Below are 144,179 nucleotides of genomic sequence, written 5' to 3'. Positions count from 1 at the left end.
TGAAACTTAGATTTGTTTCTTTACGCTTGTTAACGAATGGCTTTTAATGCAAACTTGCATCTAACTAAATATACTTGCAGTTAACAAATATGTAGTGTAGGCATCAAATTAATGTGACGTTAAATTTACTGAAAACCAGTGCATTCCATTGAGATCGGAAAGTTTAGCAAATTCTGTAAACACATTAAGTTAAGTTAAACTCCTTCCTTCTTCAGAGTTCGTAGGATAAAACCCTGTTAGACGATAGTTTACTTAAGTCACATATATATAAATTGAGAGCTCGTGTATCTGTCTTCAATTTTTTTCTGCAACTTCAGAAGGTTTTTGATTGCTTACTACTTTAAGTTTAAATTTAAACTGGAAGCTACTTCCGGAAACTGAAACTAGAATCATTAAAAAAAAAAAAAAAAAAAGACATTATTTTTGCCTAAAAGAAAATATAGTATCTCAGTTCTCAATTCTATGATTTTTTTTTAAATTGCCGTTCATGAAATGGTTTTATTTCTTATTACGTAGTCTTTTGGATTAATTAGGACTGGGCTTCTATTGCTGGGAATCACGAGAGAAATACATGGTTGTCGCGAAATGAGGTGAGAAAGATAAATGAAAATAGGATGTAGTAGCGGAAAAAACAAAGAATTGTTTAGAAAACAATTGGAATAAAAGAGAAATTAAACCGGTGAAAATTATTTAAATTGGTGAAAAGGCAAGTCAAAAAGTCCCCGGAATTTTGTCGTAGCTCCTTATATCACAATATAAGTACACATTTATTTAATTACCTTCAAAGTAGTCACCTTGGAAACGAACATACTTCTTCCACCGCTCTTGTCATTGCTGGAAAGTCCATTTTTGGTATCTTCCGATATTCAGTCGTGGCATTGGTTTTAATCTCTCCTACGGTGGTGAAATGGGATCTTTTGATGGCCATTTTTAGCTTTGAGAAGAGCCAAACATTAGATGTTGCTAAATTGTTTTTAAGGCTATGGAAGTCTCTGAAGCAGATTTCCCCAATTCGCACTAACTCCTTGTTTACTCATTACTCATCATCACACACTTCCTCATTCAGCTTTACTACTCGTACACTGTTACGACTTGTTCACAAATGTCAAATTCATAATTAGGCAACCTAAGGATTGTACAATACAAAATTCATCGTGTTTGCATCACAAATGCCAAAACTATAAAGGTAGCCAAGAAAGTTCTGTCGCTTTTTCACCCACCACTTTCGAACACCGATATGTCACCCAAGACGTACCTGGAAGTCAAAAATAGTCCCATCAGCGGCGATTACTTTCTGCCAATGTTCTCGAAGGCCAGTGATTCCATCGCGGTAGAACTTGGTGGGCCGTGATGCGAAGAAAGTATCAAGTGCATTTTGTACCTCTACTACGGATTTGAACTGGCGTCCTCTAAGATGATTGTCCAAGGAATGGAATATGTTATAATTGTACGGTGCAATGTCGAAGATTATGGAGAATGCAATAGTATTTTCCACCCAAGGCTTAGAATGGTGTACCGGGTCATTCTAGCCACGTGGGGCTTAGCATTGTCCTATAATAGTAGGACCCCTTTGCAGAACCAGAAGTTTTGAGTTTTGACTTTTTCTTGAACATGTACACAGTATTTTGTGCATCAATATAGCTTTTCAAAATATCTCTAGGAGGTTACGTAGTTATTTGAAGATACATTCAGCGAAAGATATTTCTCTGGTTTAATGCATTGCATGAACCGCAGTTCCCTACGACTATTGCTATTGGAAATTCAAATAAGGATATACAGTATAGAAAAAATGAATGTTCCTTTATGTTATTCTTTGAATACAATATTTTGAACTCTTCCATCATACATACAGTGTGGATCACCTATCTTGAAACGTCCTTCTTACTAATAGATTAAAAATGCTTAGATTTTGTCCGATGCTAATATCCACAAGAGATATTGTTTGACATACTCTGGAAGACAACTAAATTTACTTGATTTAAGTTTAGCGTCTCTTTCAGCAGCGAGGCTATTTAAGATATGGACCTACAGCTTAACGTGGGCATCCGTGAATCGAACCCGGGTCTCCCACACCAAAGGCGCGTACGATAACTACTTCGCCACGAGGGAGTTATCAACCCAATTTGTCAACTCAGGATAAAGTTATATATATATATATATATATATATATATATATATATATATCTTCAAATGACACTGTGAGAGACTATTACGTACTTCTAAATCTCCATTTAAACTGAAAACATCTAATATCACATTTATTATTCCTTGTTAGGAACTAAGGATTGCTAGATACAAAATATGAAATTTCGAAAGCCTGTAAAACAGTAATATCTTAAGTGAGGTGGACGGGACAATTCATATTCAAAGTATCTTAGTGTCAAATACTATGGTCATAGCATGACGTATTTTGAATAAATAGAAACAAAGCTTCAAGAAATTTAATATATAAAGTTTTTCAAAAGACCTAATTTCGAAAACCTGCTTAGGTAAATATCACACGCAATTACGTAGATTGTTTTCAAAAGATATATAATTAACAATGCCAGTACAGTAATATGATATTTCAAGCCTTTCCGGAGTTATAATGAAACATGGGTAGAGACAACAATACTGCTAAAACTAACGTATTTACAAGACTTTTTAAAGAATGATTACTTTCTTTTGCTTATATAGCATTACAGCAAGACTTTATTTTATTTATTTATTTGTTGTTATAGTTACAAGTTTCGTCAATTATGTAAACTTAAGCAGTGTTAATGTTACCTGCTATAAACACTATTATGATCCTTATAACTGTTGCAAATTATGTACGAAATTGTTTCACAATCTGTGGTGTGCGAGATATTGAATGGTGCCCTGCGGATTTCATTAAACATTATCTTATCATGTTAATCACTTCTGGAATATTTGTAATGTACATTGCTTATGCTTGAATCAACTGAGAAGAATAGAATACCGAAAGTTAAAAGAAGAAACAATAATATTAAACCTAGGCTGCAAAATGCATCATCCATCACGTAGGTGAATGTTGAAATTTATGATATTAGGTCTAACTGTATGGTCGTACTTTTGTGAATATCTTCGTTTATAGGTGTATTATATTGTCACAAATGGCACACTTAGGTTGTAAAAATGTAATTTAGGATGTCATTTTTACAAAATGTAAAATATATTTTTATTAAAAAGAAGTCTTTGATTTGATTAGGGTCTGCGGAGAATGAAAAGTCCCTGTAGGAAGTACGCAACATCAGAAAAACTGGGAAACGCTTATGTATGTAATTGGATTTTATGTAAACATGAAAATAGATGGAATCATCATATCACCTATTAAGATTAAATTGATACTGAAGTATACACTACTAAATCTTTTCATTTTAACAGTAGCAAAATAACAGTTAATGAGATGTTGCTCAAAATTATTATCTTCTCTTTAACGTTAATTTTTTTTATCTAAATATAATATTTCCAAAGATAAGACATACATGAGCCATGTATCATATTGATCTGAATAAAATAGGATACTTGAGTGTATACTCTAATGCATAGTCCTCAACAAAATCGAGAAAGACTTACTTTTAGAGTGCTAAAATCTGTAGCGTCCATTGCTAATAATAATAATTGATAATAACTTGTATTCTGTTGGGAAAGACTATTTATTTAGAGTTACGTAATACATATGTAAAAAAAATACACTCGTAAGTATATTGTATGTATTTTTGATCTAACGGTAACTCACATACTTCTAACATTGAAATATAAATTACGTATAAGAAATTCATCGAAATGTTCGGTCTTCGCCAGTAGGCAGCAGCATTTTATTGTTATGGTTACTATCACTGGCGCAAATCCCGGGAGGATGAGGGGGATATGTCCCCTCCAATCTTGGAACTGGGGGGACTGTCCCCACAATAATCCGATTTGAAATGTGTTTTTTGGGAAAAAATGTGATGATTTGTATCCGATTGCCACAAAGGAAAATGAGATGAAATTGATGTGACCACAGAATGAACCTGAAATGTGTCCGCCTCTCACTGTTGAAAACTATTCTGCTCCCTAATCCTCCACACGATTGTTTTTCAACTTTACAATTATTTTGAGCATCGCTTAACAAAAGAAGAAAAAAAAGAAACATAGAAAAGAAAAAGAAAAAGAAAGAGAGAAACGGTCTTATTTGTCCCCCTCCCCAATGTTGAAGACAGATTTGCGCCGCTGGTTACTATTATAAATACAATTAACCATGTTATACATAGTTTCTACGTTAGCGGTTAGTTCGAGTATTATTATTCTACCTTCAGTAATGTATATCAACATTAGCTCCTACTACATACAGTGTAGGCAAATTACTAATTGAAATAAATGAGACTGCAGTCAGAAGATTTGCAATGTGTTGCGTAAAGATCTATCATTGTTGCTTTCATGCCATAAAAAGATTCATAGATGGAGATCTAGTACGGTAGTCACTGTTACCGTGAACAGAGATCAATAACGAAGAATGAGAACATTATCAAATTCATTTTGTCAGGTTTGACCAAGAAAGGAAAGAAAAACAGTCATTAAGCATACATATCGCGGATTATACATTCGAAGTAAATACAGACTAAGAGTACAGAGATGCATTTTTAATACGATCATTATAAAATTCGGAAATAATTTCTCGATGGATGATTGTTGCAAGATAATTTAATTAAGTCTATTTATAAAGAAGCCCTGACTGACTGTTTGATCAACCCCCAGGCCAAACCTTTTAAGCTATAAATTTTCAATTTGGACAGGTTATAGAATTCGTGATGTAAGATCCTATTAAGAAAGGATTTTGTCAAATTTGGTGGGGAAGGGGGAAAGAGATATGTAATTTATTTCTTTATATACTGTGTGTTTAGAGAAATAAAATATGGAACACGCATGAATCAGGAAATGCTTGAAAGTAGCTGAAAATATCAAATTTAGAACAACTGTTGGAAATAAGTTTGTAAATGATTGCCTCCATTGAGAGACCTTATCCAATTCACCTCATTCCAACATCTTTTTCTTTCTGGAAGAGAGACCTTGCTTGTCACACTGAGAATGTATTGAAATTGAAATTGAAATATTTGAGAAAGTTTCAACCTGGCCGGGATTCGAACACGGATCTGCCGAATAGAAGTTCAATACGCTAACCGCTTACCTACCTTATCACTTCACCTAAACTAATAGCTAGTTAAAGAAGTTGCATGTAAGACGATACAAAATACTAATGCTCGTATAAAAAGATGTTCCTTATGAGTAGACTTGAGTTTAACGTTCCGTTCAGCAGCAAGGCTATACAAGATCTTGACCTACTGATTAACGTGGAATCCGAACCACTTGAGCTCCCGCCGGGAATGGAACCGGGGCATCGTGTCACAATGACTTACTCGAGATTTCTTTGTTTAACTCTAAAACAAGTTATATAGACCTTCGTCAATGAGGAAAGTAATACGAAACGTTCTTCAAGTTGAGGAACCTCATCGTTTTAGCTGCTCCCGATTTACATTACTACTATTCTTCCTTATCGTAAGTTCTAATTTCCAAAGAAGAAAAGCCACCAGCATTTACACTCATCCCAAGAGTTTCAGTATTCGCAGAACAGAACCTAACCAACTCCTCCGGGGCTTCTAACCCGTTTCTATTATTATTATTATTATTATTATTATTATTATTATTATTATTATTATTATTATTATTATTATTATTATTATTATTATTCCTGCTCCTACTATTATTACTACTACTACTTTTACTATGAATCGTATAGTTAAACTGCAAGCTTATTTTAATGAAAAAATGTTACGAAAATTTAAAAAATAATCGGTAAATAACTTTTTTCAGTATTATTTTCAATCTTATTTTAGTGAAAGAAGTGTTATGAAAATTTAAAAAAGTAAAAAATCTTTGTGCAGGGTTTTAACCCACGCCAAAAACTATTTTCATTACTAGGATGCTGCGCTAACCCGCTCTGCTACGAGGGTCGATTTACTTTCCGCTATATGTACGTCATGACTCTTGATGTCCTATCCGCATCGGCCAATAAGATCAGAGAATACCTGAAATTCTTGGAATCCGCGAAAATGCAAGCCGGCAGACATTATTTTCGCATTATTTGAATTGCATCAACACGTGTAGAAAAAGAAAGTTCTATTTTTATATTCCGTAACTACTAGTTTATTGTTTTATCTTTGTATGAGGAATTTGTGGTAGATTGGCAAATTATGAAACACGTATGGGGAGACACGGGTTCGAATCCCGTCGTGGCAATCATTTTTCTTAATTAGAAGGTATTGTTTACGTAATTGATTTTTTAATTCTGTTATTCCTTTATTATTATTGGGTTAAGTTTAGAGTTGCCCCTCGATTTTTATAAAAAATAGGAAAATTTACAGGAGAAATGGGGTAAGAAATGATGATCTGGAATTCTTATGTAATGTTTAGGTGTGAAAGTTTGGAGTAAAGTTATGTTAAACACGAGAAAAGATTTGTAAAAGTGGATACTATTTGCAAGACGCGGATAGTTTTGATGACTGAACAGCATGGTAGTTGTATAGGTTGGGGAATCGGTACGTTGAATATGATATTTCCGTATTGAGTTTTATAGAATTATATATGAATAATGAAGAAAATCTGTTAAATTTTTATGAGAACCATGGATTATAGAATTTTAATCATAATTAAAGCTTACATGAGAACCTGTTCCAGTCACTGTTCTAGTCTAACTAAAGTCTTATCAGGTAATCTAACCGAACCTAAACTAACCAAACCTAACTTAAACTAACTTAACCTAACCTAACCTAACCTAACAATTTGTAATGTTTTAACTGCATTTTTGTGGGTTGGAAACTCGAAGGGCAACTCTAAACTTAAGCATTAGCATTATTATTATTATTATTATTATTATTATTATTATTATTATTAATAATAATAATAATAATAATAATAATAATAATAATAATATTGTAGATCCGAGACTTGGTTACATATTAATATTTTATAATTTTCTGATTGGATTTCAAGTCTTTTTGTTGAATAATCAAAACACTCCATTGTACGGGGTCTGGGGTAGGAAAATATTATCCTGTAGCTTTTTATTTGTCTACTTACACGCTACTCCAAGCCTGGATACTGCATTTCACCTTTCTATATCTACGGGAAATACCCTAAAGATTTTGATAATCATAAGAGAGTAAGTGAATAAATGATGAGATCAATGAACTTTGCGTATTAACAACATTTAAAGTACCAGGTTGTCGGAAAAGTCATGACGTATTGCGGTAAAATATGGCAAATGATGATTTGTGAAATTACTAGAGTTATTCGGACTATGCAATAGTTATGTCATGAATAGCTAAGATGTTGAGCGTTTTGTGTATTAATATTGCTCTTGTTTGGTTTGGTTTTACAGATTTGACCAGATGGTGTGGGTCAATGAAAACTTGAACCACAACTCACTGACCCAACCATGACTCACTCTGACCCATGACCTACAACATACCGTGATCCACTCTGACCCACCACCCACTATGACCCACTCCGACCACCACCCACCATATATCAATGACCCACCAAAACACTTCGTCAACTCTGACACATGATCCACGGCCTCATCTTTACCGACTAAAATTTTATACTTGTATTTAAACCAGATTGTCAAATTCTAACTAATCGAAGTTTCAATGTCTACAGTCAATCGATTAAGCACCGCTCTGTTACAATAACGATGGATCTGACCTTTAGGATATAAAATGGTAAAGTGTTTCTCATGGGCAAAATTACGATGAATTTCAATTACACTATCATTGTCTAATTATTTCCTTGTTGAATCATCGATACTTTCTAGTGAAAAAGCGAATGAAATTTAAAAGTCCCAGATCAAGGTAAGTAGGCCAACATACGGAAGCTTACATTACAAATTTAATGTCTATTTTTCTCACAACTTTATGGGTTGATTGCCCTGTGCTCTAAGCGCTCCATATAATAAAGAAGCTTCAGCAATTATTATAAAGCGCATAGTAAGCATGTATGGATATATGATGCAATGCACTGTATTTTTTGTTGAGTTGAGTTGAGTTGATTTGGAGTTTAACGTCCTTTTCAGCAGCGAGGCTATATGAGATGTGGACCTACGGATTAATATGAATACGAACCACATGAGCTCCCGCCGGGAATCGAACCTGGCTATATTCTTCTCTATTTCTCAACTAATACCGATCGTTTTCTATTATTTTTACAAACTAACCCACTATCTATTTAACATATGTAGAAAGTGCACCCTTCCCCATAAAGGAGAATGTTAAAAAATGCTACAAGACGTTCTGTTCATTTTCCATAAAGAGGTAATATACTGAATTTTAGCTAAGTTTAACGGCTTGTGAGATACTCAATTTTGTTTGCAAATATTAGGGTTGCCGCTTTCCCTTAGGGTATTATTATAATGACGGCAATATGATAACATCACAGTTTGAATTAAGACCTAACTATGTACCTAAAGCCATTTTATTTGACTGCAATTTGGCCGTGATGATTAGAAACACATAGTTACATTCATTTTTTTTATATAATAGCTTATATATTACAGTGATTCAAAAATGTAATTTTTCCAGTAGTTAGCTCCTCTAAAACTCACAGGTTGTGTGTCTCGAAAGCCAATTAGTAGTATACGTCCTATTGCTATCATTACAATTACAAATATCAATATCCAAAAATGCCTCAAGTTCTTTTTCCATTTCGAGATAGTCATCTCAGGTAAGTAAACAGAAACAAATGAAAAAGGGAAATGGAGGCCTTGGAAGTAAATCGTAGACAAATTGACCAGTGTTCAGAAGCATATTTTAAAATCACGCCCGACTCTACTCATAGGAGGTAAATACGCGGTTCTGGTAAGTTGGATTTATCCGTTCCTCGCCACGTAACATAACTATATCAAAAATCAAGTGTCTATTACTGACGGTCTTCGTGGCCGAGCGAACTAGTACAATAGGCTAGTAATTATAATTGATTTTGGTGTGGGTTCAAACTCGGGTCAAGGTATGATTTCAATTTTTATATTTTAATATTAAAATTTTCAAAACACTTTTCTTCATTAAAATAAGATGAGAATAATACTCAAAAAATGATTCCGTTACCTGTGCAGTTTTGCTATATGAATCCACAGTATAAGTAGTATTAGTAGCAGTAGGAGAAGGAGGAGGAGCTCGTTAGAAGCTAAGCGGGGCTCGTTTTGTTCCACCTTACTGAAATGATATAAATTTAACCTCTTCACTTTTCTGCTTCTTCAATTCCAACAAAGGACAATGTTCTTTTATTACTACTATAATACACAATGCATACACTAGAAGGTTTGAACAATCGCAAGCTGCAACAAACAGAAACGTGTTTTTAGTTTCTATGGCTAGGGTCAACGGTGGAAAAATATGCTGTTCAGAAGATGCTGTCTACAATGCAGTGAGCAGAGTGGGTCATAGTGAGTGGTGAGTCACGGTGGGTGGTGAGTCGCAGTGGCTCACGGTAGTTGATGGGTCGTAGTGGGTCACATGCTGTTGACTCTCGACCCACTGACCCACTCAGAAAACTCGATCCATTTGACCCATTGACCCACTCCAACTCTAGGTTTGAAAACACACAAAATGGAAGACCAAAAAATGCATGTTCATCACATTTTATTGTTTTACTTCAGGCAAGGGAAGAACGCGCGAATAGTATTTGCGATTTTTTACTGTCCCCAATGTTTCTGTGGTTTTGTCCCTGTTCTTAAAGAGTTAAGTAAAACGCGTAAAATTTAGAAACAAGGTACTGAGAAAGGTTCGTTAAATTAGTTAACTTTAAAAAAACAATCCAGGGCCCTGAAACACTAGAATCCAATCAATATGAATATCTGTCCAATGGCGTGCCGTGAAAACTCAGGGCCCGAGGCGAGAGCATACGGCAGCGCCTCCGTACATATGAGTTGTCAATTTAAAGTTGATTTCTCTAGACTATTCTTTCTGCATAATACTTTACTATTTTATCACGATTGAAATCAGAAAGTTTTAGCATTATTAAAGGGGAATCGTAAAAGCGTGTAATTACTGAGTTTACTGCTCATCCATTTTTCCTTCTCGCAGAAGAGTGAACTCTTAGAGTAGTGGCTTAAGTAGTTAGTTTCATAATGTTGGGGACGCGAGCTCGATTCCGGTTGTGACAATTCAGGAAATTTTATAATTTGCAATATTGATAATTTTCATGTATAATAATATGAAAAATATTCAATTTTTCTGGGTCTAAGTGTTGAGACAACTTCCTTCACAGGTGAAATGCCAACTACACAAAATTACTTCATTATTTTCAACCTTCATTCGTAACTGTTTAGGAAGTAAAGTGTTTGGACAAGAATTGATGAATACATAAGGGCTGAACACGTCCTTACTGCTGTAGTATGGGCCAAAACTGAGTTTCAAGGAATTGTTCATAGCTGTGCACAAATTGTAAGTAGTGATCGAACTTACAACGCTAGTCACGGGAATGACCCTATTTAAGATGTCATCTCAACTTTCTACCTAGAAGAAGGGCGAAACAAAATGCATTAGTTATCAGCTAACAAATATTTATATTCCATTTCTTGTTGTCATAAAATGATAATTCTATAAACGCAATAATAGTATTACGTTCATGTGTAAACCTAAGAAACATCTGATATACTGTATATCTTTTCTGTTCCTATGAATACCTTCGACTATGTTACTTATTCTTTCCTTCTGTGGTAATAACAACAACAATAATAATAATAATAATAATAATAATAATAATAATAATAATAATAATAATAATAATAATAATAATAATAATAATAATAATAAAGGAATAACATAATTACAATACCAATTACATAAACATTATCTTCCCATTCAGAAAAATTAATTATTGCCACGACGGGAGTTGAACAAAGGTAGCTGCAATGGGAGTTTCCTGCTTTCACAATTTGTTTTTAAACAAATCGCCCCAACCGGAGCATTATTCGCCAATGGAACCTTTCGACGTATTCCAAACACCACAAGGACACGAACACAGAAATACTGAGGACAGTTAGAATTCCGACCTTCCTCATCAGAGGAATTCGAACTTCTAGTGGATTCTGCCTCATGATCAGAAGCCGAACGCCCGTGATCACTCGGCTAGTGCCACCTGCTCAATTTGCCACAAATTCCTCATATGAGTATAAGAAAATAAACTAGTAGTTATGGAATATAAACATAGAATTGTCTGTTTCTACACGTTTTGATACAATTCAAAGAATGTGAAAATAATTTCTGTCATCTTTTCTTCTTTGGAAATTAGAAGTTATGGTAAAGACGAAGTGTAATGTAAGTCGGGACCAACCCTGCAACCTATGACATAGCCTCAACTTGAAGAACGTTTCGTGACATTTTCCTCATTGAGAAACTTCTATATAACTTGTTTTTGAGTTAAACAAGGAAATCTCGAGTAAGTCATTAAGATACTCACACAAGCATTAGTATCTTGTTTATATTTTTCCATGAAACGATTTTAACTAGGCATTAGTTTGAGTGGAAGGTTATGTGGCGCGGTAGGTGAGTGGTTAGCGCATTGAACTTCTATTCTGTAGCCGCGGGTTTGAATCCCGACCAGGCTGAAACTTTGTCAAGTGTTTCTGTTACAATTTCAGTTTCAATGCATACTCAGTATTACAAGCAAGATCTTCTCTTCCCTAAAAAGAAAAAGATGTTGGAATATGGAGAATTATAGAAAGTCTTTCAATGGAGACAGTGATTTTCAAACTTATTTCCAGCAGTTGTTCTAGATTTGATATTTTCAGCTACTTTCAAGCATTTTCTGATTGATGTGTGGTCAGTGCTTTTATTTCTTTGAATATACAGTATTTAACGAAATAATACATTACATACACAGCAATATTGAGATTAACATATGATGTTCATTGAACAACAGCTCTGAACCAGAGAGATTCATCTTAGGACGGAGAAATGTTTCGTGCGTCATCTACTCACAATTTTATTTGCATAAAGACTTGACTCAGTGCTACCAACTGCTGTCAATGCCGAGAAAAGTTACGTGTAAGTTGAGTTGGATCTGTATAGGCGTTCTCACAACTGCAAATTACCTGAACCCCAAGTAATGGAATTATAACTGTCAGGGGTCCAGGTATTTATGTAAGTGTCTGTACATTTTGGAGGTACGCCTGATCCTCCGATATCTGCGATGTCCAATATTGTTGACCAGCAACAATAGAGAGCTCGTTTATAGCGATTTGACACCTTAATGGCGATTTAACACAAGGAAGTCCTTTGTCATGCTGTTTACTTGCTTGGTTGTAACTAATGTCAGAAAGAGCACAACTATAGTACTCCAAACTGACCGTAATTTTCGGAGACACACTACAGCCGTTCTTTCTGCAAGTCTATCTCCATACACTGGATTTGAAAACTACTCGGAATAACTTCTCGAGATTATCCATGCGTAATGTTACCTAATGACCTAATTAGTTACCGTAAAACTAAAACGAACCTCTGTAAACATTTTATAACAAAAACAATACCTCTAACAGTGAACTACGTATTTTGCGTTAGGAGTACATGAGTTGGAAGTCTACTTTAGCTGCAAGTGGGTTTGTTTATGGTCGCTGGAGAAAAACGCTGTGATGTCAAGCACAATAGTGCTTAGCGTGATATTAATGCATATCTCTTTAGGAGATCTCTGGTGACCAAATTGGGAAGATTGTTTTCCTTTTGATAGAAGAGATTCGGTTTCGATCTCCAAGGAGAACTAACGTATTACGACTCCATAGTGAGTTGAGGAACAAAATTTTATATTCGATACTGAAAAGTAAAGCAACCAATCAATACAAAATCGGCTCTTTTGCTGAAAGGATTTGAGTTTCTTGTCTCTTTTTTAGCACCTAGGCTATAGAAAACGTGTATATAGAGCTTAAAGTGTAGGTCTAAATCACAAAAACTCCCACCGGAAATCGAACCCGGTTCTTTCACACCAAAGGCACGTGAGCTAACCATATAACTACGTGGGCACTCAAGTTGGCCATTGATATTGTGTAGAAGACAGATGCCGAACACACACACACACAAAAAAACTATTTTCCATCCTGGTTTTATCCCTTATGAGAAGAAAAAAGTAAGTCAAATATTTAGCTTTTATGTTACAAGGAAATGTACTCTATCATGTGTTGTCATAGCAGGAAAGGATTTTTCTCAGCTTTACAAGCAAACTTGAAACCATTAGTATTAGAAATGAAATCCGAAGATTCTGTTCTCAACATTCTCCGCATTCTTTGTTTCCCCCTAGCTTTTCGAAAAATATCTGTGTGTGGTACAATATGAAATACCAAACTTTCTACTTGGATTCACAATCAATACTTCACAACTGTCGCTGACTAATGCACAAACGATTACAATGACCAAACATGCTGAGAAGGAACGTAATTAGAAACTTCAGCAGAGATATCACATTTAACACAATACAACATAGTATCTCTGCTTCAGAATCCTTCTTTAGATGGACAAAGTATAAAGCCATTAGCAGGAATCTTTGAAATATAAACCATTTAGTAACGAAGAAAAAGTAGGAACATGATTGAACATGTTGTTACACAAAAAAAAAAAATTAACAAAAACTAAAGAGGAAACCGTGTTCTACAATAATTTCCAACTGATTGCTCTGGACGTCACAATTTCCTGATTTATTTGTCAGTAACCACACAAAGAGAAATGATAGGCAAAAACCCTAATATTTCTAAAAGACAGTGGAGATCAATGATGTACATAGAAGTGAGTCCTGGAGATCCGAACCCCCCAAAATCCCATTTTTTCTGTAAATTTAGCCTAATTTTAAGGGTGATTTCACACATTTTAATATAGTTTATTCTTACATTGAATTTAGACCCCCTAAAAGCTTTGGACCCCCCGAAATAAATTCCTGAGTTCATGTGTGGTGGTAACACTCAAACAAGAACGTCACTAGAATAATCAATAGCAATCCCACAATTAAAATACTAATGATTTTGGTATTTTCGCACAATCAAAATACAGCGCGATTTAACACTATGAATATTAATATTAAAGTTATGAATATTCAGAATTTTCCCTACCCAAATTCGACACCTTGGTTTGAACGCTAATGGATCCATGATTATGCGTGATGCGAGAGTCTCAGATTTGATTCCCGTCGGAGTTCATGTGGTTTGGATCCCACATGAAGCTTAGGTCCACGAATCGATGCTGAACGAAACACTAAACTCAAACTCAGCCAACTAGCTGTGACTCCGTGTACCTTGCCAACACTTCCTTACTACGTTCTCCTACCTCATCCTCACCCTTTTGTTCGTTGCTCCTTTGTCATGCAACGGCCATTGGGAAATAACTGTCCTACAATATAAGTATAAATTAATGATAGACGTATAATAGGCGTAAATAATATACGTATAAATCTATACAGAGTGAGTCAAAAGTCGTTGGACACCTGCATCAATTTGAAAATCGACGGGAAAAGTAAAAAGTGTCGATGGGAACAGAGGTTTGATGAGGGGCCGCAACTTTTGGAGTGTGTCATTCATAGCCGCCATTTTGGATTCAAGTCATTTTTTTAAATGGGGAGGGTGTGTGTGACACATCAAATAACACTAGCTTGAGCTCAGGAATTTAGTGGTGTAATTTGTTTTTCTTTTCTATCTTGTACAGTTTAGAAGTTATTAATGTTCAAAGGTGGGAAATTACCTTGATACTGACCCAGTTCTCTCTTTGTTCCAGGTGATCTAAAATGGGTCTGACACGTGAACAGAAGATCGAAATCATCCTTACAACAGGGGAACGCAGCTACCGAACAATAGCAGCAGACTACAACAGTGATGGTAAAAAGTGTGTTTTTAATGGCATGTGTGGAGCAATAATCATAGTACTAATCATAGTACTTCAATGTACCAGGCATTTTTGTTATCCGGCTTACCCTTTTGCAACATTAGACCGGATAGTTCGTAGTCCTATACATTTACTATACACGAGATGAGAAATTTTCGAAGAGATACGAAAAAAGACTTGCCTAGAATCGATTTAAGACGAGAGAGAACCGTTTGGGAATCGAGGTGAAACTTGTGCAGAAAATGAGACGAGACAATAAACCTTTTTTTCTCGTCTCGTCTCGTTTCGTGATTAACACTAATGTGATATGTTAAGAAAGTAATTGCCATTCCTCTTCTGCTACAGCCCCGTCGAATCTCCAAAAATCCTTTCCTAGTGGTACCTACTGTATGTCTTGTCCAAATGTCAAGTTTCTAGCTTAAGCTGTTTGGCCTGAACGTTGATCAGTTAGTCAGACACTCACTCATTCAGGACTTTTTTTCAATTATAGAGATATATGGATACAAGCCGCTACTAAGGGGAAGAAACCTGCCCCTGGCGTGTGGTTGGAGGGGTGCCTAAAAGGACAATAGATAGATAGATGTATATAGAAATTTGAGGGTGCCGAATTTCATGGTTGCCCCGGGTGACATAATCCCTGTATGAATAATGAAAATATAATGTCCGTGAAGTTGACAAGCCATTTACGTCAGACCCCAATTTCGACTTTACACGTCGCTAGTGCTAGGTTAGTGTTCGATAGTAACGCAAATCGTTAGTACTCCACAGATAAGTGTGCTTTTTAAATAACAGGTATAGGTCTTCTAACTGCATGCCAACAGGACCATCTCTAAGAATCATCTCAAATATGAGGTTAACCGTTAGAGCAAGTAAGTGCTCATTAGTGGCATTAATATTAACTTAATGCCTCCATCGTACAGCTCTGGGGTAATAATATGGCTTTAACAACTTTATATTAGGCTTACCTTATTAAAATTAGTCAAACGAACATGATAACATCACGCTCTTTGTTAGTGTTTCAATGCGTCCCTCAATTCTCGCGAACATAATGCACAATGTGGATGTGCTGCCTGACTTGCCCAAGTTAATTACTTTTCTTTTTCTTTTGCAAGTATTGTTTATTTGTTATTTATTGCTAGTCTGCAGAGTATTCCTTACATTAATATGCCGTTGTCCTTGATAGTCATTGCGTATTTACAAGCAGTATGTCATTACTGTTGGAAGATATTAAAAAAAACAATAGATAAAATCTACTACTTAACCGTTCATATTTTTCTTTTACAGAACATAAGCTACTACTAGTACTACTACTACTACTACTACTACTACTACTAATTATAATAATAATAATAATAATAATAATAATAATAATAATAATAATAATAATAATAATAATAATAATAATAATAATAATAATGCTATTCCAACATAAACTTATCAATTGCATCACATTGGCAACAAGCGACGCATATTTTAACTTCATAAAAATTCGTTTCTCACGATTTTCTCGAAAACTACGCACGATAACATCTTCATTATGCCATTTTGTTTATCTCGTTGTGATATATGTCTTATCTCTGGATAATATCACACTAAAACAAAAATTAAATATTAGGAGTGCATCGTACTTTTAAGCTACATCTCATTGACGATGGAAAGATTGATTAGTGTATACTTTAGGATATACACGTGTAAGTTTCAGCTTAACTTGCATCATACATTCTTAGGATTACAAAAAGAAAAATATTTTTCCGAATTTCGGATTTTTCCGAAATCTTAAATTTTTCTGAATTCCGGAATTATTTTTCCGATTTTATTTTCCGGATTCTGGAAAGTAAAAATTCCGAAATTGGCCATCCCTAATATATATATATATATATATATATATATATATATATATATATATATATATATATAAACGATTAAGTGCCCTAAGAATACATTTCATCTCCATCCCTTCCTCTCTACTAAAATCGAGAGTGATAGAAATCCAGTACTATTCCGGCTTCAATATTGATCTACATAGAGCAGGGTATCTCAACCTTTGGGTCGGGAAGGTAAGCGGAAGATGAATGAACTTATCAAATTTGGTTTTGTCTATTGGCTTTTAGGTAAGTTACTGTATCCATTACATACAAGAAATAGATTATACTATTACAGAAATAGATGAATATCTTGAGATCTCCGCAATAGGTAGGGGAGGCGTTGTACCTTTGAAACAATTTTGATTTTCTCGAATTCAGAGCTATCTAGGTGCAGTGATTAAAATGCATTTGAAAGATTGAATAAAAGAACACTACAAACGCGTTTGGCTGTTGTTTACTGAGTGTTGTGTCGAGTAATGTTCCTTTTAATTTTTTCACCCCCAAAACGAAGATTTTTTGTAGTTACCTTTTGAGTTTTGTGCTTTTCGGTTTTCGCAATTTGTGATATTTATTTGTCCAAACTTGAGGTAGAATCATTGGTGAATACAGTAATATTTTTAGTTTTAACTTCTGTTCAATATTTATGCTAGTGGAGAACTTTTTTTCGTAATGGTGATCCTCTTGTGCCTATGAATATTAATGGATCGTGTACCTTTGAACGATAAATAATACTGTTTAAAGCTACACAATGTAAGTAGTTAAAACAATTGATATATTTTATATAGGTTAGGTTAGGATATAAAGTTATTAATTATAATTTTAAGTAGTTTCTATATATTCGCTTATTATATAACATAATGTTCAGAGGTATACTCGTATATGCTCAACTTTATTGTTCACAAGTTTTTGTTAGAACTTCTCTTCAATTTTTAATTTAATTGATAAAATTTTAATTCTGGGGAGCTTTTTATAGCTAAACCTTGTATTGCAATTTATAACTGTTAATATTTGTGGTTTCTTTTTATATTATTGCCGCAGAAACATTATAATTATCACTGTTCAAAGGTACAAGAGGGTCTGTTCAAAGGTACACGACCATAATGTACCTGTGAACAAAACAGATTTGTTCGTATTTTATCTTATAAAAGTTACTGTAATTATGTAACACTTTCAAAAATCATCCTATCTGATAGCAAAGAGATGACACTTCAAATGTACGACAAAAATTGGGGAAAAAGTGCTGAATATTAGCACCAAAATTTCAAAGCCTCTAAAAGTGTTCACAGGTACAACGCCTTCCCCTATATTAAAAATCCCACACAAGGTTATTGCAAACCCGAAATTATAAAGGGGTCGCTGGCAAGAGGATATGATAAAATAGGGATTGTGATAAGAATTAGGTTGAGAACCACTGACTCAGAACAAAAATTATAATAAATAGCGATTTAAAAAAAATAGATTTAGCGTTCTAAGGATAGGTACCATCTTCTATCTTAATTCTATATTCAAACCAAAAATGTGAGAAATGAATTACAACCGGTTTCAAAGTTCCTTGGTATAGTGTAAAAATGTGTAACAGGCAACGCAAAGAGGTTTTCTGCAATCAATTAAGCGTCGCAAGCATATATTCCATGTCCTCTCTAATATCTCTACTAGAATCGGAACAGGTAGAAATATACTACTCTTGTTCCGTTTCAATAGCCTATTAATTTTTGCCTTGTATAAATTATATACTTTGACAAACCAAAATTACTTTCAAATGCTCTCTTACACCTAGAAACGTCAATTACTTGCATGCCGAGATAGTCATTTTTGACCCTTCAACATTTTTCTTACAACAAATGATGCTGTTTTCCGGAATGAAAGCAACGTGTATGAATGTTAATATTGATTTATATATTTACGTCCATGGATTCATTATCTACGCTATTTCGTTTACTGCTATTGCCACCAGCTGTAATATTTATAAACCTTTAAATTTCGACTCCCAAAAATAATACAATTTTTTTTTCCGTATACTTATGAAGTATTTAATGTTTTACGTATCATGAACGAATAAATAAAGCAACTTCCTGTGTTTATATAAATCACTGTGTTAGCAAATCAACGTGAACATATAAAACAGAAAAGGGGGAAAAGGAAAAAGAAAGAAAGAAAGAAAGAAGAAAGAAAGAAAGCTCTGTAACATATGAGATGCATGGAATAAATCGTGAGTGGGAACCCTTCGCCCCTGGTGGGGGGGATATTCATGAAGCTATAGGTTTATGTCTAATTATATTGGAATATATTATCCATTTCTTAATTTCGAACATACTAGATTCAATCGAAATGAGAAAACTTTTTATCGGACTTCTGAAGAAAATAAAATAAAATAAATAAATACATGACCGTGTTTATTATATATGGAATTCCCAGTCACGACCACCTTTTCAGTTTTATTAAAATAGAAGAAGAAGTAAAGAAGAGAAGAGAAAGTTGGGATAAGAAGAGAAGAAAAATAGAGAAAGTAAGAAGAAAAAAAGGAACTGTTACTGGATATTTTTTAGAAATATTGTAAAGGAAAGTGAATAATTATCGAATTGGGATCATTTCCAATAGCTATTGGGTGAATGTTTGGTATTAAGGTGATCAAAGGTAGACACATGTTAACCCATGCATCCCAGACCTAGATCCATTTAACCCCAACTACCGAATTATCCCAATCTAGCTCTGAGATAGATGAGAAAGTTTAATTTAACCGTTTATTCAATATTTCCAGAAGTTCTAGACTAATATCCAATATTTGAAAAATAAACGACGAAGTTGATGGCATGTTAGAATCGACCACAAAAAAAAAAAAAAAAAAAAAAAAAAAAATTAGAGCAACACACGTTTGTCGAAGATTCTGGCTCTCCAAGTTCTCCCATGATGATCGTTCGTTCAGGTTACTTCAGTCCTTTTTGCTTCCTTCATAGAGCCAACTTAAATTAAGTTAGTATTGACATTCAACGACTTTAATTGCCAACTACCATTAACTATAGTAACTCACACATATATATATCAAAAGAATCGGTGCACTTAATACTAAACCTATATTTCACTCACACTCACATTCATACAGGACAGTGTATACTTCAGGTTACATTTAGTTGAATTAAACTAACCTAACTACATTTCTATAGACATTTATTACATTTCAATAAAAGAAAACTTAGTTTGACATAACAGGAAAAATTTGATACATGAGAAAAAAAAACGTCTCATAAGCATGCACTGAAAACTGCTACTTTCAACAATATCAAATAACACATTTCTCTTTCTAGAGATATTAAAAGTTGGATTACATTTAAAAAAATAATGTTCGACAAAAAACGAAAGACAAAAAATAAAGGAAAAAAAAAAGAAAATTCAAAGGTCAACATATTTAGGATTCAGTGCAATGAATACATATCATTGTGAAAAAAAAATATATAATTTGTTAATCATTCTTTAAAAAAAACACTTTAGTAGAATTTTATTGAGTCTGTTCCAAGAGGAGAAATTTCGACAATTTTATGAGTCTTTGTTCTCACGTCGATAATAACTCCTTTTTCAACTCTCTTTATTCACTAACATTGGTGTCCATGAGAGTATTTAATCGTTTTTCTTAACGACAGACAAAAAATTTAGTTCCTTCGTATTATATATATATATATATATATATATATATATATATATATATATATATATATATATATATATATATATATATATATAATTTCTCATTTCGTCACTTGACGCACTTGATATAAAATTTCAAAATTTATTAAGATTTAAAAAAAATATTATCGGATCCAGTCACAGACATTGAGAACTTATTTCCATTATACTATATCTAAATGGAGCTATGTCTTTGGACCTATCTAGGTCCTGTATTCACATTACTAAATTATTAACCAAAATCAGTTGAACTTAAGATCACTAAATTTTTATTTCCAGTATAGATCGTAGAGTCAAGAGATTGTAGTCATTGAACTGACGAAAGCCAAATAGCTATGTTTCCAGTCGTAGGGGAGGATTTGTTTCATAGATTACTGATAGAAGAATTCGTTGGTGGGGCGCACTGTTTCGTAGTTTACTGAGTTCACTATGATCTCGCAAAATAAATTTGGATAAGGATTAGGGTTATTTTTACTTTTCTTACGACCTGCTACTTGTTCTATTTACATGCAGTGTTTAACATGATATTCAACTTTAATAGTCACAAACATCAATAACAACTCAATAAGGTGTCATTTATTACAATTTACGCGGTAATACTTTATATCACAAATAGTTGGTCAGTGTCGGGTGTCAAAAATCTATGGCAACCTAAAACAACCAGGGTAAATACCGAGCCCTTTACATATATACTCGTATATATATATATATTTTCATGTTACTCAATATAATAAATTTCACTTTAATATCCATCTTAGTATTTCGTCGACATTTAAATTCTACATAACCTTTTTATATTCGATAAATATTCACATTTTATTGGCTCAAAGACAAAACAAAAACCCTGACTAACAAAAATTATTTTCTCTTCTCATAAGGTTGCGACATTGAACTTTATATATATAAACCCGATAATCGACAAAGAATCAATTTACTAAGATCCGCGTATAAAGAAATGGTTGATATTATTTAATAAGTTGACACAAGAGGTGGAAATACAACAAATGGAGCAGGCACGTAACTTTCAAAATATGTAAGTACATATATAGATGTATATACAGAGAAAGAAAAAAATCAATGTTATTCGAAACTAGTGGGCCTAAACTACTAATACATACAAAATATAAACAATCAATAGAAAGAAAACCAGAAATCAGTAATCAGCGGGATATAAGTTGTACGATCAATGAATAACAAGTAAGTTTCTGGGAATCTGAAAGCATAGTGTACATTCTCGTCAGCCCCTTCCCATGGTGGGTTGAATATCGCGAAAATGGTCCTGAGTTGTGCTGAAACACCTCCACGAATTGTATCCCTCGATGTCTCAGTTAGTACATATGATCGAAATAAGTGATATGAATATTGTATGTTTTCATGAGTTTCAGAACCGGAGGGGGGAAGGTTGAAAAAATTAAAAAAACCTTTAGAGAAGTAATAGAAGAAGGATAGGTATAAAGAGAGGAGACAGAACACTACAACTACAAAAGATAAGTGGTTGAATTTGCGTATACAACATACTATAACCAAATATTCTCTTTTATGCCAAAAGGGGTTCGGCTTACCAAATAAATAGCCGAAAAAAGATGTCTGCAAAGTCGAGACGAGTCTGTGTCCTCGATGGGATTTTCGGAAAGACAAAGGCTTTAGGGAAATCCCACCACTCACCGTATCGGGTCAACGCCCTTGCAGATCCCGGAATCCACCGGAAGGTTAGAGAAGGCGCTAATTTAGAATTTCAAAAAGGAAAAAAAATCATCCGACCTCTCGGAAAGTAAAAGAATCCAGAATAGTAATGAAATTAGAGGGAAAAATAGCTAAGATGTCCCTAATTAGTAATTTGTCAAAATAAACAAAAAGTAAATAAACTGAATTTTGGATCGGTGATTTCAGTGACCAAACATCACCGATGGCTACACTGCGCAGACATGCCAAAGTCTGGGACGTCGTTAATTTCCATCAACTAATTAAACTGAGAAAAGAAACGAAAATACTTAAGAGGGTCAGGGGTCGACGTCCGGGTACGCGATTGACATAAATATTAATTTAGTAGCGGTTGATTTAATCGGATAGTCCGATCTAAGCTATATGAACACTGCATAATAAATAGGGTAAGCAACGAAAAAAAATCTCGGAGAGTCAATGTATGTTAAGGGTACAAATGACCGAACCTGTACTTTTCGATGATCACAGGATATAGCAGTTATTTTTCTTAATTATCATTTCCGTTAACCTTTAAAAGTAATTCCCACATGATGCTACCCTATCTGTTGAAAGGCTTAAGATCCGGGGCTGTTAGTATGAGGTACTCAAATGCGAAGTAAAGTACAATTCCCAACTACACTTTACTATCCAAATAGCAAACTCGGTTGGATGAATGTACTGGTGTAGAAATCAAAACGCGAGAGATTTTTAGTAAACATATTCATATTCTCACTATATAATATACACTAGGCCTATCCATTTAAATATAGGTGTCATACCATCTCATTCATATTTTATATCATATTATTAATATATCATTACATTCATTCATTATTTACTCATTTTCGCGCGAAGTAATATTTTACAGACACCCTATTTCATACGTTTTACACGCAGGCCATACACATATTTATATTACACACTAATAAATATATAATTATCACAATCTATCACGCTCAAACTACTACACGATAACATTCATCGAACCACGGACTCTTTGTTTCGAAGCACCCAAATTGTATTTACTTCGCAGTAAAAAAAAAATAATACGTGTATTTACCGAAAGTTAAATTGTCAACGATTAATTTATTTCTGATTTGCTGATAAAACTAAAGCAACAATGGAAATTTTCTACAGCCACGGGAAAAGAGAATTTAAAACTACATTTTGAAACAAATAGTAGCAGCATATGGACTTTACCTCTATTAAGAAAATAGGCATTCTTTATTTCAGTGGATATTTCGATTGCTACTTGACCTAGCAAGCTGTAATTTTCAGTACAGTAAGATCTCATGCTATCTTATATAAATGTATACTCATCTGAACCGAAAACCATGTCCACGGGATGTAATTTGAGAATAAATAGCCAAAATCAAACAATCTAGATCACTAAGTCATGCGATGTCGTAATGTCAACAAACGACTGATTACAGAAAACGAACGCGATGGCGCTGTAGTGGAGACATAATTTACCGTGTACTGAAATATATACTTGTACTTATTAATCAGAAATCTAATATTTACTCTCGTTTAGTGTGCTTTGAGTTAGACAAATGGTATTAAACTAATGCATGTGAACTACACTGTCCTAACCGTAGAAATCACACACTCACTCAGAACTACTAACTACACACACCACTATAAATACTACACATAAAAACTACTAACTAAACAAACACAATTTAATTACATGCATATTGGGGGAAAGTACTCCTTTTTGGTATATAGAGTTGGCTCTATTAAACTTTAGGGGGCAAAATGAGAAGAGTTAACCCTAGGTCTAACTGACCTGACCTTTACAACAGGTTTACTAAAGATTGATGCCCTGGGGGCACCTTAACGAGGTTTATTGAGGGACCCTTCCCCTGAGAGGGGAAAAGACCCTAAAACAAACAATAACTAACCCATTCCCCCGCTAGAAATGGTTCAATTTGGAAAGAGAAATAGGAGCCCCTTTTTGTTAGCTTAAGCTGCCATTCTGCTGATTAGTATTACAGTTATAAAACCTACTAAGTACATGCACTTACTGATTTTAAAAAAAATCACATTTACTATACACAATAGAATGTACGAAACCATGTCGTATTTCCCTAATCCCTAACTGAATTTTACTGCTTGAAAGAAAAGGAAAGTAAAATCACTCTTATAAACTGTCTATGCTTCGGCTTGGATGACGAGCAATATGGCGCCTGAAAAGCTGGTTCCTATTTCTCCTTTATTTTACAGTTCACTTCACGAATAATGGAAGTTTGTCAGCTCCTAAATCATTGTCAGTCTTTAACTATTAAATTACATTAAATTTTACCTGGATTTAATGAAAATGTCCGTCCTTTTAAGCGGAAATTGAACAATGGATGAACAGTGGTGTACCTCTTAATGTGTCTTCGATTATTATAATAACATTGGCAAGGGTTGGAAAATTCCACCAATCAGGACGAAACCTTTATCCGCGGAAATTACAAAACAAATAGAAATTTGGCAAATCCAGATATAACCGGATCTGAAAGTGACAATGGACTAGTGAGAGGGGGTGAGGGAAAGACTAGGTACCTGACTGAATTCTACATTGGTCTGAAATTAAGAAAATTTATATCCAATGACGGAATTATTTTTTGGTATGACGTCGGCCTGATAAATCTGGTTACTATTCAACTTGTATATGCGAAAATGGGATTTACACTTAATCAAAAATATAAATAAATATATTATTCAGTGGGAATATGGTTACTAATGAAACCTTTCGATTCATTACATTTAATTTGAAGTAAAGAGAGTAAATAAATTGTGTAACTAAACCGAAATCGAATAAAAAAAATTACTAGGTACAGGGTGCGTAAAAAGAAGTTGCCATTACTTTGAACTGTAATGGTACATTACACATAAGATTGGTTGTTCGGCGAATTTTATAGATTTGCAAAATTACAGGAACCATCTAGACCAGCTCAAATTATTATTATTATTATTATTATTATTATTATTATTATTATTATTATTATTATTATTATTATTATTAGTAGTAGTAGTAGTAGTAGTAGTAGTAGTAGTAGTAGTAGTAGTAGTAGACTTCCAATACAAGTCTTAAGCGTAAGCGTAGGAAGTCTTACAGAACTGCTATGTCCGGCCGCTTATCTGTCGACAAGTATTAGAGCAAAAGCGATAAGAGATACTAAGAAGTGATTACACACAAACAAGCTCTTTGCTGAGCAAAACAATATATTTATAACTAAAAAAGACTACATTCGTCTGACAGTTTCGCCAACTAACACTTTGGCTTCATCAGATACTATCTTATACCATCAGACTCTTAATATCTTGGCAAACATTAAGAAGTGATTTCTTGCAATTGATTCATTGTCCCAAGAATAGGTCTTACCTCTCCCATTTACCTGTTACTCAGACTGGAAGTGATTAAAATTAACCTTTTATGCCATCAACATTTTTCACCATGGAACGAAAACGGTAGTATGAGATAGCGAGAAGCGGTATCCTGCAATCGGTTGAGTGTTTCAAGAAAAAATATCATCATCATCTGATATACTCTGTCGAAACAAAAATGGTTGAAGTTTACTACTACTTCTGATTTCAGTACTGATTTCCATAGAGAGAAATCGGTAAAAAGGTATCGAGAAGTGGTTTCTTGTATTCTATTCAACATCCCTAGAATAGATCTAATTTTCTCCTTCAACCCTTTATTTAAACCGAAAATAATAGAAAACAATCATTTCCGGTTCGACATTTATCGCCACAGAACAAAAAATAAGTTAATAGATAACGACAAGTGGATTTTGCAATTGGTTCAACCTCTCAATAGAACTTTATTATCACCGCCGATCACTCTACCGAAATCGGAAGCGGTTGATATTTATTAGCATTTCTGGTTTTAGTACTGATTTCCACAGAGCTAAAAGATAGTGATACTGAGGATCGGTTCCTTGCAATCTATTCAATATCTCCTAGCAGCAAGTGGATCTCAGCAATCGAATTAGCGCTCAAAGAAACATATCATGACCATCCGCAACACTATCAAAACTGGAAGTTGTTGGAATTTACTAGTATTTCCGGTTTTAATATTTATTTGCATAAACCAAAAATAGTTTCTCACACATACTGTAAACATTTACGGTCACATCTACTGACAGATTACAGTCAATACTGGCTGCCAACCGACAGGTTAAAGTTAAAATTTACTTAAATTAAAATTAAAATTAAGGAAAAAATTTACTGTATTAGTGTTAAAGGTATGGTAATTACTGCTTTTTTTATGGAATATAACCATAAATTTTACAGTAATATAATAAATTTTATAGTAATCAGTTCACAGCTAGAATTGACGGTAATCGGTCAGTAAATATGGCCGTAATTATTTACAGTGCAGATGCAGCACCTCAAGCATGAGTTTTGTCTCGACTTTTATTTATCCGTCGGGACTGGATACTTTGAAAACTTGTGTTTATTTGATTGCAACTCTGATCTCATAATGGATAAAATAGAAATAGTTAGCGACAAGCAGATTTTGATATAGATTCAGTAAGAGTATGTTTCATCTTCGATTTTATTCTTTTTATTGCAACCAGAAGTGACACACTTCAATTACCACTTCCGGTTTTTTAATCAGTTACCATAGAGCAGAGACAGTAAGAGATAGCAAATAATTTCTTTCTGATGTGGGTTCAGTATGCTAGGAATAGAATCAGTCTTTGATGTTAGGTCTATTAATTTATTCCAACCAGTAGTTATGGACGTAGGACTACTACTTCACATTTGAGCACTGAAAGTCTACCGTAACTTCGCATTGTAATATGGAATTCATTTCATATTATTATTATTATTATTATTATTATTATTATTATTATTATTATTATTATTATTATTATTATTATTATTATTATTATTATTATTATTATTATTATAGAAACGTCTAGACAGGTATCAAAAATATTTGCAATTCCGAGTTTGTGCACAATTCTTATTCAAAAAATATACATTTGTGAGTGTTCAGGTCATGTCGATCGAATCTTAGCATTCTGAAGGTTAAATATTGTCAACCTAAATACACTGGAAATATATATCTCCCTAAAATCACAACGCATTGCTGACAACTATGTATATACGCTATAATTCCATCATTGCTTGCTGCTGAACTTGATCCAACAGTGAGCGATATTCGATACGTTATATATATATTTGAAACGTTATATATATAATCCTTAATTTTAGTGTTAATATAATCACATTGCTGTAATTTTCAACGTTTCAATACAGTAGTAATCACATTTACATATATCGGTTGTATATAGTTCTTAGAGTACAAAGTTTGCTGGATTACGGTCTCACAGTCTCGATTTTGTGAAATTGGAACATGCATTTGTAATTCCAATACCAAAACCCAGATCAAGAAACGTATTATATAAAATTAGTATTCTGTATGCCACTTACCTTAAGATATTGGATGTTCATAAGTTTGTTCATTATTAGAATGGCATGTAGATGAGAAGAAGTATTAATCTACCGCAGTAACTAATAATACATCTTGATACAGTTATTCCAACACCTCGACAGAATAGGATGATATAGTCTTTCTTCTTTAGGAATTAATTTACAAAATGTTCCTGACATTCCGTGAAGTAAAAAGCAATAAGTTTTCCAGTTACTGGTGGTGAGATCTATACCGCAAAGACTCACACAGAAAATACAGACCCACCAGCGTAATTCACCATCATACGGGTTAACATTTGTAAGTTGTTTTTTCACTAGCTATTTGTTTTCTCCTCCCTTCACACATACACACAGAGACTGGATGGCAGTGCATATAATGAGGATTTTAAGCACCATTATCATCATGTGACACATAACAATCACATATCTAGATTATTATGCAGGTTAACGTGCCAGTAGAATTAAACCTACATTTTTTCATTTATTTGTGAGTTTATCTATCTAACTAACTAACTAACTCTATGGCCTGTGGAACCCGGAGGTTCAATGCCGCGTTCACAAAAGCTCTCCACTGACTTCTATCCTTAGCTAACTGCATCCAGTTTCTACTTTGTATTTCAATCTCTGCGAGATCCATCTTAATATTGTCCTCCCATCTCCGCCTAGGTCTTCCTAATGGTCGTTTTCCAAGTGGTCTTCCAGTCAAGACTTTGAAAGCGTTTCTACTTTCTTCCATCCTACCTACATGACCCGCCCACCTAAGCCTCCTAGACTTCACGACCCTAACAATGTTGGGTAAACCATATAAATTATGTAGTTCCTCGTTATGAAGTTTCCGCCATTCCCCATTCCCGTTCCTCTTGGGTCCGAATATTCGTCTCAGGATCTTGTTCTCAAATACTTTCAATCTATGTTCTTCCCTCAGTGTAAGCGACCATGTTTCGCAGCCATACAAAACAACAGGCATGATTACCATTTTGTATATTTTAAGCTTCAAATTCCTCGACAGAATTCGCGACGACAAGAGATTTTGAACCGAACAGTAACACGAATTCCTTGCTTTTAGTCGACATTTAATTTCTCCGTAAATATGATTTTCTTCTGTTAATATTGATCCCAGATATTTGAAACTATCCACTTTATCAAAAGTATTATTTAATATTTTAACGCATCTATAATTTGCTGTATTCCGGTCCCGACGCACTTCCATGTATTTAGTTTTCTCTGCATTTACTTCTAAGCCCATGTCCCTGCAAGCGTGTAATAAGATCTCTGCATTTCTTTCTATTGTTCTCCTATCATTCCCTATTAAATTTACGTCATCAGCATATGCCATAACCTGGTGAATACCGTTCAACTGTAGGCCCTGGTTGCTATCTTTGATTTTCCTTATAGCGTATTCCAGAACGAAGTTAAATAATAATGGCGACAACGCATCTCCTTGTTTCAGAACATTTTCGACATGAAAGCTCGTGGACAAAAATTTTCCTACCCTAACTTTACTTTGGGATTCATTTAAACATATCTTAATTAATCTAATTAGCTTTCTCGGTATTCCAAGTTCTGTAAGAACGTTGTATAATGTTTCTCTCCTAACCGAGTCGTACGCCTTTCTAAAATCAATAAATAGTTGATGTACCGGCGTATTGTATTCCCACTTTTTTTCGAGTATTTGGCGAATGGTAAATATTTGGTCGATAGTTGATCGATTTCGTCTAAATCCGCATTGATAATCTCCAATAATTTCATCTGCGTATGGGGTCAGTCTTGCTAATAGAATATTTGAAAGGATTTTATAGGATGTTGAAAGAAGGGAAATGCCTCGCTAATTATTACAGTCAGTTTTGTCGCCTTTCTTGTGAATTGGAACAATGATCGATTCTTTCCACTCTTGTGGCAATTCTTCCTTGTTCTAGATAAGGAGAATGAGTTTGTGTATCTTGTTCCACAATTTTTCGCCTCCAGCTAAAATTAACTCCCGGAATTTCATCCACACCCGGAGATTTGTGTTTCTTTAATTTCTTTATAGCAGTTTCTACTTCTATTCGGTTGGGTTTTGGAATATACGGTTCTGCGGTGTGTATCTCCTTTTCTCCACGCACACTAGTTTTCGGTTGCGTGTTAAGCAAATCGTCAAAGAAATCTTTCCATCTATTTAAGATGCTATCCGTGTCAGTGAGAACTGTACCGTCAGATTTCTTTAATATATAAGCACGAGGTTGATAGCCTTTCTTAAATTCGTTGATTCCCTTATACATGTCCCGGATGTTTTTATTTTTACTATTATCTTCGAGTTCCTTAATTTTAGCTTTCAGAAAATCGCGTTTCTTTGTTCTAAAAGTTTTGGAAGTTTCCCGCCTGATATCTGCGAAATTTTGTGTATTTATTTCATTCGGATTTTGTAGCCAGCGTAATTTTTCCTGTTTTCTCTTCTCTGCTAGTTTTATGCATTCCTGGTCGAACCATGGTTTGTTCCTACGTATTTCCGCGTGTCCCAATTTTTCTTTTGCTGAAATTTTAATGCTATCTCTAATTTCAATCCAGGTATCCTCAACACTAGTGCACTCCGATACTTCTAGAGCCGAGAATCTGTTCGAAACTTCAATCTGGTATTTCTCTCTTACCTGGCTCTCTTCTAATTTCTTTAAATTGAATCTCTCCGTTTTCGGACAATGAATATTACTTTTATTCAACGATAACCTCTCTCGTATTATCGCTGCTACGAGGTAGTGGTCAGTGTCACAATCAGCCCCTCTAAACGACCGAACATCAATTATGCTAGATTGTCTTCTTCTATCTACTAAAACGTGATCAATTTGATTATGTGTTTTCCCGTCTGGTGATGTCCAAGTGTATTTATGAATGTCGCGATGTGGGAATTTTGTACTCTTCACGATTAGGTTTTTGGATGTTGCAAAATTTACGAGTCTAACACTGTTGTCATTACTTTCCTTATGCAGACTTTCGTTCCCTATCATCGGTTTGAAAATATCCTCTCGTCCTACCTTCGCATTGAAATCCCCTAATAGAATTTTCATATGGTATCGCGGGAGTTGATCAAATATCCGTTCCACTTCTTCGTAAAAACTATCTTTTATATCGTCACCCTTATCTTCAGTTAGAGTATGTACATTTAAAACAATAATATCACACCACCGTCCCTTAAGGGTAATAAAAGAAAGTCTGTCAGTAACAAATTCAACCCGTTTAATTGCTGGTAATATTCGTTTATGAACGAAAAACCCTGTACCTAACTGGTGATTTTTATTTCCTTCCCCGTAAAAGAACGTGAAATTTCCGGAATTCTCAGATCCATTTCCTTCCTACCTAACTTCCTGAACTCCTATTACGTCCATCCTGTATTTCTCTAACTCACTCGTTGCGGATTTTAACGCGCCTGCCCTATAAAGACTCCTAATATTCCATGTTCCAAATCTCATGTCCATTTTCTTTTGCTGAGGTCGTGCCAAGTTATCAGTCCTTGTCCGAGGCTTTTGTGAATATTTCTGAACAAGTGCTTTTTTTTTTACAGGATGAGATTGTTAGCCCTACCCAAACCCCCAAGCTGGAGAACCAATCCTAGTCGGCTGTCCGCGACTGCTTATTCAGTATATTCGCAGCTAACCTCTGTATCTAGAGGCCTTCTCCTCGATCCGCAACCTGAGGACGCGCCATGCCGTGGTGACAGGAACCCACGTTACACGGATTGTGAGTTTATCAAGAAACAGTATTCTTCTCAATTACTAGAATGCATAGTTTACAAGTACGTAGTATACTCTTTCAAAATTTGAAAATATTGTCTGGTTATTAATTAATGCAGTTATTTCCACCTGAATGGTCTATGACGCAGGCACGTATCGAGGAGGGGTCTAGGGGGCCGGGCTCCCCTAAAATTTTCACGGTAGGCTTACAAATGAACTATAATATGGTTGAATCGCCCCCCCTAACTTCAGCCGGGTCCCCCTACATTTTTGGGCTGGCTATCGGCCTGCTGTGACGTCACAGTTAGTTGAACCCTTCCTCAGTAAATCATACAAAGAGGGGAAGGAGCTGATAAGTAACCTGACAGCCTAATAGGTAACCTGACTTATAGGTTGAAAAAAGATAGTGGTGATATGCAAGCAAGAAAATGGATAAGATATTCGTCGTTTCTGCAGGCATATTTTATACTGAATCATTAGTACGCGTACAACGACAAAACAGGGTGATCCTACTTTGATCGCGTACACAGAAGAAAATGTATGTGGCGTACGTAAAACCGTGTACGTTATATTCGTAAATCATGCAGTTTTGGACTTAACGTACGACTATGCTGTATGTAACATCCTGCAACAAATATATAGGGGTCTAACTGAAAACATATGTTTTATATTTTTCGTATAAGTGTTCCATCTATACGTACTTTTCCTACGAAAGGAATAACTGTGTATAGGAGGTAAACATCTCAACATACAGATGTATGTATGTAATATATAGCTGACGTATGTAACATACGTATACGTATGCAATATGCAGAAGACTGTTAGGTGGCCGACATCCTGCAGCGGCATGGTGTAACATTTAAGCGGAAAAAAGGCAGTACGTGTGTAGCATATTTATAGCGTATGCTCCGTACAGATTTCCGTAGTAAACATATGGATGCCTATATTTGTACCATATGCTAGGGATTTCGAGGTACTAATATTTTATTATAAAGATTTCTAGTCCCTTTTCCTACCCTTCCATGTCAAATTCCCAAAAATCCTTCCTTAGATCTCCTTATCTCACGAACCCTATGTACTATCCAAATTTCAAATTTATAGCTTAAATAGTTTGCTCTGGGCTTTGATCAGTCAGCAAGTCAGAAGTTTATTATTTTTAACTGAAATGAAACGAAATGAAATCTTTCAGTTTAACGTCCAACTGTTAGGAATACCTGTCAGCTAAAGAAGATGAATGGTTAAGGCAAGTGAATGATAATGAAAGAATCGGTGTAATGAGAATGTGGAAGGAAACGGGAGTATACCGAGAAAAGTAGGATAGGATAGAATAGGATTTTAGATTTCTGGGCTCTCGGCATCTAAGGCCATTTAGCCCGTCACATTTTGAGGGTTGATGTCCATCGGCAAGCACACTATCCGGAGAAAGGGAAGGAAGAAAGGATTGGGGAAGGAAGGAAGCGGCCTGGGAACTATAAGTTAGGTATCACCCCGGTATTTGCCTGGTGTAAATGAGGAAGACTCAGGAAAACCTCATTCAGGGTGGCTGGCCTGACAAAAAGTTTTACACCGAGTGCCCCCACCATGAATCGAACCCGGGACCGAGAAAAGCCACGGACGCGATGTTTCCACCACAAACTTCCTTTGCCAGGGATCGAATCAGAGATCCCAGACACCAGAGGTAAGCGCTCTAATACTGAACCACCACGTGCCACCTTTTCAATTGAAAAATAATATAGGCTAATAAAGCAAATTGCTATTTTATCGCTATTCATAGTCGTTGAACATTCATTTGTTTCACTATATTTTATGTTCCTTTTTAGCACCAAAATTTTATGAGAGGTGAACGTAACGATATACATATGTTGACATCGAATCGGAAACATACATTTTCCAATCTGTAATCGGATCTAGACTTCCCGCAATAAAGATTAAAATACTAATCAAATAGACAAAAAGTAGCTCTACTTGTTGGTAGCACAGTATGAACGTCCATGCACACGTAGTCGAACAAAGACGAACGGAGGGGAGAACTAATTTTTCGGCTTGTAGAGGACATAAAACGTCTAAAACACTTAGAATGTGGTATTCAAATTCGAATATATAGACTCTACAGTCGATTGGTGAACACTGAAGATAGAGTTTGAACTGCAAATTCTGTGGAATGTGTCGTTACATAAATTTTCATGTTTGCTATGTAACTTAAGGTTCGTTACGTTGTTACAGTGTTAAGGCTATGCTTGGCGTCCTTCTTTATTATTACCTCGTGTCTCGCCAAAGTCAATAAATCATTTTTCACTAGAGAAAGATTTTTCAGTGTCAAAGAGGTTATGCTCAGTAGAATTTATCAGACCGTAGAAGCAGCAGAGTGGAAACCGTTTGAGAAAATGACACTGACACTGCCACTTTACTTTCAAATGAACGTCACCAAAGACTTGTACTTTGAAACTTCCAATTATTCTGTTGAATATTTAATGAGCGGCGCCTCTAATGTTCTCATCAGTTCAATTTCCGCTTCTATTCTCGTACAAGTTGTAAGAAGTTACTCATCAGAAGAACGATGGGAAACTGCTAACATTCAAAGCTTTCTCTTCCCACGAAGACCAATACATAAATTTTACAAATATACCTTGAGAAGCAATTTTTACATTCTCGCAGCATTCTAGATGTTTCAAAAAATGTTACACTGCATTAGAATTATCTTTTAGGTCTTCGCACATCTACTCTTATTTCACAAAAACTTATAGATCTTTCTCCTAATAAAAAAATGTAATTCTGTACCATTATAACACACGATGCAACAAAAAATAAAACTGTCCAAAGAGGAGACACGTCTAATTCGATACTTCACATCGAGCTGAACGAAATAATATTAATGAGTGTAGTTTTTCTCATTTGTAGTTTTCGAAAAATCGAGAAAAACTATTGTTTGGTCAACGTAATAACACAGCCACACACATAAATGAAAAGTTCTGTGCACCCTATCTCACGGTATCCATTCGATATATTTTGTTAGACAGAATCCAAATTTCGAAACTCTAGGGCGATTGATCATGTCAATTTTGTTTTATGGGCGAAAAACGTGTCCTCCCTATCCAAAACCGCTGAAATTGACAAACTCAAATTGACACCACAAAACGAAATTGTCATGGCCACTGTCCCATTGTTTCAAAATTTGGATTTTGTGCAACAAAATACATCAAATACATACATTGGGATCCGCTGCTTAGATTTTTTTTACTTGATCCTGAACGATAACCATGCAACCCATTATCCATTAACATGTAAATGGCCCTCATGTTTACTCTCTTCAAGCTTTCCATTATGATACTAAACAAGATATATATATATATATATATATATATATATATATATATATATATATATATATATATATATATATATATAGATAGATAGATAGATAGATAGATAGATAGATAGATAGATAGATATGTCATATAATTATGATCAACTCTTAAACTGAAAAGATTGAGACATATATCAATTGATATATCTAACAATTTGAAGTGTTTAAAGATAAGTCTTAGTGTGTAATTTTCGAAAGATCTAGTAATACAATCTTTTATGGCACTAAAAACAAGGTAACCAGAACTTTTACTTTCAAAAACGGGACGCATACGAATCGGCGACAAGGGGGGGGGGACTTCCACATTGCATTTTGGGACTCACTTGTCAGCAGTGTTTTCAATTTACAAAATACCCAAGAAAGATAGCACAGCGTTTCTAACTTAAGTACTACCCAACAATACTTTTAACTACTTCAACACTTAGAATTCCCACTCAATTCCCACTTGAACCACAGAACACTCAATTCTCATTTGAATATTCAGAAGTTCTAGACACGGCTGAACCTTCCGAATGAGTGTTGGTACGGAAGAGTGTAGAATTAGCATTGACATTCATATTTTGAATAATAATTACGGGACACCTGGGTCATGTTTGCTTAAAAACGGGACATTTAGGCGTCCCGTTTGAGAATCAGAAAAAAACAGGACAACGGTTGAAAATAAGGGACTGTCCCGGCTAAAACGGGACGTCTGGTCACCTTGACTAAAAAGTGTACCTATTGATGCTAATAATAATCAATAGTTTTAATTTCATGGAACAGATTGTATATTTATTTACTTACTGTATATCAAGCGAAACACGCTGTTAACTGGCAGATTGTGTCTTTCTTAAAGGTGATAGACACATACTCCTATCCGTGACATACATGATATTTGTAAATTTCCTTAAAACTAAAAAAAAAAAAAAATAAACCATTAGTTTGGGTTCTAGGTAAAAAAAATTATATAAATGTGTATTGTTGGAACAAATATTTTAGAAAATCAAAGAACAAAAATTTGTAACAATTGACCTTCTTTGAGCGTTTCTCTATTAACAATTCAGGAGGTTGTTTCCAAAAGGTACTATATCCATTTTTTTTTCAGAATTTGAAATTTTATTGGGAACAGAAAGATTAGTGGTACTTCGGCTTCTGCATAAATATGATGATACTTTGTGCCAGAATGCTCTGAAATCATGTTAAAAACGAACTTTACCAACACATTTGTTCCAATATGTACTATATCCTACTACTGTTACTGTTTCAATTTATATACTGTTACAGCAATGGATATACTGTTTCAAAACATACTATATCCTTCCTTCATTCCATAATGTACTGTATCCAGTATTGTCTTAATACGTATGTCTTCCTTTTCATAGCAAAATGTAGTATATCCAACTAAAACAGTAAAATAGTTCATTTAGCCTTTTTAAGTATTCTGAGTTGGAAACATTCCCGTAGCCAGCCCAAATATATAGGAGGGCCCGACTGAAGTTAGGGGGGCCGATCCAATTATTTTATAGTTCATTTGCAACTCTACCTTGAAAATTTTAGGGTGGCCAGCAAAAATTTAGGGGGGCGACCCACTAGATCTCCCTGGATACGGGCCTGGTGGGAAATATAACATTTTTTCATTTTTAAATTGTATTGAAAGGATTCATGCTTTCATTTGACAACATCGCATTTGGTAACGTCGTTACAACACTGCATTAAACATTATTGTTAAGATCATCGTTGATGAAATTCTTATTGCTAGCAGTGCTCGTTTTTAACTAGTTCTGCACGTTAGTTTCCGTCAAACATTACACCCTTCGAGTTGTTTCTGTACCGGTAATATGTTCGTTGTTTGAAGCTAGTTTAATAAATGTCATAATGTTCTCTAGTAGCAAGAAAGTTTTTGCAAGTGTGCGTTTTGACTTTCCTCGCCTTCTAGTGATACCGGCATTCCTCACCAGTGCTGCTGTGGGTGTGATAAGACAATGTTACAAGTAGAGGAAAGAAACGAGCTTGAGAGCCTTGATTGGACTAACCATTCATTCTACTTTATTTTACTTCACAACAACAAATTTTCAGTAGATTTTATGAACAAAACACCTCCTAGAGCGTGACGTCATTACTTTGACTCCCTTCTGCTCAAAAACACAAACCGTATATTATGGTATATACCGTATGTTATGGTATATTAAAGGACTAACTATTCCCAAAATTTCAGATTTTTTATCCAAGCCCATTGGAGATATTGGACAATTAAACATGCTAAATTGGTATAATTCCACAATTTTACGATTTTTTCAGGCCTTTGGGGTCAGCTATAGGTCTGTAAATTTTTGTGTATTAACTTATGATCCCGGACTATATACATACACAAACTCAGACCTCTATGTCAGTTGTTTCCTCTTCCCAAACATGTTTCCAATGTCCAAAAATGTTGCTATTGTAGACACTGATTTCATCCCCTTCAATTGGTTTTTGGCAAAAATGTTAAGAGGTCAGTTTTAGGTCTGCACGAGTTGGAGACATTCAGCAATTTTCAATTTGGTAGGACAAATGCATGTTGAGATATTCAAAACAACGTAAACGCCTAAAATCGAAAAAAAACGCAAAATGGCAGCAGCCGTTGCGTTGGCATGGGATGATGTATAAAATATTTAATTGTGGTTTTAAAGTACCCTGATATAGGACAAAAGTAGAGTATGAATGTAGGTTCTAGGACACTTTTCCCCTCCACCCCTAACTGCTAAAAATTACAAATCCACCACTGACCACCGAACTTTAATAAAGAAGGTGAGAGCAAAGTAGATCGGATATTGTACACTGCGCAATGGCTTTTATGACATTTAAAATCATAAAAACTTACATCTAAAATATTACAATTGAATCCTACACAAAATATATTTATTGCATCTTAATCTCCAGTTTATAAGCTTTCATTTGACACTTGAATCGTAAAAATCCGTTAATAATTAGCTTTAAAAACTCAATGAGAAGGAATACATACAACTCCAGAACAGGTGATCTGTCACTGATTCATTTTGAACGATTTCAGTACCAGCACAGGACCGTCCAATCCGATTCTCTTTCCTTCTCCTCATGCCAACATACATATATGCACTTAGCAACTCTCTCCCTTCAACACAGCTTCCAGCTAGCAGTGGACAGAGGGCGCTGTATATCAATGACGTAGTCTCCTTCGGGGAGAATACATCATACATGACGTCATTGAATTCGTGACGTAGTCTCCTTCGGGGAGAAAACGTAATACATGACGTCATTGAATTTCTTGGTTCTCTTACCAACATACAATCCTTTAGAGAGAGCATGAGTATAGAAGCGGTAAATTCAAAATATATAACAATAAGATTATCTATATCTTGGTTCCTATTGAATATTTTGGCAATCTGATTGCATTTTTGGATAGCCCATATATGTATTGCTGGTTGTATACTTACAGGGGCAAGTATTGCGGGATTGCTTAACATCTGAAATTTCAGGGGCAAAACGAAAAATGCTTATACCATCCTTATTTATTAACCGATTTTCAAAATTCAAACGACAATCAATGGAGACATAAAAGTACTATTTTATTTATGTACAACTGGTTACCTAACTGTAAGGATATGATTTTAATTTTTAATAACTTCACTAATTATTGTTAGCTTTGAAAAATAAAAAGTACTACCATAATCACAATAAAATTATAAGACTTTTTTAAACAATAACATTTTCCCGAAAACTCAAAAATAAACCCGTAAAAAATTTCCAAAATTTTGAATTTGCTATAACATCATCAAATATTAACCGATTACCGGCATTGTGTTCTGTATACCCAAAGGTCTTAGTTTTTATAGTCTTGATACTATAAAAACACTTATACACTTAAAACATACTTAAAATTACAAGTTCGGATACTGATAATGAAATCTTCTGCTAACCTCGTTCTCAATAGGAAACAACGACTTCTTAAACTCTGTCCACTGATCATAATTCAAGCTGAATAGACAGCCGTTAATATCAAAAACTACTTGAACTTCGGTTTGCACGTTTTTCACAATTACATTGAAATTATTAGTAAGTATAAATTTCTTTTGAGGATCCATTCTATCCACTCCATTTTTTACTTCTGACAACATATTTTTGTTAATTTTTGTTATTTTTTGGATTCACAAAACTGATCCTCATTTGAAATTTACATACAGAACTCAACAGTTGGATAGTTATCTTTTAAACCAGTGTATTTGATTTTTATTCCATCTTAAACGATCTCATCAATCATTTTATCTGTTAAGTGTTTTGTAAATCTAGGTGGAAGAAATACCTTAAACTCTTCACATTCAACTAAAACGCTTTTTCCAAACTTAGTTTTAATCTTTTCCATTTTCACAATCTTATATTCTGTATTTAATTCTAATTCTCTTAATCCAAGAACTTGTTTTTGCTCAAGACTTCCAAGCTTATTTAAAAGTACAATATGACGCGACATCGTATTTAACACTCTTCAATTTTTATCTTCACCAAAAAATATTTTATCATTTCTATCAATTTCGTTTTATGGAAAAACTTCCATAAAACAATACAAACATGCATTTAACTATCTAAAACTCTTCTACTACTTTTTCATTCTTACGGTCATATGTAAAGTTCTTTCGCCCAATTAAAATCGCATAACATATAGTATTAGCAGCCACAGCTTCTGCAAAGTCTACCACAATCTTTATGTTTGTTCTCTCATTTGCCGATACATTTTTCCTCTTACTACAATTAATCACATACATTGGTCTGTTATCTATAAACTCTTTAGAGCCATAGTACATTTCGGTATTGCCACATGTTATTCTCTTAAATGCAGTATAATCTTCGTACATCTTAAAATAATCCTTGTTAGCAATATCTAAGTTTCTTGAATCTTTTGGAAATACCTCATTCCTCCCATTCTTAAGATAGATATTCTTTACCTTACGATGATCGAACTACTTGCATCTGCTGTTTGTTTGCCACTTCTATCAGTTTGGAACATTACAACTACAAAATCAGGCATATCAAATTGTCTAGAATTAAATTGAGTAGTAACATCAAACTCCAAGAAAGAACCTACAACAGTCTTCTGAATACATTGATAAGTATGGAATGAAAACATGATTTTAGGTTCCTTAAGAATATTCAACTTTAACTTGTTTTCATAATTAGATTCGTATTCAACAATAGGCATTCTTATCTCCATACTTTTTATTGTTATTTTTCCATCATGAGGAGCTGCTGCACCTGCCCCTGATCCAGTCCATTTGTACAAGACATCGTTATTGTTGTTAGCTTTTGTAAATGTTATTCTCAATCCATCTTTCCACATAACCTCTTTATAATCACTTAAAAAGCCTGGAATTAATCTTAATGGGTACAAAACACTAAAGTCCTTTCTTAGACCAAGTTTATCATCTGTTTCAAATCCTGCTTGTTTTAGATATTTAACTTCTGGTTTGGAAATCTTTAATGTTCCGATAGCTGTAGATGTTATTCCAGGTAGTTCAATCGTATCTATAACAATTCCATGCTTTCTAACCTCAATTTGAGAAAAGAAGAATGGTAAGAAGTTATCTACAAGTTTTATAGTATCATTTGCACCAAATGTTCCTCCAACTGATGCACCAACAACTTCAAAATTCATATGACAATCTGCTTTGTGTGGACGTATAAAGCCATCGCCCACATCGAAATCAAACTCAATATCTTTGTTAGCTTCATTCAAATTATTAAATGTTCTTGTGTTAGCTTTAAAACTCTGTAACTCGTAACTCTCAACACTATCCATTTATTATAAAGAAAATCTTGAAACATCGTTGATAAAACTGTTTGAGGATGAACGTTCTGTAAGGGGGGTTAAAACTTCCCCTTGGCGCTTTTATGGGATATACCCATAAAAGAATCATACATAATAACAACTAAAAACTTATAATCCCCATCCCAACTTAACCTTAGCATTCATAGCAGTACCAATCCCAAAAGCAGCTAATCGTTCACCAATTGACGCATCACTACTAAATGCTCTTTTCCATGTTCTTTACAAGCCTCATCTAATGGGTTAACACCTTCATCACCTCTCTCTAATCTTTCTTGAAGCTTAGTCCCAGGCCCGCAAAATCTAAAACCTGGAATATGTAATTCAACTGGAAGTTTATTAATCAAATCATTTACTAACCCTTTTCCAAGCTTCTCATCATTCCAGAATCGTAGTGGTAATGTATTTAAGATCTTAATCAAATAACCTATACCTTTTGGATCATTAGGAATAAATTGTGAAAGCTTATTGTTAATCATACTCACTATACCTACTTTCTCATTATAAAAGTTATCATTTCCAGCCTTTTCTTCTCCATCTATAACTATTAACCTATCTATAAGCTTTCTTACGTCATCCATCCATACATATTCTTTAGGTATCTCTGTATATTGTTTAATTCCTTCCCCAGACTTTGGTGTTTTCTTTCTTGGCGGTGTTGGAGGTAAAGATGGTTTAATATAATTATCCCAAATAGGCTTGATAATATTAATGTACTTAGAACCTCTACTAGATGCTACCTTTTTATCTCGATTATATTTTTGGAAGGCAGCATCTGATTCTATTATTATTTCCTTGTACTGTTCAAAATCATCTTCGTCATAATCTTCGATGGTTTTATTAGTATTCGTCGTTAACAATTCCCATAGACCTTCTGTTCCTTTATAAGTTTTACCATTAATTATCAAATCATCACCATTCACTTTAACTTCAGAATTTCCTATCTTATTTATTATTTTTCCATCTTCTTCTACAGTTCTTATTCCAAATACACTATCAATTCTTTTACTATAATATTTCGTTGCAATCTTACCAAATGACTGTGCTGTTGTTAAAGGTTCTACTCCTTCCACTTTGTCTTTAATTTGTTTTCTCATTTGTTTTATTTCTCCCGTTATAGGTGTATCACTACTACTTGGGGAACTATCATAAGTTATCTTTTTAGGTGTTTCTAGTAGACTAGGATCTATTGAAGCCGTCTTATGTGCAACTGGAACAAGTTCAGTTATTAAATTTTTATTTTGTTCTGCTACTTCTTTGATCTCCCTTCCCAAGTTTTGAATAGCATCAATTACAGGTTACTCTTGTGTTTTAAATTTATCGTAATACCTGCTCTTTCTTTCTTCCAAGATTTGAAGCCCTTTATCAAGAACTCCTTCAACTTAATATTCTTATCAATATCTTTCTCATCCATTTATTGTATAGAAAACGAACAAACGTCAATAAACGTGAAAAACGTCAAACGTTAAAACGTCAAACATCAAAAAACATCAAACGTTTATAAAGTGTTTTATCTTGTTCCTATACTTACCATTGTTTACCTTCCTTGTCATATCCATTACTATAAAACTATAATCTTCTTGCCAACGTTTTGAACATATCTCTTTAAATTTATCATAAAACATATTTCCTCCAACAAACTCATTATACACATGTTTAAGATTAGTATCATCTTGCCTGAATATACATAGGAAGTTAACGTTATCTCTTATAAGCTGTTTAGGTACTTTTGAATATGTTTGTGCAAGATAGAAACAGTCTAAATGTCTATGCCTACCTCTTGTAAAGTAATTTCTAACAGTATCTTGATTCTCCAAAATGTAATCGTCAAACACAACGACAGAGTATTTTTCACATTCATCAATAGGTACAATAGAATCATTACCGCTTAAGAACGTCGCTATTTGTTTATTGAATTATAGTTCTGCTTTTTCAAATCGATCTTTTAACTGCTCATACTTTGGCTGATTCATGCTTTTAGAATATATGTAGAAGTAATTATTGTTTTACCAACCTGGCTGTAATAAGAAGTTAAATAGCAAAAACGTCTTACCACATCCAGATGGACCCACGATAAGGCATCGAATATCATCAGGTATGAGCTCTCCATTTCTTTCCTTAACTGTTGTTTCTTTTATCATCTCTTGTACATCCCAATTAATAGTTTTCTTACTCATTTATTATAGAGAAAATCTGAAGGTGAGCCAAACGCTCAATTATGATCTTATATCTTTAAGTTGTTCTCTGATCTTAAGCAACGTATCTTTTATATATTCGTTATCCATTTCACCATTTAATGTTATTATCATCTCTAACTGTTCTTTAAATGAGTTAATACAAGTGACAATGGTTTTATATTAGTCTTTTCTTTTGCTTATGTTTAACTTAGAAGACAAAACTGTTATTATAGCACTTCCAGTTGCAAGAGACGTTGTTAATATCGAGTAAATTGTTACAGGTATAAAAATATTAATAAACCCAGTTGTTGCAGAAAGTATAACTGACAACGTGATCAAAGTGTAGTATGCATATTTAACAATTCGTAGTTTTCTCTTTTTCTTCTTTAAACTGTATTCTAACTTTTGAATGATATCTTCTATTAACTTGATTACTTTCTCTCTTGGAATATCTCTAGGTAAATCAAACTCATTCATTTATTATATAATAAATGGCTAAGGTATTTAAGTTAATGAGTGATACTTCTGTTTTAAAGAAGAAACTCCATTACGAATTAGACAACAGTAACAACAATTTAAGTATAGGACTAGTTGGGTTTTACAGTACATAACCAACTCCAAACGTTACACATAATGCGTGGTTTAAGTATGGAGATGAATTTGTTCATATACCAAATGGACAATACAGCTTCAACAGTCTTAATGAGTATTTAAAATCTCAATTCATCAACATAACATTATCAGAAGATCATTTAAGAAACAGAGTGAAAATAGAAACTGATAGTAATGATGTTACAATTGGGGGTATAGGTACTGTCCTCGGGTTTAATGTTCTTGAAGTTTTAGAAAAAAACAAAACACATATTGGAAGTAAGTTGCCAAAGTTTCACCCATTCGATACTATAAATGTTCATTGTAATATAGCAGATGGTATGTTTGTTAAAGATACAGAATACACACATAGAGAAACAGGAATTATTGCATCATTTAAAACAGATGCTGAGTTTAAACATAGCATCATTTATGAGCCTACTTATCCATTATTTTCCCCTATATCTAAAGACAAGGTTGATAATTTTGAGATAAGGATAACAGATGAGAATGATTCCTTAATTGATTTTGGTGGAGCAACAACGACTATTTTTACAAACTAAGATTTTCTCTTAAATAAATAGGAAGATGTGTTCTATTAAAGGTTGTATGTTTAGTGTTCCTTACAGTGAACTAAAGGATTTAAATATTGATCATGTATTAACAAAGAAACAACTTAACGATAAATCTAAAAAAATTCAAGAAGGTAAAGGAATGGATTTAACTCTAACTACTACACAAATGAAAAGGATTAAGAAAGAACATATGGGTGGTTTTATCTTTACAATTCCAGCCATTCTAGCAGCTTTAGGAGCAGTTGGCTCATTAGCAGGTGGTGCAGCAACGATTACTAAAACTGTACTGGATGCTAAGAAGAATAAACAAGAACTTGAAGAACAAAAAAGACACAAGAACTTGAAGAAAAGCAGGGGGCAGGTAAACCAAAGAAGTCAAAAAACTAAAACCATTGACCAACTTCGATATAGAGAGGTTGGCTAAAGAATTAAAGATAAAACGATTTAGAGGTGTATTTATGAGTGATAAACTTCCACAAAAACCTTATGTAAATGAGTGTGGTGTAGTTAACCTTGATAAATCAGAAAACATTGGTACTCATTGGATATGCTATTGGAAAGATAACAACTTAAAGTACGTGTTCGATTCTTATGGCGGTGTTCCTCCTAAACAACTAGTACAATATCTTGGTACCGAAAACTTATTTTACAATGACGAACGAATACAAGACTTTAATTCAGTTATATGTGGTCATCTTTGTGTTAAGGTTTTAAATCTTGTAAATCAAGGGTATTCTTTTAGTGATGTTATGTATATGATTAAAAAATTATTAAATATTATTAAGTTTGTCTTTTATGGCTATTATTCCATAAAAGGCGATGGGGATGATTCTACCAACCGCTCTATGCACACAATCTATTAATTGACTTTATGAACATGTTCATCAAGCCTGTTACTGAAAACAAAGAACAATAGACTTTAAACTCTTGAGGATGTGTGTTTGGGCTTTTCCAAGGTGATAACACTAAGGAATACAGACCAGACTCGTTAATGAAGATTGTATGTGGTTGTGGATTAGCGCGGGGCGGTGAATTGTCGCTCCTAACTTCTGAAAAATTTTTCTTATCTTCTTCATGTCAAGTTATGTAAAGATGGTGGAAAAATTTTTGATAATTTTCTGAAAAATAAAGAATCAAAAGTGTTATTAGATTACTACAACAAACTTCGAAGTTCCTCGGCGTTGGGTTGTGTTAGTTTGTATTGACCGGTTTGTCTTATTGATGGTAACACTTCCTCGAACACCCAATCTTGAAACGGTTCTGCTTTAGGCTTTTTTGATCTTAGCAAGAATGAATAGAGACTGGGTTCGTTAATGAAAACAGTTTGAGGGTGACCAACTGATAAAGGTCCAGTGCTGGTGGACCTTAGATTCTTGAATTGTTTCTGATATTCTTCTTTGACGTTGTTTTGAATGGCATCAGCTGTCTTTTCATACTCTAAAGTTTTAGCAACGTCCTTACCTTTGAACCATATTGATCCGTTATCATCGATCACAGTTAGAAGCTCTTGATCTTGAAATTTAAATACACTCATGGTAACGGTAGACGAAGAAGATAAGAAAAATTTTTCAGAAGTTAGGGGCATTGAATCAATGCCCCGCGTTAATCCACAACCACATACAATTTTCATTAACGAGTCTGGGCTGTACTCTTTGGTTTTACGTTCAAAACTACCCATGATAGAAAAAGCGCTTCGTCTAGGAAGCGCAAAAGCTGTTTGAGGATGAACGTTCTGTAAGGGGGAGTAAAACTCCCCCTTGTCCATATTAGTAAAGTTTTGTATGTGGTCATCTTTGTGTTAAGGTCTTAAATCTTCTAAATCAAGGGTATTTTTTTAGTGATGTTATGTATATGATTAAAAATGATTAGGTTTAAGTACTTTTATGGTATATCCATAAAAGTTTTGTTTTAAGATAAATATGGAAGCAATACACAATAGATTTTTAGATTATTTTGAGAAGCATGAGGATGAACTAGATCCACTAGTTAGTTATAATTTTTATCAGTATTTTGAGCAAGTTAGTGAGATAGACTTAAAAGATAAAAACAACGTATATGATGTTATTGATTTGTGGAAAATGTTAATACCAAAATTTTTGTACACGAAAGAAGAGTTGGAAAAGTTAGTCCAATAATTACGTTAAAGGAGTTGTTGTCAAATTATAGCTCTAGACCATTAGAGTGCAGTAATTGTGGTAGTAAGTCATTAGCAAAAGGTATGAGTAGGTACATTTGTGATGATTGTACTGTAGAGAGTGGTTGAGTTTACAGTACTAATGAAGAAATGAAAGCCGGTTGTGCAAGAAAACCATGGTATGATACTACAAAACGATTTAAGTTACAGTTATCTCGTTTACAAGCTTTACAGGATAGAATTATTCCCAAAGATGTGTTCAAAGTGTTAAATGATGAATTTAGAGATATATCAAAACATTTAATATCAACAAAAGATGTTCTAGAAGTACTAAAAAAAACAAATACACAAAATATTATGATGATGTCTATTTAATACACTATCACCTTACCGATCAAAAACCATTAAACTTACGACATATGGAAGAAACACTTATAAACGACTTCGAAAACTTATACAAAACCTTTAAAGAACTGTATCCGAAAAGAGTATTGTTTATTAACTTGAAATGTGTATTGTACCATCTGTTGAAAAAGCACGAAGTTCATGTTGATATTGATTTTAAACACTCACCTATACAAATAGAGATGTTAAAGAAATGTTTTGAAAAATTAGGATTGGTATTTTCTGTATAATAAATGAGTATGGATATATTCGGTAATATTAAAGATAGAAAAGGTGATGTTGATATTAGTGAAGAAAAATTAAAATTATTGGAGAACTTAAATGATGTTGTTAGCGTAAGTCAACTTAGGTCAATAGAAGCTCAATTAGAGAACGATAGAAAACGATTTGAAGATGCATTAGAAACGTTACAAGACGCATACGTCAAGAAAGAAGATATTGAAAAGATTAGGATGAATACTACTAAATTGGTTATGCAGAAAGAAACCATGCCTCTATTATATCGATTAAGAGCTAAAAACGTTAAGGAGCCAATCTTTAGAATATTTAATCTCTCTAATGGTTACAAATTTCTCTATAATGGGAAAATAATGCACATGGAATTAAGTTTGGATAAATACTTTCTAGATATATATTTGGGTGATACTTTGATTAAAGAGATACCTTTTGACTTTAACAAGAACGATATAATTACGATTAAACCAACTAAAAATTCAGCTATGGAAGAAGGTCAATTATTGTTTGTTGTAATGTACATAGAAAGAGAGCTTTCCTAAAGACGTTTGCTATATAATAAATATGGATATCTTTGGTAATGTTAAAATGATATCAGAGTTAGATAATACAGTTGTGAGAAAAGATATTGCCATGTTAAAAGAAGAGCTTAACTTCATCAAACGGAGTTATGTTATAGAGCTTCCAGGTCGATTGATATCAGAAAATGTTGAAAATCCGTTCTTTTTAATACATAATCTATCTACCGCATACAAATTTCTTTATAAAGGTAGGATAATGCATATAGAATCATCTTATAATACGTATTTTATAGATATATATTTAAATGGTTCTCTAGTTGAAACTTTTCCATTACACTTTAATATAAATGATCTATTAGCAGTTAGACCATCTAAAGATTCTGATCTGAAACATGGTAAATTATTATTGCTTATTATGCATGTAGAAAGAGAAGATGAAGATAGTGATGATGATGATGAGAATGTTGATAGCCTAATATTAAACAGCGATAGTTATTGATTTTCTATATAATAAACTGGATGTATTGTGTTAAGTGTAAGAAGTTAACAGATACGGAAAAAGATACCATTAGAATTGAACAAACAAGGAATGGAAGATATCTAAAGAAAGGTATTTGTTCTGTATGTTGTGTTACAAAAACTCAATTCGTTAAAAAGCCTGATTGACTAGAAGAAGGTAAAGGTGTTAGAGAAGACATTATAGAAGAAATTCACAAACCATCTAGAAAAAACTTTGACAGATTACGTGTAGTTATAAAAGGTATCGATGATCTTTGGCAAGCTGATCTTGTAGAAATGGATAGTGGAGTATTAAAAGGTGTTTCCAAATTAAATAAGGGTTATAAGTATTTGCTAACGATTATAGATGTGTTCTCGAAATATGCGTTTGCTGTTCCTGTTAAAGATAAGAGTGGTAAGAATGTTACAGAAGCATTCGAATCCATATTAAGAATGAGAAAACCTAGTAACTTACAAACCGATCAAGGTAAAGAGTTTTACAATAAAGAGTTTAAGAAGTTAATGGGGGAAAATAAGATTAATCATTACTCAACCTATAGTGGTAAGAAAGCTTCTGTTGTTGAGAGATTCAATAGAACACTTAAACAAAACATGTGGAAAAGGTTCACAACACAAGGAAATTATAAATGGATAGAGATATTACCAACATTGGTTAGTGAGTATAATAATAAAGTGCATAGAACAATTGGTTTAAAGCCTATAGAAGTTAACAAGAAAAATGAGCGAACAATATTGGAGAAGTGTATCAAAAAGAATATAAGCGTGTTATCCCAAATACAAGTTAGGTGATTATGTTCGTATAAGTAAGTCGAAAGGGTTATTTGAGAAAGGATATACACCTAATTGGTCAACAGAAGTATTTGTTATTAGTGAAGTTATTCAATCCATTCCACCTACATATAGAATTAAAGATTTAGAAGAAGAGGATGTGCAAGGTAGATTTTACGAACCAGAACTATTAAAGACGAAACATAAGGATGAATACTTGGTAGAAAAGGTGTTGAGAAAGAAAGGTGATAAAGTATATGTTAAATGGCTAGGTTTTGATGATTCACATAATAGTTGGATAGATAAGAGTAATGTTGTAGTGTAAATATAAATATTGTCTTTTATGGCTATTATTCCATAAAAGGCTGGTTTAAGATTACATAGAACAGGCGATGGGGACGACTATGTACACAATCAAAAGGTGGAGAAAAGCTTGATAACTGGGTGAGAAATAAAGAATCAAAAGAACTAATAGAATATTATGATAAAAAAGCGCTTCCTCTAATCATAGGGGTCGTTCTTCAACGCTACTAAGTTGTGTCAGAGCGGAGGTAAGAGGTTTGACAACTGGTTGAAAAATAAAGAATCAAAAGAGTTATTAGATTACTACAACAAACGTCGAAGTTCCTCCGAATGTAGGAAATTCAGAGCTACAACTGGGGTCCACCAGCACTGGACCTTTTTCAATAGACAAGAGTAATGTTGTAGTGTAAATATAAATGTTATACGAGAACAATCATACGAGGAACTTCTATAGAGAGTTTGTTTTTATAAGATATAGCATCAAAATCAACTTTATCTATAAACTCATTCATAAATTCTTCAGATAGGTTTTGATTATACGATACTTCTTTCCAATCAACTCTGTCTGCAAATTCTCTTATAAAGTCTTCTGATAAGTCTTGGCTTCCTGAAATAATCTCCCAATCAACTTTATCAGCTAATTCTCTTATAAACTCTTCCGATAACTTTTTCCATAAACATATTTCACTCAAATTAACTTTCTGCAGATATTTACGTATGAAATCTTCTGTAATGTGATCATAGTTATATTACTCCTCATAATTATCATAACCTATAGATAACCATTGTTCATCAGTCAGTGAATCTAATATCAGACAAATTCATAACGTTTGCATAGAGAGTGTTTTGTATAAGAAATGAGTTGTTTTCTTTAGTGGCTTTCTTGAACAAATGATCTAACATGCCTATGGACACGCTAAAATTTATTTTGTCTTCATCATTATAACCACCAATATCTAAATGTTTACATACACAATCAAATATAGGTTTGTAAGATAATATTTCCTTAGCACTAGTCATGTTCGTTTTTATTCTTAGATTTTTTTAAATTTATCTCATTTTTGTTGGTTTCTATATAATAAATATGGAAGCACATTATGATTTATTACATGATAGACTTGAACTAATTCATCATGATCTTAAACTCTTAGCAACACTACTAGAGAAGCAAATACTGTTAAAGGAAAAATAATTATTAATAATGCAACAAAAAACATCTGATTTGAATAGTGATGATGGATATAAATATGGTAGTGATGATTATGATGATGATGATGATGATGATGAGTAAGTTTACAAAAATGGTTTAATTTTAAATGTGTATAAGTAACTTTGATGGGTTAATCTCATAAAAGCCGTGTTCTAATACATATGCTAATAGACATCGAGATTTCCCAGGTCACATGAATATTAGCTGTTGTATTAGTTAACAAAAATGAATAGGAATAATCCGGCGAAGATAAAAATTGAGTTATAGCAAGATTTTCTATATAATAAATAGGATGAATAATTATAATAAATTTACTGTAGTAGAGTTAAGACGACAATGTAAAGAGAGGGGAATCAAAAGATATTCCGATTAAGAAAAGCAGAACTGATAGACCTTCTTAAACAATATGACGATGAACAAAGCAGGAGACAGATTAGAAATATATACCCATTTCATCAAGAAGTATTTGAAGAACCGAAACCAGCACGTATACCTATAAAAGTAGAATTAGAAGAAACAGCACTGAAGAAGCGTTTACAAACCATTAAAGTTGAAAACACAGGAGGATATAAAGACCCAATAAAATTTTAGATATAAGTGGAAGAGTTGCTATTAACAAAATCAAAGAGGAATTAAAATTTCACCCTGTTAAAGTTAACCTTGTTTTCATTTGCGACTATATTAAAGATAAAGAAATACAGGAGCGCAATTTTAAAACATCAAACGAGAGAATATTAGAATCAACTGACTTAAGTGAATATATACATCATGCAAAACAAAAACTTCGTAGAGAAATGGAAGAGTTTGAAGGTAGAGGATCAGGATGGACATTAAACCAAATTAAATACTTACAAATCAGATTAAACAAATATGTACCATTAAGAGCTTCTTCCTATATTGAACTTCCTAAACCAATTAAAGATAAGAAAGCAGTGATTAATGTTAAAAATAAAGACAATAAATGTTTCTTGTATTCTATTGCAAGTTGCTTAAAACCTGTTGAAATACATCCTGAAAGACCTTCACATTATAAACAGCTTGTTAATGAGTTGCAAAAGAAGTATTGTGATAACATTGAATTTCCTGTACAATTAAAAGATATTCCAAAATTTGAAAGAAGAAGTAATATCTCCATCAATGTTTACAACTATGACAAGAACTATAATGTATATCCACTTCAAATCACAAAAAATAAGCAGGAAACTCATGTCAATTTATTATATGTAAAAGATGAAAAAAACAATCATTTTTGTTGGATAAAAAACCTATCACGATTAATAAGAAGTCAAGTGACAAAACATGAGGAAAAACTATACTTCTGCGACAGATGTTTAACGAGGCACTTTCGAAATGAGAAGCAGTTGCAAAACCATGAACTATATTGTAAAGAGCATGAGGCTGTTAGAATAGAACTTCCTAAACCATACGACAATCAAATAGAGTTTCAAAACTATAATTGTTCATTAAGAGTTCCATTTACGATTAATGCTGACTTTGAATGTATCTTATGTAAGTTAAAAATAGAACATAATTGTAGTAAAACAGTAAAATATCAAAAGCATGAACCAATGAGTTTTTGTTACTATGTCAAATATTCAAATGGGGACTATAAAGCTCCTGTTAGTTATATAGGTCCAGATGCTGCAAAAGTATTTATTGAAATGTTACAAAAGGAAGCAATAGAAATATTAGAAATATATAAAAAGGTAGTTGATATGATCCCGCTTAGTGAGGAGGAAATAAAAGCTTATAACAGTTCAGATACTTGTCATATATGTGAGAAAAACTTGAATGACTTACCACCAGCTGTTGAGAAAAAAATAGATATACTAAAGAAGAAAATACAGTTCTACAAGGATAAAGATGATATGAGTGAAAAAAATAGAAGAATGGAGGCATGACTTTAAAAAATGTTTGTATAAGATAAATAAAAATAAAGCAAGAGATCATGATCATTTAACTGGAAAGTTTAGAGGTGCAGCTCACAGTTATTGCAATTTAAACTATAAAAATCCTAACTTTGTTCCTGTATTTCTTCACAACTTAACTGGCTATGATACGCGTTTGTTTATTAAGGAGTTAGCTTATGATACACAGAAAATTAAACTGATCGCTAATAATAAGGAAAGGTACATAACATATGAAAAATATGTAAAAAAAAGCAGGATCAGAAAAAGATGGAATAAATTTAAGATTTGTTGATTCATTTAGATTTATGCCAAAGAGTTTAGCAGAGTTAACTAGTAATCTAAAACCAGAACAATTTCGAGAAACATTAAAGTTTTTCCCGATTGATAAACTTGATCTAGTTAATACTAAAGGTGATTATCCATTTGATTATGTTGATTCATTTGAAAAATTAGAAGAATCTGTTCCACTATCTATAGACAAATTTACAAACAGATTAACAGGAGAAGAAATGAGTCCTGAACGTCATAAGCTTCATGTACGAGTTTGTAAAGAATTCGATCTTAAGTTAGTGAGGGACTTAACTGAACATTATAACAAAACAGATGTCCTCCAATTAACAGATATATTTGAAAACTTTAGAGATGTGTGTTTAAAGGCATATGGATTAGATCCTGCTTGGTATTATACAGCACCATTCCTATCGTGGGATGCAATGTTAAAGATGACTAAAATTAACTTAGAAATGTTGACTGATTATGATAAAATACTAATGTTAGAAAAGGGTATACGAGGAGGAATCTCACAATGTAGTAAAAGATATGTAAAAGCTAACAACAAATATATGCAAAATTATAATAAAGATGAGTGTTCAACATACCTAGCATATCTAGACGCAAACAACTTATATGGATGGGCTATGAGTCAATACATGCCTTATAAAGATTTTAAGTGGGTTAAACCTTACATAGATATAATGAACATTCCGGATGACTCAGAAACTGGCTACATATTAGAAGTGGATTTGGAATATCCAAAGTATTTACACAACAAACATTCTGATTTACCATTAGCTCCAGAAAACATGTGTCCACCAGAATCAAAACAATCGAAACTACTAACAACACTTTATAATAAGGAAAGATATGTAATTCACTATAGGAACTTAAAACTGTATATGTCGCTTGGAATGAAATTAAAGAAAGTGCATAGAGTATTAGAATTCAAACAATCAGACTGGTTAAATAAATACATTGATTTAAATACAAATATGAGAACGCAAGCTAAAAACAAGTTTGAAGAAGATTTTTATAAGCTCATGAATAACTCGGTATTTGGAAAAACAATGGAAAATATTAGAAAGAGGCAACCCATACAATTAGAATGTGATCCTGAAAGAGTAGAAAAATTAATTGCAAAACCTAATTTTGATTAGAGAACAATATTTACAGAGAATTTGTGTGCTATACATATGAAAAAAGAGCGATTGACATTTAATAAGCCAATATATGTTGGTATGAGTGTATTAGAACTATCAAAACTGTTAATGTATGATTTTCATTATAACACGATGAAGCCGAAATATGGAAACAATATAGATTTATGTTATATGGATACTGGTAGCTTTATATATGAGATTGAGAGTGAAGACTTTTATAAAGATATAGCAGAAATAGTTGACCAGTTTGACACAAGTGAATACAAGGAAAATAATATATATGGACTACCACTAATAAACAAAAAAGTAATAGGTAAGATGAAAGATGAGAATAAAGGTAAGATAATGACGGAGTTTATTGGATTGAGATCAAAGATGTATGCTTATAGGGTAGAAAATAAAGAAGAGAAAAAGGCTAAAGGAGTAACTAAATGTGTAGTTGCCAAGGAGTTGCAGTTTGATGATTATAAAGAAAGCTTATTTAAAAATGTTAAAACGTATAAAGACATAAACCTCATTAGAAGTTATGAGCACGATATATATAGCATAACCGTTCATAAGCTGGCACTAGATTCCTCGGACGATAAAAGATATATAGCGCGAGATGGTATAAATACATTAGCTTGGGGTCATTATGGGATAAAAAAGAAGTAGATGTAAGTTAGTTATAAGTTTTAGATGTAAGTTAGTTATAAGTTTTAGATGTAAGTTTTTATGATTTAAATGTCATAAAAGCATATGTGCAGTTCAATTACCCAATCTACTTTGTGCTATTCTTCTTTGTTAAAGTACTATGGCTAGTGGTGGATTTGTAATTTTTGGCAGTTAGGGGGCTGAGGGGAAAAGTGTCCTAGAACCTACATTCATACTCTACTGATAAACATCCATGAAAAAATTAGAATTTTTTGAAAAGGTTTTTTGAAAAGGCAATTTTTCTTTTTTCTTGATCACTTTGCATGGATTGACCCATATACACTTATCTCGTGTAATAAAAAATAATGTCAGAGTGTATGGTTTTAGTGTACTATTTAGTAAGTAAGTATTTTAAAAATATAATCTTGTATTACCGTCTTCTATAATTTTAGTTTCAAAACATACTATATCCATTCTATTTAGTATCCAAATATACTATATCCATTCTATTTAGTACCAAAATATACTATATCCACATATAAGCTCAAAAGGTACTATATCCATAATTTCTAAAATTTTAAATATTTTATTAAAAGTTACTAAATACGTGTATGCACCGAATAAAATAAATAATATAAATTATAAAATATTCTACTTAAATAAAATTGAGTCACTATTCTACAGCAAAATTTAATGATCATTGTTTTTTTGTTTTTTTTTTGTTTTGTTTGTTTGTTTCCTGAAAAATCCCAAATATGATATAGTACATTTTGGAAGCAAGCTCCTCAATTGAGGCCATCAAATGCATAAACTCGCATTATCCAATATTCAAAACATGAGATATGGATAAGTTTTAATATGTCTTCCAAGCTCCTCTAACGTTATTATCAGATACATTCCAAATCTATTATGAGCAATACAGGAAGCAGCTTTTCCTGATTAAAAAAAAAAAATACTATGTGGATAAGGGAAGCTATATATATCCTCATGTTCTCATTCTTCCATTTTCTACAACAATTTACTGTTTTCTATACATGTTACAGAAACAATTTCTTTGACTTCAAGGAAAACAATTTATTTCTTGGAGTCAAAGAAAATGTTTCTAGGGGATGAGAGAAGTTGACGTAAATATTTTTCATTTTTTTTCTTTTCTTTTTTTGGTTTGTTTACTTCCTGGGGACAAAGCGACCGTTTGAAGCTATAGATAGATGGATACAGGACATCAACATTTATATCAGATTTTGCTTTTTGCATTGCAAACTGGTGAAGCAATATTAATTTGCATAGCAATTTATACATTTTCTTTCGCATTTTCTGCAGCAAAAGAAAAACGTCATATTATTGTTGTTCATTGTTTAGTTGTCAAAGAACATGGAATAATCAAAATAATTATTTTGTATCTTGTATGGGCGCATGATGAAAATCACAGTAGAAAAAGGTATTCATAAATCATATTCTTTAAAAGTAGTAACTTTGATATTCTATAGAAAATCTAGCTTGTAGTTGTGTTTATATGAAACTACATGGAGGCTTCTATTAAGTGCTGAACCCATAATGTCATCAAGAAACGGAGAATCGGAATTTCGCAGTCCATAAAATGAACTTTTTCATTTTCACAACAAAAATGGAATAGTTTAATTTCACACAAATGTTCCATTTCCTGGCTCATATTGTAGCAACACGCTACTCAATCCAGTTGTTTTTCCAAATTTAATTTTTAAAAGCAATTTATTCTAAACAATAGTTTTCTTTCTAAATTTCAATGCAAAATATTGGAATATAGTAAAACAGACATATTTTTTTTTTTTTGGCAAAGCTATGAAACAACTATGAAAAAATACAAAGACAGAATAAAACTAGTATAAAATTTCCGTATTTTTCCCAGTTATCTAGTTTGAAAAACCAAACCTCGGGGGTCTTGCATCTCGAAAGCGCATTAGGTCGTTTTCTTTACGGATGGAATTAAAACATGGATTGAAGTGTGGTCTCCTAGTCGTCAAATCCACGGTCAGTTTCATGTAATATAGTTTGTAGTCCACATTGATTCTGATCGTAAAAACCTAATAAACACCTAATGCAGTGATCACCAAACCGTCGATCGCAAGCTACTAGTAGCGGAGACATTTACGGTTGATAGCGTTAACGCTCCTGTTGGCTAAGTTCGATTCCTCCACTGATTCCTCCATAAAGCAAATGTAAGATTCTTTTTTTTTTAAAAAAAAAAAGAAAGAAAGTTCTTAGTTCTTTTGGTTAGTAGCTCGCAGTAGGATTTAGAAACGTTACTGTAGCTCAGAAGTTTCATAAGATTGGCGAACGCTGGCGAACGATTGGGAAATGTGGGTTTCCAAGGGAATATTCTTCGCTAACCTTTATGTGGAAATCGAAAAAGAATTGTTCTGTTAGAAAGAGGAGACAATGAAATGATATATAATTAATCTTGCAAAAATTGCTAACTCTGGTACTAAATTATGGGGATTCATTACTTTTTTTTCATCGCATTTTTAGTTTTGCGTAGCAAACTACGATGTGATACCGCTTCAACAAAACGCTGATATATAAACCTTTCACCATTCAACCATGTAATTAAATTAAATGAAGATTATAATTATAAAGCTGAAATCCTAAATAAACCGGCAAAATGCTGCATTTTTTTTGTGAACTATTTTTGTATGATGCTATGGAAATAAAGGTCAAAAGGTTATGATTAAGGATAAATGAAGGTTAATTTCATTGGTTGGAATTGAAGTTTCCTTTTTCATCGTATGACACAAAAAGCATCAGAAAACATGATATATATGCTGTCAGTATAAGGCTTAAAGTGTGTAAAATTAAAGAGGAGTTTCTTTCAATGAATATAGTCCACTGTACTACTCAGCTGGCCTGTATTCGACTCCCTCTGTTGATTTTTGTTTCTCCTTTCGTATGGGTTTAACATGATAAACGTTCCTAGTCACACAGTTCTACAATCGGAAAATTGCAAAACTAAAACAATTGATTTGTTTTCTCTTAACATGCAAATTTATTAGAATAAACTGAAACATATGCTTTACACTGTAGTCATTAATATGGATACATCTTAAATGCACTTTGTATTGTTGGGAATACGTTGTAAGTACTGATGTATCACAAGTATATTTTTCTGTTTTATTAACTTGTTTTCAGAAAAAGAAAATCCAGTGGAATTTCTTTTTTCTTAAGCAATTGCTCGTGAAAGTAGTGGTCTGTAGCTATTCTATGATAAAATATCATTTGGTTTTTGTGGTCTTTCACTACTTGATTCTTGCGGTTAGATATAAAAGCTAAAACAAGAAATAGAATGCGTTAAAAAGAAGATAAATGTGGTCATGTATGATAAATCCAAAGTTAACCCCCATTACATTGTCACGTAATTCTCGGCTTATTCCCAGATCTGTGTTGCAAAATGGTAAGGCAATGCTTTTAGCCGGAACTTCTGCAAAACGCAAAGGAAATGAATTGTTAAAGAAGAGAGGATACGGGAAAGAAAGGGCAAAAGCTTTTAACTAGGGATGTGTAGTTCCAGATTGATTAGTTTCAATAAAACGATTCCTTAGGGAGCATGAAAGAATCGAATCGTTGGAAGGAAACGGATTGTAGTATTTGCTAGAATCCACAAACGGATTGAGATTTCGTTGATGAGACCGAATTCTAAAGGATGGAACCAAACAGCAGATGAATTTAGTCAGTTGATAGGTTAACATGAATAGAATCGGCAAAACAGAATATGTAGTTTAGAACTAAAACTTATTGGCCTACGCATACATTTTGATATAGCTTATCAGTCTTCCCTTATATAAATTTGTCAGCTGAATATGGAAAATAAGACATTACTGTATGATCTGAAGGTTTCTCTTTAGTATGTATGGGTGAACCACTAACGTATGTTAATTTGAAATCAGGTATCAATAAAAAAATGAACTGAGAAGTCGTAGCTGGATGAAAGCACGATATTCCATAGTAAATAGGAAGTTCTGGAATAATAAGTTCTTTTGAGAAACCTAGATACCTGGTAAGAATCAAGTTTAGGAGAAGAACCAAAATTGATCCACAGAAATCTAAATCAAGACCATAATGACAACAAGAATGAAAAAATTGAAAATAGACTGTATTCACCATTAAATTACGCTCAATACCTTACAAATATTGATTCCCAAATCTCCAAAATACTTTAGTATTTTCTTCTTTCTCAATTCTCTTAGTAAGCTACTTTAAAATCCATAATTTCCTTATAACAAGGAAGTTCTTACAGATTCTATATTTCTTTTTAATTCTACGCTAGAATTAAAAGAAAAATATTTTAAAGCGGAATATTGAACAATTAATTTTTACATTTGTTTTCTAGTTTTGAAAGATAAGAGGCTCTATATGAATATAATTTGTTCTCTAATAATGTTCTAACCGGCTTATGTTTCTTCCTTCAATTACCTCTAATAGTCTTATATTTTCTAATCTTCTATTTTTTTTAACACTTCTTCATTGATTTTCCGTTCAATTCATCTAATTTAATTAATTCTCCACAGTCACTTCGAAAGCCTCTGGCCTTTGTAGCTTTTCTCCTATATCTATGTTTTACTTCTGTATTTTTGAATATTTCAAGCAAAATATCTGATAAACTGTTTCGGAATTCTTGGTGCAGCGATCCACATAATACGGTTATTTTTCTTCTCAAAAGTTTTAAACTGATTCTTCTTCCCTACCTGCTGGTCTAATGTCACTTGGTCCTGAGTTCATTTTCCGATTTGAGAGTGTTGAATGTATTACATTGGTTCGGATTTCACCTTAAACTTTATGTTCATATCTTACAGTTTTAGAAATTAACACATATGGTGCCAAGTATTATCTACCGTATAACGCATTATACCAAGGGTATCGCGGAGAGAGTATCTTGTTTCGTAGAACCCCGCAAGAAAATCTATCTTTAAGTATCAATTTTCATGGATTTTATTAGTTAAACGAAATAAGTAATATTTGTTCTATTGAGACAGTTAGTTAAATAAAAAAATTAAAACCTTTAAAATCTTTCGAATAAAATCTTTTAAAAAATATAATCTTTCAGCTTAACGTCTCCTGTATATACTTTTCAAGCTAACAAGGGACATCACCCAATTGTCCGGCTTTGATTTCAATGAAATTTTTATTGCTGATAGAGAACATGTATTCATTACTTGTGATGACAGAAATTTTTGCCATGGTGCATGTTTTCAATTTTTTAATAATTTTAAAAGTTGTGATGTGGTTAATAGAGATTACTGCAGAAGTCCCTTACTACCCTTTGTAAACGGAGTGTTAATGAAAGAACAACCATGTAGATACGTATAGGGTCTAGGGGAAGTCGTACGGTACGTATGACCTTGACGGCAGCCATCTTGAAATCCGCCATTTTGAATGAAGGTCAAGTTTTTTAAATGGGAATAGGGTAATATGATACATAATTTCGGGCTAGAATTTAATCAGAAAGACAATGGTGAAGTTAGTTTTAAGATGCGCCCATTTGATGAAAAGTTACAGGCATATTAATTGTTTATACTTTCTATGTGCTTAAGCCCCTTACCTCCGCTTCTTACCCGCGTATTAATGATAATAAGTGAATAAATGTTTCGGTAATACATATTATGCCTAGAGGGAAGTGATACGATAAGGGTATCATTGACGACAGCCATCTTGAAATCCGCCATTTTGAATTAAAGTGAAGTTTTGAAAACTGAAAACCATAGCATATGGCACCAAATTTTAATAGTAAATTTTCCCCAAAAGCCAATGGTATGCTTATTTTTGTTTTATAGTTAACCAGTATCAATTTATGACTCTTCTAATGTGCACGAAACGTCCATTATTCGATCTTTCAAACTGGCAACCCTCCTAATTTTCATCGCATGTTTTAAGATTCCAACTGGCACTTTGCAATTGTTTCCATGGCTCATGTTTTCTAATCAGTTCATGAATAGTGTTGGGTTAAGCATCCAGGAATATTTCTGAAGTTAGAAGACTTGCCATGTAATTATTAATTTCCTAGGGAGTGTAATTATTTGTTTTAACCCAAAGTACATGAGGAGCCTATGTGATGTAAAGAAATACAAATGAAATTATAAGAAATTGGTGTAACACTAACTCAAAATTATCATGAAATGTAGCCTACATGTTGCGCAAACGATAAACAGTATTTTTTACCTTTTATCTAAATGCATTACAACTTTTGCAATCTCCTAATCTTTACCTCTCAAAAATCTCTACAATATAATACTCAATTCTGTTAATATGATCCAACCATCAACTGTGTAACCTTTCTAACATCAAAATATAGATTCAGAGAATATATCGTTAATCTTACAACTTTCTGTATCAACACAACATTATTCCTATTTTACACTCCAACACTACTCTGATCCTTATTTCTTGGTTCATATGCAAGATCGTTATTAGCTCTTTATTCTTCTATTCTATCATAGCTTTATTCGGAATTTTCTGGTTCATCTGCTCGAAAGTCTTCTCTAAATTAACAATTTCTTATTTCTCTAAAGACTTTTGATCGGTTACTCAGAACCACCCAATAATATCTTCATTGCCTTTCCCCATCCTATACAACAATTCTTCCTCTTCAATTTTCTATTCTACTTCTGTATTCGGGAATATAATGAAATGTTTAATATTCGAAGCACTTTTTTTTTTATATAAAACATATTGTTCACAGTAGTTTTGGGTCTAGCCGTAAGTCGTAAGAATAAATCAAATCTAACCAAACGCTAACTATATATTAACTTGCGTTACAGTTTCGGGAATTTATCACTGGCTTCATCAGATTTATTATGAACATACTTACATGAAACGATGTAACAAAAGTCCTCAGAAATGAAATGATGTCACTCTTAGTTATAAACAGCCAATCGGGTTTGTTCAATTATTATTATTAAACCTTCTTTCTACAAAATTATACTAGTAATTAACATGTGAGAGACGATCGATAGCGTGTACGCTGGACGAATCAAACGAAGACCATGCATTGCAGAAAGAAATGTGGTTAAGCAGACGAACTGCAGTGCAAGCTAGTAAAGAGCTGTTAGAACCATTTCCTTTGTGCATTAACAATGCAGACAAAGACATAGCAACACCACAACCCCCTCATTTGCTAAAATCGCTTAAAGGGAATTCAGAGTTCCGACTTCAAACGCCAATAAACGTTATCCGTTAGCATAGGTGTGAATTTTAAAGAACAAATTTCTTCATAGTTCGAAATAATTAGACATATAAATTAATTTACATTTACATTTCTAATATAACGAATGTTTTATCTTATATCGAGTGTATCAAAAGTCTAGGGTCATAGGCCAACTTCGTTATGAGTGAAGATACGAACGGAATGGAGAGGAACGTCGTTGAACGTTCTGGACTTCATACCGGTACCGATATGTTAAATAAAAAAAGTAACGTTTCCGGTTCCGCAGATGTTCGAAAGGAACATGAGGGCAAGGAAAAGTGGCACGGTGCATGTGCACATTGTTGTATGAGAGAACCTAGAAAACCGCAAATCCGTTTCCCAAAAATGTTACATTGTTGATATGGCGACGCCCCAAGGGAACAGCCTGTACTGCCTATCATTTACCATAAATATACTAAGCATATTTTAATAACACGAAAGTACTGTATTCGTTACCCTCTCAGATATATTAATGCGTAATGAGGTTTATTCTTCTTGAGAAACTGGATAATAATTTGTTTGGCCCTGCATCAACAGAGTCGCCACCCCTTTACAGTGAGGAAAATTTCGAATTTTATAGGACCACGATACATAAGAAAATTGAGTGTCATAACAAAAGGTGATACATACACATACAAAACAACCTTAGCGTAATTTTTTTCAGTTTAGTATTAGAATAGTAGTATTCTAATACAAGCCAAAGTGAAAACATTAGGAAGTTAGAACTTCTTTTATCTTCAAATGCACAAACATATTCTACAAGTAACAAACATTCTACAGTTTCAGCTGAGAAATAGATTATAGATTACATTATTCATATCCTGAAGTTTAGAGTTTTGCATTATCATGCAGAATACAATGTTCTTCTGTTTGTCAACCAATGTATTTTATTTTATCAAAAGTGATCGTATATCTTAATATTTCCTTTTTTCCTTCAACTTCGTCATAGATAGTTATACGTTGCGTCCATCGGAAATATTGTGATGTCTTTATTGTGAATATACTTTATTCTATTATTTATTTATCTCTTATTTTAATTCATTTATATTTTTCTCTTATATAATATTTATATATAATTTTATTTTAATCTTTCTTCTCATTTTCTCACCGTATTAATTAAACAAAATCCTTTGACTTCTGGCAGGTTCATTAGCATCCACTACAACTAATAATACTCAATTCCGTTTCAGGACAACGTATGTGACAAAGGTCTTACCTACTCGTTCTAATACTTATGCATTTGTTTTCTGGAAACATCACACTAACTAGATCAGAATCTATGTGTGATTTAGATTCTAGCTAGTATCATAAGAAACATTCTTTAGCTATAAACTTCAAATTTTGTCACCTATATATTATTTCGCTCTACGTTGTTGACTGTACAAATACATGAATTGTAGACAGTGATGAAAATTTTCCGGAAAATTTTCCGATTCATAAAAACATACTCCATTTATTCCTACATAGTTGTTTAGTCGAGATGTGAGGTGGAAAATTTTCTTCTATATTTTTCCGGAAAATTTTCCGTTCTTAACAAATATCAGTGATGAAGTAACAATTCGTCAGTATTCATAAAATTGATTGAATTCATATATAGAAATGTTAAAAAGTGAAAGATCGTTTAAAGAATCTGAAAATTTTCATGGCTCAGACAATTTTCAGTACGATGTAGAAACTATTGGAACAATTTTTCATGAAACGAAAAATTGTCTGTCCTGTTACAGTGATGAAAATTTTCCCGAAAATTTTCCGATTTATAAAAACATACTCCACTTCTTCCTACATCATTGTTTACTCGAGGTGTGAGGTGGAAAATTTTCTTCTATATTTTTCCGGAAAATTTTCCGTTCTTAACAAATATTAGTGATTAAGTAACAATTCGTCAGTATTCATAAAATTGATTGAATTTATATATAGAAACGTTAAAAAGTGAAAGATCGTTTAAAGAATCTGAAAATTTTCATGGCTCAGACAATTTTCAGTACGACGTAGGAACTAGTGAAACAATTTTTCATGAATCGAAAAATTGTCTGTCCTGTTACAGTGATGAAAATTTTCCGGAAAATTTTCCGAGTTATAAAAACATACTCCACTTATTCCTACATCGTTGTTTAGTCGAGATTTGAGGTGGAAAATTTTCTATATTTTTCCGGAAAATTTACCATTCTTAACAAATAGCAGTGATTAAGTAACAATTCGTCAGGATTCATAAAATTCAGTTTAACGTCCCTTTCAGCAGCGAGACTATATAAAACGGTACCAACTGATTAACGTGGAATCCGAACTACATGAACTCCCGCTGGGAATCAAAGCTAGGTTTTCCATGCCAATGGCGCGTATGCTAACTGGTTAGCAACGAAGGAGCTCGCAGAGCAAGAGAGAGAGAGAAACACTGTAAAATTTTATTTCCCAACTTGAAATAGAAAATTTTCCGGTTCCCGAAAGCTAATTGGAAAATTATAATTTGTTGCTGACCAACTCTCCTCTACTGAAATTAAATTTTCCAGCTCTGTGTGCAGTTAAATATAGTGGAAATTTTTCTATCTAACATCACTATACATAGTATCCAAAATTGTCCGGCCTATGAAAAGTGTATTCCACTTGTTTCTACACCGTGATGAAAATTTTCTGATCTATGAAAATTCGTTTCACTTGTTTCTACAGAGCAATAAAACTTTCCGATTCACAAAAAAGTTGTTTTACTTTTGCTTCAAAATGATGAAAACTTTCCGACTCATAAAAAGTTCTTCAATTTTTCCATATAAGGCAGAAAATATTTCGATTCATGAAAAATTGTTTAACTTGTTCATACATAGTACTGAAAATTATCTGAGCCATGAAAAGTTTCGGGTTCTTTAAACGATCTTTCACGTTTTAACATTTCTATATATGAATTCAATCAATTTCATGATTGCTGAGGAATTGTTACTTGATTACTGATATTTTTTTTAGAGCGGAAAATTTTCCGGAAAAATATAGCGGAAAATTTTCCACCTCACATCACTAATTGTAGAATCTAAAAGGTTAGTAAAATTTTGTCTTATATTTTTTTATTATGTCATTTTAATACGGTGGCAGCAAGTTTCGGTGGAGAGAGAGAGAAGTCTTCCAGACCTAAACTTGGAATTAGCATTCCATATTTGCTTGTATATTCCTTTTCCACAATTAAAATTCTTTATCTCTATCTGTTATCTGATATAATAATTTTCAAATTATACTTCACAAGTTAAATCATCAAATTTACTTACTTATAACGTTTTCTTCAGGTTAACTGTCCTTGAATCACTAATATATATATTTTATTTATTATTTTCTGGTTCGAAAATATTTCTTCTTTAAAATTTTACGTCGTATGCTACGGACTAAAATTCACATTGCCACTTCCGAATTTATATAATGTGATGCGGTACTGCTATACAATAGTGGAGCATTACAAGCCTGTTAATTTGGCAGTGTTGCTTATTCATCTGACAAAAGGTGCTTAACAGTTTGGAACCCAAATGGCTGCTACGATTGCAAAAATTCCACCATTTCAGATTGAAAACCATCTATTTCAAATAGCTTTCCTCTCTCTACATTTTTTTCGTATCTTTACTCCTGACTAAGCCGACATATGGCCCCTGACTTTTGATACTCACAATACCAGAAATGTGTTCGTCAAGATTACATCTATAGAGAAAGTAAATCTAGAAAGTAATAAAACGATTGAGCAATAGACCGGAAAGTTTCTTATTGGCCTATTCTCTTTCTCTCTTTGTCGGTAAAACACTTGAAATGATTGCAATGTTTTCTTCTAGGTTGGGACAAACCTTTGTTTTAGTAACTATATCATTCAGAACACAGCACATGATTTACCGTACAGATAGGTTCACAGAGATTTTTATCATACTAATATATTAATTTTATTTCCCGGATATTTCTTCTGTGTACAGTTTGCAACCTCCAGCAATATCTGCGTAATAGATAAGAAACATCCTTAATTCTATTCAACAATGCTTTTACAGCATCCAGCTATTTTTGCTTGAATGATAGTACTTTGTTCATGCTGTTAGAGTGTCATGTTTCCCTGAAAAGAAGGCCTGATTTTATATTTAATATATGCAGTATATTGCCCAAAACACTGGTTACAGTTCATTGTTTTGTTTTGATTTGATTTGATTTTAGCATTCCTTTCAGCAGCGAGAGTATAAGAGACGCAGGCCTACAGCTTAACGTCCGAACCACATGACCACTCGCCGTGGGGTTCATTGTTAGGAGACACGTGCCTGTCAAATCGTTCCCTCATACAATGCCAATTTATATATAGTACCCTATGTACACGAGTTTAGCAATGACTGTACAAGTGTTTTAAATCGTATATATCTAATGAAAAAAAAATAATCTGACACACACATACTGAAATACCCAACAAAATCGCTATATGAAGAAAGAGCGTATGGGTACCCGTTTTAGTTTCAAAATGTGTTTAAATATAGGGTATTCAATAATAAGTTTGTTGTTTACACTATAGAATATAAAAGCAATATATGGAGATATGTTCCTTTTGCCCTTTCCCCTTAAACGATGACGTATATTGTACGAACGAGATCAATGAATTTCATACTATCTTGATCAAATATTTTAATGGCGATTAATGATGATGAACACTAATAAATTTATTAAGGATATGAAATACGTATTACGATATGTAGACCCTTGGTTTTCAAATAATGGCGATCTAAGTTCGGTGATTTTTCACAGAAAAGTTCGAAATGTGAGTACAATGTGTACTTATAATAAAAAGTTAGTATATAAAAGAAAAAAGATTATTTTTTCCGTCATTGGAAAATTTACTAGTAAACACTTCTATTTGCGAACTATCATAATTGTGAAACCTTCAGTTTCAGATGTTTTTATTCTTCGCTTTTGCCTATAAGTTCTTCTTTCACTCACAAAGAAGTTCGGGAGGAAGCAGTTGACTGCAGAGAAACTAAGCATGCCATTTGAAGCACCAATTCATGCTGATTACAACAAGCTAACAAAATTCCTGTACGGTTGAGAACTGTTCGAGAGATTCAACTTGAAAGTTTATATGAACGAGTTAAGTACAGTATTATTAGCAACGAATATTGACATACGAATTGAAATCTATCGGAGGTAACAGAAAAAAACTGTTTTGCAATAACTAATGGGTTTGTTTGTTAAAATTAGTCATCATGCTGTTCAAAATAATGATAGGTTAGAGGTAAAAATTGATCATTGTTGTTCTTCTGTTCTATGAAGAAATGACGCAGGCGAAAAGACTTTTTTGCACCATATTTTATATGTGCAATTTCGTTGCATCAGTCAAGGGTACAGTTCGCATAATCAAAGCGAAAAGCAAATTCGACAGGTGATTCAAAAGGTATATAATTTGTTTGGGTCTAGGTCAAAACTTCCCCCAGCCAAAACTCCCACACTCAAGAAATGTTAAAACGCCCACACAATCGGTCATAACTCCCACACAAATGGACAAATCTCCCAAATTCAAAAACGGTCAAAACCCCCACAGCCAAAACTCCCACACTCAAGAAATGCCAAAATGCCCTCAGAATTGGTCATAACTCCCACACAAATGGACAAAACACCCACACATAGTAACGGTCACAATCCCCACATAAATGGACAAAACTACCACACAATCGGACAAATCTCCCACACTTTAAAGTTATCCTGGTTGCACGTCTTGTAAGTTTCACACGCTAAAAATAATAAAAAGAAGTACAAGGGCGTTTTGATCATTCGTGCATTTGGGAGATTTGTCTATTTGTGTGGGAATCATGACCGATTGTGTGATCGTTTGATATTTCTTGAATGTGGGAGTTTTTGCTGTGGGAGTTGTGACCGTTAACGGATATGACCGCTTACCTGTGTGGGAGTTTTGGCTGTGGGAGTTATAACCGTTCGTGCATTTGGGAGATTTGTCCATTTGTGTGGGAGTTATGACCGATTGTGAGGGCGTTTTGACATTTTCTAAGTGTGGGAGTTTTGGCTGTGAGAGTTATGATCGTTCGTGGATTTGGGAGATTTGTCCATTTGTGTGGGAGTTATGACCGTTTGTGTAAGCGTTTTAACATTTTCTGAGTGTGAGTGTTTGGCTGTGGGAGTTTTGACCTGCTCCCATTTGTTTGGTAACCTGCCTTGTGAAACGCAAACTGCAACAATCCAGTGTATCGCAGTGATCGGAACTGATTTATTAGCTGAGTTGAATTTGAGTTTAACTTCCCTTTCAGCAGCGAGGCTCACGAACTTGTAGAGGCATAAATCCTTGAGGTATTTTTAATTTGGCTAATCAGAGTTCTCACGTAACCATGTATATTCGACGATAACCGTTTGAGATCAGATTAAGTCGGTTCGCCATGTAATTTTAGAACAAAATGATGATTGATTGTTTCATCGGTACATCATAACGTCCGGATGAAGAAGTTTCATATTATGTACAAATCTCCTGCTATAATCTTTGATTGATCGGAATCCAAACACATCAAATGGTTGTACAGATCGTGTGTTGTTCTTTGGTATATTCTCAACCATTACCTCGCCATCCGTCATCCAAATTGCAATGGACAATTAGTCTGTGAATGGATCCCAATGATCAAACAGTAGCAAGTTCAAACCATCAAAACTGCATAATAATGGTAGGTCGCTAGGAGGCGCAATCCTGCATTTAACATTAAATCTCTCGAAAAGTTCTCAACCGTACAGGAATTTTACTAGCTTTTGTAACCAGCATGAATTGGTCTTTCAAATGTCATGCTTAGTTTTTCTGCGAGCGAGTACTTTCTCCCGAACTTCCCTTGTCAATACCTCAATTGTAAATAATAACAATAATCCGAATATATTATATATTACATTTTATTAATTGTACTCTCACAAATTGTACTACAATGTTAGTTACAGTCTACATTTGTAGCTTGTTTAAACATAAAATTTCTCGTAAATCCATTCAGGTAAGTGCGTAGCTACGAATGTTCTCACTTTGAAGTAGAGGTCCATTGGCTGATAGCGAGGATACGGATAACGCTGAACTAGAGCAAGAGTCATAGCGTCTAGAACTGGTGTCATGTCTGTGCTCTGTAATAAGAATAAATGTTATTTCAAATATCATACAAAACGTAAAGGAGAATACAATTGCATTAACATGCAAAATATATGTTTTAAGCAAAATAAAGTAGGATAAGGAACAATTAATGAAGGGTCCACAATTGTGATGAAATTGAATCGACGACAGTTGAATTTTTAAACTAGAGATTGTGGAACATATTTAAATAGGATTTTTTCAACTCTCAAAATTGATAGCAATTTACAAGCTTACGCCTTCTCTCATCCAGCGCTGTGCAGGTATTAGTAGATTTCAACGGCAATCACTGGAGGAGGGGGGAGCCGTTTATGTTCAAAGCGGTAGGAGTGGGTGCAGCAATTGATTTTAGGCGCAAAAGTGGTAGCCCAGAACTGTAATTTATACGCCGTAGCTATTTCAATTGCCCTTTTACATCAGAAGTACAAAAAAACTGATCCTAGATAAAATAAAGATACTATTACGCAGCGTAACACATTAATATACTGAGTCACTGAGTCAAAAAGAAGATCAATATACTGAGTCAAAAAGGACTTTATACGTTTGAAAGCATATTAGCAGTCAACAGAACCGAATGTGAAAGAGAAAAAAATGTTGAAATTTTTTCGCACATGATAGCGTTAATTTCGCGAATTTTAGGTTCTGTGACTTGAAATAGGTCAATTCTAAAGCCAGTTGACAGCTCAAAGTTGGCGCTAGTAGATGAGCAAAAAGTGAAGGAGTTCTCACAATCAAACGTAAGGTATTGCGCTGTAAAAATTTGGTCTTTCAGAAAACTGTAACTGGAATTTGGTCTTTTTTTTTAATATTATCTCCTTTTATACATTCGGAATGTACAGTAAAAATCAACATTATATTTAACAAATCAAACTTTCTTTCTGAATACGTCAGTTCCGGTTTGTTTCTTTATCGCGGAAATTGAAAATTCCAATATCTAAGAGGGTCTTTAAGATTTGGTTGTCAGAATATTTAACATTTTGACAAGATTCACATTTTGCTACTTAAGAAAGGCGTACAAGTGATGCCCTATGTATGAAACTAAACAAAGCTAGAAACAAAAAGAAAAAAAATTAAATTGCGTCAAAAATTGACACTTTTTATTTTTGAAAAGCCGACTTCCGGGCTAGACAGACTACTTCCGGTTAGAAGCTCAACCTACTTCCTAGTATGATTCAACTATCTCTTCCTATTTACCGGGCGTTGCAGATAAAATGTACCGTAATTATATATCATAAAGGGTTGGAGATCAAATGACGAAACAAATATTGAGGTAGAAAAATGATAAGAGGTCGTATCGAGTGAACCCGTGGGTCACTCAAAAAATTTTAATCGTAAGGTGTTCTGAATGGAAGAATGAACAACGTCGATGCGAAAAAGTTTTCGCGTGAGCCACCGTTTATAAAATGACCACTATTTAACTGTGAACTCTCACGCAGTCAGATAAAACTCATAGCGAAGAGGTGTTCCACATAAAATACAATTTTTGTACAAAATTTGTTTGTTTCTCATGATCTTTTCAATGATCAAATTACATACCATTTAAAATTTTTGAGCGACCCACCAGGATTGCATGATACCAGACCTTTTGGAGCAAACAGAACACTCCAATCGATGCGCTCTCGGACATTTCTCAGGCTCTTAACTTTTTGGCTCATCATTTTGTTTCCAGTATTTTGATTGATAAGCACTCAACGTATTATTTGAAACACTCGGTATATATTTTATTAAGAGGTTTACTGCTAAACACTTCTCAGAGATAACAAGAAACCATCACCGCCTGGTGCAATAGTCTAGCTGAGCGAAAATTTAATCAAGGTGTCGTACACTCAATTGCCTATATATATATATACATATATATATATATATATATATATATATATATATATATATATATATATATATATATATATATATATATAAATATGGGCAATTAAAACTGAAGTTTTGTTTTCAACGTACCCCTACAGTGCTGTAGTACACCATGTTCTGCACCCGCTCATCGAAGTAGCTCCTTCCGTAGACGTTTCTTACATCTTCGCTCATGTTATTCCACATATCATCAGCAAGTTGTTTTACTCTTTCTGGAGTGAAGATTCCAGTGGCTGAGGAAGAGAAAATTATAGGTTTATCAGTTTTAATATAAACAGCTAAAAAGACAAACTTTTTATATACAAAGATTCTATACATAAATGTTCATTGCAGGCAATTATTTTCAAACATATGAGAAAGTTGTGGCCGTTCAAAGGCCACACAAATAAGATATTTTAATTAATGGCGAGGGAGCCAATGCATTTTGTGTGTCACTGTTACAAATAAAATTTATGAATTGTAAAAATATTTGGTCTAGGAATTAATTCGTGCGGGTGGACAAGAGATGGCGCAACGAACAGAGCGTCCCACAGTTCCGTGTATCCACACATGTGTTGCAAACCCCTGTCATCGCGTATCGTTCGTAGTATAGGGCAGTGGATGAAAGCGTCAACAACACCAGTTTGTAGTTAAGTGAACATGGTGCAATTTGTGCCTGATAAAGTGTTTTTGCGGGGTGTCCTGCTGCATTACTTTAACATGCAGAAAAGTGCGACTGAAAGTCATCGTATTTTGGTGGAAGTGTATGGTGACCATGCTCTAGCTGAGCGAACGTGTCAGAAGTGGTTTGCACGGTTTAGAAGTGGTGATTTCGGCTTGGCAGACTAAAAGCGAGCTGGACAGCCAAAAAAATTTCAAGACGAAGAATTGACAGCATTGCTCGAGCAGGATTCGTGTCAAACGCAGGAACAACTTGCAGCAGCATTAGGCGTTGATCAAACAACAGTCTCCAAACGCTTGAAAGCCATGGGAATGATTCAAAAGATGTCACATTGGGTTCCACATGAATTGAAAGACAGAGACGTTGAAAGACGAAAAACCATTTGCGAATTGCTGCTTCAACGACAGAGCAGAAAGGGGTTTCTGCATCGAATTATTACGGGTGATGAGAAGTGGATCCATTACGAGAACCCTAAACGAAAAAAGGCCTGGGTGAAACCAGGTGAATCAGGTCCATCACAACCAAAACGAGATATTCACTGTGCAAAGGTTATGCTGTGCATATGGTGGGATATGAAAGGTGTGGTGTACTATGAGCTGCTGCAACCGAGTGAAACTATGAATGGAGAACGTTATCGACGACAATTAATGCGTTTGAAGCAAGCTCTGGCCAGAACACGACCAGAATGTGAGAACAGACATGATAAACTTATTGTTCAACATGATAACGTTCGCCCACATGTCGCAAAACCGGTCAAAACCTATTTAGAAAATGTCGGATGGGAAGTTTTACCCCACCCGCCGTATTCACCAGACGTTGCTCCTTCGGACTACTACTTGTTCGATTGCATGAACAACGATTTGATTGGACAGCGGTTTACTTCTTCAGAAGATATCGAAACATGGGTCTCTGACTGGATCGCTTCCAAGGATGAGGACTTCTTTCGCCACGGAATCCGTACATTGCCTGACAGATGGGCGAAAGTGGTGGCTAGCGATGGACAATATTTTTCTTAAGGTATTTATGTATTTTGTGTTTGTACTACAGCTTCAATGTGTGCGTACCAACCGCACGAATTAATTCCTAGACCAAAATATATTAAAAATACATTTAAGCTACTACATTTTATTTAATTTATTTATACAGTTAAAAATTTTTTAAAAAGTAATGAACAGACCTAATGGAGCAAAAGGTAAACGAATAAATACAAATGAACAGGAAACAGCTGTTTAGTTCATCAGCAAACAGGAAACAGCTGTTTAGTTCATCAGCAAACAGGAAACAGCTGTTTAGTTCATCAGCAAACAGGAAACAGCTGTTTAGTTCATCAGCAAACAGGAAACAGCTGTTTAGTTCATCAGCAAAATGGTATATGCTAGACTTACACCACTAGGTGGTGTGTAGTTTGCCACAATATTGTTTGCCACAACTCAATTTTAGTGTTGTTTGCCACGATATTTTCATTGTGATTTTAAAAGTTCTCATTATCTGAAGATTCAGACATACTTCACGTACAAGTAACAGCTAACGGTTGTCAGGCACCTCTATTTCTGATTCCCTGTAAATAAATGGTAAGTGTTCTGGCCTTCGAGACAAGAGGGACTTTATATAGTTTTAACATTAAGCTCCAAACGAAAGAGCACAAAACATTTTCATCTCTAATGTTCTTAATTTCACGTTAGCTTCATAAATTGACATAATTGCATTTCTTTAATATTACTTCTTGCTATTTAACGTTTTATTTTTCCGTTATGCTATGCATGTGACTAAAGAACCAGGCTTATATACTTAAAAATATAGATAATAATTCGGGGTGACACAAAAGTAGGAAAAATTATAAAATGTTAATTGCAAAAACAATATACATGTTAACTTCATATTAACATGAAAATCAAAGCTGACCTGGTGTACCCTTTCTGCAATTTAACTCGTTCTAATATATTTCAAAGTATTTCTAACGCTTGCATACATTTCAAATTGCACTTTAATTTGAGGAAGTTTAACCTAATGGAACTATTTTAAACATTTCAGTTAATGAAGTTAGGAGAAAAATAAAATAAAGGTTGGATTCTTTGAACTGTCACTGATAATGATAAAGGTGGGCATGCGTGCGTGGTAATTGCGTTTTCAATACCAATTTGAGGACGGTGTATCCAGTGGTATCACTGGAAAAGTTGGGTTCTTCAATTTACTTGTCTATGGCATCACGGGAAAACTGACCTCAAATTTAAGCTCTTTGATCTCAAATAGTTTTTGATTAACAATAATTTACTAAACCCTCCCTCGCCTGCAACGAAAGTCACTAGCAGGATAATAAATGTTTGAGTTCAATGCAAAGTTCGCAAACATAAGTAGTATCTTCAATTTATAAATTTCATTGAGAAGGGCAAATGAAGAACCTTCATTTTGTGTTGATTTGATCAGATGCGGAAAAGTAGCTTTACATACTGACCTATGCAATTGTTTTTGTTAAACAAGATTGACACTCAGTTCATCAGAATAAGTTGTAATTTACTGTATTTCTTATTGACTACATCAGTCCCATTCAAAGTGTTTATTCTGAGAATGGCTTCAAAAGTTGGACAAATATATCTCATTTTGTTACATCGAGATTTCATCCAGGATACAATCTTGTGTACGATCACATCAGAAATCAATATTTTAAACTCTTCTCCTTCAGTGTCTTCTGGAAGTGTTTCAGGTTCTCGGCCGGTACGACAATCAGATTCTTCGAAGAAAATCATCTTCCTTTCCAATTTTTAAACTGACTCAACCCATGTTAGAAGTTTTTTTTTTCTTTTCTTTCTTTCTTTCTTTTTCTTATCTCTCCTGCAGTGTTTAGACCATACACTTTTTACATCCTTATCTGTGATAATCTTAAGAGCTTTAACGTAGTTCATTTCAGTATCAAAAAACTTATCATTTTACTACATAATCCAGCATCTTACATTTATGTGGTCTAAAATTCCCTCCATACATTCAAGAAAATCCATGGCTCAAACTTGGAAACAAATCATCCCGTTTATTTTTGCTATTCCATCATAAGACAAACTGCATTGGCTAATGTATAGTTTGTAAAGTTTTCATTACTGATAGCTTTTCTGCTGTAGGCTTACTTTGTGCATACTCCATCTTGTTTAGATCGCCCATCAGTGTATTTTAATAATTTCTGTGGGCTTGAAAATAGCCAAGTAACAATAGAGAAACACTAAATTCTTGTATCATCAATGGATTAGACTTTATTCTTGCTACCAAAGGGTGTCTAGAAGTTTGTTAAATCGACACATTTAAATCTAACTTTGTTTAATTTAATCTTAAAAAATATGAAAAATTAAAGAAAAAGACCATTTTTATCATCCCGATGCTGAAGGTCTAGAAGAATTGTTGCAACCCCTTATGGATGATCCTGATGATATGCCCAGATCCAGCCTTGGTTAGACATTCAGACACACACAAACTGTAAGTAATATTAATTTGGAAACTTATTTGATTGGCTTCTAAGCACATACATTATTACCTCGAATGCTTGCAATCAATTGAATAAAAGGGTGGAGGGGCACGGTGGCTCAGTGGTAGAGCACTTGCCTCTGGTACGTGGGATTCCTGGTTTGATCCCCGCCCAAGTAACTTTGTGGTGGACAACATGGTGTCCGTAGATTCCTTCGAGGTACTTTCTCATTCCTCCAATTCTTTCATAATCATTCACTTCCTTTAATCGTCGTCTCCCTTACCTTAAAGGAAAAAAGCGTGAGACGCTCAACTGAAAGATATTATTTAATTTCGATTGAATAAACTTAACTGTGGCGTTAACAGTCGATAACACAATAATCCAATAACGTGCTTGTCCGCCGTATGTACGTATTTCGTTTTATAAATATAGTTGATTTGATTGATATAACATAGTCATCTGGTAACCTTTAACATATGAGTCGATTTTGTGTCAATCTTCACGATTACGAGAAAAAATAAATCAGCAATAACAATAATGAGGCAAACAGCACGTAGCCACCAGTGTCTTAGAAAAAGTAACTTACAACACTGTAACTTGTTCAATTAAAAGTAATGTGTGTATTAAATTTTTCTATGAGAAATATTTTTATATATATATTGTCCCCGGCATATTTAAAATAATTGAGCTGGCATGGCTGATGGAAATATTGTACCCGAATGTCTTAGATGCCTATATGCTTTATTTCAGAACCATAGTTGCTATATTAATATTCTTTTTTGTCGTTTCAGGTGTGAGAGGTGGCACCTAGCTTGAAAAATGGAGAAAACCGAACAACGAGCTGTCATCAAGTACGTCCAGAAAAAGGGGCTAAGCCCAAAGGAGATTCAGAGGACATGATCAGTGTGTTGGGTGATGGGGCTCCTTCCTACCAGATGGTAAAGAACTGGTGCGGCGACGTCCGTTGTGGCAGAGAAAGCTGTCAACAGACCCCTGGTGCTGGTCCTCCAACAACAGCATGCACCGCAGAAAACATTGATGCTGTGCATGATACGATTATAGCAGACAGACGAATCACAGTGCAACAGTTAGCAGACATCATGCACATCCCTGTAGGCTCAGTAGAAACCATTGTGCATGAACACTTGGGATTCAGAAAGGTGTCACGAGGCACCCAAAATGTTATCTCGTGAAAATCAGAAAAACAGAGTTCGATGTTCAAGGGCTGGTTTGGAGGTTATGGGGGCAGGCCTGAAACAGTTCTGTGATAGATTTGTGACAGTGGAAGAGACGTGGCTCCACCACTATGATTCCGAGTCCAAACGACAAAGCATGGAGTGGCGGCACAACAGTTCGCTTCCCCCACGCAAGTTCAAGGTGCAAGCATCAGCACGCAAGGTTATGGCCATAATTTTTTGGGATGCGAAGGATGTGCTCCTTATTGACTACCTAGAGGTTGGACACACTATCACGGGGGCCTATTATGCAATCCTAATCCCTAAGTTACGCGAAACAATCAAGGAAAAACGGCGCGGGATTTTGCAGCGAACAGTGCTGTTCCACCAAGATAATGCTACGGCCCACAAAAGCCATCATACTGGTGCCGCAATCCATGCTGCTGGTTTTAATGTGTTGGAACATCCTCCCTACTCACTCGACCTCGCCCCTAGTGACTTTCATTTGTTCCCAAAGTTGAAGGAGCGTATAAAGGGTGAGAAGTTTCACTCAAATGCAGCTGTTACTGAAGCTATCATAGTGGCTTTAGAGCATAGGTGGAAGAAGTGCATTACTATGAAAGGAGACTTTTTCGAAAAATAATACTGCTTATAGGTCAGGAACAATAATTATTGAACCACCCTCGTGTATATATATATATATATATATATATATATATATATATAGAGAGAGAGAGAGAGAGAGAGAGAGAGAGAGAGAGAGAGATGTGTGTGTGTGTGTGTATCGTCTACTGTTCAGACTTCAAGAATAAACTGTCTGCGTAAACAGTAATACAAACCTTTTGAACATTATGTTGTTTCTTTAGTAGTAATTCATTTTACAGCTTTGAACTGGATTCCTCTAATTCATTGTTAAGAGTTCGGTATGGAAACCCAATGGTGATAGAATATCGGCTGTACCTTAACAGTGTTGAATACCAAGGGAATCTTTATATATAACGCATTGATTCATATGAGGAAGCATACTTTCTGTTTCCTTTGAAATAAGCTGAAATTTTAAGGATGCGATTTTACGTTCTTTTTTCCCCTTAGGTCTGGTTAAATGTTTTTCTGAAAACGAATTTGCATTATTTACGATTTAAATATTACTAAAGTTATTAATTAATAAATTACTAAATATTAAAATTAAATTTGATTATTAAATATTAAAATAATAGTAACATAGTTTACTTTCCATGAAGTAAGGATAATTTACATAGGTTTGAAGAGGAAATCAGTAAAATCAAATCATTAATTTCTAATTCATTTCAAAGGAAACGAACAAACAAGAAACAACATATAAGTCAATGGGCTAAAATAACAAAAATAGTGCAAAAATAGTGGGCTAAAATAACAAACTATTAACAAAAATTAAAACGTTTCTGTTACCTGTTATATAGTAAATTGTCCCTCTAAATACATAAATGTAGGGTGAGGCAAGGAAAGACGAAACTTTTAATTGATGTAATATATATATATATATATATATATATATATATATATATATATATATATATATATATATATATATATACAGAGGGTTGATTAATTCGTGTATCAATTTCATTTGTTCACTGTGCAAAAGTGGTATGAGGTAAAGCCGTGGAATTTTGTGTAACTTTAGACGAAAAACTTAAGTTTTGTTTCGCCACAGAAGCATGTCACTTGTACTAATGATTGAAGAGATATAGGGTCAAAGGTCAAATTTCGATTTTTTCCTTATGGGATATCAATGACAAATTCTGAAAGAGCCTGAAAAAACGTAAATCGAGGTGATAACAAAGAAATAGCTGTATGGTTTGATTCTATGTCGCAAGCCGACCAAATATGCGTCAATCAAATGTCATGGTCAGAGGTCACTGTCAAATCAAGGGCACAGGTCACCTTGAGAACCCATTTGACATGATGAGGTACGGACATTGCGTTGTTTTCAGTGTATTCAAATGGGTTCTCAAGATAACCTGTGACCTTGATCTGACCGTGACCTCTGACCTTGACGATTGACGCATATTTGGTCGGCTTGCGACATAGATTAATCAACTCTCTCTCTGTATATATATATATATATATATATATATATATATATATATATATATATATATATATATATATATATATATATATATACAGAGAGAGAGTTGATTAATCTATGTCGCAAGCCGACCAAATATGCGTCAATCGTCAAGGTCAGAGGTCACGGTCAGATCAAGGTCACAGGTTATCTTGAGAACCCATTTGAATACACTGAAAACAACGCAATGTCCGTATATATATAAGTTTAATGAAGGAAATGCCATTATGGCTGTTAGGTGTGGTTTTACTTCTTGAAACCGATATTGAAAAGATGTGTTCCATCCTAGCGTAAGGAAACCTCTGGAATATTAGGTGTTTTGAGGAATTATTTAACTTGTTCTTCTTCTGATTCAGTTCAAGAGATGATTGCTGGATGTGTGCTGCATACTTTACTTTTGAGATGTCCTCATAGACGGAAATCCCAAAACGATGAGTTCAAGTGATCTCTTAGGCCATGGAATGTCACCGTGGTTCATCTCCCAGGTAACACAGGTTTCTCACCGCTCCAGTACTCCATCATTATTAAATGGCAAATACTTCCAAATGACGACCAGAATAAACGCCGGTGCTACAGTGATGCTACTAATATATTCAGAATCTCCCGTTTTCCTGCGTCACCTTGTTCTTTTCTTTGAATTTTTTACTTTTTTCTTTAATTCTTGAGCTTTCAACTTTCCACTACCCAATGCTTTGTTTCTAATTTTCTTCTGGTTACATTTTCTACCTAAACATATAGTAGTCGTTCTTATAACATTGCTCGTTATTGAGCTTGAGCTTTGCTAACAGCTCGAAAATATTGTTATGCACATTGTGGTAAATGTTGCACATGCTGCTAACATCTAATTTTCAATTTATTTGGTAACAAGAGGAAATAGATCTCAAAATGAGAAAACAGTATAGGTAAAATTTGAAAGAACTCACTAAATAGAGCGGCATTTCTTTAAAAAAGAAAGTATAAATGTTCTGAACGAAGTTGTTTGTGCCTGGTATTAGTTTAGTAGCAACCTTATACTCGAAACAGTAGGCCATGAAATGTAACCGTTACGTGAAACGATCTCTATCCCAACTAACACACTTTCCGCATCACTTCAATACTCCATCATTACTAAATGGCCTAGACTTCTCAATTATGTTGCGTCAATCACGAACAAATGCCTAGCAGAAAAATAGTATTTATTCCTCTGTGCAAAAATCAGCCAGTTCAAAAGGCGGGAACTAGAAAAGTTGTTTGTTTCTTCTTGCTTAAATGTGTGCCTCTGTATAAAATGAATCATAACTCCATAGTTAAATCAAAATCTAGTATTTGAAGTTTTACTTCCCACTTCTATGTTTTATAGGATAAAGGAGATTGGTGGTTAATGAAATTTAATGATTTTGAAAGCATTGGTGTAATGAAAATGCAGGAGGAAATAGAACCTTGAGAAACTTCATCACAAATTCATATGGCTTGGGATCGAGCCAAAGACCCCTCGCATCAGAGAAAGAGAAAGAGAGAGAGAGAGAGAGAGAGAAAGCTCTATCATCGCATTTTAAGAACCTATTGAACTCTTCCTTATACTCTATAGGATTCAACAGGGGTATGAACTCAGGATCATCAAAGACAGTTAAAAATGCTCATACTCATCAGTGATACTTAAACTCACAATGGATTGCGCTTTGTGATACGGAGCCGAAACCCAGAGACCACTCGGCTATTGCCACCGGCACCACTGAATCACAGTACACACAGAGCCCGAAGTGTGTTGATATGGCATAAAAATATATGTCAAACCTGTTCGTAATAGGGCACACACACATGTCGTAATGATACTAAACACACTGCCAACAACGTGAATATTACTGTCACTAAACACACTGCAAGAAGACGCTAGAAATATTAATTTTAATGGAAATAATGCTAGTTTTGTTACTAGACAACATTTAAAAGATGCTAAATTTCTATTCTAACAATGATAAATGAACCAATTGTTTTTGATAAAAATATCCTTAAAAATTTCTAGATCAAGCGACAAAGTGCTTCATTGGTAACACTGATAACAAGAGACAAACGACAACCGCCTCACGTTTCCGCGCATGTGTATAAATTTTTGATGTACAATTATATAATCTCAAACATTGCCCCAATGTTCAAAACATAACATACTAATCCGTCAAAACTAATGGAAACAAGGCAGTAGATCATTTTGACATGCTATAGTTGCTCACATTTTTTATGTTCATGGCGGACATGTCCGTAATGTCAAAAAATTGACATATTTCCTTATGTTCACCATTAGAAGGCAATTCATTTGTACACATTAAAGTATGTCCAAATTTGAAGACATGCATTTTTGTGTCGTTTTGAGTTATTTCGGGCTCTGTGTTACTCCCCACTCCCTATCACTGCATAGCAAATGTACTGAAATATTGATGTGATTTCAAACATCAATGCTGTAATGTAGTCCAAAAAATATCAAGAAGTGATACATTTTATGCATTCAGTAGCTGCAAGATAAACAAAAAGTTTCCAAAATTTAATCATTTAAAGGAAAAACACCGATAGATCGTTTTTATTATGGTGAACTAGGAGCACATTTTGACGATTTTTGAAACTATTTTGTATAGGTAATTTCTTGTTACGCTCACATGAATAATTTACCGAGAATTTGTTATTATCAATATTTTATTCTTCCTTCTTGACTCGAAGACATTTCTGTTTCCTTTCACGATTTTTGACAGCCCTTAGTAAGTCCTTACTAGCTAGGAAAAGAAAGTAACTTAGTAATCAGGAACTGCAAACATTAATCTTAAAATATATTCTAACTGATTAAAAATATGTTTGGACATTAACGTGAAGATAGACATGCAAAAATGCAGTTATAAGAGCTTCTTTCTTTAACTTCTACCTGACACTAACTCACACACACAATTTTACCACAACTTTTCATCATCTTTCTTTGATGCTTAAACCCACTGGAATAAATCCCGGAGGGGTTGAGGGAGACATGTCCCCTCCAATCTTGGAACTGGTCGACTATCCCCCCACAATAATCCGATTTGAAATGTGTTTTTGGGGAGGAATGTGAAGATTTGTGTCCGATAGCCACAAAGGAAAATGAAATAAAATTGATGTTCCCTCAGAATAGGCTTCAAATCTGCCCGCCTGCCAATGTTGAAGACAACTCTGCTCCTCTACTCCTCCATAGCATTGTTTTAGAACTTCATAAATATTTTGAACATTGCTTTTAAAAAAAGTAAGGGAGCGGTATTTCCTGTCTCCCCCTTCCCTGATGAAGATAGATTTGCGCCGCTACCCAATTACATTACAATATGACAATATTCACCACTGCTTCTTTAATGTTACAAAATTTCAACGTAGGCCTAATTTTCAATAAATTGCCACTCATTTAATGGTTCTTTATTATAACTTTCTATCTAAGTTACTTGTGAAAACAATCTATCATCATCATAATTACATTTACGTGTGTTTATAAAATAATCTCAATTAACTTTGTTCTTGTATAATGACATATGTTTTATCGAGCTGCATTATGAATTTGTAAACTAAGGAAACAAAACATCTGGAACATTAATACAAACTAATTAGAACTTTTCAAACATTTCTGTGTTAGAGAAACATTTTTACATTCTTACCTGCCACAAAATTACCAGGCTCAATGATGCACACTTGAACTCCGAAACGTCTCATTTCAAATCTTAGACAATCTGATAAAGCTTCAACGCCAAACTTACAGATATTATAGCTGGAACGACCATGAGCTGCCATACGACCCATGACACTAGCAATGTTCACCAAACGACCTGCGTCAAGGTGTGAAAAGCAAACATATAATAAAATCTTATTTTAAGCCTTCTAAATAAAACCATAGCAATTCTTTTCACAAAACCGTGCAGAATTCAATAAACAGGCATTATTAGGTTATAGCGAATCAGCACAACACAGATAGTACTAGAACATAGATTAAGATAAGAAATGTTAGTAAGGAAATTACAAACAAATGGACAAAACACATTATAAGGTGCAAATACGCGCGCGATGCTTTGGTGGTTATGACTTTGGTTAAAAATTTATACTATAATATCGTCATCGTTCTGGCAGAAATCACTAACTTCCTGAATATGAGATTTTATACGTTAATACAGAAAGCTGATCAGCGCAGAACGAGATTATATCATTGGTAAAATTTAAATAGAACTAGAGTTTTAAAAATAATTTCAGTTGATGGTGTTCTCTTTGATTTCATTTGCTTAAAGAAAAGAAGAAAGTAAAATCGTAGGCAGTGTCTGCACTAACTTTATTGAGATCCCAGGGGATTAGATATATCATCCTTGTATCAGGATCTTTTCTTTTACTTTTGAGAGACGCATTAAAATTCTTTTGAACGTTCTACTTACTTCCATCGCCTTTCCGTAAAAGTGGATATATTTTTGACACTAGGAACGGCCTTGAGAATCAATGATGTATGCTAAATGGTTACTGATGCATTTTGTGTCTTCCCAGATAATTTTCTTCAGTAATTTTTTTTAAAGAGCAATAAATGGTGGCAATTTAAAAATGGATATATGGAAAGGATATGAATCCCAAAGCGACAAATATAAAGCACATCATGATTTTTGCCACAACATACGCATCCCACAGCCACAATGGAATACCATACCTTGTCATCAGGACTTGATGACCTCTGATTAGTAGTTGATCTGAATCCAGTCGGTGTCTGTCTGTCGCAAAATTACGAGAGCAATGTTATTGTTCCTTATTTTGCTTACCACAAATAAAGTTTCCAGGTTCTATCATAGAGACGTTTATTCCAAAACGTCTCATCTCAAACCTCAAAGTGTCCGAAAGTGACTCCACGCCATACTTGCTGATACCATACGTGGACCTTCCAGGCATTGACATCCTGGCCAAACCACTTGCCATGTTCACCACTCGACCTGGGATTAAAGAACACCATCAACTGAATACATGAAACATTATTTATTGATCTACTCGTAATTTGTTTGTGCAGTCGTTGGGATTTAGAAAAAGAAAAGACAGGAAATCTAGGTTTTAACATTATACATAACTAAATTTGTGTCTTCTGTGTATTTGCACCTGTTATGTATAATTATGCACATTTAGATAGGATCAGAAACTTGGCAACATTTTCAAAATTAATATTAAGTAAAAGTAAAATTTTACTTTTTCTAAGAAAAAAATTGTTTCGAAAAAATCAAATTTGAAATCTAATGAAATTTTTAATTAAAATGTATTTCTTGGTGCTTATCTCACTCAAATTTTAATTTGTCTGAATTTAAATGTTAACAAGAAATTAGATAGATAAACCCTATTTTGTCTTTCGGGGATTAAGTTTACGTGTTTTTTTTTAAAAAAATGATTTCTTTGGTGGTACTTACCCTTCTCAGGACGGATAATAGGCAAGAATGCCTTTGTAACTCTTATCATTCCCCACACATTTACCTCCATCATTTTCCTGCAAAGATCAAGACCAACCCATTCCACTTCTCCGAAGGTACTCCAGCCAGCATTATTTACTATGCCCCACAGTCCTAGGGTAAGAAAAAGAACATTCAATATAGAATGTTCAATTACATTATTATCTGATGTAATGAGTTTGAACTTACAGCATTTATAAATTAACATCACATAATTTGTTTAAATGACTAAATTTATAGTGAATTTTTTCAGTACATTTATTGAACACTAATAGGATTTTCCAAAAAAAAAAAAAAAAAAGTCCAAAGATTATATATATGTATAATATACTGCATATACCAATCGATAGACCTCATTAAGCTGAACGTAGTGTGATAAGTTTATTTCGTGCGTAGTTTTCGAGAAAGTCGTAAAAAAAACTTTTTGTAAACCTTAACTAATTACTCTGTACAATAACCACACTACCTGTTAAGATGATATTGAAGAATGCCCTCACCAAACTTTTCAGCAATAGTTTCAAACTTTTTTCTTTCATTTTAAGATGGATCACTAGGTGTTCTCGGTGCTATGCTTGAATAGTGCGGCGTTGCCAGGTAGTGTCGAGTGTGTATTTGTGCCAGATAATAAAGGACGTAATCATAGAATTCTGCTTGAATATTTTCTGGAGAAATTAATTTTCGACCCTTCTGCAATTCACAGCTAAGTTCCGCTTCTCGAATTACAACGCTACAATCCAGGAATTAAACGTACAAGTTGGTAACAACGCATTATGGCGTTCAACGCAACTTTCTTCTCAAAATCTATTTCCTTAAATGTAAATTAATATTTAAATAAAATGTGAAACATAACACTAAAAATGGTCAAACAATATATCTATTTCGTAATAAGATCGTTACTTTTAACGTACTTCAAACATTTCATAAAATTGAGCACTTCAAGTAAGATTTAACAGCAAGTGCCATCTTTTGAGCTCATTGTAAAACGAATCAAACATTTTCCTTTATTTATTACCTTTTTCGATATTAGAAGACACAACCAAATGAATTAGTGTCTTGTGTTGTAGCTGAAACATAACTTTATCTTATAGTACAATATTTATAATATATAACGTTTCATTGCGCAGTAGTTAAGGGAATGAGCTAAAATATGTACTGACTTCCAGGTAGTGATCCACCTTAATTGACAACACACTTTACTGAAGACCCATGCCATCGTGAAACACTTGTTTGATTTTTATAATAGTAATACTAGTATAAGGCTAGGCCTGTATGTTTCTGTAAGGTAGTAACTTTATGTCCCTACTAAGCATTTATTGCTGCTTCTGGAGGCATTGGTTGTCTTAACATTGATTTTAACGTAGCCCTACTACTAAGTCTATCATAACATTTAAATTCTCTAATTTCTCGACACATCCTATGAGGCTACGCTAAAGATCAGTGTGTCGCCAACACACCGGTTACAAACTACTGATAGACAGTATGGTTTATTAAAGTATAACCTAAAATTATGATTAACACATAAGCTTCATGGTTTGTTTACGTATAATATTCTCCAACGATGGGACATGAATCAGTCGATAGGTGAACTTCGAGCTGAAAAAATTCGTATGCTTGAGGATAAACTTTTATGTTTGGTTTTCGAGAAAATCAAGAAAAAACTAATTTTTATGGTGCTAAGAAGTATGTCCTTCGTTTCCGATGTCAATTGATATTTTTAGATTCCTTAAATAAACTATTTATTAATTTATGTTATGTGCATGCAAAAACATGAATTGTCAAGTACCAGGTTGTATTTACTCTTCTATCTCTTCTTCGAACGGTGAAGCATATGCTAACAGTGACACAATGCTCCAAGCAATGACAAAACACTAATTTAACGATATTATTTCTTTACTGAATTAATTTTATATAAATGATAAATATTTGGAGAAATGATATAGTACCTTATGTACTCTGAAAGTTAGATGCATTCTGCAAGTTTTGTATTTCCATTACAGACTGCAAGATATATCTCTGCTCTCCTTGCTTTTTCCTCAGTTCCATTGTGATTTCTGCCACAGCTCAGTTTTATGACGTAAAAAAAAATTAACAGAATATTCTATATGTGTTTTCGCAATATTTTAAGTCGTTGTTTACAAAAAGAAAATTTTTTCTCTAATTCACAAGCGAATCGAAGGGAAGTCTCATCAGTAAAAAAATTATCTATTTAATAAGTTTTACCGAAGAAAAGTTATCTTATGAACTAATTGGTATATACAAAATTAGTACATTACTAACTTTTCTTTCCTCAGTTCGAAGCTATAAAACTTTAATTTTTACTGATGAGACTTTCCTCACGAGCCGCCTCTTGTTAACTTATTCGAAAAGTTTCATTCTATTAGAAACATTTTGCACAACGATCCAAGCAAATATCGCACAGTTCACTTCAACTGAAACTTACAAAGTCAACTGTGATGAGTACTGTCCAATTTATCAAATAAGTACCCTGAAAGGTCCTCTATTCCGGAGAAAATTTCACAAATAGAGGTAATATTTTGTGCATTACTGCTAGACAACATTTCCTAAGAAAAAACTACATAATGTCAGTTCTCTCCCCTGCTTAAAGATCGAAACAATATGAGTATTTAATCCTGCTTTCGAATTTAAAGGACCATTTATCTTGATACAACTTTGCAAATTTTAAACTAATGGACAAACAAGCTCAAATTTTGTACGATGCGACATTGTTTGGCATACTCTGTGGTATCACGAGGTTAACAATATTTCCAACTCAACAAAAATTGCATTTTTTCAAATGGTACTACGTCAGATTATATATTTTAAGTGTACCTGTAAAAAAACATCATTCAATACTATACTTGTCACGCACTGTTGCAAACTAAGGACGTTACAGTATCACAAGCGTCGAAAAGCAACCAAACTTTGGAGGGCTCTACAATAGTAATAGCCTAAATGAGACAAATGGGTTAATGCATATCCAAAGTACCTTAATTCAGTATACTACTTCCATCATATGACATATTTCGAACAAGTAGAAACAAAGTTATAAGAAATTGAAACTTTTACTTGCTTTAAAGGACTTTATTTCGAAAAAAAAATGTTTAGGTAAGTATCACACGTACATTGATTTTAATGGACATAAAGATAATAACACCGTTTACAGCAACTCAATATATGAAACTATTCGGGAGATATTGAAAAATGATAAAAATTTGATCTATTGCATATTTGTGGATTTTTTAAATGTTGATTTGCTTTTCTTCTGTAACTTCATAACAATACCTTTTGGTAGATGTAATTACAATAAGTTCTTGGAATTACATAATTATAAGCAACATTGCAAACTTTACCAGTTTCTACCATATTTCCAGAACAGTTTGAGATTTCAAACTGCTGTAAACGGCATTTTGATCTTCTCATCTATTGAGAGCCATCTATGTGATTACGTGAAGCATTCATCTAGGCAATTTTTCTAATCCCCTGTACCTTTAGTTGTATTCATTCGAAATTCTCCCTGTTATGATCACAGTATTAGACACTAAAGTACCTTGAATGCGTATTCAACCGTCTGTTTAAATTACGTTGTTGTTTCTGTAGATTCCACCAAAACTTGGATGTTTCAGAAAGTGTAGCGTCCTTAGTTTGAAACACTGCATAATAAATGTAACATTATAAGTTTCCGTTTAACGTGTAGATTTGAAATGTGTAATCACCTGACGTAGTGTCGTTTGAAAAAATTGTTGGGTTGGCAACACTATTAAACTATTTTAATCTATTGATATCGCGAAGTATCCTAAATAATGTCCCCTTACAGATACTTGTAGGAAACAAAATTTTAGTGTTTCGTTATATTGTTTATTAATTTAAGGGCTTGTCTACATATTACGTAACGTGACAAAAGGAGGAGAGGGTTCGGCCTTGCGTTTCGAAGTGTGACAAGGAGGGAGGAGGAGGTTTACGTCTTCGTTACGTAACGCATTTTTTTTTTTTTTTTTTGCAGTATTTTTTTGTATTTTTATTCTCAGATTTATATGCAATCTTTTAAACAAATAATTTTATTCAGTTCTTTTCTCTGTTATAAATAAAGTCGCACAATGCCTATTCTTCGCAGGGGGAGTTCATTTTGGACATAAAAAAACACCATAACTGTCACCAAACAACTAAGGGACCCAAAAACTATGAATTCGATACTAATATCGTCATTTTCTATTATTTTTATATGTCATCATACTCACTCAATAGTGCTAATGGGGGATGAATTTGGATTTGAACGGCATCGGATACGTTACTGTTCATTTCAGCGACTTCGAAAACTATGAATTGAACATTAACATCGGTCATTTTCAATCATTTTTATGTATCTTTCCCTCCTCCAATTTGCACCTTCAAAGTGAAATGATAAAAAGCACTCCAGGCCCGAACCTCATCTATGTTGAAATTTTGATCGAGATCGGTCGGGTGATTCAAGAATTATTAAGTTAAAACATAGTCACTTTCATTTTTATATATACAGATAAATAAATATTTCCGTTGATTTGAAAAATTGCGAACTATACCCTATATAAATTGAATCCCACTGAAGGGATTCGAAAACGCACTAGACACTAGCATGACTGGAGACGAACCCTGTGTGTATTACAATACGATAAAACTCCATTTTGTGGCTATCGTAGCAAATCATTTACGGCACCCGCTTTTCTGGAGTTAGTTATTAGTGATCGTAGCCACCGCTTGAAAATGCCCTCGCGTTCTCATTCGTATCGCTATTTCTGAAAATATTATTTAGAACTTTAGATCTGAATTATTACCTATTCTTTTCTTCTAAGGAGTTTCGCATGTGAAATCTAAGGAACTCTTTTTCGTGAAATAATATATTCCGCGATTTGTAGACCAAAATAAGATATAAAATATCTAATTCGTCGGATATTCATCTCGTACTAATTGTTTTGATTTTTGGATTTGAATATTTCTGAAGAAATCGAGTTTATTTGCATTCTCAACGGCAGTATGGAGTTTTGAAGAATTAGGACTGTTAGTTGAACGACTTTATGGGATTAAAATATTATTATTGTTCTACAATTTTCTAATATTTTGATTTTTTGGTAAAAAGACACTACAAATGTATTCAGAATACAAGCATTTTGTAATAAAAAGCTCTACCGTTAAAAGTAGTTCTTTATTGTAATAACCTCCGAGAAAAGAAAAATTGGTGAAAAATTTAAAAAAAAAATGTTATGTAATAAAGGGGGTAGGGATTTGGCCTTGCGTTATGAAGTGTGACAAGGGGGAGGGAGAGATAAAATTGGTCAAAAATAGCGTTACGTGATATGTGGAAGGCTCCTGAAAGTTTCAAGGGCGTATCGAAATAAATGGTCTACCTTATCGCAATGGCATATGGTATCTTTATATATATTATTGTTATTTAAATTGGCGATTTTACCTCTTGATCCAGGAGGAAGGTTCTTCTTCACGTACTCTACTGCGTTCTTTACCTCTTCGTCTGAGGTGACATCCAACTGGATAACGTGTAAATTCTTTCGACCTAGGGATTTCAATTTCTTTGCTCCATCACCTCCCTTTGATTCCATAAGGCATCCAGCAAACACAACAAAACCCTGAATAAAGAAGAACAAATCACAAATACAATCCATACCCTTCTCCGTAATAAACGAAAGTACTTTACGTATCGATATATCAAATAAATAACTCTTTCGTCTACTTGATTAATTACAGCGTAGCGTCTCTGAAGTGGTAACGTAAATACTTATAGAAACCTAGGAGATGTCAATATTTTATTTACAATAATACCTAATGCCAAATACTACTATGTAAATTAAATAAAATTATTTAAGACACAGAGTTAGAAGTTTTATTTGTGGTAGCACCTTCAGCTGGGTTGTCCGTGTCATGTGGATTAAAATGGGTATCCAAATGGAGTTCAAAATATATGCCAAGAGTACAGTATCCGATGAGTCTTTCAAATTAGTCAGTATATAGAATATAAACTCATTTAAAATAATTTAACACGTGTTCCAGTTTTCTAAAGTTCCACTTCTAAGGAACCAAGAGGGTGTATTATTTTAATTTTACTTTACTTTTACCTTCCACATCCAAATCGACGTTGTCTCTCTGATCATAATAGGAAAACGGCTGAACTGTTTAAAACGAATTTTCGACCATAGTTAGCACTTGGGTCGACTGTTATATTTTTTCGTTTCTTTCATTAAAATGTGTATTTTAAGGAGAAGAAGAGAATGTTTAAAATGTATGCCAAAAATGGAATAACTCATGAACCCTTTATGTTGGCAAGACGAAACTCGGATAATTTCATAACCGGATAAAATAAGTTAATCTGACTTCTTTTCTTACGTACGTTTTTTTTCGTTTGAAGTACGGTTTATAAAATTAACATATGAGTTGGAAGACGTAGGCTGAGATAAGATGGAGACAATCACTTCAATACAGAATCCCACTCAAGTAAAGTAAATAGTTTACGTTACTTTTTAACAACCAGACCACGAAATCTTTCCTAAGGCAGCAGAGATAAAGCGTACAGCAAAGGTACTAATCTTTGTCAGCTAGTCATGAAAAAGGCAGCAGTGAAGTGGTAAAAGTAGCAGTATCTACAACTCAATTCATTGCATCACCTCCCTCTCTCTCTCTATTACAGTATCTCGAAAATTATTATGAATTCAACTCAGATTAAGGAAATGCGTTAACAATTCGATTTACTTGGTTTGGCAGATAGCGTCCCTGTTCCCCACCTGGCTGAGCCCCCTAACATTTTCAGTTGTTTGTTTGTTTAACAATAAATAATATAAGAAAGATCAAGTAAGTCCCCCCAACAGGAAGTTGTCCCAGCCCCTCTATCATAGTGTTCTGGATAGAAGCGTGATTCAAATCTTCTTAGCTTCTGCTGGGATACAAACCCAGGTTTCCCAAATTGAAGGTCTTAACGATTTAGCTACGAAAGAGACTAAACACTGATTTTCTTCTCTCATATTAGCTAATACATTTTCTTTCTGCCTATTTTCAAGCACTTGAAGATTTAGAATACCATTATTTACACTCTATAAAACGTATCAGTGGAAGTTATAGTGCTTTCCCCGACAGCAACTATGTCATGTCATTTATTAAAATTATGTCTTTTAACAAATACATATAAGTAAGTAAGTAAGTAAGTTTCTAGATATAAATAAATAAAGTAAGAATAGATCGACTTGCTAGTAGGATGGTATTTTGCTAAAGTATACAGAGAAGGAACTGATATCATTGCTATAGAAAAACGCATCATAAAATTCAACTGTTAATTTGGCGAATATAGTAAACAGAAATGCGAGTATTTCGATAATTTCGAAATGTAAATAGACGTATGGATAACTATAATGTAGAATATAAGAATTTGTAATGGTCTGCATTACTCCAATTGCTAAAGCGGATAGAAGTATTTTTCTTTATGTAGAAAATGCTTGCATCACTAAAGTAATAGAAACTGTGCTCATATTACAATTATTTTAAACATAACTTAGAGGAAAGAACTAAGCTAATTAACTTATACAATTTGGGTGTAGTAGTTTTTGAATTTGTGTTCTATCCTGACACAAATACATTTTACTTTTACTATTGGAATTAACACTTATTCCTTCATTAGTTTTGAACGAACTCCTACCATTCTCTCCAGGCGTTGAGCCAATGCATTTCCAAATCCTGTATCGCATCCTGTTACTAAAACTGCTTTTCCATGAGTATCCACCTGAAAGGAAAAAATCAGAAAATCATTAGACAGAAATGAAAACCAAAAATTATTTAAATAGTTAACTAAACTAACACTATGGCCTATAGAATCCACATGTTCAATGCCGCAATCATATTAGTTTTCCATTGGTTTATGTTGTTAGCCAACTGGATCCAGTTTCTTTTTGTATACCTATTCCTGGGAGATCCATTTTAATGCTGTCCTCCTTTCTGTATTTAGGCCTTCCTAATAGTATTTTCCGATTGGGTTTACAGTTAAATTTTTGAACACGTTTCTACTTTCTTCCATTCTATTAATAACTACATGACCTGCCCACCTGAGATTCCTAAACTTAATAACCCTAACAATCTTATATAAACTGAATAAATTATCCAGATCCTCGTTATGGACTTCCAGCCATTCCATGTGCTTGGTCTCTCTTGGTTCCGAATATTCTCCTCACAATTTTATTTTCAAATACATTCAGTCTGTGTTCTTCCCTCAAAGTAAGCGACTATGTTTCCCAGACATAGAGTACAACAGGAATAATTATCGTCTTAAATAGAAATTTAACCTTCAAATTCTTCGACAGAATTCGCGAAGAATATTTTAATAGTTGCTGTGTGATATTTGAAAAACATTCAATGAAAGTTTTATATCCAGTACGTGATTTGTCTTGTCGTATGTGAATCTTCTCCCTGAAAGTATCTTCTAGACTGTCGAAAGATGAGTTGAGCACAAAGAGCTTAAAATGTGATACTTGCTGCTACCAAGTAAAATGAGCATTAGCATGTGCAAATAAGATATAGTTTAGCTGCAGAATAGGAAGTAGAAAAAGTGAACCATTCTCATCGTACACTTTTCATGCACATTTACAAATACTCCTGAAATCATCTACATTCATTTACAATTACCTTACACGTTTACATTTCATCCATTTTTCAATTTTTTCCCAAATTTTTCACCCTGACTATCTGGGTAATTGGCCCTCTTCTTCCCGTTGGAACATCACGATTTTGACTCTCACTACACCTGATTGTGACTATACATTTCTTTACCTAACTGTGACAAATAATTCTCCCTATTCCTAAACTTACACAAGTAACAATGTTTTATTTTTCTATTTATTTTCTACTATATATGACAGGTAATACGACTTGAAAGTCGACCAAAAAATGCAAATGTCGTCATCTGGTATTTTTAAAATACTTTACAATTTCTAACAAAATAATTCAATTCTTGTATATACAAGTAATTCAATTTACACACATTTTTAGCATACTTAGCTTTAAAGCTAATGCTTCGTTTAAAAAACACGATTAATGGTGATGAAGACAAGACAAGAGACAGTTTGATTATAGATGGATGATGATTTAAGATTACAAGAAAGATTATGAAGATATAAAAAATGCTATTAAGGTTACGAATGTGAGATCATAGAAGAGTATAAATATGAGAGAAGTATAAATTATATATATAAGGCAAAGATTAAGAATAAGGAATTCATAAAGATATTTAGATTTTCAAGAGTAATAGTAGTTCTGGATTGGTAGTTGTCGCATACATAGTAAATACGAAGAGATTTAGATTTAATATAAAGAATTTGGCACAGAGCAAGTTTAGACCATTCAAGTAATTCTCTCCCTTGTGTGAAAATCTCTAAAAACTTATTTTCTTACGTAGGCTACTTACTTTAGGTAACACGTTAAGCCATAGTAAGCCAGAAGAACCAGGATAGGATGGCCAGTTAACTTCCCTTTGTGAATCAAAATGGTATACGAAAGCCTGAACATTATAAGTTGAGAATCAGGATTGGGAGTATCGCACTGAGAAAAATCCGTTCTCCGGACAGGGGTATATTGTACAAATATACGGAATCCTCTTGCTTACTACAGAAATCAGTACTGATCATACGTTATCTGTAAGCCTATACTACATAAGCACTGTCCTTAGATGTTACATCATGCCGTTGCAGGACGTCTGATATCTAACAGTTTACCTTATATTACATACATATATGTACGTTACCTTCGTCAGCTATATGTTATATGCGTCCATTTGTATGTGAGATCCTGACCGCCTATATTGTTTCATATGGAAAGTACGTACAGTTGGAACACATACACAAAGTATTATAAAACATGCGCTTTCAGTTATACGTTTGCTGTACGTTAAGTCCAAATACTACAGGATTTACAAATGTAACATAAGATTTTACGTACGCCACACATATTTTTTTCTCAGTGCACGTATACCAGAACTATATAGTTATGACTTTATTAAACACATACTCATTTCCACACATCATTTTTCTGATAGAACAACCTCTGACTCTACACGCTGTCATGAAGACAGCTTCTTCCCAAAGGATTAGTAGAAGAAATAAACGAGAAAAAATGGCCTAACCCGGAAATAATTGCAACACAAATGGTTTCTTTGTCTATCACTTCCAAATAGCATTGCTAATAATATATTCAAAATCCGCTTTCGTAATGCTTGGGGAAAGTCCGCCATCTTGGATTCAATATGGCAGCCACACCGAGACATCGACTCACACTTAAATGACAATATCTACTCACAGATTTAAGCTGAAAACTTCGTTCCTGCGCCATTTTCAAGATAATAGCATACCTTAAGGGATGCAAATTTGCATGCCTCTATGTACCACCGCCATATTGAAAAATGGCGGCGATTATTAAAAATATAGTTTCTTTTTCAATTGGCAATAATGTTTTATTGGAAGATAACTCAGAAACTAACAGAGATATGCAGAAATTTCTTGAAATAAACGTAAAAGCTCATGATCTTAGCTTTCCAACGAGGGTACTTATGTTCGTTTATCTTACAAAGTAACGGAGGTAGTCGAATTTATGTGGCACTGGGTGTGCGATTTTCGATAATATGACTTTTTTCTCAGGTTCCTGCTAGAAGCTAAGTAGACGCAGTATACGGATTGACCAGTAAATAATTGCAACACAAATAATTTTTGAACCAGGATGTGTAACAAGGTGTATTTAGCTACATATTAAAAATCTTCTACTCACCTCCTTGGGGAAAGTCCTCCGAAATTTCCAAAAATATGACTTCTGAGATTTCGTTCAGATGTCGCTACAGATCGCGATAATCCATCATTGAAATGAAAGAAGATGTGAAAAATTGCTCAAAATTACGATATTTCTTCAGTCCTTGTTATGGTTAACGCTACATGTCTATTTGAAAGGCAAGAATTAAAACAGTGTAGCAACCTCTTCACTGAAAAAAATGTCCTCGTCTTTACAAAGTTTACACCGTTTTCCACATTATCACAAGTTTCTTCCAGGCAATTGTCACTAATTTATATTAGTAATAGATCATGTTTCTGGCATGGATACTTCATGTCTCTATTGTTTTCATGTATGTGTATATATAATGGATAACAATTAAAACAGTGTAGCTATCTAATCATTAAAATAAATGATCATCTTCATAAAATTCTAGAATTTCTTTACACATTGCACAAGTTTCTCTCACATAATGCCCACATTCAATGTACAAACTATATCTACTTTGCACCGCATACGTGTTTGTTCATACCTTATATGCATATTCAATACATAAAAACTACATTAATAAATAAAACTAATAATTTTCATTTTCAAAAACTTCAGTTTTGTCTCACATTATCAAAATATTTAACCAGAAACTGGTCACAAATTGATGTACAAAACTGTCCACACTCCTTGCATCAACACACCATACTGACATAGTTTTCTGCTGATATGTATATTTAGTAAATGGCAAATAAGCAGCACACCAACTTAATTACTAAAACAAGTCGTCTTCATTGTCAGAATGTTCTGATTCCCTTTCTACATTATCACAAGTTTGTCACAGACACTGTCCACAAAATGATGTACAAAACAGACCATACTTCTTGCAAGAACACTTCATGCTTATACAATTTCCATGACAATTACAATGAATGATTTCCAATATATTATCAGGAGCAGGTTTCCTGTCCATCATCACTGGAAAATACATTCCCTTATGTAGTCGCCATCCCCAATCTTCTGGTCGCATTTGAGAGAATAGACTCTTCCATTCCATGATTTGGTAGTAAACACGCAGATAATGATATTTAAGTGCATCAGGAGTAGGGGGAAGGTTTTCTGGTCGTACAAAATCTGTTGCTGTACTAATTTTGCTAGAAAACATTCTTATTCTTAAAGCAACAAGAGATTCATCTTCCTTGCATTTATACAGCCTTGCTGTTGCCTGTTCTCCAGCACGAATAATTTCTTCTTTAAAGGCATTTTTAGAATTAAAAATAGAGATGGATTTCTGAAAGGCCTCATCGGAATTAGCTAGTTGTATCTGAATGCCACTCATTCTAGCTTTGGAACTTCTTTTATAAAATAACAGACAAATTCTGACCAAAGCATATATTAACTAATAAATAATAGCGTTACAGTTTCGGCAAATTAACTTTGCCTTCATCAGACACATTATGAAATACAATTTCTAAGATTACAGCTTATATACTTCTTAAAGTGAGAGGAGGTATTCCATGAACCAATCATATTCGTCCTTTCCTTTAACAATTTTTAATTAATACAAATGCAACTTTTAATGATCAACTTTCACTTAAGAGCTAAACTTTTAATTGGCACACCTGTGTATGAATAACTTTCACTTTTGAAAAAATATAAACTTTTAATTGTCTATCCGTTGTTCAACACACCTGTTTTAATCTCTTCTTTCTTCTCTGTTTTATCCAATATCTTTCTCCATACCTCATGTATATTTAGTCCGCTATTCCAATTCATAAGTTTCTCGCTTCCTTCCTTTCTTATCCATTCTGCCTCTTTCCATTTTCTTATAATGCTTCTTTTCTCCTTTTCCAGCCCCTCTACGCCTTCCCAGTCTATTTCATGTCCTGTCTCCCTTACATGTTTATATATAGCGTTACTATCTCTCTTCAATCGAACGTCGTCCTTGTGCTGTTTAATCCTTTCTTGTAACCTCTTTCCTGTTTCTCCTACATAACTCATATCACATTCTTTGCATTTAATTCTATATACAACCCCTTCATCACTTATTTGAATCTCTGTTACCTTCCTTTTCCTCGTTCGCAATGCATCTAACATTCTTCTGCTACCTTTTCTGTACGTTCTTACTCCTCCTTTTCTCAATAAGTTTTTTAAGACTTCCGTTTTTTCTCCTATGCTCTCTATCCCGAACCATCTTTTCTTTTCTTCTTCTCTATCTTCTCTCACTTCCTTCTGCCTTCTGCCCTCTTCTTTCTTGCTATTCTTCTTCAATATATCCTCACTATATCCATTCTGCATTAATAAACTGTGAAACTGTTCTATGTCTTCTTTTTTTTCTCTTCTCGTCATCACTGTCTATCATTCTTATCCTTCTCTCCATGTTTCTAATAAAGTTCCTTTTAGTTCCTTCATCTACATCACTTCTTCTATGGCAATAAACACCTGCTGAACATTGTTTTCTATACCATATTGTTTCAAATTTCCCTCCTACTTTCCTTATTGTCATATCTAAAATGTTTATTTTCCCCTCTTCCTCTAATTCTACCTCCAGGCTTATTCCTTTTTCTTTATCTTCTATCCTTCTCACAAATTGCTCGAATTGTCTCTTCGTTCCTTTCCAAATACCTAAACAATCATCCACATACCTGCAAAACATAATCAGTCTTTCGCCTCCTTCTTCTTTAACTTTCTCTTCCCATTTATTCATCACAATTTCTGATAACACTGGGCTTAATTTCGATCCTATACTTAGTCCTTCCTTTATTTTCACTAATTTTTCTCCTATCGTACACACACTGTTCTCCCATATCAGTTTTAATGCTTTTATCACTTTATCTTTCTTCCATTTCCTTACTGTTCTATTCTCCATTTCTTCTTCCAATACCTTCAAAATATAATCCCTTCTTAAGCTGGGAAACATTGCTTTGACATCTACGCTAAACATCAGTGTTTTCTCATTTCTTCTTCCTACTTTCTCTATCATCCTCTTTACTTCTTCTGTATTCTTAACTCTATTACTTACTTGTTCTCCCCTTATTTCCTCTGCTATTATCTTTATTTCCTCTTCTAATGGTTGAAAAATATTCTTTCTGCAATCCATTACTGGTCTCAACTTTACCTCTTTTTTGTGTATCTTCGGGAATCCTTTCATATCCGGAATTCTTCCTTTTTCATCTAATAACTTTCTAAAGCCTGCCTTCTTCGCATTCTTTATTATCTCCTCTTTAACTTCTTCTTTCATCTTTCTCTCACCTATCACCTCGTATGTCTCGTCGCATAATTCATCTAATTTCTCTTTGTACCATTTTTCCGGTACAAAGGAAACGTAATACTAAAGGAAGATAGGAAACGTAATACTAAAGGAAGAAGAAGAAAAGTGCCTTGATTTGGGATACAAGTTCAAAGTGAAGGAAGAAAAGACGAATACAAGGGAATTAGTTTTTTCAGTGGAACAAGCAATTATGGACATAAAAGAAGAGGAAGAAAGGAACACGATAAGAAGAAAAGCTGCTGCTATAGTGAGGCAGAATATGAACGAACAAATAGGGAATCAAGAGCTTAAGACGAAGGAAAGACATTGTTATACAACAAGCCGATAAAGGAGGAGCAGTAGTAGTAATGGAAGAAAAATGGTACAAAGAGAAATTAGATGAATTATGCGACGAGACATACGAGGTGATAGGTGAGAGAAAGATGAAAGAAGAAGTTAAAGAGGAGATAATAAAGAATGCGAAGAAGGCAGGCTTTAGAAAGTTATTAGATGAAAAAGGAAGAATTCCGGATATGAAAGGATTCCCGAAGATACACAAAAAAGAGGTAAAGTTGAGACCAGTAATGGATTGCAGAAAGAATATTTTTCAACCATTAGAAGAGGAAATAAAGATAATAGCAGAGGAAATAAGGGGAGAACAAGTAAGTAATAGAGTTAAGAATACAGAAGAAGTAAAGAGGATGATAGAGAAAGTAGGAAGAAGAAATGAGAAAACACTGATGTTTAGCGTAGATGTCAAAGCAATGTTTCCCAGCTTAAGAAGGGATTATATTTTGAAGGTATTGGAAGAAGAAATGGAGAATAGAACAGTAAGGAAATGGAAGAAAGATAAAGTGATAAAAGCATTAAAACTGATATGGGAGAACAGTGTGTGTACGATAGGAGAAAAATTAGTGAAAATAAAGGAAGGACTAAGTATAGGATCGAAATTAAGCCCAGTGTTATCAGAAATTGTGATGAATAAATGGGAAGAGAAAGTTAAAGAAGAAGGAGGCGAAAGACTGATTATGTTTTGCAGGTATGTGGATGATTGTTTAGGTATTTGGAAAGGAACGAAGAGACAATTCGAGCAATTTGTGAGAAGGATAGAAGATAAAGAAAAAGGAATAAGCCTGGAGGTAGAATTAGAGGAAGAGGGGAAATTAAACATTTTAGATATGACAATAAGGAAAGTAGGAGGGAAATTTGAAACAATATGGTATAGAAAACAATGTTCAGCAGGTGTTTATTGCCATAGAAGAAGTGATGTAGATGAAGGAACTAAAAGGAACTTTATTAGAAACATGGAGAGAAGGATAAGAATGATAGACAGTGATGACGAGAAGAGAAAAAAAAGAAGACATAGAACAGTTTCACAGTTTATTAATGCAGAATGGATATAGTGAGGATATATTGAAGAAGAATAGCAAGAAAGAAGAGGGCAGAAGGCAGAAGGAAGTGAGAGAAGATAGAGAAGAAGAAAAGAAAAGATGGTTCGGGATAGAGAGCATAGGAGAAAAAACGGAAGTCTTAAAAAACTTATTGAGAAAAGGAGGAGTAAGAACGTACAGAAAAGGTAGCAGAAGAATGTTAGATGCATTGCGAACGAGGAAAAGGAAGGTAACAGAGATTCAAATAAGTGATGAAGGGGTTGTATATAGAATTAAATGCAAAGAATGTGATATGAGTTATGTAGGAGAAACAGGAAAGAGGTTACAAGAAAGGATTAAACAGCACAAGGACGACGTTCGATTGAAGAGAGATAGTAACGCTATATATAAACATGTAAGGGAGACAGGACATGAAATAGACTGGGAAGGCGTAGAGGGGCTGGAAAAGGAGAAAAGAAGCATTATAAGAAAATGGAAAGAGGCAGAATGGATAAGAAAGGAAGGAAGCGAGAAACTTATGAATTGGAATAGCGGACTAAATATACATGAGGTATGGAGAAAGATATTGGATAAAACAGAGAAGAAAGAAGAGATTAAAACAGGTGTGTTGAACAACGGATAGACAATTAAAAGTTTATATTTTTTCAAAAGTGAAAGTTATTCATACACAGGTGTGCCAATTAAAAGTTTAGCTCTTAAGTGAAAGTTGATAATTAAAAGTTGCATTTGTATTAATTAAAAATTGTTAAAGGAAAGGACGAATATGATTGGTTCATGGAATACCTCCTCTCATTTTAAGAAGTATATAAGCTGTAATCTTAGAAATTGTATTTCATAATGTGTCTGATGAAGGCAAAGTTAATTTGCCGAAACTGTAACGCTATTATTTATTAGTTAATATATGCTTTGGTCAGAATTTGTCTGTTATTTTATAAAAGCTAGTTGTAATGCCACTTGTTTTCCTTTTCCAAAAAATCGTGATGTTGTATCACAACCAAGAAATACATGGATACTGAGTGTGCGATTTTCGATAATATGACTTTTTTCTCAGGTTCTTGCTAGAGTTCGCCAAGGTCTGTTTTCGTAGATTTAATGTCCCAAAGCCTAGTTTCTGTTTTTTTCTGTTTTATTCGTGTTTGACGGTGATAGACTTAGGAGAAGAATGAGCAGATCAGTATCATTTCCAACAACACAAGTATCTTGGTTTCGTGACTCTTGAATAGCTATGTTGAATATCAGTGTGTCAGCATCCCTGTCTGAATACAAAACTTGAAATCCAACAGCAGAAAGCTCCAAATTCAATTTTCGAATTAGTCTCTCCCTTTTCATAGAAAGTTCCATTTCTGGAGAAAGGAGCACTTCAGGAGCGCTCAAACCTCTAGTTCTCCTTAGGTGTGTGTAATCTTTTATCGATGGACCACTAATGAAACCATCGAAAATAACTGAAGCGTCACTGAAGTGTGTCTTCATGTAAGAAACGTAGGACTCAAATACTGTTTTGAATGTATGATTCACTGGCCAATTGACCTGGTGGAGCAACCACCCACCGTCAATCACATATTTACAAGACGTTGGTGTATTTGAAGGTGAACTTGTCATTTTCCATAAAGCATTAGCCAGTGCTGATTTATTTGCTGGTCGTAGATTCTCATAACCTTCAAATAAAGTTCTTGGAACAGAACAAAGCTCATAGGAGAAAACGTCTTCTAGATTCATGTTTCCTATCACAGCAACAATTGCTAATCTTTGGAAAAGCTTGTTATGTTCCATACTGATTGATCCGGTAATAGTATGTATGGATTTCTTGTCTGACATTGCAAATGGCTTTATCCTTCTTCGAAAATATGAATGAGTCTGACGAATTTTCCTTCATTTTCAGTAAAATATTTTGTCCAACACATTTTGCTTTATCAACATTGACACGATCTTGGGCAGTTAAACCGTTCGTAATATTAATAAGTTCCTCTTCAGTTCAGAACGGCTGACATAATGTTAAGAAATCAAGTTTTTTTTTTTTTTTTTTTTTTTTTTTTTTTTTTTTTTTAGTATCAGCTGCATCCCTACTCATCCTCTTCAATGAAATATCTCTATGCTGGTTGGTGTGCTGCTTATTTGCCATTTACTAAATATACATATCCGCAGAAAACTATGTCAGTATGGTGTGTTGATGAAAGGAGTATGGACAGTTTTGTATTTGGTCTAGGAATTAGTTCGTGCGGGTGGACAAGAGATGGCGCAACGAACGGAGCGTCCCACAGTTCCGTGTATCCACACATGTGTTGCAAACCCCTGTCATCGCGTATCGTTCGTAGTATAGGGCAGTGGATTAAAGCGTCAACAACACCAGTTTGTAGTTAAGTGAACATGGCGCAATTTGTGCCTGATAAAGTGATTTTGCGGGGTGTCCTGCTGCATTACTTTAACATGCAGAAAAGTGCGACTGAAAGTCATCGTATTTTGGTGGAAGTGTATGGTGACCATGCTCTAGCTGAGCGAACGTGTCAGAAGTGGTTTGCACGGTTTAGAAGTGGTGATTTCGGCTTGGCAGACCAAGAGCGAGCTGGACAGCCAAAAAAATTTCAAGACGAAGAATTGACAGTATTGCTCGAGCAGGATTCGTGTCAAACGCAGGAACAACTTGCAGCAGCATTAGGCGTTGATCAAACAACAGTCTCCAAACGCTTGAAAGCCATGGGAATGATTCAAAAGATATCACATTGGGTTCCACATGAATTGAAAGACAGAGACGTTGAAAGACGAAAAACCATTTGCGAATTGCTGCTTCAACGACAGAGCAGAAAGGGGTTTCTGCATCGAATTATTACGGGTGATGAGAAGTGGATCCATTACGAGAACCCTAAACGAAAAAAGGCCTGGGTGAAACCAGGTGAACCAGGTCCATCACAACCAAAACGAGATATTCACTGTGCAAAGGTTATGCTGTGCATATGGTGGGATATGAAAGGTGTGGTGTACTATGAGCTGCTGCAACCGGGTGAAACTATGAATGGAGAACGTTATCGACGACAATTAATGCGTTTGAAGCAAGCTCTGGCCAGAACACGACCAGAATGGGAGAACAGACATGATCAACTTATTGTTCAACATGATAACGCTCGCCCACATGTCGCAAAACCGGTCAAAACCTATTTAGAAAATGTCGGATGGGAAGTTTTACCCCACCCGCCGTATTCACCAGACGTTGCTCCTTCGGACTACTACTTGTTCGATTGCATGAACAACGATTTGATTGGACAGCGGTTTACTTCTTCAGAAGATATCGAAACATGGGTCTCTGACTGGATCGCTTCCAAGGATGAGGACTTCTTTCGCCACGGAATCCGTACATTGCCTGACAGATGGGCGAAAGTGGTGGCTAGCGATGGACAATATTTTTCTTAAGGTATTTATGTATTTTGTGTTTGTACTACAGCTTCAATGTGTGCGTACCAACCGCACGAATTAATTCCTAGACCAAATACATCAATTTGTGACCAGTTTCTGGTTAAATATTTTGATAATGTGAGACAAAACTGAAGTTTTTGAAAATGAAAATTATTAGTTTTAGTTATTAATGTAGTTTTTATGTATTGAATATGCATATAAGGTATGAACATACACGTATGCGGTGCAAAGTAGATATAGTTTGAACATTGAATGTGGGCATTATGTGAGAGAAACTTGTGCAATGTGTAAAGAAATTCTAGAATTTTATGAAGATGATCATTCATTTTAATGATTAGATAGCTACACTGTTTTAATTGTTATCCATTATATATACACATACATGAAAACAATAGAGACATGAAGTATCCATGCCAGAAACATGATCTATTACTAATATAAATTAGTGACAATTGCCTGGAAGAAACTTGTGATAATGTGGAAAACGGTGTAAACTTTGTAAAGACGAGGACATTTTTTTCAGTGAAGAGGTTGCTACACTGTTTTAATTCTTGCCTTTCAAATAGACATGTAGCGTTAACCATAACAAGGACTGAAGAAATATCGTAATTTTGAGCAATTTTTCACATCTTCTTTCATTTCAATGATGGATTATCGCGATCTGTAGCGACATCTGAACGAAATCTCAGAAGTCATATTTTTGGAAATTTCGGAGGACTTTCCCCAAGGAGGTGAGTAGAAGATTTTTAATATGTAGCTAAATACACCTTGTTACACATCCTGGTTCAAAAATTATTTGTGTTGCAATTATTTACTGGTCAATCCGTATACTGCGTCTACTTAGCTTCTAGCAGGAACCTGAGAAAAAAGTCATATTATCGAAAATCGCACACCCAGTGCCACATAAATTCGACTACCTCCGTTACTTTGTAAGATAAACGAACATAAGTACCCTCGTTGGAAAGCTAAGATCATGAGCTTTTACGTTTATTTCAAGAAATTTCTGCATATCTCTGTTAGTTTCTGAGTTATCTTCCAATAAAACATTATTGCCAATTGAAAAAGAAACTATATTCTTAATAATCGCCGCCATTTTTCAATATGGCGGTGGTACATAGAGGCATGCAAACTTGCATCCCTTAAAGTATGCTATTATCTTGAAAATGGCGCAGGAACGAAGTTTTCAGCTTAAATCTGTGAGTAGATATTGTCATTTAAGTGTGAGTCGATGTCTCGGTGTGGCCGCCATGTTGAATCCAAGATGGCGGACTTTCCCCAAGCATTACGAAAGCGGATTTTGAATATATTATTAACAACGCTATTTGGAAGTGATAGACGAAAAAAACATTTGTGTTGCAATTATTTCCGGGTCAAACCGAATATTGCCTCTACTAGATATGGGTAGAAATATTATAAAGTCAAACCAGTATATAATGAGTGGTATTGATAAATAACCTCTTAAAAATAAAGAAACTCAGAAGAATGGAAGACCTTTTACTAACAAGAAAATTCATATCGATAGTGTTTATTGAAGGGAACAAGACATGAGCACAACTCACGGAATGTTATTTTTCTACTCGAAGAGCTGGGAATCGCGGTTTGCCACTAATTTCTGTATACTTGATACAAATGCATAAATCGAAATTTGGAATTTCCTTTCATACAGCATATGTTTTATTTCATTTCAATTAAATATATATGGGTGCAAAGACTATATCCAAAGAAGAAGGTTTACCCAAGATTCTTCGATCAGAATTCCCGAAATTTACAATTTACAATGTGTAAAAACCATTCTGCTAATTTCAGAAACTGATTTTATGACGTTATTGCAAGACCTGTATTATGTTAATAATATTTTTTTTGTGGAAATTAACGTTTAGACTATATCCTTTGCTTTGAATCCAAAATATTGGTTCAAACTGTTAGCTGGAATTTGTAACTAATACTTGAAACATAAGAAATCTATACAAATTTACTGAAGAAACATAAACTGTATAACTACATGTATTATATTATGCAATATCCCGAAAATTTATGTACAGTGAAATATCACGCAATCGGAAACGATAGATTTTCACCAATAAAGAAATTACTCTTGTGTGTATTAGAGGGAAGGGACCGTGTGTATTGTTTGGTAAGCAAATTCTGTGTGAATATTTGTGGAGTGTGTGTGAAAATTTATGTAATAACATTTGAAAATTGGAGACGGCAGATTTTCACCATAAAAATAATGACATTTCTGTAGCGTTTAAGTTACTTTTAAATATCTCTGATAAATAGTTTCATTTTTTATTTTATTAAAAAAATTTAAATTTTGGGAATTTGTGTGGGCATTTCCCTGATGTACTTTTGCTGAAGGCATTAGGTGTTATGAAAGTAACAGAAATATGAAAAACATTTCTTAAGCTGAAATTGAAATGCTGTTATTAAATGTGAAACATGATTTTTTTTTCAAAATTTATACACATAAGTAAATTTCAACTTTTTATTAAGAGCGGTACAAGAGTCTTATTCTGCCTATTTCATTACATCCCTTTTTTTATCGCGTTTAGACCATTTAATGCTTCCTTTTTCATTCAACCTGTATTATCATGAAGTCATGATCTCATGACCATTGGTGACAATGGAATGTGTGTTCATTCATATGAAGATAACGAATGCTCTACTGGCTTCTTTTGAGATCTTTGTATCTCTTTAATAAAGACGAAAGTTACTTGAATTTTTAAAAGATCTACGTTTCATATAGCCTCGGTGCGAAGTTCAAATTAACCAACAACTATGGCGATCAACATTGAAACCGAAAATTGTTTATTTCTATAACTTCGATTTGAATAGAGTTTTAACGGAGGAAATGCAACATATTCTTGGGTCGCTGAATCAATTTTAAGAAACCGTTTCTCAATATCTCTTATGGGGCGTTTACACTTGGTCGATTTAATCGCACGACTAAATCGATTTAGTCGCACGACTAAATCGACTCGCTGCATTTGCCACTAAATCGAAGCAACTAGGCCGAATCAGATCGATGGATGTGTTCAATTATTTCAACCACAGAAAATAGAACGTCTTTCAATTCAGTTGCTAGTCGATTAGTCGCCTTCGATCAACAAGCGATTAAGTTGAAGTCCCGTTTACACGGTCGATTAAGTTGAAAGTGACGTCAATTCAACTGAATCGAACGCAAATCGACTAAGTGTAAACGCCCCATTAGTCGCTTTTGCCCCGATACCTGTCCACAGACAGACAGATGGACTTACCCGTTATATAAGACTTTTAATGTTTATGTATAGTATGAATTGGAAGTTTACAAAAAAAAAAAAAAAAAAAAAAAAGGTTTCGGACTCCACTTCATGATCATACTGTAATTCATATTTTCGATACTGAATAGGAGTATAAAACCCATTAAACAGGAGAAAAAAACACAATATAAAAATAAATTGCATTTAATGAAATATTGTTCCTTTACAACTACGCATTAGGCATTTCTCTCTCTCTCTCTCTTTGGTTCTAGGATGCCACAGCATTGCAGATAGTTATAACCGCATACTGTGATGCTCTATTCCTGGCCTTTGAAACTGAGAAAAACAAAACAATTTAATTATCGTTAGTAGAATAGAGTGCACTAGAATGAAAGTCACAGCAAATGTTTACAGTCACATATTTCTCCATTGTTTTACGCTTTTGTGTTTTCAAGATGTGCTGCACAATGGCTCTATTTTGGATTTTTGCTGCTTTCTTTTTTTAAATGGTTTTGGAGTCTCTGCTTCTCGGATGAACTGCCGGCAAGGGAGCAGTCAACAGACAATCAGATTGAAAGTAAAAAAAAAAAAACGAAAGGGTAGCTGTTCAAAAGCACTAATAGTCATACCACTGGGAAAAGATCCCTACAATTGGATAAATTTCTAATTGTGTTTTTTATACTAATATAAGGAAACTGAAGAACGAAACTATTTCTAAACACATCTATCCATGGAATCACGAGAACAATGACCTTAAAACTGGAAACTTCGAAGTACCGCTTAGCCAATGATAAACTCCAATGCATCACCTCAAAATAAATCCTAATGCACCTTTTGGGTAAAATATAAATAAGAAACCTGTAGCACTGTATATACCTACGTGTTTCGTGACACTATTTTTATATTATTTTTTTAAAAACAAAACATGAAACTACTCAGCAAAAAACTATGGTGTTTAAAAAACTCAATTTTAACAAAGGCCAGTGGTTAAGGCTTGCATGATAACTACTATATCGTCCGGGTTTGTGGTTAATGGAGGCCTGGTGTTACTGAATTCGCATAGAGACAGATGGTGTTGAGGGGAGCGAAAAATCCCACAGCTGCGTTGTTACAGAGTTAGGTGTGTGAACGAGGGAATGCGGAAATGGTAACATCACGGTAATCTTTCTGTATACTGGGTGTTTCAAAACAACACCGACAACGTTTGGGAGGTGATTCCTGACACCAAGATAAGACAAAAGTATAGACCAACCTCGGTGCACAAATGCTTTCTTTTGGAGTTACAGGCTGCCGAAAATATGAAGAAATGAACTTTAAAAGTACATAGTCCCACAACTATAAGACCTACCATAGTCGCGTCAAGACTTCACTTAGGAACTAGTATGTACTCTATCCAAATATCCATGTTTCAGAATCCTGAGGTACTTCCGCAACAGTTTTCATAAATGTAGTTGGTGATTACTTCAAATTAAATACCCATAGCCAAACTCCTTCTATAAAGATTGATAGGTATAGTCTGTCTCAAAATTGATTTTAAGTATAAATATTCCATAATTTTTGAATTCTAAAATTTCGCGACACACTCTAAGGGACCGTACGACACACTGGTTGGGAACCGCTGCTGCAGAAAGTCTTATTAGTCTAAAATTGACTTTTATATTGTTTCAAAAAAAAAAAAAAAAAGCTAATTTTCATTAATTTCTATTTATAAACAAACATATATTTTGAGTCTTCACTGGAACCCTTTCTCAGTTTCACTGTAAAATATTTCCACAATAATTAGTACAAAGGAAAAAAGTCTGAGTTGACAGTTTCTCGATATAAAGCAGTATTTGTTTTAAATAAAGATACAAAAAAAGCCGGCTTCTTTTTGAATAGATGGTTTTTGGCACATAAAAAGCCCGCTTTTTGGGGAAAAATTGGGGATTTTTGACATTTCGGCTTTTTTCATTTTCATGATTTTTCTATCTGAATATCTTTCTTATAGCATACACTATAGTTAAATAAGATATCATGACCTAAATGCCATATTTGATTCTGGAATTCACTATCATGATGGACGGACCACATGTTTTATGAATTAAAGTAAACATAAACGTACGTAGTATTTGAGGGCATTTTTAGAGATTATTTAATTTTATTTTAACTTAGGAGTTATTGCCATTTTATTTCTCTAAATCATTTTATTTTTAGTCATCCGTGTTTCATTTCTTAGAGTTTAGTTCTTTAGCTTCTAGCACATAAATAAACGTTTGTTTTTCAATATATCCGTCAGAGCCTACGTTTTTCAATATATCCATCAGAGCGTACTTCCACATTTCTGTTATACCGTAGCTATGGATTGATTTAGCAATAATCTTCCGGATGCAACCTTGAACACCATTTTATACTAATAATCAGTGCGGATTTAGAAAAGTATTTTGAGAGTATTCTTATTAATGTTTAGTTTTTCGAAATATTCCTAATTTTTATCTGAAGAGAGCTGACGAGTAAAGGCATAACTAATATTTCGTTTGTTTTAGAAATTCCGTAAATTCGGGGTACAGGCTTCAATCCGAAGGATATCCCTACCCTAACTCCCCTTCGCAAATCCGTCACTGCTGGTAATTAGTAATAACGATTTAAAAATGATAAGAAAGGAAGTTGGCCAGAACTCATAGCACACACAACCTCTACATTCACAGATGGAATTAAGAAAAACCTTTGTCAAAATGGTCGAATGCGGAGTTGAATCCCGGACTTCCCGGTAGAAGAGCAAAAGCTAACCACTCATTTATGTGTGTTGTGCATTCTCTTTCTTCCAAATGTATTCTCTCTCTCTCTCTCTCTCTCTCTCTCTCACACACACACACACACACACACACACACACACTGTCACTCACGTTCTCTCTCTATATATGGCCTATGGAATCCGAAGGTTCAATGCCGCGTTCACAAAAGCTCTCCATTGACTTCTGTCCTTACCCAATTCGATCCAGTTTCCACTCTTTATTCCTATTACTGCTAGATGCATCTTAATAGTGTCCTCCTATCTGCGCCTAAGTCTTCCCAATGGTCGTTTTTCGATTGGAGTTCCAGTTAAGACTTTAAAAGCGTTTCTACTTAATTCCATCCTAGCTACATGGCCTACTCACCTGAGCCTCTGAGCCTCCTAGCCTTGATGACTAACAATGTTTGGTAAACCGTATAAATTGTGTAGTTCCTCGTTATGAAGTTTACGCCATTCCTCATTCCCGTTCCTCTTGGGTCCAAATATTCGTCTCAGGGTCTTGTTCTCAAATACTTTCAATCTACATTCTTCCCTCAGCGTAAGCGACCATGTTTCTCATCCATAAAACACAACATACATGATTATCGTTTAATATAATTTAAGCTTTAAGTTCCTCGACAGAATTCGCGACGACAAAATATTTTCAACTGAATAATAACACGATTTTTTTTTTTATTTCAGTCAACATTTAATTTCTTTTGGTCTGTTAATATTGATCCTAGATATTTGAAAGTATCCATTTTGTCGAAAGTATTATTTGATATTTTGACGCATTCATAATTTACCGTATTACGATCCCAGTGAACTTCCATGTATTTAGCTTTCTCTGCATTTACTTCTAAATCAATATCGCTGCAAGTGTTTGATATGGCCTCTGCATTTCTTCCTATTGCTCTCCTGTCATCTCCTATTAAATTTACATCATCAGCATACGCCATAATCTAGTGAATACCATTCAGCTCTAGGCCCTCGTTGCTATCTTTGATTTTCCTTATAGCGTACTCCGAAACAACGCTGAATAACAATGGTGATAACGCATACCCTCGCTTCAGGCCATCCTCGACGTGGAAGCTCGTGGACAAGAATTTTTCTACTCGGACTTTACTCTAGGATTTATTTAAACACATTTTAGTTAATCTAACTAGCTTTTTCGGTATTCCAAATTCTGTAAGAATGTTGTACAATGTTCCCTCGTAATATATGCCTTTCTAAAATCAATAAACAGGTGATGTATTGGGTAATATATTCCCATTTCTTTTCGACTATTTGTCGAATGGTAAATATCTGGTCGATAGTTGATCGACTTCGCCTAAATCCACAATGATAATCTCCAATAATTTCATCTGCATATTGGATTAATCTTGTTAATAGAATATTTGGGAGGAGTTTATAGGATGTTGGCAGAAAAGAAATGCCTCGATAATTATTACAATCAGTTTTGTTGCCTTTCTTGTGAATTGAAACAACGATTGATTCTTTCCGTTCTTCTTAAATGTATTCCATATTTATTTTTTAAAAAAACGTAAAGATAAGTTGAATTCCTGTTGTTAAAAATTCAGAAACCTTCAGGACTGGGTAAACCGTGATGGTGGTTATATATTCTAGAGCCTAGGAAACCGCACGATCAGATGAACAGTCTCTTAAGCGTATGATCCATGGAAAGAAAATTCGGCACTTTCCCGATTCTGAACAAGCTTAAGGAGCAGTCAGTGCATTACAAAATTTGGTACTTTGCCGATTTTCCAGGTCCGAAGCACCTAATAGGTGGTAACAGATTATTACGTATGTGATCAATGAATGAAAAATTTGTTCGAAATATTCATACAATGTACATGAAAGTTAAAACTTAACTAAAAAATTTCAATAGCATACAGAACCACCCGAAAGGAAGCTCTTGAGTGCAAACTTTAAGAGTATCATATAAATGTATTTCTCTCATGTTTTACTTGATTTTGTTTGGGTGTGTGATATTGAAGTAAAAATACTACAAACACTTTTACTAGTTATTTGAGTAACATTTTTTTTTAAAAAAGATGTACTTACTTTTGTATATAAAAGGCTAAAAAATAATTATATACATTGGTTAATCGTTTGGAATTCACAATGTAAAATGTTTAAAATTGTTTGAAACATCTTTTCGAAATTCATGGTTTACTTTAGATTATTTATATTATTATCTGCATCAACCATTAATTAAATGAGTTTTGTATTGTAGAAAAGCGAAACAAAGTCTGCTTTATCAATTTAAAGCAAAATTTTGAAAAAAGCACATTTCCCAAGCAAAAAAGCGAAGCAGAAAAAAAACTAGTTTTTTTAAGCCGGTTTTTTTCGAGCCCTTGCATCTCTAGTTTTAAACTTTCTTTAACCGATGAATCTGCGAGAGCGATATACTATTGTATATCGAATTGTATCTTAAAAGTACCAACATTGGATATACATTTGTAAACTTTTCTATATTTTTTAAAATATATCGCATTTAATTTTTTTTAAACATTTATAATCATATTCATACAAAACTATTGCAAAATAATAATACTAATATGCTATCTTATCTGTTTGAATAAATATATTTCGCTTTTCTTGTGGATAGCAAACAGTATTACATACAGTAATAATAATTATTAATAATGTTTTTTGGTTTCTTCGCAGTAAGTAAAACTTCGACAGTATACACTTACACTTAATCAAGAACTATTTGGAAGACTAAAATTATATATCGTAATTTTAATATTCGTACGGTATAATAGCCTATATACTTTACAATATAGTTTCGTCCATTTGATTTGATCATGATGTTAGTGAATTTAAAAACATGTTTTTTTTTTTTTACAAAACATCTACCAGGAAATAGGTCTAAATACTTAAAAATGACTAAGCTTGATATGAGGGTTGTTATATATTCTCCTTTGTGTTAGTTACAGCCGGAAAAATATCCTCTATACTGTTTAAAGATTAGTTATTTTGGTATACGCGATGTCAGTTTTCCTTTCCGGTCGGAATGTATTAAGCACTTTACTATGGTTCGGGTTCAGCCTTAGACTATATACCCACGTCTCATGTAACTTAACTTCAGTGTTGTTAACGGACGCTAAACGGCAATAGCTAATTAGAATTTAGTATTTGGGGACTTCAGCTATGAGTGGAATAATTAAATAATTTCAAAATAATACTAATAATAATCTTAAAGAAGTTTTATAGCAAATAATACCACTTTTAATCAAACTGATAAAAGTAATTAAACTCCTCCACATATATTGTTTATCAGAGAACAACATATCGAGAAGCTACCAATTTATCTTAACGACTATTTAATTCAAAAATATTTGTTCTGTAAATAAGAATAGAAGTTCCTTATTCTGACAATAAGTTAACATAATCTCAAGATTGTAATGAAAACCTGTGAAACAAAAAATGAGAATATCTCACTTTAGTGTGTACATTACTTGCTTCAGTAAATATCACATGTTTAATCTTTCTTGCGGAATTCTTCTTAGGGTTAAGTAGTAATGATTTACAAACTCATACTTATCACGTAGTTGTGGAACACCTTCAGAACTAAAGTGTAAGATGAGAATTGCTTTCACAATAAAATTTCAAAAAGGAAGATTTCTATAAGTAATTAAAAAAAAACTTTAATATCTAATGAATTCAGATCCTCAATTATAAATTACAAAAAGTATGCACATATAACAATAAACAAGTGAGTGTTGTTTAACAGTGTGAATCTATGGTAGACTTCCAAAATTCAATATTCAATATATAAATTCAATATTCAAACTTGAAGTAGCTTATCTATAACTACTGGTTGCAGTATATTAATAGCACCAAAGACTAGAGATGCAAGGGCTCGGAAAAAAAACCGGCTTTTTTTAAAAAAACTAGGTTTTTTCTGCTTCGCTTTTTTGCTTCGGAAATTTTGGGCTTTTTTCAAAATTCTGCTTTAAATCGATAAAGCAGACTTTGTTTCGCTTCTCTATAACACAGAAAGTCATTTAATTAGTGGTTGATGCCGATAATAATATAAAACCTCGAAAGTAAACCATGAATTTCGAAAAGATATTTTAAACAATTTTACTTCAACATTTTTACATTATGAATTCCAAAGGATTAACCAATGTATATAATAAACACATTTTAACCTCCTATATACAAAAGTAAGCAGAGTTGGCAAGAACCATGGTTGTTTCTGAAAATGCCAAAAACCCGTTTTTGGGGGGCAGTTTAAACCAGGCTTTTTTGGGGTTTAAACCAGATTTTTTGATTTAGATATTTTGCTTTATGTATTTATTTACATATTCACAGAAATAAGTTTGTTTCGCCTTGGTGTTATTATTCAACAACGGGGTTATGCTGGAAGAGGTCCCATAAGCTTAAAGAAGTCCGGTCAGTAAATTTCTTAAATTGAGAAACTCCCGCCCTAGCCATCGGGAAAATCCCGTCATTCTTTTAAATGTAAAACAATAACGGGAAAATCCTGTAAAATTTAATTTGCATGTAAAATTTAAAGGTCAAAGTATTATAATCAGTACGCTAAAACTGAGGTATTAAATTACAAATTTAGTATGTAGGTATCATTGAAAGTCCAATCCAAGCTAATGTTGGAAGCTAAGTAGGCAATCGATAAATTTTACCAATTTTAATCAATATATTTAAACAACCTTTGCTTCTTTATAAAACAACAGGCATGCAGAAATATATATAATTTGGTTTCGTTTCGTATGTTTAGGCTTAACATCCTTACGTAATACTGAGGTTATCAAGGAGAAGACTTTCGCTTAAAGTGACATCCGAAAGAGTACTTGGTTTACACATGAAAGAAGGGTTGTGGTTCGACCGAGAATTGAACATGGGACACCTTGATTAAAAGGTGAAAAGGAAATAAGACTAATGCAGATGGTTTGACATGTGAAACGTCACCATGAAGTTCACACGATTCGCATTTTTGTTCTTTTAATTTTTTTTAGTTTAAACCAGTTATTAAAAAAAAAAACAGCTGGTGTAAACGAGCCAACCCTAAGAGTAAAAACTTCTTTTAAAAAATAAACAAATAACTAGCAAAATTCTATGTAGTATTTTTACTTCAAAATATTCCATACCCTCTTTTTGAAACAAAATAAAATTAAAATAAATCATAAGAAAAATATTTAGATTTATATGATACAATTAAAGGCTGCACATCTGGAACTTTTGGTTCTGTATATTCCTGAAATCCTACAGTCAAGTTTTTTATAACCACCATCAAGGGCGCCCATCAGGGAGTTTAAGAGGGCGCTTGCCCCCCATAGACGAAAATGTACTTCAGAATATTGAAAATCCAATAGGATTTTTACATTAGTTACAGCAAAATTTGAAACTATTTTTGAAACGTCGCTTATACTTGCCCCTCCTTGGAAACCACAACATGGGCGCCCTTGACCACCATCACGGTTTACCCAGTCCTCAAGTTTTCTGAATTTTTAACAAGAGGGATTCAACATATCATTACGGAACTTAAAAAAAAAAAAAAAGACTACGGAATATATTTAAGTTAAGCTAAATACAACTGCACAACAAACGTGACTGAGTGGTTGGCTTTTGCGCTTCTATCGGGAAGTCCGGGATTCAACCCAGCATTCGACCATTCTGACAAAGCCTTCCTTCATTCCATCTGACATGTGAGAATGTAGAAATAGTGCGTGTACTGGCCGACTAGGAGTGTAGGAGTTGGCTGACTTCCTTTCTTATTGTTTTTAAATCGTTATTATTACTAATTACCAGCAGTGACGGTTTTGCGAAGGTTAGAGGATCGGTCTTTCGGACTGAAGCCTGTTCTCCAAAGTTGTGGAATGTCTAAAACGAACGAAATATCTATTATTTATGCCTTTACTCATAAACTTTAAGCTCCCGTCAAATAAAAATTACGAATGTTTAGAAAAACTAAACATTAGTAGTAAGAAAACCCCTCCCAAAACACTTTTTTAAATTCGCCACTGATTCTCAGTATAAAATGATCTTCAAGGTTGTATCCGGAAGATTTTTGCTAAACATATAAACGAAACGAAATATTAGTTATGCCTGTACTCATAAACTTCAAGCACCTCCCAAATAAAATTAGGACTTTTTAGAAAACGAAACAATCAGAGAAACCCCTCCCAAAGTACTTTTCTAAATCCGCTACTGATTATTTGTATAAATTGGTATTCAAGGTTGTATCTGGAAAATTATTGCTAAATCATTGCACAACTACAGTATAACAGAAATGTGGAAATACGGTTTGACGGAAATATTGAAAAACGTATGCTTTGACGGATATACAGAAAAACGTAAGTTTAACTTTCGTGCTAGAAGCTGGAGTACTAAGCTCTTAGAAATGAAACACGGATGACAAACTAAAATGATCTAGAGAAGGAAAAAAATGTCGATAACTCAAAAGTTAAAATAAAGTTAAGTAGCCTGTAAAATTGCCCTCAAAAACTACATTCTTCATGTTAGCTTTAATTCGTAAAATATGTGTTCCATCCATCTTGATGGTGAATTACAGAGCTAAATATGGCATTCAGGTCGTGGAAATCTTATCTAACTATAGAATATACTGTAAGAAAGCTATTTGGATAGAAAAATCATGAAAATGAAAAAAGCCAAAATTTCCAAAATTCTCGGGTTTTTTTTTCAAAAAAGCCGGCTTTTTATGTGAAAAAAACCATCGATTCAAAAAAGCCGGCTTTTTTGCATCTCTACCAAAGACAAAACTTCTTCCTTGAACGCTGAATTCATACCCCCCCCCCAAAAAAAAAAAATCGCTATTCCTTACTTCTTCTGCGCTATAGCGATAAAAGTTCAAACCGGAAATCGTTAATCTGAATCATCATTTTCAGTTTCAATAGATTGTTACGGAAGGAAACATACCCTACACTTGCTAAGCTGAATCGATTGAAAAAAGAAACACTTCTCGCTATCTGTTACCATTTTCATTATATGACACTAAACATTGAAACCGAAAATGGTTAATTTTAACCACTTACGGTTTGAAAAGGGGGCTAAAGGGGACACGTAACGTATTTTTGGGACGCTGAATCGATTGCAAAATACAATATCTTGATATCTCTTACTGTTCTTGCTTTATGAAAATCAGTATTGACATTGGAAGTTGAGTTGAGTTGATTTTAGTTTAGGGTCCCTTTCAGCAACGAGGCTATATGATGCGTGGACCTACTGATTAACGTGGAATCCGAACCACATGAGCTCCCGCCGGGAATCGAACGCGGGTCTCTCACGCCAAAGGCGCGCACGCTAACCGCTTAGCCACGAGGGAGCTCGGACATTGGAAGTACTAGTAAATTTAAACCAATTCTAATTTCGGTGGAGTATTGCGGGTTGTGATTATATGTTCTCTTGAGATCCTCAATCAATTGCAGAAAACCGCTTCTGGCTATTTATTACCATTTTTGTTCTATGATAATTAGTGTTGAAACCGGAAATGGTCAATTTGAACGACTTTCGGTTTGAATATGGGGATATTGTAGAAGAATTTTGAAGCGATTCCAAGAAACCACACCTCGTTATCTATTAGCATTTCTGCTCTGTGGAAATCAGTATTTAAACTGAAAGTAATAGTAAATTTAAACCACTTCTGGTTTTGGTAATAGTTACCATTTTCGTTCTTCGGCAATAAACGTTGACTCTAGAAATGACTAAACTGGACCACTTTTGGTTTGAATACAGAGATAATTTAGGACTGTCTTGAATTGAAAGAATGTCATAAAGATGTCTCTTCTCGGAAAGTTATTTGTTTCTATTGCAAAATCTCTGATTCGTCTGGTATTTCATCACGACAATTGTCTCGTCTCGTCTCTTCGGCAACAAGCGGAGAAACAAGGTTCATCACATTGAATTTAGCAATTATGTGTTTAAATACTTTCCATCAACTGTGGCACTTTTCTCCTTCCAGCCATCTTCTATCACTTTCTTTGGATAAAAACTCTTTCTCAAATAATGACACAAACAGTTTCTCTTCCTCGTTTTCATTCTTCTAAATTTCTGTTCTAATTCTATGTGTGTTAAGGATGTCTTTATTCGTTATTTTATACAGACTGTCTTTTTGTTTCTATTTACTAGTGTTATTATAATTTCCCACTGTCACTGATTTTATCTTCCTGTAGAATTTCTCACAATTATTTTCCTATTCATTCTAATTCTTTTTTGGCCTTCCATTTTCTTTAGTATAATTATTCTTCGTACCACCGTATTTAAATTCATGCACATCATTTTGGTTTTCTCGATATTATCCCGTTAGCAAATTTTCTTTCCTTATTTTCAGCAACTTCGCCTCCGTAAATCATAAACCCTACTGTTTTGGTTCAGGCGTCTTTTATTCTTGGTACTAATTATATTACTTCTGTATCCAGATAAATATGCTTACAACTCCCATTAGCACCTGCATCTTTCCGCGTTTGATTTTTTTTCGAATGGTCGTATGAGTCTACTTCTTATCACCTCATTTTATACCATTTTGGCATCCAGTTTCTTGCTTCGTACGTCCCTTCTGACTATATCTTTCAGTTTAATATTCACTTCGGCCAGTACGATGTTATATAAACAGGGGAAATGTCGATATCGGAGAGGGTCTTTATATTTTCAAAACCAGTGATAGCCAAATGGTGGGTCGTAAGTATTGTCATCCGGCCCGCGAATTAAAATAAAAATATATATGATTTTTTTTCTTCTTTTGTTAACTCCATGCGTAACAGGAGGAGTGGGCATCATAATATACAGTATCTACATCGCGACTTGACTTTAACTGAAAATATTTTACATAACTTTTCGGTGACCAAAACCCATCAGCAAATTAAGGCCGTTGCTACTGGGCCATTTTTTAAAAGAAGAAAAGCCAACTTTGCTCCAAATGTTTGTAGATCAAGCCCTAATTTACCTATAAATGAAACAAGAAGCAAGACACGCAGAATAGAACAGATTCGAAAAACATATGATTTACACACTTTCAATGAACTATCATCTTAAGTAGAAGAGGGTAAGGAAGTAAATGACCCTTCAGTAATAAATGGCATGTACGTATATTTGAATTTAAAATAAAATTTACTTTTCCTATTGGAACATTAAGACAATGGAGTATATATTTATTATGTTTTTCTCATGAATAATAATGAAATGAGCAAAATGAGAGAAATAAGACACATGAATTAAATCTAAATGAAAATAGGATTTCATTATCTACCTATTAAAATGCTATAATAGCAACAAAAGCGTTTTTAGTGCTAGCACCTAGCCTAGCTAACCAAAGGGTTACGCCCTTTATACGGGAAGTGGTATAACAGGAATATGTGACAATGGGTATAGGCGGTTGGTCTATGAGTATTTATCTTTATAATTATTATTCATATTGAACTAACAAACAAACAAAATATACGTATATAATAGATAAAGAACACCATGGTTATATGTACTAGTTCAAAAAGGAAGAATATATAATATATAGAGCTATAGAGCATTGTGCTATAATCATAAGGTTCGGTAGGGATAATAAACGATATAGGAGGATACAAATTTATTTACAGTAATTGATTATCGTGATTAACGAAGGACATTATAACATTTACGCTATAATCATAAATGAGAGGAAAATGAAATGAAGATGAGGTGCACTGGACATTACAACACTTGGGATATGTTAGAAGGACAAATGAGCTTATCTTCTGGTCCTGGGGTAGCTCAGGATCATGATGTAGACAGGGGTACCCTGTTAGATCACATGGACTACCGTGCAACATAAGATGGACATATGAACGTTGAAGAGAAGTCTGATTTGTAAGCAGCAACAGCATGAATGTCGGGATGATCCGGGGGTTGGGAGTAATCATATAAGGAAAATGGAAGAGAGAGTGCAGTGTGGTGAAGGGGAGAAGAAAGGGCGTAGTTTCTGTCGAAGTTCATAGTATCTAAAAGAAGGGCATGGCGTTCCTCGAACCGTTTACTGATATACTTGCTTCTGAGTGTTTCGAGATGGTATAGGATATGTAGGAAAGGCAGAAGGTCATAAAGTTCGTGCGTAGGGATGAGTAGTTTTGCAATAAGTCCTTGATGCCACACTTTATCGAAGGCTTTTTCAAGGTCAAACATTACTAAACAGGATGGTTTGAAAGTATTGTAATGATCTGTTATGATGGTGAGCAATCTTAAGGGTTGGCCATTAATACAATAGTTAGGGCGAAAACCTGCTTGATGATGCGGAAGGAGACTTTCAGCTGAGAGGTGGAGATGAAGTCTCTGAACAAGAACCCTTTCAAGAATTTTACTATAAATAGGTGTAAGTTGAATTGTCCGATAAGAAGTAGTACCATTGGCAGGTTTGTCTGCTTTGAGATACATTAAGACTTTAGATGTTTTCCAATATGATGGAATAAATCCTGTTCTGAGCACAAAGGTAAGGTATGAAAGATAATAGGTAGAGAAAAATGTACGGTCCTTCTTTAATGTGATGATACGTAATCTCATCTATGCCTGGTGCAGTGTTTCCTTTCCGGACTATGACTTTCATGATTTCTTCTGTGGTGATAGAAGCTGTAAGTGGGTGGCTGTCTGGAAGAGAATGAGAGATATTTGGTTGAAGCTGATGGGATTGAAAATTAACTTTCTCTACTGGATGATCTTTATGCGTTCTCATTGCCGTTATAGGAGTAAAAGTAGTTTGTAAATAGTTGGCAAAAGCGTCAGCCTTTTCTTTATAAGTGTGAAGAGCTTTGTCCTCATGGATAAATGGATATGGCGTATGCTACTGTTTACCTGTGAGGATATTAAAACGTTTACAAAATTTCGTGGGGTGAGTTGTATCAGAAAGCGTATTGCAGTTGTCTCCCCAGCGGCGTTGCTTATATGCTCGTATGTAGTTACATACAGCCCGTTAAAATTGCCTATGAAGCCTCAGAGACTCAACATTCCTGGTGCGATGGCAATCTCGATAAAATTATCTGGAACGTCTAATAAGTGGAAGGTAATGTGGGGGAAGCTGAGGGTATGATGGGTGAATGGTTGACTTAGGGATATGGCGATCAGTGGATTCATGGATGAATGTGGTGATAACATCGAGTGCATGATATAGTTCGTCTTCGGTAGTGGGTGATTCCAGATTTTCAAGTTTGTGTGCGAGAGAAAAGCGATATGATTCCCAGTCTGCTTTATCAAAATGTATGACTTGACGTGGTGATATAGGATGAGGAGCGTTTAAGATTCGGCGTGTGATAGTGGGTGAGCTTAATTGGGAGGTGATCACTGCCCATACGATCAAGAACGTGTACTCTACATCGATTAAGGAGATTGTGTGATACTATAACGATATCGGTAGTAGTTTTTGAGAGATGCCGAGTTGGTTTGAGTAGTTGCAGAATAGTACCTGTAGTATGTGTGATAATGAAATCTTGGAAGTGGCGTTTTTGACGATCAGAGCGGCTGAGAAAGTTGATGTCAACCGTGATAACAAACATACGAAAATTGTTGGAAATATATTGAATAAATCCATAAGGAAGCTCATGACCTAGTCGTATGTAGATTGTTGCAACAGTTACATAAAGATTAGTAAGGTAGAGCGTAGTAATCAGGTTTTCAGACAGGTGTTGGATTGGCAAGGGAAAGATGCAATAAGGTAGACTTCGTGGGAAACCAATAGCTACCCCACCGTTTCCTCTGTGAGCTGGTATGGTACTGTCATGGCGAAGTACATCATAGTTACAAATTTTACTAGAGCGTTTAGCGATAAGGTGAGTTTCATTAAGTAAGAAAGCATGGATGGTTTCATCAAAAAGAAGTTGTTCGAACAAAGTACGATGTTCTTGTAAGGAACTGATATTTAGAAACAACAGATTAATATAATCCATATCTGAAAACTCAAGGACTGTTAGCTGTAAGATTAGTATTAATAATACAGTAGAAGAGTGATAGTACACATTTTGACCAGAATAAGTTGCTTGGAAGTTTATATTAAGGATTCATTTGGTTGTCAGTTGAATCTGTTGGAATACATGTGGCCTTTGAAAAGGAAGAATGTTTTGGAGTGCCGTGGTGAGAAAAGAGAGAAACTGGTTGATTTGAATAGGCTGAGAAACAGAGGTTGGCGTATCCGTAGTATTCCCGGTATTTTCTGTAACCCATAAGGGCACAACTAGCTCTGGTTTTTGGGTTAAGGACGTGGACGTGCTTTGCACTTGTAACTGAATGTGGGATGAGCATCCCCACAGGTGCTACACGCTGGTGGATTGTTGAGGTTTGGGCAGGTTTTTGTAGTATGAAGTTGAGAACAGTATCCGCATTTCGCAGGATTACGACAATCCGCTGAGGTATGCAAGTTATAGATCTGACACTTTTCACAACTCAATGGAAGTGGAGGTGGAGTGTGTGATGGCTCCACTCGATTACGTTTTTTGTATATAAAAGCTCCATTGCAGAGTAAATCATCAATGATTTCCTGGGAGTTAGTCAAAACGCGGACCATGTAAGTTGCTCCATGTGAGTTTTTGATGCGTAAGCATTTCAGAATAGAGTGTCCTTCAGCTTTAAGTTCCTCGGTGACTTCCTCATCACTGATGCTTGGTTCGACTCCACGTATGACTAGGATAAAGCTGGTTGTTTTCGTGGAGGAGGTGGTTGTTTAATATGTTTGTCAGTTAGTTTCTGCAGATGAGCGTTTTTGCCAAAGATGTCAAAAGTATATTTATTGCGAATAGTGATGGCGAAATTGGAATCCGGAGACTTAATTATGTTTCCGCTTCGAGTTTTAGTAACCTGACTGACTTGCGCTCAAGTGAACTATTTGGTAAGTTGAAGAAAGATTTGCTTTTCCTTCTTGTACTTTGGATCATAATTAGTAAGTAAAAAAGTACGTAAAGCTAGTATCGAAATATCCCCTAGTCAGGTTAACTGCTGCTCGTCGTTGGAAGACGGTACGTCCATCTTGGTAGACTTAGATGGAGTAGGTTGTGATGAGTGGTGCTTTTTTGGCGGTGGCGACTTCTGCTGACTGCGAGTGCTACGCGTTGGAGCTAGGATCGCGAGCGAGATCGAACACCTGTTCGGGATCCCTTGCTGTTTTTGCGTTCATCAACCTTGCCAACAGCGCCATTTGAAGTAGAAGATGACGGTGCTTATGGTCCTGTATCGATATCCATTCGTAATCAAAATGGTAGCGATGAATAAAGAAGAAGATAAGAATAAAAGATGATGCAATGCCAAAAATATTTGGCCTCTCTCGGGGAAAACCCTCTATCTCGCCGCACCAGTACGCCCGTAGCAATGATTGCCTGGTTGAGTCCTCAACTCAGGATCGATCACAGCCCAGACTCGATATCTATACAAGGTACCTCGGTCGGAAAGTTGAGACCCAATCGAAGGTATGAACAAAAGCGTTTTTTTTTTTTTTTTTTTTTAGGTAAAAGGATCAGGGAGTTGTAGGTTGTACTTTATTCATCAATTTTCATTTTCATTCTTATTTTCAAAATTAGATGATTTGGTGTATATCTCATAACCCTAGCTATTAGAGGGTTACGCCCTCTCTTTGGTACAGAATTTTAAACATTGTTGTTTTAGATGATGTATGATGGTCTAAGTGCAGTTGTATAAACAAATAGTACTGAAAAGTAAAAGAACAAAAAATATTAGGTGAGTTAATAAATATAAATATGGATACAAGAAAACAAAATACAAATCTAAGTAGTGCAAGTATAAAGGGAACTGGTGTAGAACCAGTGTGTTGTGCTTTATGAAATAAACATGATGATGTAAAATGAAATGCAGTGCCTACACGCCACAGTCACAAACATAGTGTTAGATAAACAAATGCAGTTTAGTTCTTCTGTCTCGGGGCGACTCGAGACTGATGGCAACAAAGGGAAAGCCCAAAGTTAGTATTGAAGTGAGACATTGTGCTAAAATGGAAATAAATGAGAAAGATGATCGGGTATATAATACATATGAAAGATGTCGTGTTCTTCAGCTCTAGGGTGTGCGTTTTTTATATATAACGTGATAAGAACGTTTAACGATGTATGCAAATATTTATACGGTGCGTCAGTTTCGGCATCAGCTTATAAAGTATCAAGAAATAATGGATTTGAGACTGGCAGGCGAGGCACTATGTATTTCAAACGAATGTCGGCAAGATAATGGGTAAGGTGAGTAAAATTGATGTGTTCATAAGTCAGGAAATTCGGATATGGTAACTTTATGCAATACGCAGTTCTAATGGCATGTCGTTCTAGTATGGATAATCGTTCGTAGAACTTAGTTGGAGCATTGCACCAAGCAATATGGCCAAAAGTTAAATGAGCCTGAGGAACATTTTATATGTATTAATTAAGAGAAGTGCGTGTAATCCCCAAGTTGTTCCTGTTAGATGCCGTAAAAACAAAAGCCCCTGAGCTCCAAGCTATAACTTTAGATTTCAAACCTTTGATTTACAGTTATTTGTGATTTCACGTTTAACAAAGACAAATATTTTAAAGTATGTGTACTTTAAATAAATTATTTAAATAGACCTTCTTTTATAAAGTTCATTTTTTAAAATTATTGTTCAAAGGCTTTGTATTTTAATAAGGCTTTTATAAAATCAACGCAATTGAATTGTGCTGCCATCTTTGGAGTTCTTTTAAACTATACGTTTGTGGATGTTTATATGTTTGTGGTCAATCCTTTCGACAACGAGATCTCGGAAACTACAGGTTCTATAAAGATGACGTTTTCACTGATCGATTGCAAATTTTATGTAGATTGTTCAGTTCTAATTAAATATTTAAAAAAAACTCATGGTAATTATTTCTTTACATTTTTACGGGTGCACTGGAAGTATTGAAATTAGAAATAAAACAAAAGCATCATATCCTACATCACATAATTGTATATGGGTGTTGCATACATCTCAGGCGTTTATTTCATGGCTAAATGACAATGAAAAACGAAGGATAATCATTTCTCCACTCTAAGTTGAATCTTTATTGTTTGGAGTGTTTTGCCCAATGAACACAATATTATAATTAATTGTGTGTGTAATATATTTGCTTATTATATACTGCATGCAAGAAGAAAGAAAACACTGATCTTAAATGAATTAAAAACTGCAGTCGGAAGTAGGCTCAAAGTTTGCAAACGGTGCGAGATATTGAAAAAGTAATCGAAAAAATCTCCCCTTTATGGTATCTCTTCCAATTTTTCTCAAGACGTCTTTCACTTGTCTGTAAAGGGACATGTACAGATGTGAGGAATAACAAGAAGATTCATGCTCATATGTGAATGATGCGCTGTGCAGAGAACGCAGGTTCAGCTAGTACACATTAGAATTTCACTCAAAAAGTTTTGTTTTCGACATACGCTACGTTCAGGTAGATCCATAATAAATTGAATGGAATCGAATTGTAGCTAATAATTTTACATGTCAGTAAATAGCGTGTTGGTCATACTTATTTCCACAGATGAAAAGATAATCCTAACACTTTCCGCATTTAGGGTTTCCGATAGCAAAATTGAGTAACGTCGGATATTCTTTCAAACCATATCCGACTTTTCAATGAAAAACTGGACTTCTATAGACTATGGTATATAGAAAGAATCTATTGACAGTGTTAAAGCTAGGGATGGATAAAGCCGTTTTCTTATAATCTTACCGGTTTGTGCAAAACTCGAAAACCGCAAAACCGGAATTTCGGTTTTCTCCAAAACGGTTCGTTTTCACGGAAACTGGTTTTAAATAAAAATCGAGATTGGGTTGATAGAAAATCAAACCGATTTTGATTAAAAATTTGTTTGATAGATGACCGAAACCGATTTTCAAAAAACAGTTTTCTTTAAAGTTTAAGGAAACAGATTAAAACCGATTTTTTTTTTCTTTGTCCACTACTAGTTACAGGAACAGATGACACTTGTCTGTACCCCTCATGTTTCACGAAAGAAGTGCTTTATATTCTTGCAACAAGTATTTTTAAAACTTTTCACAGAGCATGTGTTGGGAGTTATTTTTTCCCCCACAGTGATTCCCTTAATTGGCTATATTAAAGCGACTTTTTAAAAATGTATCCACTGAGCGTTGATTGTGAGAGAATAGTCTTTCAGTCCTTGCGGTAGGCTACTGCTATGGAATTACAAAATAAAATTAACAAATTTTGAGAAGGTCATTAAATGTTTCGATGCTATTGTTGTTTCTGAAAAATTCACACCATTCCTCGTCTAGTTATTTTTTTTCCTACATCAGAAATACACACCAGACACTAGGATCACAGTGTAAGTTAAGTAATAAATGTCCAGTAAATTATGCTCACTTTTTGATATGACGAAAATTGTTTACAAATTTCTATCATTTCTTGCAATTTTAAAGACAATATTCACAACAAATATAAATTTGATTAAATGCTGGACAATTCAGAAATTAGCCTATTTGAGTGCTCGCCGCCAAAGCCATATTGACACTTTTGATGCCCCGTGACAATAAAAATATGCCACCTTCATAATATCAACAAATATTAGTGAGAAAACTTGAGACGGCGAAATAAATAAATCAATATTTAAATGTAAGTGAAAGAAATGAAACAAATACAATAATACATAACTTTCAGCTTTCACGGGATAAAATTTTCCTCAGTTAACATTAATAATAATAATAATACAATGATGATGATGAAGACTGTTAATAAATATAAAATTATTGTTTCTTATGAGAAAAAAATAAAAGTTAACCCAGTTAAATTTATTGAACCAATTGATACAGCAAATCGGTAATGATGTTTACATAACTATATGTAACGAAGTTATTTATAATAATGTTTGTAATATATGATCACATGTTCAGTAGTAATAGCTAAGATTTCCTGTCGGAACTTTTCGCTGGAAAGTAGATACATTTTACCTTAGCTGTAGGAACTCAACTAAAAATATTGTTGGGAACACTATTATTCGAACGTAAAGAAATTTCTGTATGTTGTGGTTTATCTGATTAGATAATGTATTAGAATATCTAACGAAAATAAAACGACTTTCAGTTTCACTTAAGCGATTTATGGTTTATTTGATTTGAAAAGCAGCTGACAAAACTTGCTGTACCCTAGAACTTGATGCCCTGATCAACGCCCCATGTTTGCCAATGTGTATGTGTCTACCTCCTGAACACAGCGAAAATTTATAAAAATCAGGGCATGTTAGACAAAAGTAGGATGAGTGGTAACCCTAGATGGACTTGAGCAGGAATTTTTTCCCATGGCCGCAAATGGTGCTGAAAATCAACAGACAGGCAGGTAGATGGACATATAGATACAGGCTGTATAAGATTCCTGTACTTAGGCACAACATAGTCTGGAAGTCTAATAATACACCTATACGCAACACTAATGAAGAGACTAATAACTACTAACGGAATAGTGACATTTACTTAAGTGAAATGCAGAAACGCATTATCAATTAAATAAACCATGCATATTGCACTAAGTGAGAGCCAAACGGAAGTAATCCATTAGATGGGAATATATACCTATCGTTTATAAAGGAATTCTGTATCTTTTACAGTTTTTGTCTGTAATAACCTCTCAAATCTCATAGCTTATTCTTAAATTTTTGTTCAATGCTAACCTAAAGCTTTTTGACATTAACTCAAATACTACAGTATTTCTCTTATATTGTGTAAACTATTATCTTCCTTTACAAAGCTGTAATTTTATTTTATTTTATTTTTTATTTTTATTTATTTATTTTTTTGCCTGTATCTTTTGCAGTAATACATATACTTATTTGTTTATCTAAAAAAAATATTTTCATGTAAGAAAAGTTAGACAGCAACACGTTTGTTTTCAAAGTAACTGCATAGCTTACGATGAATATGATAAGAGTTACGCAATATTTAGAGCTTTATTACAACTTATCAGCCATACTGCAGATAAAGTTCAAGGTCGCAATGTTATGTAAAATAGGTTACAATACGTTATTATCATAGAAAAAGGAACATTGTCTTCTTGCAATTAAAGTGATTTATAGGGTGTTACTGTGGTATTTTAATGTTCACTTAGTAATTACTTTCAAAACTCCCTCATGGATATGCGTTTAACGTGGCTGAGAAAGCACGAGTCTAATTCCTGAAAGGAGTTCATATAACTCGAGTTTTACGTTACGCTGTATGCCCATATCTAATACAGAATCAACGCTTAAAAGTAACGTTAAATTCCAAACCAATCAATCAAGCTTAGTGTATTGTACTCTTATTATTATTATTATTATTATTATTATTTTACTGTAATTCACTTCCATTACATGTTTTTGTTAAACTCATCTACAATTTTTTTGTTGGTCTTGTGCATTATAGAAACGAAAATATGTTTTATTTTTGTCAATTGAATATTTTCAACTTTACCTCTCAATAATTTGAATCCCAACTTACACAAGTTATTCTTCATCTTCAAAATCAATAAAAAAAGCTTAACATATTTTCAAATTGGGATGAGGATATATAGTATATATATTTATAGTGTTCTAAACTGGCATCCGTGGTGGATTACATAGCACTATTATACAAATCAAAATAAAACGAAAGACATATATAATTATGTACCTTTCGGCACCTGGAAACGCGAATTGCGCTATATGGCAACGTCGCAGATGAAGAACCATAAAGTAGGCCTAGACCTACCAATCCTTCAAATAGTTAAATCGATTCTTCCCAGATGGCAACTAAAGTTGATAGCTCTTGACACTAGAACCACCTATTAGCGTAACAATCTATGTAACTGTTTTATGCATTCGTAAAACAATGCTAATAGTTCCAAGTTAATCTACGACGTTGCCACATAGTAAAGTTTTGATTCCCCTTAACGGCTGAAGAGGGCCCGAAGAGTATTCCATCATACAACATTGTCCCTTTATTTCCACCTGTAGAATAGTGTTCTGTTGTCTGTGGGCGCCATTTTTAGAACACCCTCTATATAAAATTATTTTGGTTGTACTAAAGAACGAATAAGAAGTAAAATCTTACTAAAAGTGTAGTATTTTCTAAGACAATCTTTATATTACAAAATGAAACTAGTATTTGAAATAATGTATTCAGGAATTTAATAAGTTTGTTAAAACTTTCTCCGATTATAGCAAGTTCAAATTGCTGCAGTGCGGGTTTAAAACATTGACTACCACACCAAAAGAACCACGGTGTTTTATTATGAAAATAGGATTAAAAATATGGTGCTATTTACTCTTTCCTCCATTCAATTAAACAAACGAATAGGCCTGCCGATTCCTCTAGACCTTAAGCACAAAACAAGGCAAGTATTTAAATATGCTTAGGCCTATAGTTGCAACTAGAGTTTCTCATAAATAAGGAAAAATCGAAATTTTTCTTTTAGATGTGGAGATACTAAACACTAAATAATATTTATTGTATAAACTGACAATTTCTTTTATTTTTACAGTTCTTAGAGTAAATACATTTGCAAATTTGACCCCTTAGTTACACATTTTAGAATAATTGACTAAACAGAAGTTTTAATTAATAAAGAAATTGATGCTGAGAAAAAATGTAGCTTATATCTAGGGATGCACGCGAGACGAGACGAGAGGAGAAATGGAAAAGTCTCGTATAGTCTCGCAGGCTCAAATGTTGGTCTCGTCTCGTCTCTTCTCGTCTCGCAAATGTGAAGTCTCGCAAGTGTGAAGTCTCGTCTCGCGTCTCGCATAAAATTTTGAGTCTCATCTCGCGTCTCGCGCGAGACTTTCTCGCATGGTCTCGCAGTCTCCCATATATTCTGGGTCAAAATTTTGCAATGTGTTATTCTATGGCTGTTAATGAATGATGATGTGCTATTCTGTCCGAAGGCAGGTATTTGACCTAAAAATCCCTTGGCAAGGTGAATCCATGGTGGTTTGCCATTGCTTTCCATGGGATGAATGTTCATAACATCCTAAGGAGACGGAACCTAGAGTTCAACATGGTATCCGAACTTGTGGCCCTCCGCTCCAAATTAAAAGAAAAGTTGTGCTGGAATTTGATTGCTGGACCATTAATTTTCATCAAATTAATAGCATAATTTATAGCAAAAGCATCATAAATTGTTGCTGGATCCAACATTGTTTTCCAGCTTAGAGGTCTCCAGCAATATTTGGCTCTTCTAAAATATCGTCGCCACTATCAACATTTACACGTTTTGGTCGTTTCCTTGAAGGGTGATTTTCCATTATAAAGATGCTTTTATAACACCAAAAGCGCTTGTTGACAACAAAATAACTCCTCACAACACAATACGACCCAATTCTTTTGGTTCGTTTGCGCTTGTAGCAATGTTGGATTATCGCATTTTATCAACTTTCGCTTTGAACTTATATAGTGTTGCCAGATCTAGAAAATAAAATTATTGATAGATATAGGGCCATTCCTACCATCTCGCACCAAACCTATAGGGCCATCCTACCAAACCAGTGTTTGAATTAAACTTCCGAACTAGAGGGGGATGTTTTTGATAAATATATAGAAAGGAAATACTTATTCCATGTAAAAATATCATGTTATTTCTGCGAGCCGGGCCGGGGATAAACTTTGACGAGAGGGGATTTCCCCGCCATCCCCCAACATTGATCGCTAGTAGTAATGTGAAAAAGACAGAAACAACAGAAATATCACATTTTGCAGCAATAGGGAGTCTTATTCGCTTTTCAGACCAAAACCAGAAGTTCATGTATTCGTGCGCCCCCGCGTGTATGTGTTTGTGTCGCAAAATAAAGTCAAAAATCAAGGCTGTAATAAATTTCCAATTTACAAAGCTTTTCTTTTTAATGATGTTTAGAAACTAAAGAAGGCTTTAATTCTGAAAATCAACCTTAAATAATAATAAATCTCATAAAATGTCTACTGCCCCAATCACTTTTTTTGTTCCTGGAGGCATTAACGCTCGACTTACAAAACTCAATAAATGTAAAATCACTAAATATACAATTACATGTAATTCATATATGTTGCGAGACTGCGAGACTTAACCGAGTCTTGTCTAGCATCTCGTCTCGCATGGTTTACTCTCGTCTCGCGTCTCGCATAAAGTTTTCACTCTCGTCTCGTGTCTCGCGGGCATCCCTACTTATATCAGAAATTATATTTTTTTATTACTTCTTTAACATAAACTGTATAGAAATTATTTCGAATATCGCACTATTTTAGAAGTCGTATGAAGCTAAATTAAGATTTCCAAAGAAAGAATCAGCTACGAACACAAAATGTCCAAATAAAGCATGGAAATTAACCTTGTCTGGTGCATACAAAACAGAAAGGCATATAAAGAAGACATTTGATAAGAGAAGGGAACCATGATTATTATTTTCTTAGAATCTTCTTAATATTCTTTGCAGATATTAGAAAAAAGTTCTCTCTTCCAGCATTAAGATCTGACTAGGATGTAAATTAAGTTTTACTTGAAGAACATCCGAAGAGTCCGGAATTAATTTGGTGATTTCCGCGAGGAGAAAACAATTTGTCATTGGAATCAATCAGACACACAAAGAAGTGCACCAAACTATGTTGAGAGACTTTTTTCCACTTTTTCTTTTTTCAGGGGTTTTGAAAATCTGCCCAAGAACACTGGCTTTCAGAACCAATTAGTTGAAAGAATATGCACATATATTAACTTTCTCCTCCTTCCAAGAAATCTGGAAAATGGAGCTATTGAATGCGGCATGAATAGTGGCGTCGTATTCCAGGAAACGGGTGGACAGATGTTTTATCTCGCTATTTTGCGGGAACAATGCAGTTCAATTTTCTTACAGAGAAATAAAACGTGAATTGTACAGGCAGCTAGAAATAACAAGGATAAGAACGATCAGACATTACTCAGCTACACTGAAACCTATATTGGTTCACCATCCTTGGTTCCTCAGAAAATGACCAGCTTATGAAGTAGCGTAATAATAATAGTACACAATTAAACGTGAATAGTTTAAAAAACATTATGCAATAGTAAAATGAAACAGGTAGCCAAGTTAGGGAGCTGACTAGTGTAATTAGATCTCAACAGTAATTTACTTGTAAGTTACGTTGTTCGATGAAACGTCAGAAAGATTGGTTTACAGAAAAAAATATGTAAAATCCAGAATTGGCAGAAAGAGGGAAATTATGGATTTTTCGTACAGTCAATACTTCATTCCCTACATGTTAAATCTGCCTGATCATGTTAAATCTGCATCATTTTAACAATATTCTATCAGAGATGACCCTAAGATAAACGACGTGATTACAATTCTGAAGGTCGGCACATTTAAAAAAAAAAAAAAAACTTTTAAAACGTTGAAAACTACCTATCAACTGGGTAGCCAGAATTCAGTTCTCAGTTAAGGAGGAAATGTTTTCTATTCTCATTACAATGTGGTTCTGAGGTCCACCCAGTATCTTTATAAAGTAGACACCTGGGACAATCTGTGTTCATCACCTCTATGAGCGCCAAGTCAAGAGCATGACCTTCAACGTCTCTCTCGATAGGGGGGATAACTAAACGTGGGATTTCCAAACCATCTACTTTTTCACCAATTTTAAAAGTATAAAATCCTCCCTAGTGTCCATCGGTGGGATCCAGGATGGTGTAAGATAGCTTTGTTGTAAAGTTTCCTATATTACAGCAACACCTTACGGGAAAACTGGTAATGAGCATGAATAGCTAATCATATATATATATATATATATATATATATATGTGTGTAAAAACTTAATTATTTGTGATGTATTTCCGTTACACCAGTCTTTTGAAAGTCGTTACCGCAGACATTATATACTTCAAAACAGTTTTGTATAGAGTGGACATTTTTTAAAACTTCTGAACGTAATTGTAAACTGTCAACGTGTTCCCTAATGATTGTTATGGTAGCAATTCTTATCATGAACACAAGACATCACTACTAATTTAACATCAATAACTTTCATGGCAAAGTCAGACATGGATATCTACTCTGGAAGTTAAAGAATGACCTTACTGAAGTAATATTAATATGCATAATCAAGGCAAAAGATTTTGTTCAAAAGTAAGCTACAGTACAAAGTATTGTAAAATGTAGCATATTTTCATTCTACATGATACTGATATCTATAAAATCATGGGATGTCCATAAGAGAAAGAGTTCAGCTCTTCTGAATAAACGTAACTCATTAAGAAAAAGAAAATGCACTACGATTAAGTGATCAATGAAATTATGGTGTATATTGTACAATGAAAAAGAATGTATTGCTTTATATTGATCACAATTTGCGGATATTCGATTCCAGGCGGGAGCTCATGTGGTTCGTATTCCATGTTATTCAGTAGATCCACGTCTCATATAACCTCGCTGCTGAACGTGACGTTAAACTCCCAATTATCATCATAACAATTTGCAGATAATATAGTTGATATTGCGAAATATGGATTAAAAATTATCAATATGTTTCAAAAAACTAAAAAAAAAAAAAAAAAAAAAAAAAAAAAAAAAAACTTGTGTGGGATAGATATAAATGTTAAAAACATATAGTTGGAAGAAGTCTGTGCCAAATATAGAAAGAAGTGTAAAAAAGAAAATTGAACAGGTGATTAGATTAGTGTTCAGTACCTGGACAGTTTCATCAGTAAGACGTGAAATAAAAGCAAGGATGGCAATGACAAAACAAACATTTAAAATCAAGAAAAGTATTTTGTGATTCTTTGAATACTCGGTAAATGTATCATGTGAAATATTTATTGTGCTCAATGTGGAGAGGAAACATCAAAGTAACGCGAAAGAAACGAAAACTACTAAAAGCTTTCAAAAATGTGAGTGTGGAAGGGAATTGTGAATATTAGCTGAGACGAACGACAAAACAATTAGGAAATGCTAAGTTGAAGAGAACAATATTGAAGGTAGCTTACAAGTGTAAAATAACTAGAAATTATATTTAAGGAACATGCTTGAAGGTAAGTATCTTGGAAGACGAAAGAGGAATGTGAGAAGATTACAATTGAGGAATTGTATTAAAACTGGGAACCGCTAGCCGAAGAGATTAATTAAGACCATAGTCCTTGAAGCTTTCTCAGTTTGTGGCAAGTGGTATGCCAATCATGGTAAAACAATTATGATAATGGCGATTACAAAATATTTATGTACCATATTTTGTTCACCATTCAATACATAGTAAGAAAAAAGAATTAAATAACATACCCGCAGACTGTCCACATACAAAGCTATTCCAGTTCCCAGTAACGTAATTAATACAAAGGCGGAGCATGGACAACAAGCTGAGATAAATCCAATCTTCTGCAGAAGCCAAACAGCCACGCTAGAAGCAAGTCCTGCTTGGAGACCTTGCTGAAGGGCACGATGGACGCCGTCAATAGATAAATCCATGTTGACACACACTACTTACTTAAAGCATACACTCATATACATACGTAGTACTCGCACACAACACAGCCAGCTGCGAAAATGCTGCGAGTAAACACGAGAACCCAGCGCTGAGATACAAGAAAAAGTGCCAACACACTGAACTTTCTGAAACACGTGACCACTGAGATATAAGAAATGAATTTACAATTATCTTATCTCTTTTCTTCTTTCTTTCTTGAGCTTAACAAGTTCATCCCACATGAAATGTCTTGATGATTCTAATGTGTGATTAGAACTCAGAGTGAAATCAGTGTTGCCAGCGAGATCGCTCAAAATTCCGCCAGATTTGTGAACAAAATCGTCAGAATTTCACCACATTAGCGGAAGTTTCTTAGTTGTTGAAGAAGGTCTTCTTTCATTGTGTTTCATATTTCACACAACTCTTTGTTAAAACTATGGCCCGCCGTGGCTCAGTGGTAGTGTTCACCTCTGGTGCATGGGGTCTTTGTTTCGATCCCAGCTCTCGCCAAGTGGTGCACAACCACACTACATTAGATGGCTTTCTACCTCCCACTTTCTTCATTACACAATTTTCATTCATTTCTCATCATTACCATCTCCTTTAGCCTAGACGGCATGAGCGTGGGAGGTAAAACTCAAACATTTAATTTCTTTATTAAAACTGGTTTACGAAAATTTCACTAAATCTATACACAATATATTTAATGGCCTATAACTTGAAACCTTCCCATTACTATATTTCACAAGCGTAGTATTTTAAGGTCCATCATCATACCAAATTTCATTCAGATTGCGTGAGTTCGGTTCAATTCCTATCACATACAATCAAAAAAATAATGATTGAACTGCGAAAATATGAAGGTTTAAGAATATCACCAGAATCCAGCAGAGAAAGAAGTATAAATATAATAATACTTGATTTGTATACCGGATATTGTAAGAAAAAAGTGAGAAGTGATTTCCATTAATACATATTCGATATTTAATGATCAACCGAATTGTTTTCAGCTTGTGAAGTGGAGTAAACTGCTCTTGGTATTGTATCAAATACATAGTAATCTTATAAACACGAGAAAAATTCGTTTAGTAAAACAACAGCAACTAGTTTTTAAGTAATAAATAGCAAGCGACTCATAAGTGATGAAAGAACAATGAAAGAACATGTGACCTTAGTTATAAAATAAGAGAAATTGGCAAACATCTTTATACAGTAAAACCTGTGAATAACGGACACCGATGAGACGTGATTCTTTGTTGCAAATGAAATGTCTTCTACAGAGAATTTACAGAAATTTAGATACAGTTCATATGGTAATTGTACAGTATGTAGCATACAATAAATAGGCCTACATTAAAAAAAGTTTGGTTTAACAAAACTCATATTTTACCATGTCCGTCGATCCGTCTGGAAGACAAAACCTCTCGAGAAGTACTTGATCAGTCATCACCAAATTTGTTCAGAATGTAGAGGATCAAAATTTAGAAATCAAGTTCACTTTTGGCCCTGGTATTCAAAGCAAAAGTGGTAGAACTTAATCATTTCCAGTTTTAACATTGATCACTGTAGAGCAAAAGTTCCTATAGATAAAGAGATACAATTTTCTGCAGTTAATTAAGCCTTTCAAACATACATTTCCATTCTCAACTTCCTACTAAAACCAAAGCTTAAGTCACTATAACTTCTGATTTCAACATAGATCTACATAGAACAAAGACAATAACGCATAGCGAGAAACACTTTTTTGTAATCGATTTACTGTTCTAAGAATAGGTCTCATATATTCTCTCTTGACCCACTATTCGAACCGGAAGTGGCAAAAATCAACACTTTCGGTTTTGACATTGATCGCCGTAAAATGAAAGCCGTAATAGATACCGAGAACCGGTTTTCTGTGATAAATTAAACGTCTGAAAAATACATTCAGTCTCCACTCTAACATGTATACAAAAAAACGGAAGTGGAAAAATCAATCACTCCTGGTTTTAACGCTGGTCTTTATAGGGTAAAAACAGCAATAGGTAGAGAGAATTTGTTTCCTGTAATCGACTAAACATCCCAAGAATAGATTTTATTCCCATCCTCAAGTCTTTACTGAAACCGAACTAATTGAAATCCACTACGACTTTCACTTTCAACATTACTGTACATGAAGAAAAAAAACGGTTTTAACGTTAATCGTCAAAGAGGAAAAACTGTAACACACACACACAGAGAAGCAATTTCCTGCAATTGATTAAACGTCCCAAAACTATAATTTATCTGCATTCTGATATCTCTGCTAAAGCTGAAAGTGACAGAAATCAACCATTTCCAGTTTTAGCTATCATCACTATAAAGTAATAATGGTGACAGATAGCTGGGAGCTGTTTTCTACAGTCGATTAGGAGTCCCAAGAATACACTTCATCTCTACTCTAATCTTTCTACTAACAGCTGAAATTACATAAATAAACCACTTCAAGTGTTAACGTGGATTGAAAAGAGTACCAGATAGCGAGGAATGGCTTTTTGCAATCAATTGAGCGTCGCGCCATAAAGAAGACAAACTCCTTCGCGTAGTGTACATGTAGCACTGCTACTTGTTTACAAAATATAAATACAGAAGACTCTCGTCAATTCGAACTTTGATAATTGGAAACATTGTATAGTGAACAAAAGTTCATTTCCCTTGAAAATTGTATAGAAAACAATAGTAAAAAAAATCGTGTATAGATCGAACTTTTGAACCTTCTGTTTGGATAATTCGAAGTAATACAGTACAAGAATTTTCAGTATTGGACAAATTGTAAAGAGAATAATGTAATTTCAACTACATTTCTATTATCCAGAGGTAGTCATATGGAAGAGTGACGCAAAAACACAATCTATCTGATGAAGCACAAGGTAAAGTAAAAAAAACTGTGTGTGTAATCCTCATATGAAGCTTGCGAAATTATTGAAAATTGACCTATTGAACGTTAATCAAAAATGTCCATTTCAGAATGTAAACGGAACTGAAGATTTTGTTGACCGCATAAAAAATAATCAAATCAAACCAAACGAAGATACGAACTTGTTAAAGTGAGATCAGATAATTAAGGTTTTAAGGTTGCTACTTGTGTATATAGTTTCATGTGTGCTAATTCAGTGTATAGAGTCTAATATGCTACTGTACTTAAGTTTGATTTCTACAGCTCGTGTGGCCTAATTTGTGGGCGAGTAAATGTCGTTCATGTGTTTTCGGTATTCCATGATACGTATAATGTGCTCCCTTAAAAATAATGTCTACTGTATATTATTATTATTATTTCATTAAAAAAAAATACAATAGTTCCGTTCGTTTAGTTTTGTATTCAACAACGCATACTTTTGCATAATTCGAATTTATGGTAATTCGAACTTTTCTCGTGTTCCCTTGGACTTCGAATTTAAAAACGTCAGCTACGTAAACTAACATTTAATACTGCAGTCAGTATTCGAATTATTTGGAGTATTTTAAAAACAGATTGCAAGGGGGAAATATGCTGCTCCACATTGAAATTTGATCGTAAAACAAATTGTGTTTGCGCCTTTGTCTGTGAAGATGCGGAAAGTTTAACCACCAACTGAAAGAGGTGAATTTGTCAGGAAATCTATTATATAAAAGAGAACGCACAAATCCTTTGTTAGCTCATCACGCTAATACGGCTGAACCAATTTCTTTTATTTTTGGGGGGTTATTAGGATTTGGACCCTAGATGGTTTTTATCATATCACTTTAATTTTTAATTACCAGTGTCTTGAGATAATTGACCATTCAAGTGTCCATACGTACAAATCCTTTGTTATTAGTTCATCATAGGTAAAAATAAACGTATTTATATGCAACCCGCATGACCGTGTCACTCGGCGGGTTAACATAAATGACAGGCGCTATAATGTTAACATTTACTGCAATTTGAAAGCGAAAAAGTGAAAATTATCTAAGTAACAAAGTTTATTGCGTTCCGGGGTGACCGCAGCGAAGCGGGTCACTCGGCGGGTTAACATAAATGACAGGCGCTATAATGTTAACATTTACTGCAATTTGAAAGCGAAAAAGTAAAAATTATCTAAGTAACAAAGTTTATTGCGTTCCGGGGTGACCGCAGCGAAGCGGGGTGAACGCTGCTAGTAGAATATATTTCTGAAAGAAGTTTTAGCTATACTACTGGCTCTCCAGGTTGTTTTCACTCATTGAAGTTTTTCAAAGATTCCAACTAGGAAATAATTTATTGTGAACAGAGAAATGAATAATTTAAAGTTCGGTTTCCAACCGTTCTGTGTGATTATGCACCGAATCACTGACCTCTAACAGATATTTACGAAGAACATTTTCTCAACTACATCCGAATGAACTGACAATAATTTTTGTTCTGTTGAAGAAGTTAGTAAGACGATGCAGGGCAAATACTTCCATGTCCGCGCCTGAGAGTGTCTGTAAAAGAGAGACTACTGTCCGACAATAATACATGTATTTTCGCTGGAACAAAATTGTCTATCTGTGTTATGTACGTGTTCGTAATTGAGAGGTAATTGTGAAGGAGTTTTCATTGTAGTATTTTAACTAGAGATAAAGAACACTGTGGCATGTATAAGTTATAGGCACGGGGTTGCATTCTTAGGCAACCAGAGTGATCACATGGATGTGTTTGTTGCTTAACTTACACTTTCTGGCACCCGAAAAATGATAATTTGAAAAGCAATGACAGTTTGAAAGTAGCCAGCCTCTGACGGATCATAGGATTCACAAGTAGTGAAAGTTTTAAAAGCACTTTTTAAAATACTAGACTCCATTACAGGAAACTAAAGATGGCACCCGAATAAGACAGTCATAAAACGCGAAAACAAGTCGAAAAGTTCCGTTTTCTTAAAATAAAAGATCTTATCAAAATAAAATTCCATCTCAAAATGCCTGCTTTTTCAATTTTCTATAGTTCTAACAATACCAGAAGGAGGAAAAGATGCACAGAAACATGTGGTACTGAAATCCCACTATATCTATATCTATATCTATCTATCTATCTATCTATCTATCTATCTATATATATTATATATATATATATATATATATATATATATATATATATATATATATATATAGATATATAGATAGATAGATAGATAGATAGATAGATAGATAGATAGATATAGATATAGATATAGATATAGATATAGATATGCTTTGCGAATAGTTTTTCTTTAAAATCTCCGAATTTCCCGCCTATGTGCTGACGACCAATTTTCACCGCTAAAGGCGATTCTAAAAACGCTAGATTTAACTGGAAACCGCTTATGTTGGCAACACTTAATGAAAGTGTGCTATCCACAGTACTTCAAAAGCAGACACTTAAGAGAAAAAAACGAACAGTATCTTGTTCTTCCTACTCGTATTTCCTTACATAGAAGTGTGTGTTCACTAAAGAAGTCGGGAAAAAGTTAATGGAATCAAGAAATGAGCAATACTTATTCATACACTGGCACACGCACAGGCGAGTAATGAATGTTTAAATACGGAAAGGAAAATCAAACAAGATATTTTTTTACAAGCAGTTTGATCTTGCACACAGTAGCATAGCAAATTTTCTAAACACAAACACGAAATCCAGTTTAATCTATTGACAAACAACGTTATTGCCTTGCACATTTATTTTACAAGTAGAAATTATCTTAGCGAATGTTATACTGTATATTAAACCTGATTTGCTGTGTTCCTTTCGAGTCAAGTCGGAGTGGTAGCTCAACAGTCGCTCGCCTTTGTTACAAAGATCTCTGGTTCAATTTTAGGTCATACCACCATGTGGCAGCCAACATGGAGTATGTGAAATGTTTAGGTTCTCTCTTTTTCCTTAATTCTCTTTTATTACATAAATCCTTTCATCAACAATTACAAATAATGCACTTGTGTCTGTCATTCATCTCTTTTACTATACAAGACATATTCGCGGGTTTTGTTTATTATTATTATTATTATTATTATTATTATTATTATTATTATTATTATTATTATTATTATTATTATTATTATTATCATTATTAGCTATTACTATTAATGATCGTTCTTCTTGATTATCAGCTTCCAAATATCAGAGTTCTTTCTGTTACTGTGATCACTGGCATAGGTGTCCAGTTTGCACTAAATTCACGCTCACACTACCATTTCGACATCGATCTAACGCAGTCTCGATCTAACGCTCATAACATTGTTTTGACTGCACACTCACCCGACCTCACACTCACGTCATAATCCCAATATCAGGATGGAGTTGCCACGATTTCAGCTCGAACCAAGTGAATTTTGTGGTGAACTAACATTATGTACCTAAGTTTTCTTCTTGGAGTTCTTCCGTTTCCTCTCACTTTCTTTATTCTATCATTACCATTTATCTCATTATTACCGTGTTCTTAAGCTCGGTGCACAATCGTGGAGTGTTAAAAAATGTAATTTCCACTTAATGTTCACATCATGATTTGGAACTCGCTCTCAGTTAACCTCTTGCTCATTCGTGGGAGTAAGCTCAAGTGAGCATGAATTACTAAGACGTGACTAGTTGTAAGAGTTCGGAATAAAATTTGAAATTTAAAAAAATCGTTTACAGTGTTTTGTTTCATGGTCAGTAAAAATTAATACGAAATAATGAAATAAAAACTTTTTAAAACAGTTTTTTTTTTAAAACTTATGTGTTAATAGTCACTATAAAACTAAATTTTAATAGGTAATTTTATACAACATCATGTCCCTATTGGGCATGGCACGTTTGTTGCAGATCATAGAGTTATGTAGATCGAATATGATTTACACTGACCTTGAGATTGATTCTTTAAATAGAGAAATCAAATGAAGAGCTAGGCGAATCACAATTAGATTTTAGAAAATTGTAAAATACAGAATATTCGCCATATATAGAACAATGGTTCCAAATCTTTTTGAACTGGCGGCACACTTTACTCAAATCCCATGACATTGTGACACATTTATTTGATTCTTTTTAATGACAATAACCTAATTATAATAGTGTAAGCCTACATGATTTTTTTTCTTTTTTATATAAGGTAGTAACTCTATGTACTGCCGAGTATTGTTGCTCTGCTGGAGACGTTGACTGGTAAAGTTTGTCCCAAAATTGATTTTAACTAAATGAATAGACGCTTCATAACATTTAAATTCTAAAATTTCCAGACACACTCTATGTACTTTTGCGTTACATACCAACTGGAAACCACTGATATATAAAGTGTATTGTATGGAAATTTATGCATTTAAAAACAACAATCTATATTTTAGATAATGAACTTCACATCAAGTCCTAATTATACAATGAGAATGCCTGGTTTTGGCACAGGAAAAATACCGTTTATGGAAAACATTTAAACATTTTTTGTGGTTTCAAAATAAACGATGAAGCAAACTCGATTTCCCAGGAGTTAACTAAACATCCACCTTCATTTTCTTCGTTAGAGCTCACATTTCGTAAAACTTCATCTTATCATGGTCTAGGTTTCATGGGAATTATTTAAACCAAATTTCAAAGTTGTGCTCATAATAGTTTCGGAGATCTGGATGGAAAATGCCAGAAGGACTTTAGAAGCCTTTTTATTCTCTTTACTTGTCAAATCTCGGGAACTCCCATGTTATATACAATCTAGTTACAAGATTGTCTAATAACTGCTAATCAGTGAATGAGTCGGTAGATTTACTTTTCTAGATCTGGAAATCAAAACAACATCTTCCTTTCTTCATTCAGTTCCATTATTTTTTGTTAGAAACATTGCAATCATCATTGTTGTCGAATTTCATACAAAAGTATTAAATTTTAAGGTTTTAAGTAAAACATTTTTTAAAAAATAATTCCAATCTTACCGAAAAAAAGAAAGACAAGAAATAAGTTTTTCTCTCAGCGCTTCAATATTCGCGGATTTTTTTTTTTTTTTAACTATACGTGAACAATTACCTGTCTCTTGAGTTCGGTCACCTTTGGTCACAGGTTCCATTTTCCCAGTAAGACGTGTATTTCGAGTCCGTGTTGAAATGTCTCTTCTCTTACATATTCAGTACTGAGAAGAGCCTTTAAACTTGAAATAAACAAATAAATATATCGCAGACCCGGTGGAAGAGTGTTACAACTCAAAAAATGGAAATTTTCAGTTATCATCGCTCAAAGGAGAATAGAGAGAGAGAAAAGCGAGCTCTATCTGGTGGTATTTTCGCAGAAACATAACTAAACAAATTAATCCCTAGACGACAAAAATGCCAGTATTCCAGGGAGCGAGTTTGAAAGAATAACAAACTTTAAAATTCATATTCCCACAAATGTGGATTTTTGACTTCTTCCACCGTATGTGATACATATCAAACCAGAAAACTTACTCATACTTACCGTAAATAACTTATTTCTTTCTAGCCATTTCCAACTGTTTGGTCTGTGACGTAGGAGCATGATTTCACGATCGGAGAAAAGAACAATCTCTGAGTTTTACGTCCCACGCTTATGCCGGTTAGGCTAAAGGAGACGGTGATAATGAGTAATGAATGAAATGGTGGAATGAAGAAAGTGGGAGGAAACGGGAGAACCCCGAGAAAACCCACACACACGGTGTTTGTCCACCACATAGTTCACTTGGCGGGGGTTGGGATCGAACCCGGGACCCCAAGCACCAGAGGTGAACGCTCTATCACTGAGCCACCGCGGCCCTATCGGAGAAAAGAGAGAGAGGAACTGGTACAGTAAAGAAATGGAAGGGACAAACTAGGAGAATGGAATGTGAGCGAATATGTATGAATCTTAACTACACTTGTTGCCAGTTCGTATAGTTGACATTACTGATTTTGAACGTGTATAGAACCAGTGACTGCTAATTAGTCTAGTCGAAAGAGCCTGTGTATTTAGTCCGCAAGGTCCTCGGTAAAAGAGTGTAAAAAATGAAAAGAAAAAAAGAAAAGAAAAGAATCTCTCTCAGGGATGGGCACAAAGAGTTGCGCCAATGAGTTTTTTTTATTTTTTTTAGTAGAGTCATCATTTTTTATTAAAATGGTACTATTGAACTTTCTGTATACCATAATTATATTTTTAAGAACGGAAAAAGTTTCGAAATAGAATAACATTTAGTCTATAAAGTAAATTAGATTGTTTTTGTAAAACCAACTTCTTTTTCTCTATTAATTCGGTTTTTTTTTTTGGGGGGGGAGGGAAGAGAATTATAAACTTTTGGAAGTACTGCGCCCACTTTTCCGCGTATGGGAGAGATGACTACCTCTGCGCACTCAAAAATTCTAGTACGTCTTGTTCTATAAGTAACCTCCCCGCTGGTTGATTTATTTTATTTTCTCTTTAGTGTCCCTTTCAGTAGCGAGGCTATATAAGACGTGGACCTACAGCATAACGTAGGATCCGAAACGCTTAGGCTCCGCCGGGAATGGAACTCGGATCTCTGACGCCGAAGGCGCGTACGCTAGCCACGAGGAAGCTCACCTCTTTGTTGGTAAAAGGGTGTAAATCAAAATCAATCAATCTAATGGAAGAAGTGGCATGGCATCCTTTTTTTTCCGAATGGGGTGGCCGTACCAGAAAAAAGTCTTTATCGTGTGTAACGCAGCTAGAAACACAAGAAAGAGAAAGACTTGTATATTTATCTATAAATTAGGACGGGCTGAGACAAATGAAATTCTTAACAGACGTACTCAGAAATGTTCGTTGGGGGAGGTTGAAAATCAAAAGATTGGAAGGGGTCCCGACTGGTTGTAGCTACCATGTTTATGCCCTTGACGTAGACAAAACACAAGTTCACTTTTTTTTTTTAAGTTATGAAGTTTTGCGATCTAGAACCGATGGGCCACCCGTCAATGCGCCCCTACTTCTGAATTATAGCTTGTTTCTTGAAGAGATGTACTTTCTAATAGTACTGGCTACACTGCATACGTAAAAAAATATATTTAATTTACTTACTTCTTTTATGAAGTTTCTTTATTAAAGGGCCGTTTTGACTCAGTGGGCCCTCCCGGCTGGTCTAGTGGCTAGCACTTGTGCCTTTGGTATACGGGGTCCCGGGTTCGATTCCTGGTGGAAGACACTTTGTGATTTTAACGGTCCTCGATGTTTCTGTGTTCGTGTCCCTGTCGGTCTAGGTAATCGGAAAAGAGAGTTAAACGAGTAAAGCAAGTCAAATTAGTAAACAAAGTAGTTCAAGTAAGTTACTGAGACACGTTTGGTGAGTCAGTTAACTTTAAAAAAAAAGTGGTAGAGCGTTCACCTCTGGTGCATGAGGTTCTTGGTTTGATCCCAGCTCGCGCCAAGTGAACTTCGTGGTGGAGGAATACCGTGTGCATGGGTTTTCTCGGGAATCTTCCGCTCCTCCCACTTTTTCATTCCACCATTTCCTTTATTTCTCATCATCACCGTCTCCTTTAGCCTAGCCGGCATAGACGTGAGACGTAAAACTTAAAGATTTCATTTCATTTTTCTCTTTATTAAAGTAAGTATAATTAACGTGCGGTTACCTTTGCTTAATATCCACGCAAAGCAATCAAATTCTTCGTCCTACCATGAGAAGAGAGTCACATAACACTATTTGTTATAAAATATTAAATAATAATAATAATAATAATAAGTGCACTGAGAGTTATGTGACGCTGACACGTGTGATAACTTTTGATCAACTGACCATATGACTAAACATTTCTTCCTATCTTCTTTTCTGATTTAACAGAAGGTACTCTCACTTTCGCTATGGTCTATTGCAAATATAGTTTAGGTATGTGACCATAGAACTCAATAGGTCAAGAAATACCATGAGAAAGTGGTTGAAATATGATTTTATTAAGTCCAAATTATATTATTGATTCCTTTCACCTTCACTATTTTTTTCTTTAAAGTTTTTTCTCCTTTTCTCTTTCTTCTATTATTTCTTTTTGATTGGATGATACCTGCACTAGACAAAAAAAAGAAGAAGAAAAAGAAAAAATGAAAAAGTGAACATCTGTGTTGTGGTCAATCACTACCATCGCTACCATCGTCCTCATCATTGACTGTTAGCCCTTTTTTTTTCTTTAAACTTGATAGATTTTGCAGAGTTTTACCTCTATCCCCGTGAAAGAGTTTTATTCTGAATCCTATGTAGCTGAATGGTTAGCCATGTGTACATTTATTAAACGCGTTCGTAGTTTGATTCCTCGTGCGGCACTGGATCTTTTGTGTTCACTCATCATTGTGAAGCAATTTGGTTTAAGTAATTGAATTAAGAATTTTAGCAAAATCCTTAAAGATTTTGATGGAAGTAATAACCATTTTCCAATTCTAGCTTCTGTGCACTCCTCTTAAGATTGTTTTCAAGAATTCTCTTGTATTCAAACTTTTCCATGATTCCATCTATGAGCACCAGTTCCCCAACGCCTGATAAAGCCATACATCCCCATACCATCACACTGTTGCCTCCATGTTTCACTGTAGCTATCATGTTCTTAGCTGTATTTGATAGCCTTCACACTGTAACACGTCCATCACCCTTGTATAAGCAGAATTTGTTTTTATCCGACCAGAGAACGTGATCCCAGAATTCTGTTGGCTTCCCCTATACAGGTTAACAAATTTTAGACTCTTTTTCTGATTCACACAATTGACATATGATTTCCTCGTAGGAAAACTGGCATTGTAACCGGCACTATGTAAAACCCGTCCAACTGTTCCTGTGTGCATCACAGTGCCAGAATATTGTTCAAGGCTTCCTCTAATCTCAGATGCCGGATACTGCTTGTTTGGCTCCTGTCTCTAGTAGTAAGTTTAGAAGGAGCGGCGTATCTCGGCTTATTCACAACACTATTAGTCTGTTTGAAGCGCTGAATGATGGAGAACACCATGATTTTGCTTCTGTTCACTGTACTATCAATTTCGAAGAGGGGTTTGTGTTGTTTGTACAGATTAATTACAACATTTCTCTCTTCGACTGTTGTTTCCTTACCTTTACACCCCATGTCACTTGTGAATGCTTAGCTTTACACTACAATTGCGAGCTGCTGTTGCGAGGCATAGTATGAAATCAACGACTGTGTGGTGGGGACATAAAACATGCATTCAGTCATGTGTCTACTCGTTTGAAGACGTTATGTCGTCCTATAAGTGAGACCGCAGGAGAAATATAGTAGACTCTATATATTGTGTGCTAAATACATGC

The 144,179-nt window shown here is 34.2% G+C and overlaps 1 protein-coding gene across 2 annotated transcripts; it reads right to left on the bottom strand.

Annotated features, from left to right (window-relative positions):
* Window positions 1-67,929: 67,929 nt before the first annotated feature.
* LOC145693531 (D-beta-hydroxybutyrate dehydrogenase, mitochondrial-like) lies at window positions 67,930-132,241 on the bottom strand. 2 transcript variants are annotated; one of them, XM_081769614.1, is made up of 7 exons: window positions 131,832-132,241; window positions 90,541-90,624; window positions 88,312-88,486; window positions 82,833-82,985; window positions 82,203-82,370; window positions 70,130-70,272; window positions 67,930-68,166 (listed from the first exon to the last, which is right to left on the bottom strand). In XM_081769614.1, exons 1-7 carry the CDS (start codon window positions 132,015-132,017, stop codon window positions 68,011-68,013), a joined length of 1,065 nt encoding a protein of 354 aa, XP_081625740.1. In that variant the 5' UTR covers window positions 132,018-132,241; the 3' UTR covers window positions 67,930-68,010. The 2 variants fall into 2 exon arrangements, with proteins under 2 accessions (XP_081625740.1, XP_081625730.1); XM_081769604.1 differs by lacking the exon at window positions 82,203-82,370 and adding an exon at window positions 81,069-81,236 and having other exon boundaries at window positions 131,832-132,237.
* Between the last annotated feature and the right edge of the window lie 11,938 nt (window positions 132,242-144,179).

The sequence above is a fragment of the Thermobia domestica genome, chromosome 1 (genome assembly GCF_964235325.1).
Source record: "Thermobia domestica chromosome 1, izTheDome1.hap1.1, whole genome shotgun sequence".
Taxonomy (NCBI): Eukaryota; Metazoa; Arthropoda; class Insecta; order Zygentoma; family Lepismatidae; genus Thermobia; species Thermobia domestica.
This window is presented reverse-complemented; position numbering and strand designations above follow the sequence as displayed.

Bases quoted from the DNA above. Each gene is read 5' to 3' on its own strand.
- LOC145693531 (XM_081769614.1), bottom strand. From the start codon at position 132,017: ATGGATTTATCTATTGACGGCGTCCATCGTGCCCTTCAGCAAGGTCTC. The intron at 82,371-82,832 runs GTAAGTACCACC...CTTTAATCCCAG, and splicing joins TATTATCCGTCCTGAGAAGG to GTCGAGTGGTGAACATGGCA. The intron at 70,273-82,202 runs GTAAGCAAAATA...TCTCTTCCTCAG, and splicing joins ACCTGGAAACTTTATTTGTG to CCACTGGAATCTTCACTCCA.